Genomic DNA, 139,427 nt, shown 5'->3' on the forward strand with positions numbered 1-139,427 from the left:
TCGAACTCCGGCCAAGCTCCCTTGCCTGACTCTCCTACTAGGCTTGGGAAGCTTGGTCTTCCTGCCGAGGTAAGGTCGAACGTCCTGCCGAGCCTTTTACTCGAACTCCGGCCAAGTCCCCTTGCCTGACTCTCCTATTAGGCTTGGGAAGCTTGGTCTCCCTGCCGAGGTAAGGTCGAACGTCCTGCCGAGCCTTACACTCGAACTCTGGCCAAGCCCCCTTGCCTGACTCTCCTACTAGACTTGAGAAGCTCGGTCTCCCTGCCGAGGTAAGGTCGAACGTCCTGCCGAGCCTTACACTCGAACTCTGGCCAAGCCCCCTTGCCTGACCCTACTAGACTTGAGAAGCTTGGTCTCCCTGCCGAGGTAAGGTCGAACGTCCTGCCGAGCCTTACACTCGAACTCCGGCCAAGCCCCCTTGCCTGACCCTACTAGACTTGGGAAGCTTGGTCTCCCTGCCGAGGCAAGGTCGAACGTCCTGCCGTGCCTTACACTCGAACTCCGGCCAAGCCCCCTTGCCTGACCCTACTAGACTTGGGAAGCTTGGTCTCCCTGCCGAGGTAAGGTCGAACGTCCTGCCGAGCCTTACACTCGAACTCTGGCCAAGCCCCCTTGCCTGACCCTACTAGGCTTGGGAAGCTTGGTCTCCCTGCCGAGGTAAGGTCGAACGTCCTGCCGAGCCTTACACTCGAACTCCGGTCAAGCCCCCTTGCCTGACTCTCCTACTAGGCTTGGGAAGCTTGGTTTCCCTGCCGAGGTAAGGTCGAACGTCCTGCCGAACCTTACACTAGAGCTCTGGACAAGCCCCCTTGCCTGACGCACCGACTTGGCTTGGGAAGCTTGGTCTCCGTGCCAAGGTAAGGTCGAACGTCCTGCCGAGCCTTACACTCGAACTCTGGCCAAGCCCCCTTGCCTGACTCTCCGACTAGGCTTGGGAAGCTTGGTTTCCCTGCCGAGGTAAGGTCGAACGTCCTGCTGAGCCTTACACTCGAACTCCGGCCAAGCCCCCTTGCCTGACCCTACTAGGCTTGGGAAGCTTGGTCTCCCTGCCGAGGTAAGGTCGAAGGTCCTGCCGAGCTTTCCACTCGAACTCCAGCCAAGCCCCCTTGCCTGACTCTCCTACTAGGCTTGGGAAGCTTGGTCTCCCTGCCGAGGTAAGGTCGAACGTCCTGCCGAGCGTTACACTCGTACTCCAGACAAGCCCCCTTGCCTGACCCTACTAGGCTTGGGAAGCTTGGTCTCCCTGCTGAGGTAAGGTCGATCGTCCTGCCGAGCCTTACATTTGAACTCCGGCCAAGCCCCATTTCCCGACTCTCCTACTAGGCTTGGGAAGCTTGGTCTCCCTGCCGAGGTAAGGTCGAACGTCCTGCCGAGCCTTACACTCGAACTCCGTCCCAGCGCCCTTGCCTGACTCTCCTACTAGGCTTGGGAAGCTTGGTCTCCCTGCCGAGGTAAGGTCGAACGTCCTGCCGAACCTTACGCTCGAACTCTGGCCAAGCCCCCTTGCCTGACTCTCCTTCTGGGTTTGGGAAGCTTGGTCTCCCTGCCGAGGTAAGGTCGAACGTCCTGCCGAGCCTTACACTAGAAGTCTGGAAAAGCCCGCTTGCCTGACGCTCCTACTTGGCTTGGGAAGCTTGGTCTCCGTGCCAAGGTAAGGTCGAACGTCCTGCCGAGCCTTTTACTCGAACTCCGGTCAAGTCCCCTTGCCTGACTCTCCTATTAGGCTTGGGAAGCTTGGTCTCCCTGCCGAGGTAAGGTCGAACGTCCTGCCGAGCCTTACACTCGAACTCCGGCCTAGCCCCCTTACCCGACTCTCCTACTAGACTTGAGAAGCTCGGTCTCCCTGCCGAGGTAAGGTCGAACGTCCTGCCGAGCCTTACACTCGAACTCTGGCCGAGCCCCCTTGCCTGACCCTACTAGACTTGAGAAGCTTGGTCTCCCTGCCGAGGTAAGGTCGAACGTCCTGCCGAGCCTTACACTCGAACTCCGGCCAAGCCCCCTTGCCTGACCCTACTAGACTTGGGAAGCTTGGTCTCCCTGCCGAGGTAAGGTCGAACGTCCTGCCGTGCCTTACACTCGAACTCCGGCCAAGCCGCCTTGCCTGACCCTACTAGACTTGGGAAGCTTGGTCTCCCTGCTGAGGTAAGGTCGAACGTCCTGCCGAGCCTTACACTCGAACTCCGGCCTAGCCCCCTTGCCTGACGCTCCTATTTGGCTTGGGAAGCTTGGTCTCCCTGCTGAGGTAAGGTCAATCGTCCTGCCGAGCCTTACATTTGAACTCCGGGCAAGCCCCATTTCCCGACTCTCCTACTAGGCTTGGGAAGCTTGGTCTCCCTGCCGAGGTAAGGTCGAACGTCCTGCCGAGCCTTACACTCGAACTCCGTCCCAGCGCCCTTGCGTGACTCTCCTACTAGGCTTGGGAAGCTTGGTCTCCCTGCCGAGGTAAGGTCGAACGTCCTGCCGAACCTTACACTCGAACTCTGGCCAAGCCCCCTTGCCTGACTCTCCTTCTGGGTTTGGGAAGCTTGGTCTCCCGGCCGAGGTAAGGTCGAACGTCCTGCCGAGCCTTACACTCGAACTCCGGCCAAGCCCCCTTGCCTGCCTGTCCGACTAGTCTTGGGAAGCTTGGTCTCCCTGCCGAGGTAAGGTCGAACGTCCTGCCGAGCCTTACACTCGAACTCCGGCCAAGCCCCCTTGCCTGACTCTCCTACTAGGCTTGGGAAGCTTGGTCTTCCTGCCGAGGTAAGGTCGAACGTCCTGCCGAGCCTTTTACTCGAACTCCGGCCAAGTCCCCTTGCCTGACTCTCCTATTAGGCTTGGGAAGCTTGGTCTCCCTGCCGAGGTAAGGTCGAACGTCCTGCCGAACCTTACACTCGAACTCCGGCCAAGCCCCCTTGCCTGACCCTACTAGACTTGAGAAGCTTGGTCTCCCTGCCGAGGTAAGGTCGAACGTCCTGCCGTGCCTTACACTCGAACTCCGGCCAAACCCCCTTGCCTGACCCTACTAGACTTGGGAAGCTTGGTCTCCCTGCCGAGGTAAGGTCGAACGTCCTGCCGAGCCTTACACTCGAACTCTGGCCAAGCCCCCTTGCCTGACCCTACTAGGCTTGGGAAGCTTGGTCTCCCTGCCGAGGTAAGGTCGAACGTCCTGCCGAGCCTTACACTCGAACTCCGGCCAAGCCCCCTTGCCTGACTCTCCTACTAGGCTTGGGAAGCTTGGTTTCCCTGCCGAGGTAAGGTCGAACGTCCTGCCGAACCTTACACTCGAACTCCGGCCAAGCCCCCTTGCCTGACACTCCTTCTGGGTTTGGGAAGCTTGGTCTCCAGGCCGAGGTAAGGTCGAACGTACTGCCGAGCCTTACACTAGAACTCTGGACAAGCCCCCTTGCCTGACGCTCCGACTTGGCTTGGGAAGCTTGGTTTCCCTGCCGAGGTAAGGTCGAACGTCCTGCTGAGCCTTACACTCGAACTCCGGCCAAGCCCCCTTGCCTGACCCTACTAGGCTTGGAAAGCTTGGTCTCCCTGCCGAGGTAAGGTCGAAGGTCCTGCCGAGCTTTCCACTCGAACTCCAGCCAAGCCCCCTTGCCTGACTCTCCTACTAGGCTTGGGAAGCTTGGTCTCCCTGCCGAGGTAAGGTCGAACGTCCTGCCAAGCCTTACACTCGAACTCCGGCCTAGCCCCCTTGCCTGACGCTCCTACTTGGCTTGGGAAGCTTGGTCTCCCTGCCGAGGTAAGGTCGAACGTCCTGCCGAGCCTTACACTCGTACTCCAGACAAGCCCCCTTGCCTGACCCTACTAGGCTTGGGAAGCTTGGTCTCCCGGCTGAGGTAAGGTCGATCGTCCTGCCGAGCCTTACATTTGAACTCCGGCCAAGCCCCATTTCCCGACTCTCCTACTAGGCTTGGGAAGCTTGGTCTCCCTGCCGAGGTAAGGTCGAACGTCCTGCCGAGCCTTACACTCGAACTCCGTCCCAGCGCCCTTGCCTGACTCTCCTACTAGGCTTGGGAAGCTTGGTCTCCCTGCCGAGGTAAGGTCGAACGTCCTGCCGAACCTTACACTCGAACTCTGGCCAAGCCCCCTTGCCTGACTCTCCTTCTGGGTTTGGGAAGCTTGGTCTCCCTGCCGAGGTAAGGTCGAACGTCCTGCCGAGCCTTACACTAGAACTCTGGAAAAGCCCCCTTGCCTGACGCACCTACTTGGCTTGGGAAGCTTGGTCTCCGTGCCAAGGTAAGGTCGAACGTCCTGCCGAGCCTTACACTCGAACTCTGGCCAAGCCCCCTTGCCTGACTCTCCGACTAGGCTTGGGAAGCTTGGTCTCCCTGCTGAGGTAAGGTCGAACGTCCTGCCGAGCCTTACACTCGAACTCCGGCCAAGCTCCCTTGCCTGACTCTCCTACTAGGCTTGGGAAGCTTGGTCTTCCTGCCGAGGTAAGGTCGAACGTCCTGCCGAGCCTTTTACTCGAACTCCGGCCAAGTCCCCTTGCCTGACTCTCCTATTAGGCTTGGGAAGCTTGGTCTCCCTGCCGAGGTAAGGTCGAACGTCCTGCCGAGCCTTACACTCGAACTCTGGCCAAGCCCCCTTGCCTGACTCTCCTACTAGGCTTGGGAAGCTCGGTCTCCCTGCCGAGGTAAGGTCGAACGTCCTGCCGAGCCTTACACTCGAACTCTGGCCAAGCCCCCTTGCCTGACCCTACTAGACTTGAGAAGCTTGGTCTCCCTGCCGAGGTAAGGTCGAACGTCCTGCCGAGCCTTACACTCGAACTCCGGCCAAGCCGCCTTGCCTGACTCTCCTTCTGGGTTTGGGAAGCTTGGTCTCCAGGCCGAGGTAAGGTCGAACGTCCTGCCGAGCCTTACACTCGAACTCCGGCCAATCCCCCTTGCCTGCCTGTCCGACTAGGCTTGGGAAGCTTGGTCTCCCTGCCGAGGTAAGGTCGAAGGTCCTGCCGAGCTTTACACTCGAACTCCAGCCAAGCCCCCTTGCCTGACTCTCCTACTAGGCTTGAGAAGCTTGGTCTCCCTGCCGAGGTAAGGTCGAACGTCCTGCCGAGCCTTACACTCGAACTCCGGCCTAGCCCCCTTGCCTGACGCTCCTACTTGGCTTGGGAAGCTTGGTCTCCCTGCCGAGGTAAGGTCGAACGTCCTGCCGAGCCTTACACTCGTACTCCAGACAAGCCCCCTTGCCTGACCCTACTAGGCTTGGGAAGCTTGGTCTCCCTGCTGAGGTAAGGTCGATCGTCCTGCCGAGCCTTACATTTGAACTCCGGCCAAGCCCCATTTCCCGACTCTCCTACTAGGCTTGGGAAGCTTGGTCTCCCTGCCGAGGTAAGGTCGAACGTCCTGCCGAGCCTTACACTCGAACTCCGTCCCAGCGCCCTTGCGTGACTCTCCTACTAGGCTTGGGAAGCTTGGTCTCCCTGCCGAGGTAAGGTCGAACGTCCTGCCGAACCTTACACTCGAACTCTGGCCAAGCCCCCTTGCCTGACTCTCCTTCTGGGTTTGGGAAGCTTGGTCTCCCGGCCGAGGTAAGGTCGAACGTCCTGCCGAGCCTTACACTCGAACTCCGGCCAAGCCCCCTTGCCTGCCTGTCCGACTAGTCTCGGGAAGCTTGGTCTCCCTGCCGAGGTAAGGTCGAACGTCCTGCCGAGCCTTACACTCGAACTCCGGCCAAGCTCCCTTGCCTGACTCTCCTACTAGGCTTGGGAAGCTTGGTCTTCCCGCCGAGGTAAGGTCGAACGTCCTGCCGAGCCTTTTACTCGAACTCCGGCCAAGTCCCCTTGCCTGACTCTCCTATTAGGCTTGGGAAGCTTGGTCTCCCTGCCGAGGTAAGGTCGAACGTCCTGCCGAGCCTTACACTCGAACTCTGGCCAAGCCCCCTTGCCTGACTCTCCTACTAGACTTGAGAAGCTCGGCCTCCCTGCCGAGGTAAGGTCGAACGTCCTGCCGAGCCTTACACTCGAACTCTGGCCAAGCCCCCTTGCCTGACCCTACTAGACTTGAGAAGCTTGGTCTCCCTGCCGAGGTAAGGTCGAACGTCCTGCCGAGCCTTACACTCGAACTCCGGCCAAGCCCCCTTGCCTGACCCTACTAGACTTGGGAAGCTTGGTCTCCCTGCCGAGGTAAGGTCGAACGTCCTGCTGAGCCTTACACTCGAACTCCGGCCAAGCCCCCTTGCCTGACCCTACTAGACTTGGGAAGCTTGGTCTCCCTGCCGAGGTAAGGTCGAACGTCCTGCCGAGCCTTACACTCGAACTCCGGCCTAGCCCCCTTGCCTGACGCTCCTACTTGGCTTGGGAAGCTTGGTCTCCCTGCCGAGGTAAGGTCGAACGTCCTGCCGAGCCTTACACTCGTACTCCAGACAAGCCCCCTTACCTGACCCTACTAGGCTTGGGAAGCTTGGTCTCCCTGCTGAGGTAAGGTCGATCGTCCTGCCGAGCCTTACATTTGAACTCCGGCCAAGCCCCATTTCCCGACTCTCCTACTAGGCTTGGGAAGCTTGGTCTCCCTGCCGAGGTAAGGTCGAACTTCCTGCCGAGCCTTACACTCGAACTCCGTCCCAGCGCCCTTGCGTGACACTCCTACTAGGCTTGGGAAGCTTGGTCTCGCTGACGAGGTAAGGTCGAATGTCCTGCCGAACCTTACACTCGAACTCTGGCCAAGCCCCCTTGCCTGACTCTCCTTCTGGGTTTGGGAAGCTTGGTCTCCCGGCCGAGGTAAGGTCGAACGTCCTGCCGAGCCTTACACTCGAACTCCGGCCAAGCCCCCTTGCCTGCCTGTCCGACTAGTCTTGGGAAGCTTGGTCTCCCTGCCGAGGTAAGGTCGAACGTCCTGCCGAGCCTTACACTCGACCTCCGGCCAAGCTCCCTTGCCTGACTCTCCTACTAGGCTTGGGAAGCTTGGTCTTCCTGCCGAGGTAAGGTCGAACGTCCTGCCGAGCCTTTTACTCGAACTCCGGCCAAGTCCCCTTGCCTGACTCTCCTATTAGGGTTGGGAAGCTTGGTCTCCCTGCCGAGGTAAGGTCGAACGTCCTGCCGAGCCTTACACTCGAACTCTGGCCAAGCCCCCTTGCCTGACTCTCCTACTAGACTTGAGAAGCTCTGTCTCCCTGCCGAGGTAAGGTCGAACGTCCTGCCGAGCCTTACACTCGAACTCTGGCCAAGCCCCCTTGCCTGACCCTACTAGACTAGAGAACCTTGGTCTCCCTGCCGAGGTAAGATCGAACGTCCTGCCGAGCCTTACACTCGAACTCTGGCCAAGCCCCCTTGCCTGACCCTACTAGGCTTGGGAAGCTTGGTCTCCCTGCCGAGGTAAGGTCGAACGTCCTGCCGAGCCTTACACTCGAACTCCGGCCAAGCCCCCTTGCCTGACTCTCCTACTAGGCTTGGGAAGCTTGGTTTCCCTGCCGAGGTAAGGTCGAACGTCCTGCCGAACCTTACACTCGAACTCCGGCCAAGCCCCCTTGCCTGACTCTCCTTCTGGGTTTGGGAAGCTTGGTCTCCAGGCCGAGGTAAGGTCGAACGTCCTGCCGAGCCTTACACTCGAACTCTGGCCAAGCCCCCTTGCCTGCCTCTCCTACTAGGCTTGGGAAGCTTGGTCTCCCTGCCGAGGTAAGGTCGAACGTCCTGCCGAGCCTTACACTAGAACTCTGGACAAGCCCCCTTGCCTGACGCTCCGACTTGGCTTGGGAAGCTTGGTCTCCGTGCCAAGGTAAGGTCGAACGTCCTGCCGAGCCTTACACTCGAACTCTGGCCAAGCCCCCTTGCCTGACTCTCCGACTAGGCTTGGGAAGCTTGGTTTCCCTGCCGAGGTAAGGTCGAACGTCCTGCTGAGCCTTACACTCGAACTCCGGCCAAGCCCCCTTGCCTGACCCTACTAGGCTTGGGAAGCTTGGTCTCCCTGCCGAGGTAAGGTCGAAGGTCCTGCCGAGCTTTCCACTCGAACTCCAGCCAAGCCCCCTTGCCTGACTCTCCTACTAGGCTTGGGAAGCTTGGTCTCCCTGCCGAGGTAAGGTCGAACGTCCTGCCGAGCCTTACACTCGAACTCCGGCCTAGCCCCCTTGCCTGACGCTCCTACTTGGCTTGGGAAGCTTGGTCTCCCTGCCGAGGTAAGGTCGAACGTCCTGCCGAGCCTTACACTCGAACTCCAGACAAGCCCCCTTGCCTGACCCTACTAGGCTTGGGAAGCGTGGTCTCCCTGCTGAGGTAAGGTCGATCGTCCTACCGAGCCTTACATTTGAACTCCGGCCAAGCCCCATTTCCCGACTCTCCTACTAGGCTTGGGAAGCTTGGTCTCCCTGCCGAGGTAAGGTCGAACGTCCTGCCGAGCCTTACACTCGAACTCCGTCCCAGCGCCCTTGCCTGACTCTCCTACTAGGCTTGGGAAGCTTGGTCTCCCTGCCGAGGTAAGGTCGAACGTCCTGCCGAACCTTACACTCGAACTCTGGCCAAGCCCCCTTGCCTGACTCTCCTTCTGGGTTTGGGAAGCTTGGTCTCCCTGCCGAGGTAAGGTCGAACGTCCTGCCGAGCCTTACACTAGAACTCTGGAAAAGCCCCCTTGCCTGACTCTCCTACTTGGCTTGGGAAGCTTGGTCTCCGTGCCAAGGTAAGGTCGAACGTCCTGCCGAGCCTTACACTCGAACTCTGGCCAAGCCCCCTTGCCTGACCCTACTAGACTTGAGAAGCTTGGTCTCCCTGCCGAGGTAAGGTCGAACGTCCTGCCGAGCCTTACACTCGAACTCTGGCCAAGCCGCCTTGCCTGACTCTCCTTCTGGGTTTGGGAAGCTTGGTCTCCAGGCCGAGGTAAGGTCGAACGTCCTGCCGAGCCTTACACTCGAACTCCGGCCAAGCCCCCTTGCCTGACTCTCCTTCTGGGTTTGGGAAGCTTGGTCTCCCTGCCGAGGTAAGGTCGAACGTCCTGCCGAGCCTTACACTAGAACTCTGGAAAAGCCCCCTTGCCTGACGCACCTACTTGGCTTGGGAAGCTTGGTCTCCGTGCCAAGGTAAGGTCGAACGTCCTGCCGAGCCTTACACTCGAACTCTGGCCAAGCCCCCTTGCCTGACTCTCCGACTAGGCTTGGGAAGCTTGGTCTCCCTGCCGAGGTAAGGTCGAACGTCCTGCTGAGCCTTACACTCGAACTCCGGCCAAGCCCCCTTGCCTGACCCTACTAGGCTTGGGAAGCTTGGTCTCCCTGCCGAGGTAAGGTCGAACGTCCTGCCGAGCCTTACACTAGAACTCTGGACAAGCCCCCTTGCCTGACGCTCCGACTTGGCTTGGGAAGCTCGGTCTCCCTGCCGAGGTAAGGTCGAACGTCCTGCCGAGCCTTACACTCGAACTCTGGCCAAGCCCACTTGCCTGACCCTACTAGACTTGAGAAGCTTGGTCTCCCTGCCGAGGTAAGGTCGAACGTCCTGCCGAGCCTTACACTCGAACTCTGGCCAAGCCCCCTTGCCTGACGCTCCGACTTGGCTTGGGAAGCTTGGTCTCCGTGCCAAGGTAAGGTCGAACGTCCTGCCGAGCCTTACACTCGAACTCTGGCCAAGCCCCCTTGCCTGACTCTCCGACTAGGCTTGGGAAGCTTGGTTTCCCTGCCGAGGTAAGGTCGAACGTCCTGCTGAGCCATACACTCGAACTCCGGCCAAGCCCCCTTGCCTGACCCTACTAGGCTTGGGAAGCTTGGTCTCCCTGCCGAGGTAAGGTCGAACGTCCTGCCGAGCCTTACACTCGAACTCCAGCCAAGCCCCCTTGCCTGACTCTCCTACTAGGCTTGGGGAGCTTGGTCTCCCTGCCGAGGTAAGGTCGAACGTCCTGCCGAGCCTTACACTCGAACTCCGGCTTAGCCCCCTTGCCTGACGCTCCTACTTGGCTTGGGAAGCTTGGTCTCCCTGCCGAGGTAAGGTCGAACGTCCTGCCGAGCCTTACACTCGTACTCCAGACAAGCCCCCTTCCCTGACCCTACTAGGCTTGGGAAGGTTGGTCTCCCTGCTGAGGTAAGGTCGATCGTCCTGCCAAACCTTACATTTGAACTCCGGCCAAGCCCCATTTCCAGACTCTCCTACTAGGCTTGGGAAGCTTGGTCTCCCTGCCGAGGTAAGGTCGAACGTCCTGCCGAGCCTTACACTCGAACTCCGTCCCAGCGCCCTTGCGTAACTCTCCTACTAGGCTTGGGAAGCTTGGTCTCCCTGCCGAGGTAAGGTCGAACGCCCTGACGAACCTTACACTCGAACTCTGGCCAAGCCCCCTTGCCTGACTCTCCTTCTGGGTTTGGGAAGCTTGGTCTCCCGGCCGAGGTAAGGTCGAACGTCCTGCCGAGCCTTACACTCGAACTCCGGCCAAGCCCCCTTGCCCGCCCGTCCGACTAGTCTTGGGAAGCTTGGTCTCCCTGCCGAGGTAAGGTCGAACGTCCTGCCGAGCCTTACACTCGAACTCTGGCCAAGCCCCCTTGCCTGACTCTCCGACTCTGCTTGGGAAGCTTGGTCTCCCTGCTGAGGTAAGGTCGAACGTCCTGCCGAGCCTTACACTTGAACTCTGGCCAAGCCCCCTTGCCTGACCCTACTAGGCTTGGGAAGCTTGGTCTCCCTGCCGAGGTAAGGACGAACGTCCTGCCGAGCCTTACACTCGAACTCCGGCCAAGCTCCCTTGCCTGACTGTCCTACTAGGCTTGGGAAGCTTGGTCTTCCTGCCGAGGTAAGGTCGAACGTCCTGCCGAGCCTTGCACTCGAACTCCGGCCAAGCTCCCTTGCCTGACTCTCCTACTAGGCTTGGGAAGCTTGGTCTCCCTGCCGAGGTAAGGTCGAACGTCCTGCCGAGCCTTACACTAGAACTCTGGACAAGCCCCCTTGCCTGACGCTCCGACTTGGCTTGGGAAGCTTGGTCTCCGTGCCAAGGTAAGGTCGAACGTCCTGCCGAGCCTTACACTCGAACTCTGGCCAAGCCCCCTTGCCTGACTCTCCGACTAGGCTTGGGAAGCTTGGTTTCCCTGCCGAGGTAAGGTCGAACGTCCTGCTGAGCCATACACTCGAACTCCGGCCAAGCCCCCTTGCCTGACCCTACTAGGCTTGGGAAGCTTGGTCTCCCTGCCGAGGTAAGGTCGAACGTCCTGCCGAGCCTTACACTCGAACTCTGGCCAAGCTCCCTTGCCTGACTCTCGTACTAGGCTTGGGAAGCTTGGTCTCCCTGCTGAGGTAAGGTCGAACGTCCTGCCGAGCCTTACACTCGAAACCTGGCCAAGCCCCCTTGCCTGACCCTACTAGGTTTGGGAAGCTTGGTCTCCCTGCCGTGGTACGGTCGAACGTCCTGCCGAGCCTTACACTCGAACTCCGGCTTAGCCCCCTTGCCTGACGCTCCTATTTGGCTTGGGAAGCTTGGTCTCCCTGCCGAGGTAAGGTCGAACGTCCTGCCGAGCCTTACACTCGAACTCCGTCCCAGCGCCCTTGCGTAACTCTCCTACTAGGCTTGGGAAGCTTGGTCTCCCTGCCGAGGTAAGGTCGAACGTCCTGACGAACCTTACACTCGAACTCTGGCCAAGCCCCCTTGCCTGACTCTCCTTCTGGGTTTGGGAAGCTTGGTCTCCCGGCCGAGGTAAGGTCGAACGTCCTGCCGAGCCTTACACTCGAACTCCGGCCAAGCCCCCTTGCCCGCCCGTCCGACTAGTCTTGGGAAGCTTGGTCTCCCTGCCGAGGTAAGGTCGAACGTCCTGCCGAGCCTTACACTAGTACTCTGGAAAAGCCCCCTTGCCTGACGCTCCTACTTGGCTTGGGAAGCTTGGTCTCCGTGCCAAGGTAAGGTCGAACGTCCTGCCGAGCCTTACACTCGAACTCTGGCCAAGCCCCCTTGCCTGACTCTCCGACTCTGCTTGGGAAGCTTGGTCTCCCTGCTGAGGTAAGGTCGAACGTCCTGCCGAGCCTTACACTTGAACTCCGGCCAAGCCCCCTTGCCTGACCCTACTAGGCTTGGGAAGCTTGGTCTCCCTGCCGAGGTAAGGACGAACGTCCTGCCGAGCCTTACACTCGAACTCCGGCCAAGCTCCCTTGCCTGACTGTCCTACTAGACTTGGGAAGCTTGGTCTTCCTGCCGAGGTAAGGTCGAACGTCCTGCCGAGCCTTACACTCGAACTCCGGCCAAGCTCCCTTGCCTGACTCTCCTACTAGGCTTGGGAAGCTTGGTCTCCCTGCCGAGGTTAGGTTGAACGTCCTGCCGAGCCTTACACTCGAACTCCGGCCAAGCCCCCTTGCCTGCCTGTCCGACTAGGCTTGGGAAGCTTGGTCTCCCTGCCGAGGTAAGGTCGAACGTCCTGCCGAGCCTTACACTAGAACTCTGGACAAGCCCCCTTGCCTGACGCTCCGACTTGGCTTGGGAAGCTTGGTCTCCGTGCCAAGGTAAGGTCGAACGTCCTGCCGAGCCTTACACTCGAACTCTGGCCAAGCCCCCTTGCCTGACTCTCCGACTCTGCTTGGGAAGCTTGGTCTCCCTGCTGAGGTAAGGTCGAACGTCCTGCCGAGCCTTACACTTGAACTCCGGCCAAGCCCCCTTGCCTGACCCTACTAGGCTTGGGAAGCTTGGTCTCCCTGCCGAGGTAAGGACGAACGTCCTGCCGAGCCTTACACTCGAACTCCGGCCAAGCTCCCTTGCCTGACTGTCCTACTAGTCTTGGGAAGCTTGGTCTTCCTGCCGAGGTAAGGTCGAACGTCCTGCCGAGCCTTACACTCGAACTCCGGCCAAGCTCCCTTGCCTGACTCTCCTACTAGGCTTGGGAAGCTTGGTCTCCCTGCCGAGGTTAGGTTGAACGTCCTGCCGAGCCTTACACTCGAACTCCGGCCAAGCCCCCTTGCCTGCCTGTCCGACTAGGCTTGGGAAGCTTGGTCTCCCTGCCGAGGTAAGGTCGAACGTCCTGCCGAGCCTTACACTAGAACTCTGGACAAGCCCCCTTGCCTGACGCTCCGACTTGGCTTGGGAAGCTTGGTCTCCGTGCCAAGGTAAGGTCGAACGTCCTGCCGAGCCTTACACTCGAACTCTGGCCAAGCCCCCTTGCCTGACTCTCCGACTAGGCTTGGGAAGCTTGGTTTCCCTGCCGAGGTAAGGTCGAACGTCCTGCTGAGCCATACACTCGAACTCCGGCCAAGCCCCCTTGCCTGACCCTACTAGGCTTGGGAAGCTTGGTCTCCCTGCCGAGGTAAGGTCGAACGTCCTGCCGAGCCTTACACTCGAACTCTGGCCAAGCTCCCTTGCCTGACTCTCATACTAGGCTTGGGAAGCTTGGTCTCCCTGCTGAGGTAAGGTCGAACGTCCTGCCGAGCCTTACACTCGAACCCTGGCCAAGCCCCCTTGCCTGACCCTACTAGGTTTGGGAAGCTTGGTCTCCCTGCCGTGGTAAGGTCGAACGTCCTGCCGAGCCTTACACTCGAACTCCGGCCAAGCCCCCTTGCCTGACACTCCTACTAGGCTTGGGAAGCTTGGTCTCCGTGCTGAGGTAAGGTCGAACGTCCTGCCGAGCCTTACACTCGAACTCCGGCCAAGCTGTTTCCCTGACCCTACTAGGCTTGGGAAGCTTGGTCTCCCTGCTGAGATAAGGTCGAACGTCCGGACGAGCCTTACAGTCGAATTCCAGCCAAGCCCCCTTGCCTGACTCTCCTACTAGGCTTGGGAAGCTTGGTCTCACTGCCGAGGTAAGGTCGAACGTCCTGCCGAGCCTTACACTCGAACTCCGGCCAAGCCCCCTTGCCTGCCTGTCCTACTAGGCTTGGAAAGCTTGGTCTCCCTGCCGAGGTAAGGTCGAACGTCCTGCCGAGCCTTACACTAGAACTCTGGACAAGCCCCCTTTCCTGACGCTCCTACTTGGCTTGGGAAGCTTGGTCTCCGTGCAGAGGTAAGGTCGAACGTCCTGCCGAGCCTTACACTCGAACTCCGGCCAAGCCCCCTTGCCTGACTCTCCTACTAGGCTTGGGAAGCTTGGTCTCCCTGCTGAGGTAAGGTCGAACGTCCTGCCGAGCCTTACACTCGAACTCCAGCCAAGCCCCCTTGCCTGACTCTCCTACTAGGCTTGGGAAGCTTGGTCTCCCTGCCGAGGTAAGGTCGAACGTCCTGCCGAGCCTTACACTCGAACTCTGGCCAAGCTCCCTTGCCTGACTCTCGTACTAGGCTTGGGAAGCTTGGTCTCCCTGCTGAGGTAAGGTCGAACGTCCTGCCGAGCCTTACACTCGAACTCTGGCCAAGCCCCCTTGCCTGACTCTCCTTATAGGTTTGGGAAGTTTGGTCTCCGTGCTGAGGTAAGGTCGAACGTCCTGCCGAGCCTTATACTCGAACTCCGGGTAAGCCCCCTTGCCTGACCCTACTAGGCTTGGGAATCTTGGTCTCCCTGCCGAGGTAAGGTCGAACGTCCTGCCGAGCCTTACACTCTAACTCCGTCCCAGCGCCCTTGCCTGACTCTCCTACTAGGCTTGGGAAGCTTGGTCTCCCTGCCGAGGTAAGGTCGAACGTCCTGCCGAGCCTTACACTCGAACTCCTGCCAAGCCCCCTTGCCTGCCTGTCCAACTAGGCTTGGGAAGCTTGGTCTCCCTGCCGAGGTAAGGTCGAACGTCCTGCCGAGCCTTACACTAGAACTCTGGACAAGCCCCCTTGCCTGACGCTCCTACTTGGCTTGGGAAGCTTGGTCTCCCTGCCGAGGTAAGGTCGAACGTCCTGCTGAGCCTTACACTCGAACTCTGGCCAAGCCCCCTTGCCTGACTCTCCTACTAGGCTTGGGAAACTTGGTTTCCCTGCCGAGTTAAGGTCAAACGTCCTGCCGAACCTTACATTCGAACTCCTGCCAAGCCCACTTGCCTGACTCTCCTAGTAGGCTTGGGAAGGTTGGTCTCCCTGCCGAGGTAAGGTCGAACGTCCTGCCGAGCCTTACACTCGAACTCTGGGCAAGCTCCCTTGCCTGACTCTCGTACTGGGTTTGGGAAGCTTGGTCTCCCTGCTGAGGTAAGGTCGAACGTCCTGCCGAGCCTTACACTCGAACTCTGGCCAAGCCCCCTTGCCTGACCCTACTAGGCTTGGGAAGCATGGTCTCCCTGCCGAGGTAAGGTTGAACGTCCTGCCGAGCCTTACACTCGAACTCCGGCCAAGCCCCCTTGCCTGACTCTCCTACTAGGCTTGGGAAGCTTGGTCTCCCTGCCGAGGTAAGGTCGAACGTCCTGCCGAGCTTTACACTCGAACTCCAGCCAAGCCCCCTTGCCTGACTCTCCTACTAGGCTTGGGAAGCTTGGTCTCCCTGCCGAGGTAAGGTCGAACGTCCTGCCGAGCCTTACGTTTGAACTCCGGCCAAGCCCCATTTCCCGACTCTCCTACTAGGCTTGGGAAGCTTGGTCTCCCTGCCGAGGTAAGGTCGAACGTCCTGCCGAGCCTTACACTCTAATTCCGTCCCAGCGCCCTTGCCTGACTCTCCTACTAGGCTTGGGAAGCTTGGTCTCCCTGCCGAGGTAAGATCGAAGCTCCTGCCGAGCTTTACACTCGAACTCCAGCCAAGCCCCCTTGCCTGACGCTCCTACTTGGCTTGGGAAGCTTGGTCTCCCTGCCGAGGTAAGGTCGAACGTCCTGCCGAGCCTTACACTCGAACTCTGGCCAAGCCCCCTTGCCTGACTGTCCGACTAGGCTTGGGAAGCTTGGTCTCCCTGCTGAGGTAAGGTCGAACGTCCTGCCGAGCCTTATACTCGAACTCTGGCCAAGCCCCCTTGCCTGACCCTACTAGGCTTGGGAAGCTTGGTCTCCCTGCCGAGGTAAGGTCGAACGTCCTGCCGAGCCTTACACTCGAACTCCGGCCAAGCCCCCTTGCCTGACACTCCTACTAGGCTTGGGAAGCTTGGTCTCCCTGCTGAGGTAAGGTCGAACGTCCTGCCGAGCCTTACACTCGAACTCCGGCCAAGCTGCTTTCCCTGACCCTACTAGGCTTGGGAAGCTTTGTCTCCCTGCTGAGATAAGGTCGAACGTCCGGACGAGCCTTACAGTCGAATTCCAGCCAAGCCCCCTTGCCTGACTCTCCTACTAGGCTTGGGAAGCTTGGTCTCCCTGCCGAGGTAAGTTCGAACGTCCTGCCGAGCCTTACACTCGAACTCTGGCCAAGCCCCCTTGCCTGACCCTACTAGGCTTGGGAAGCTTGGTCTCCCTGCCGAGGTAAGGTCGAACGTCCTGCCGAGCCTTACGTTTGAACTCCGGCCAAGCCCCATTTCACGACTCTCCTACTAGGCTTGGGAAGCTTGGTCTCCCTGCCGAGGTAAGGTCGAACGTCCTGCCGAGCCTTACACTCTAATTCCATCCCAGCGCCCTTGCCTGACTCTCCTACTAGGCTTGGGAAGCTTGGTCTCCCTGCCGAGGTAAGGTCGAACGTCCTGCCGAGCCTTACACTCAAACTCTGGCCAAGCCCCCTTGCCTGACTCTCCTACTAGGCTCGGGAAGCTTGGTCTCCCTGCCGAGGTAAGGTCGAACGTCCTGCCGAACCTTACACTCGAACTCCGGCCAAGCCCCCTTGCCTGACTCTCCTGGTAGGCTTGGGAAGCTTGGTCTCCCTGACGAGCTAAGGTCGAACGTCCTGCCGAGTCTTACACTCGAACTCTGGCCAAGCTCCCTTGCCTGACTATCGTACTAGGCGTGGGAAGGTTGGTCTCCCTGCTGAGGTAAGGTCGAACGTCCTGCCGAGCCTTACACTCGAAGTCCGGCCAAGCCCCCTTGCCTGACCCTACTAGGCTTGGGAAGCTTGGTCTCCCTGCCGAGGTAAGGTCGAACGTACTGCCGAGCCTTACACTCGAACTCCGGCCAAGCCCCCTTGCCTGCCTGTCCTACTAGGCTTGGAAAGCTTGGTCTCCCTGCCGAGGTAAGGTCGAACGTCCTGCCGAGCCTTACACTAGAACTCTGGACAAGCCCCCTTTCCTGACGCTCCTACTTGGCTTGGGAAGCTTGGTCTCCGTGCAGAGGTAAGGTCGAACGTCCTGCCGAGCCTTACACTCGAACTCCGGCCAAGCCCCCTTGCCTGACTCTCCTACTAGGCTTGGGAAGCTTGGTCTCCCTGCTGAGGTAAGGTCGAACGTCCTGCCGAGCCTTACACTCGAACTCCGGCCAAGCCCCCTTGCCTGACTCTCCTACTAGGCTTGGGAAGCTTGGTCTCCCTGCCGAGGTAAGGTCGAACGTCCTGCCGAGCCTTACACTCGAACTCTGGCCAAGCTCCCTTGCCTGACTCTCGTACTAGGCTTGGGAAGCTTGGTCTCCCTGCTGAGGTAAGGTCGAACGTCCTGCCGAGCCTTACACTCGAACTCTGGCCAAGCCCCCTTGCCTGACTCTCCTTATAGGTTTGGGAAGTTTGGTCTCCGTGCTGAGGTAAGGTCGAACGTCCTGCCGAGCCTTATACTCGAACTCCGGGTAAGCCCCCTTGCCTGACCCTACTAGGCTTGGGAATCTTGGTCTCCCTGCCGAGGTAAGGTCGAACGTCCTGCCGAGCCTTACACTCTAACTCCGTCCCAGCGCCCTTGCCTGACTCTCCTACTAGGCTTGGGAAGCTTGGTCTCCCTGCCGAGGTAAGGTCGAACGTCCTGCCGAGCCTTACACTCGAACTCCTGCCAAGCCCCCTTGCCTGCCTGTCCAACTAGGCTTGGGAAGCTTGGTCTCCCTGCCGAGGTAAGGTCGAACGTCCTGCCGAGCCTTACACTAGAACTCTGGACAAGCCCCCTTGCCTGACGCTCCTACTTGGCTCGGGAAGCTTGGTCTCCCTGCCGAGGTAAGGTCGAACGTCCTGCTGAGCCTTACACTCGAACTCTGGCCAAGCCCCCTTGCCTGACTCTCCTACTAGGCTTGGGAAACTTGGTTTCCCTGCCGAGGTAAGGTCAAACGTCCTGCCGAACCTTACATTCGAACTCCTGCCAAGCCCCCTTGCCTGACTCTCCTAGTAGGCTTGGGAAGGTTGGTCTCCCTGCCGAGGTAAGGTCGAACGTCCTGCCGAGCCTTACACTCGAACTCTGGGCAAGCTCCCTTGCCTGACTCTCGTACTGGGTTTGGGAAGCTTGGTCTCCCTGCTGAGGTAAGGTCGAACGTCCTGCCGAGCCTTACACTCGAACTCCGGCCAAGCCCCCTTGCCTGACCCTACTAGGCTTGGGAAGCTTGGTCTCCCTGCCGAGGTAAGGTTGAACGTCCTGCCGAGCCTTACACTCGAACTCCGGCCAAGCCCCCTTGCCTGACTCTCCTACTAGGCTTGGGAAGCTTGGTCTCCCTGCCGAGGTAAGGTCGAAGGTCCTGCCGAGCTTTACACTCGAACTCCAGCCAAGCCCCCTTGCCTGACTCTCCTACTAGGCTTGAGAAGCTTGGTCTCCCTGCCGAGGTAAGGTCGAACGTCCTGCCGAGCCTTACACTCGAACTCCGGCCAAGCCCCCGTGCCTGACGCTGCTACTTGGCTTGGGAAGCTTGGTCTCCCTGCCGAGGTAAGGTCGAACGTCCTGCTGAGCCTTACACTCGAACTCTGGCCAAGCCCCCTTGCCTGACCCTACTAGGCTTGGGAAGCTTGGTCTCCCTGCCGAGGTAAGGTCGAACGTCCTGCCGAGCCTTACGTTTGAACTCCGGCCAAGCCCCATTTCCCGACTCTCCTACTAGGCTTGGGAAGCTTGGTCTCCCTGCCGAGGTAAGGTCGAACGTCCTGCCGAGCCTTACACTCTAATTCCGTCCCAGCGCCCTTGCCTGACTCTCCTACTAGGCTTGGGAAGCTTGGTCTCCCTGCCGAGGTAAGATCGAAGCTCCTGCCGAGCTTTACACTCGAACTCCAGCCAAGCCCCCTTGCCTGACGCTCCTACTTGGCTTGGGAAGCTTGGTCTCCCTGCCGAGGTAAGGTCGAACGTCCTGCCGAGCCTTACACTCGAACTCTGGCCAAGCCCCCTTGCCTGACTGTCCGACAAGGCTTGGGAAGCTTGGTCTCCCTGCTGAGGTAAGGTCGAACGTCCTGCCGAGCCTTATACTCGAACTCCGGCCAAGCCCCCTTGCCTGACCCTACTAGGCTTGGGAAGCTTGGTCTCCCTGCCGAGGTAAGGTCGAACGTCCTGCCGAGCCTTACACTCGAACTCCGGCCCAGCGCCCTTGCCTGACTCTCCTACTAGGCTTGGGAAGCTTGGTCTCCCTGCCGAGGTAAGGTCGAACGTCCTGCCGAGCCTTACACTCGAACTCTGGCCAAGCTCCCTTGCCTGACTCTCGTACTAGGCTTGGGAAGCTTGGTCTCCCTGCTGAGGTAAGGTCGAACGTCCTGCCGAGCCTTACACTCGAACTCTGGCCAAGCCCCCTTGCCTGACCCTACTAGGCTTGGGAAGCTTGGTCTCCCTGCCGAGGTAAGGTCGAACGTCCTGCCGAGCCTTACACTCGAACTCCGGCCAAGCCCCCTTGCCTGACCCTACTAGGCTTGGGAAGCTTGGTCTCCCTGCCGAGGTAAGGTCGAACGTCCTGCCGAGCCTTACGTTTGAACTCCGGCCAAGCCCCCTTGCCTGACTCTCCTGGTAGGCTTGGGAAGCTTGGTCTCCCTGACGAGCTAAGGTCGAACGTCCTGCCGAGCCTTACACTCGAACTCTGGCCAAGCTCCCTTGCCTGACTATCGTAGTAGGCGTGGGAAGGTTGGTCTCCCTGCTGAGGTAAGGTCGAACGTCCTGCCGAGCCTTACACTCGAAGTCCGGCCAAGCCCCCTTGCCTGACCCTACTAGGCTTGGGAAGCTTGGTCTCCCTGCCGAGGTAAGGTCGAACGTACTGCCGAGCCTTACACTCGAACTCCGGCCAAGCCCCCTTGCCTGACTCTCCTACTAGGCTTGGAAAGCTTGGTCTCCCTGCCGAGGTAAGGTCGAACGTACTGCCGAGCCTTACACTCGAACTCCGGCCAAGCCCCCTTGCCTGACTCTCCTCCTAGGCTTGGAAAGCTTGGTCTCCCTGCCGAGGTAAGGTCGAACGTCCTGCCGAGCCTTACACTCGAACTCCGGCCAAGCCCCCTTGCCTGACTCTCCTACTAGGCTTGGGAAGCTTGGTCTCCCTGCCGAGGTAAGGTCGAACGTCCTGCCGAGCCTTACGCTCGAACTCTGGCCAAGCTCCCTTGCCTGACTCTCCTACTAGGCTTGGGAAGCTTGGTCTCCCTGCCGAGGTAAGGTCGAACGTCCTGCCGAGCCTTACACTAGAACTCTGGACAAGCCCCCTTGCCTGACGCTCCTACTTGGCTTGGGAAGCTTGGTCTCCCTGCCGAGGTAAGGTCGAACGTCCTGCCGAGCCTTACACTCGAACTCTGGCCAAGCCCCCTTGCCTGACTGTCCGACTAGGCTTGGGAAGCTTGGTCTCCCTGCTGAGGTAAGGTCGAACGTCCTGCCGAGCCTTATACTCGAACTCCGGCCAAGCCCCCTTGCCTGACCCTACTAGGCTTGGGAAGCTTGGTCTCCCTGCCGAGGTAAGGTCGAACGTCCTGCCGAACCTTACACTCGAACTCCGGCCAAGCCCCCTTGCCTGACTCTCCTGGTAGGCTTGGGAAGCTTGGTCTCCCTGATGAGCTAAGGTCGAACGTCCTGCCGAGCCTTACACTCGAACTCTGGCCAAGCTCCCTTGCCTGACTATCGTACTAGGCGTGGGAAGGTTGGTCTCCCTGCTGAGGTAAGGTCGAACGTCCTGCCGAGCCTTACACTCGAAGTCCGGCCAAGCCCCCTTGCCTGACCCTACTAGGCTTGGGAAGCTTGGTCTCCCTGCCGAGGTAAGGTCGAACGTACTGCCGAGCCTTACACTCGAACTCCGGCCAAGCCCCCTTGCCTGACTCTCCTACTAGGCTTGGAAAGCTTGGTCTCCCTGCCGAGGTAAGGTCGAACGTACTGCCGAGCCTTACACTCGAACTCCGGCCAAGCCCCCTTGCCTGACTCTCCTCCTAGGCTTGGAAAGCTTGGTCTCCCTGCCGAGGTAAGGTCGAACGTCCTGCCGAGCCTTACACTCGAACTCCGGCCAAGCCCCCTTGCCTGACTCTCCTACTAGGCTTGGGAAGCTTGGTCTCCCTGCCGAGGTAAGGTCGAAGGTCCTGCCGAGCCTTACGCTCGAACTCTGGCCAAGCTCCCTTGCCTGACTCTCCTACTAGGCTTGGGAAGCTTGGTCTCCCTGCCGAGGTAAGGTCGAACGTCCTGCCGAGCCTTACACTAGAACTCTGGACAAGCCCCCTTGCCTGACGCTCCTACTTGGCTTGGGAAGCTTGGTCTCCCTGCCGAGGTAAGGTCGAACGTCCTGCCGAGCCTTACACTCGAACTCTGGCCAAGCCCCCTTGCCTGACTGTCCGACTAGGCTTGGGAAGCTTGGTCTCCCTGCTGAGGTAAGGTCGAACGTCCTGCCGAGCCTTATACTCGAACTCCGGCCAAGCCCCCTTGCCTGACCCTACTAGGCTTGGGAAGCTTGGTCTCCCTGCCGAGGTAAGGTCGAACGTCCTGCCGAGCCTTACACTCTAACTCCGTCCCAGCGCCCTTGCCTGACTCTCCTACTAGGCTTGGGAAGCTTGGTCTCCCTGCCGAGGTAAGGTCGAACGTCCTGCCGAGCCTTACACTCGAACTCTGGCCAAGCTCCCTTGCCTGACTCTTGTACTAGGCTTGGGAAGCTTGGTCTCCCTGCTGAGGTAAGGTCGAACGTCCTGCCGAGCCTTACACTCGAACTCTGGCCAAGCCCCCTTGCCTGACCCTACTAGGCTTGGGAAGCTTGGTCTCCCTGCCGAGGTAAGGTCGAACGTCCTGCCGAGCCTTACACTCGAACTCCGGCCAAGCCCCCTTGCCTGACACTCCTACTAGGCTTGGGAAGCTTGGTCTCCCTGCTGAGGTAAGGTCGAACGTCCTGCCGAGCCTTACACTCGAACTCCGGCCAAGCTGCTTTCCCTGACCCTACTAGGCTTGGGAAGCTTTGTCTCCCTGCTGAGATAAGGTCGAACGTCCGGACGAGCCTTACAGTCGAATTCCAGCCAAGCCCCCTTGCCTGACTCTCCTACTAGGCTTGGGAAGCTTGGTCTCCCTGCCGAGGTAAGTTCGAACGTCCTGCCGAGCCTTACACTCGAACTCTGGCCAAGCCCCCCTGCCTGACCCTACTAGGCTTGGGAAGCTTGGTCTCCCTGCCGAGGTAAGGTCGAACGTCCTGCCGAGCCTTACGTTTGAACTCCGGCCAAGCCCCATTTCCCGACTCTCCTACTAGGCTTGGGAAGCTTGGTCTCCCTGCCAAGGTAAGGTCGAACGTCCTGCCGAGCCTTACACTCTAATTCCGTCCCAGCGCCCTTGCCTGACTCTCCTACTAGGCTTGGGAAGCTTGGTCTCCCTGCCGAGGTAAGGTCGAACGTCCTGCCAAACCTTACACTCGAACTCTGGCCAAGCCCCCTTGCCTGACTCTCCTACTAGGCTCGGGAAGCTTGGTCTCCCTGCCGAGGTAAGGTCGAACGTCCTGCCGAACCTTACACTCGAACTCCGGCCAAGCCCCCTTGCCTGACTCTCCTGGTAGGCTTGGGAAGCTTGGTCTCCCTGACGAGCTAAGGTCGAACGTCCTGCCGAGCCTTACACTCGAACTCTGGCCAAGCTCCCTTGCCTGACTATCGTACTAGGCGTGGGAAGGTTGGTCTCCCTGCTGAGGTAAGGTCGAACGTCCTGCCGAGCCTTACACTCGAAGTCCGGCCAAGCCCCCTTGCCTGACCCTACTAGGCTTGGGAAGCTTGGTCTCCCTGCCGAGGTAAGGTCGAACGTACTGCCGAGCCTTACACTCGAACTCCGGCCAAGCCCCCTTGCCTGACTCTCCTACTAGGCTTGGAAAGCTTGGTCTCCCTGCCGAGGTAAGGTCGAACGTACTGCCGAGCCTTACACTCGAACTCCGGCCAAGCCCCCTTGCCTGACTCTCCTCCTAGGCTTGGAAAGCTTGGTCTCCCTGCCGAGGTAAGGTCGAACGTCCTGCCGAGCCTTACACTCGAACTCCGGCCAAGCCCCCTTGCCTGACTCTCCTACTAGGCTTGGGAAGCTTGGTCTCCCTGCCGAGGTAAGGTCGAAGGTCCTGCCGAGCCTTACGCTCGAACTCTGGCCAAGCTCCCTTGCCTGACTCTCCTACTAGGCTTGGGAAGCTTGGTCTCCCTGCCGAGGTAAGGTCGAACGTCCTGCCGAGCCTTACGCTAGAACTCTGGACAAGCCCCCTTGCCTGACGCTCCTACTTGGCTTGGGAAGCTTGGTCTCCCTGCCGAGGTAAGGTCGAACGTCCTGCCGAGCCTTACACTCGAACTCTGGCCAAGCCCCCTTGCCTGACTCTCCGACTAGGCTTGGGAAGCTTGGTCTCCCTGCTGAGGTAAGGTCGAACGTCCTGCCGAGCCTTATACTCGAACTCCGGCCAAGCCCCCTTGCCTGACCCTACTAGGCTTGGGAAGCTTGGTCTCCCTGCCGAGGTAAGGTCGAACGTCCTGCCGAGCCTTACACTCTAACTCCGTCCCAGCGCCCTTGCCTGACTCTCCTACTAGGCTTGGGAAGCTTGGTCTCCCTGCCGAGGTAAGGTCGAACGTCCTGCCGAGCCTTACACTCGAACTCTGGGCAAGCTCCCTTGCCTGACTCTTGTACTAGGCTTGGGAAGCTTGGTCTCCCTGCTGAGGTAAGGTCGAACGTCCTGCCGAGCCTTACACTCGAACTCTGGCCAAGCCCCCTTGCCTGACCCTACTAGGCTTGGGAAGCTTGGTCTCCCTGCCGAGGTAAGGTCGAACGTCCTGCCGAGCCTTACACTCGAACTCCGGCCAAGCCCCCTTGCCTGACTCTCCTACTAGGCTCGGGAAGCTTGGTCTCCCTGCCGAGGTAAGGTCGAACGTCCTGCCGAACCTTACACTCGAACTCCGGCCAAGCCCCCTTGCCTGACTCTCCTGGTAGGCTTGGGAAGCTTGGTCTCCCTGACGAGCTAAGGTCGAACGTCCTGCCGAGCCTTACACTCGAACTCTGGCCAAGCTCCCTTGCCTGACTATCGTACTAGGCGTGGGAAGGTTGGTCTCCCTGCTGAGGTAAGGTCGAACGTCCTGCCGAGCCTTACACTCGAAGTCCGGCCAAGCCCCCTTGCCTGACCCTACTAGGCTTGGGAAGCTTGGTCTCCCTGCCGAGGTAAGGTCGAACGTACTGCCGAGCCTTACACTCGAACTCCGGCCAAGCCCCCTTGCCTGACTCTCCTACTAGGCTTGGAAAGCTTGGTCTCCCTGCCGAGGTAAGGTCGAACGTACTGCCGAGCCTTACACTCGAACTCCGGCCAAGCCCCCTTGCCTGACTCTCCTCCTAGGCTTGGAAAGCTTGGTCTCCCTGCCGAGGTAAGGTCGAACGTCCTGCCGAGCCTTACACTCGAACTCCGGCCAAGCCCCCTTGCCTGACTCTCCTACTAGGCTTGGGAAGCTTGGTCTCCCTGCCGAGGTAAGGTCGAAGGTCCTGCCGAGCCTTACGCTCGAACTCTGGCCAAGCTCCCTTGCCTGACTCTCCTACTAGGCTTGGGAAGCTTGGTCTCCCTGCCGAGGTAAGGTCGAACGTCCTGCCGAGCCTTACACTAGAACTCTGGACAAGCCCCCTTGCCTGACGCTCCTACTTGGCTTGGGAAGCTTGGTCTCCCTGCCGAGGTAAGGTCGAACGTCCTGCCGAGCCTTACACTCGAACTCTGGCCAAGCCCCCTTGCCTGACTCTCCGACTAGGCTTGGGAAGCTTGGTCTCCCTGCTGAGGTAAGGTCGAACGTCCTGCCGAGCCTTATACTCGAACTCCGGCCAAGCCCCCTTGCCTGACTCTCCTCCTAGGCTTGGAAAGCTTGGTCTCCCTGCCGAGGTAAGGTCGAACGTCCTGCCGAGCCTTACACTCTAACTCCGTCCCAGCGCCCTTGCCTGACTCTCCTACTAGGCTTGGGAAGCTTGGTCTCCCTGCCGAGGTAAGGTCGAACGTCCTGCCGAGCCTTACACTCGAACTCTGGGCAAGCTCCCTTGCCTGACTCTTGTACTAGGCTTGGGAAGCTTGGTCTCCCTGCTGAGGTAAGGTCGAACGTCCTGCCGAGCCTTACACTCGAACTCTGGCCAAGCCCCCTTGCCTGACCCTACTAGGCTTGGGAAGCTTGGTCTCCCTGCCGAGGTAAGGTCGAACGTCCTGCCGAGCCTTACACTCGAACTCCGGCCAAGCCCCCTTGCCTGACACTCCTACTAGGCTTGGGAAGCTTGGTCTCCCTGCCGAGGTAAGGTCGAACGTCCTGCCGAGCCTTACGTTTGAACTCCGGCCAAGCCCCATTTCCCGACTCTCCTACTAGGCTTGGGAAGCTTGGTCTCCCTGCCGAGGTAAGGTCGAACGTCCTGCCGAGCCTTACACTCTAATTCCGTCCCAGCGCCCTTGCCTGACTCTCCTACTAGGCTTGGGAAGCTTGGTCTCCCTGCCGAGGTAAGGTCGGACGTCCTGCCGAGCCTTACGCTCGAACTCTGGCCAAGCCCCCTTGCCTGACTCTCCTACTAGGCTCGGGAAGCTTGGTCTCCCTGCCGAGGTAAGGTCGAACGTCCTGCCGAACCTTACACTCGAACTCCGGCCAAGCCCCCTTGCCTGACTCTCCTAGTAGGCTTGGGAAGCTTGGTCTCCCTGCCGAGCTAAGGTCGAACGTCCTGCCGAGCCTTACACTCGAACTCTGGCCAAGCTCCCTTGCCTGACTATCGTACTAGGCTTGGGAAACTTGGTCTCCCTGCCGAGGTAAGGTCAAAGGTCCTGCCGAGCCTTACACTCGAACTCTGGCCAAGCTCCCTTGCCTGACTCTCCTACTAGGCTTGGGAAGCTTGGTCTCCCTGCTGAGGTAAGGTCGAACGTCCTGCCGAGCCTTACACTCGAATTCCGGCCAAGCTGCTTTCCCTGACCCTACTAGGCTTGGGAAGCTTGGTCTCCCTGCTGAGATAAGGTCGAACGTCCGGACGAGCCTTACAGTCGAATTCCAGCCAAGCCCCCTTGCCTGACTCTCCTACTAGGCTTGGGAAGCTTGGTCTCCCTGCCGAGGTAAGTTCGAACGTCCTGCCGAGCCTTACACTCGAACTCCGGCCAAGCCCCCTTGCCTGCCTGTCCTACTAGGCTTGGGATGCTTGGTCTCCCTGCCGAGGTAAGGTCGAACGTCCTGCCGAGCCTTACACTAGAACTCTGGCCAAGCCCCCTTGCCTGACCCTACTAGACTTGAGAAGCTTGGTCTCCCTGCCGAGGTAAGGTCGAACGTCCTGCCGAGCCTTACACTCGAACTCCGGCCAAGCCCCCTTGCCTGACTCTCCTACTAGGCTTGGGAAGCTTGGTCTCCCTGCCGAGGTAAGGTCGAACGTCCTGCCGAGCCTTACACTCGAACTCCAGCCAAGCCCCCTTGCCTGACTCTCCTACTAGGCTTGGGAAGCTTGGTCTCCCTGCCGAGGTAAGGTCGAACGTCCTGCCGAGCCTTACACTCGAACTCTGGCCAAGCCCCCTTGCCTGACTCTCCTACTAGGCTTGGGAAGCTTGGTCTCCCTGCCGAGGCAAGGTCGAACGTCCTGCCGAACCTTACACTCGAACTCCGGCCAAGCCCCCTTGCCTGACTCTCCTAGTAGGCTTGGGAAGCTTGGTCTCCCTGCCGAGCTAAGGTCGAACGTCCTGCCGAGCCTTACACTCGAACTCTGCCCAAGCTCCCTTGCCTGACTATCGTACTAGGCTTGGGAAGCTTGGTCTCCCTGCTGAGGTAAGGTCGAACGTCCTGCCGAGCCTTACACTCGAACTCTGGCCAAGCCCCCTTGCCTGACTCTCCTTCTAGGTTTCGGAAGCTTGGTCTCCCTGCCGAGGTAAGGTCGAACGTCCTGCCGAGCCTTACACTCGAACTCCGGCCAAGCCCCCTTGCCTGACCCTACTAGGCTTGGGAAGCTTGGTCTCCCTGCCGAGGTAAGGTCGAACGTACTGCCGAGCCTTACACTCGAACTCCGGCCAAGCCCCCTTGCCTGACTCTCCTACTAGGCTTGGAAAGCTTGGTCTCCCTGCCGAGGTAAGGTCGAACGTCCTGCCGAGCCTTACACTCGAACTCCAGCCAAGCCCGCTTGCCTGACTCTCCTACTAGGCTTGGGAAGCTTGGTCTCCCTGCCGAGGTAAGGTCAAACGTCCTGCCGAGCCTTACACTCGAACTCCGGCCAAGCCCCCTTGCCTGACTCTCCTACTAGGCTTGGGAAGCTTGGTCTCCCTGCTGAGGTAAGGTCGAACGTCCTGCCGAGCCTTACACTCGAACGCCGGCCAAGCCCCCTTGCCTGACTCTCCTACTAGGCTTGGGAAGCTTGGTCTCCCTGCCGAGGTAAGGTCGAACGTCCTGCCGAGCCTTACACTCGAACTCCGGCCAAGCCCCCTTGCCTGACTCTCCTACTAGGCTTGGGAAGCTTGGTCTCCCTGCCGAGGTAAGGTCGAACGTCCTGCCGAGCCTTACACTCGAACTCCGGCCAAGCCCCCTTGCCTGACTCTCCTCCTAGGCTTGGAAAGCTTGGTCTCCCTGCCGAGGTAAGGTCGAACGTCCTGCCGAGCCTTACACTCGAACTCCGGCCAAGCCCCCTTGCCTGACTCTCCTACTAGGCTTGGGAAGCTTGGTCTCCCTGCCGAGGTAAGGTCGAAGGTCCTGCCGAGCCTTACGCTCGAACTCTGGCCAAGCTCCCTTGCCTGACTCTCCTACTAGGCTTGGGAAGCTTGGTCTCCCTGCCGAGGTAAGGTCGAACGTCCTGCCGAGCCTTACACTAGAACTCTGGACAAGCCCCCTTGCCTGACGCTCCTACTTGGCTTGGGAAGCTTGGTCTCCCTGCCGAGGTAAGGTCGAACGTCCTGCCGAGCCTTACACTCGAACTCTGGCCAAGCCCCCTTGCCTGACTCTCCGACTAGGCTTGGGAAGCTTGGTCTCCCTGCTGAGGTAAGGTCGAACGTCCTGCCGAGCCTTATACTCGAACTCCGGCCAAGCCCCCTTGCCTGACCCTACTAGGCTTGGGAAGCTTGGTCTCCCTGCCGAGGTAAGGTCGAACGTCCTGCCGAGCCTTACACTCGAACTCTGGCCAAGCTCCCTTGCCTGACTCTTGTACTAGGCTTGGGAAGCTTGGTCTCCCTGCTGAGGTAAGGTCGAACGTCCTGCCGAGCCTTACACTCGAACTCTGGCCAAGCCCCCTTGCCTGACCCTACTAGGCTTGGGAAGCTTGGTCTCCCTGCCGAGGTAAGGTCGAACGTCCTGCCGAGCCTTACACTCGAACTCCGGCCAAGCTCCCTTGCCTGACACTCCTACTAGGCTTGGGAAGCTTGGTCTCCCTGCCGAGGTAAGGTCGAACGTCCTGCCGAGCCTTACGTTTGAACTCCGGCCAAGCCCCATTTCCCGACTCTCCTACTAGGCTTGGGAAGCTTGGTCTCCCTGCCGAGGTAAGGTCGAACGTCCTGCCGAGCCTTACACTCGAACTCCGGCCAAGCCCCCTTGCCTGACTCTCCTACTAGGCTTGGGAAGCTTGGTCTCCCTGCCGAGGTAAGGTCGAAGGTCCTGCCGAGCCTTACACTCGAACTCTGGCCAAGCTCCCTTGCCTGACTCTCCTACTAGGCTTGGGAAGCTTGGTCTCCCTGCTGAGGTAAGGTCGAACGTCCTGCCGAGCCTTACACTCGAACTCCGGCCAAGCCCCCTTGCCTGACTCTCCTGCTAGGCTCGGGAAGCTTGGTCTCCCTGCCGAGGTAAGGTCGAACGTCCTGCCGAACCTTACACTCGAACTGCGGCCAAGCCCCCTTGCCTGACTCTCCTAGTAGGCTTGGGAAGCTTGGTCTCCCTGCCGAGCTAAGGTCGAACGTCCTGCCGAGCCTTACACTCGAACTCTGGCCAAGCTCCCTTGCCTGACTATCGTACTAGGCTTGGGAAGCTTGGTCTCCCTGCTGAGGTAAGGTCGAACGTCCTGCCGAGCCTTACACTCGAACTCTGGCCAAGCCCCCTTGCCTGACTCTCCTTCTAGGTTTCAGAAGCTTGGTCTCCCTGCCGAGGTAAGGTCGAACGTCCTGCCGAGCCTTACACTCGAACTCCGGCCAAGCCCCCTTGCCTGACCCTACTAGGCTTGGGAAGCTTGGTCTCCCTGCCGAGGTAAGGTCGAACGTCCTGCCGAGCCTTACACTCGAACTCCGGCCAAGCCCCCTTGCCTGACTCTCCTACTAGGCTTGGAAAGCTTGGTCTCCCTGCCGAGGTAAGGTCGAACGTCCTGCCGAGCCTTACACTCGAACTCCGGCCAAGCCCCCTTGCCTGACTCTCCTACTAGGCTTGGGAAGCTTGGTCTCCCTGCCGAGGTAAGGTCAAAGGTCCTGCCGAGCCTTACACTCGAACTCTGGCCAAGCTCCCTTGCCTGACTCTCCTACTAGGCTTGGGAAGCTTGGTCTCCCTGCTGAGGTAAGGTCGAACGTCCTGCCGAGCCTTACACTCGAACTCCGGCCAAGCTGCTTTCCCTGACCCTACTAGGCTTGGGAAGCTTGGTCTCCCTGCTGAGATAAGGTCAAACGTCCGGACGAGCCTTACAGTCGAATTCCAGCCAAGCCCCCTTGCCTGACTCTCCTACTAGGCTTGGGAAGCTTGGTGTCCCTGCCGAGGTAAGTTCGAACGTCCTGCCGAGCCTTACACTCGAACTCCGGCCAAGCCCCCTTGCCTGCCTGTCCTACTAGGCTTGGGAAGCTTGGTCTCCCTGCCGAGGTAAGGTCGAACGTCCTGCCGAGCCTTACACTAGAACTCTGGCCAAGCCCCCTTGCCTGACCCTACTAGACTTGAGAAGCTTGGTCTCCCTGCCGAGGTAAGGTCGAACGTCCTGCCGAGCCTTACACTCGAACTCCGGCCAAGCCCCCTTGCCTGACTCTCCTACTAGGCTTGGAAAGCTTGGTCTCCCTGCCGAGGTAAGGTCGAACGTCCTGCCGAGCCTTACACTCGAACTCCAGCCAAGCCCCCTTGCCTGACTCTCCTACTAGGCTTGGGAAGCTTGGTCTCCCTGCCGAGGTAAGGTCAAACGTCCTGCCGAGCCTTACACTCGAACTCCGGCCAAGCCCCCTTGCCTGACTCTCCTACTAGGCTTGGGAAGCTTGGTCTCCCTGCCGAGGTAAGGTCGAACGTCCTGCCGAGCCTTACACTCGAACGCCGGCCAAGCCCCCTTGCCTGACTCTCCTACTAGGCTTGGGAAGCTTGGTCTCCCTGCCGAGGTAAGGTCGAACGTCCTGCCGAGCCTTACACTCGAACTCCGGCCAAGCCCCCTTGCCTGACTCTCCTACTAGGCTTGGGAAGCTTGGCCTCCCTGCCGAGGTAAGGTCGAACGTCCTGCCGAGCCTTACACTCGAACTCTGGCCAAGCCCCCTTGCCTGACTCTCCTAGTAGGCTTGGGAAGCTTGGTCTCCCTGCCGAGGTAAGGTCGAACGTCCTGCCGAACCTTACACTCGAACTCCGGCCAAGCCCCCTTGCCTGACTCTCCTAGTAGGCTTGGGAAGCTTGGTCTCCCTGCCGAGGTAAGGTCGAACGTCCTGCCAAGCCTTACACTCGAACTCTGGCCAAGCCCCCTTGCCTGACTCTCCTACTAGGCTTGGGAAGCTTGGTCTCCCTGCCGAGGTAAGGTCGAAAGTCCTGCCGAGCCTTACACTCGAACTCTGGCCAAGCCCCCTTGCCTGACTCTCCTACTAGGCTTGGGAAGCTTGGTCTCCCTGCCGAGGTAAGGTCGAACGTCCTGCCGAACCTTACACTCGAACTCCGGCCAAGCCCCCTTGCCTGACTCTCCTACTAGGCTTGGGAAGCTTGGTCTCCCTGCCGAGGTAAGGTCGAACGTCCTGCCAAGCCTTACACTCGAACTCTGGCCAAGCCCCCTTGCCTGACTCTCCTACTAGGCTTGGGAAGCTTGGTCTCCCTGCCGAGGTAAGGTCGAACGTCCTGCCGAACCTTACACTCGAACTCCGGCCAAGCCCCCTTGCCTGACTCTCCTAGTAGGCTTGGGAAGCTTGGTCTCCCTGCCGAGCTAAGGTCGAACGTCCTGCCGAGCCTTACACTCGAACTCTGGCCAAGCTCCCTTGCCTGACTATCCTACTAGGCTTGGGAAGCTTGGTCTTCCTGCTGAGGTAAGGTCGAAAGTCCTGCCGAGCCTTACACTCGAACTCCGGCCAAGCCCCCTTGCCTGCCAGTCCTACTAGGCTTGGGAAGCTTGGTCTCCCTGCCGAGGTAAGGCCGAACGTCCTGCCGAGCCTTGCACTAGAACTCTGGACAAGCCCCCTTGCCTGACGCTCCTACTTGGCTTGGGAAGCTTGGTCTCCGTGCAGAGGTAAGGTCGAACGTCCTGCCGAGCCTTACACTCGAACTCCGGCCAAGCCCCGTTGCCTGACTCTCCTACTAGGCTTGGGAAGCTTGGTCTCCCTGCCGAGGTAAGGTCGAACGTCCTGCCGAGCCTTACACTCGAACGCCGGCCAAGCCCCCTTGCCTGACTCTCCTACTAGGCTTGGGAAGCTTGGTCTCCCTGCCGAGCTAAGGTCGAACGTCCTGCCGAGCCTTACACTCGAACTCCGGCCTAGCCCCCTTGCCTGACGCTCCTACTTGGCTTGGGAAGCTTGGTCTCCCTGCCGAGCTAAGGTCGAACGTCCTGCCGAGCCTTACACTCGAACTCTGGCCAAGCTCCCTTGCCTGACTATCGTACTAGGCTTGGGAAGCTTGGTCTCCCTGCTGAGGTAAGGTCGAACGTCCTGCCGAGCCTTACACTCGAACTCTGGCCAAGCCCCCTTGCCTGACTCTCCTTCTAGGTTTCGGAAGCTTGGTCTCCCTGCCGAGGTCAGGTCGAACGTCCTGCCGAGCCTTACACTCGAACTCCGGCCAAGCCCCCTTGCCTGACCCTACTAGGCTTGGGAAGCTTGGTCTCCCTGCCGAGGTAAGGTCGAACGTACTGCCGAGCCTTACACTCGAACTCCGGCCAAGCCCCCTTGCCTGGCTCTCCTACTAGGCTTGGAAAGCTTGGTCTCCCTGCCGAGGTAAGGTCGAACGTCCTGCCGAGCCTTACACTCGAACTCCAGCCAAGCCCGCTTGCCTGACTCTCCTACTAGGCTTGGGAAGCTTGGTCTCCCTGCCAAGGTAAGGTCAAACGTCCTGCCGAGCCTTACACTCGAACTCCGGCCAAGCCCCCTTGCCTGACGCTCCTACTTGGCTTGGGAAGCTTGGTCTCCGTGCAGAGGTAAGGTCGAACGTCCTGCCGAGCCTTACACTCGAACTCCGGCCAAGCCCCCTTGCCTGCCAGTCCTACTAGGCTTGGGAAGCTTGGTCTCCCTGCCGAGGTAAGGTCGAACGTCCTGCCGAGCCTTACACTCGAACGCCGGCCAAGCCCCCTTGCCTGACTCTCCTACTAGGCTTGGGAAGCTTGGTCTCCCTGCCGAGGTAAAGGTCGAACGTCCTGCCGAGCCTTACACTTGAACTCCGGCTAAGCCCCCTTGCCTGACTCTCCTACTAGGCTTGGGAAGCTTGGTCTCCCTGCTGAGGTAAGGTCGAACGTCCTGCCGAGCCTTACACTCGAACTCCGGCCAAGCTGCTTTCCCTGACCCTACTAGGCTTGGGAAGCTTGGTCTCCCTTCTGAGATAAGGTCGAACGTCCGGACGAGCCTTACAGTCGAATTCCAGCCAAGCCCCCTTGCCTGACTCTCCTACTAGGCTTGGGAAGCTTGGTCTCCCTGCCGAGGTAAGTTCGAACGTCCTGCCGAGCCTTACACTCGAACTCCGGCCAAGCCCCCTTGCCTGACTCTCCCACTAGGCTTGGGAAGCTTGGTCTCCCTGCCGAGGTAAGGTCGAACGTCCTGCCGAGCCTTACACTAGAACTCTGGACAAGCCCCCTTTCCTGACGCTCCTACTTGGCTTGGGAAGCTTGGTCTCCGTGCAGAGGTAAGGTCGAACGTCCTGCCGAGCCTTACACTCGAACTCCGGCCAAGCCCCCTTGCCTGACTCTCCTACTAGGCTTGGGAAGCTTGGTCTCCCTGCCGAGGTAAGGTCGAACGTCCTGCCGAGCCTTACACTCGAACTCCGGCCAAGCCCCCTTGCCTGACTCTCCTACTAGGCTTGGGAAGCTTGGTCTCCCTGCCGAGGTAAGGTCGAACGTCCTGCCGAGCCTTACACTCGAACTCTGGCCAAGCCCCCTTGCCTGACTCTCCTACTAGGCTTGGGAAGCTTGGTCTCCCTGCCGAGGTAAGGTCGAACGTCCTGCCGAACCTTACACTCGAACTCCGGCCAAGCCCCCTTGCCTGACTCTCCTAGTAGGCTTGGGAAGCTTGGTCTCCCTGCCGAGGTAAGGTCGAACGTCCTGCCGAGCCTTACACTCGAACTCTGGCCAAGCCCCCTTGCCTGACTCTCCTACTAGGCTTGGGAAGCTTGGTCTCCCTGCCGAGGTAAGGTCGAACGTCCTGCCGAGCCTTACACTCGAACTCTGGCCAAGCCCCCTTGCCTGACTCTCCTACTAGGCTTGGGAAGCTTGGTCTCCCTGCCGAGGTAAGGTCGAACGTCCTGCCGAGCCTTACACTCGAACTCTGGCCAAGCCCCCTTGCCTGACTCTCCTTCTAGGTTTCGGAAGCTTGGTCTCCCTGCCGAGGTAAGGTCGAACGTCCTGCCGAGCCTTACACTCGAAGTCCGGCCAAGCCCCCTTGCCTGACCCTACTAGGCTTGGGAAGCTTGGTCTCCGTGCAGAGGTAAGGTCGAACGTCCTGCCGAGCCTTACACTCGAACTCCGGCCAAGCCCCGTTGCCTGACTCTCCTACTAGGCTTGGGAAGCTTGGTCTCCCTGCCGAGGTAAGGCCGAACGTCCTGCCGAGCCTTACACTAGAACTCTGGACAAGCCCCCTTGCCTGACGCTCCTACTTGGCTTGGGAAGCTTGGTCTCCGTGCAGAGGTAAGGTCGAACGTCCTGCCGAGCCTTACACTCGAACTCCGGCCAAGCCCCGTTGCCTGACTCTCCTACTAGGCTTGGGAAGCTTGGTCTCCCTGCCGAGGTAAGGTCGAACGTCCTGCCGAGCCTTACACTCGAACTCTGGCCAAGCCCCCTTGCCTGACTCTCCTACTAGGCTTGGGAAGCTTGGTCTCCCTGCCGAGGTAAGGTCGAAGGTCCTGCCGAGCCTTACACTCGAACTCTGGCCAAGCTCCCTTGCCTGCCTGTCCTACTAGGCTTGGGAAGCTTGGTCTCCCTGCTGAGGTAAGGTTGAACGTCCTGCCGAGCCTTACACTCGAACTCCGGCCTAGCCCCCTTGCCTGACGCTCCTACTTGGCTTGGGAAGCTTGGTCTCCCTGCCGAGGTAAGGTCGAACGTCCTGCCGAGCCTTACACTCGAACTCCGGCCAAGCCCCCTTGCCTGACTCTTCTACTGGCTTGGGAAACTTGTTCTCCCAGACGAGGTAAGGTCGAACGTCCTGCCGAGCCTTACACTTGAACTCCGGCCAAGCCCCCTTGCCTGACCCTACTAGGCTTGGGAAGCTTGGTCTCACTGCTGAGGTAATGTCGAACGTCCTGCCGAGCCTTACACTCGAACTCCGGCCAAGCCCCCTTGCCTGACTCTTCTACTAGGCTTAGGAAGCTTGGTCTCCCTGCCGAGGTAAGGTCGAACGTCCTGCCGAGCCTTACACTCGAACTCTGTCCAAGCCCCCTTGCCTGACTCTCCTACTAGGCTTGGGAAGCTTGGTCTCCCTGCTGAGGTAAGGTCGAACGTCCTGCCGAGCCTTACACTCGAACTCCGGCCAAGCTGCTTTCCCTGACCCTAGTAGGCTTGCGAAGCTTGGTCTCCCTGCTGAGATAAGGTCGAACGTCCGGACGAGCCTTACAGTCGAATTCCAGCCAAGCCCCCTTGCCTGACTCTCCTACTAGGCTTGGGAAGCTTGGTCTCCCTGCCGAGGTAAGGTCGAACGTCCTGCCGAGCCTTACACTCGAACTCCGGCCAAGCCCCCTTGCCTGCCTGTGCTACTAGGCTTGGGAAGCTTGGTCTCCCTGCCGAGGTAAGGTCGAACGTCCTGCCGAGCCTTACACTCGAACTCTGGACAAGCCCCCTTGCCTGACGCTCCTACTTGGCTTGGGAAGCTTGGTCTTTGTGCAGAGGTAAGGTCGAACGTCCTGCCGAGCCTTACACTCGAACTCCGGCCAAGCCCCCTTGCCTGACTCTCCTACTAGGCTTGGGAAGCTTGGTCTCCCTGCCGAGGTAAGGTCGAACGTCCTGCCGAGCCTTACACTCGAACTCCGGCCAAGCCCCCTTGCCTGACTCTCCTAGTAGGCTTGGGAAGCTTGGTCTCCCTGCCGAGGTAAGGTCGAACGTCCTGCCGAGCCTTACACTCGAACTCCGGCCAAGCCCCCTTGCATGACTCTCCTACTAGGCTTGGGAAGCTAGGTCTCCCTGCTGAGATAAGGGAGAACGTCCGGACGAGTCTTACAGTCGAACTCCAGCCAAGCCCCCTTGCCTGACTCTCCTACTAGGCTTGGGAAGTTTGGTTTCCCTGCCGAGGTAAGGTCGAACATCCTGCTGAGCCTTACACTCGAACTCCGGCCAAGCCCCCTTCCCTGACCCTACTAGGCTTGGGAAGCTTGGTCTCCCTGCCGAGGTAAGGTCGAACGTCCTGCCGAGCCTTACACTAGAACTCTGGACAAGCCCCCTTGCCTGACTCTCCTACTTGGCTTGGGAAGCTTGGTCTCCGTGCAAAGGTAAGGTCGAACGTCCTGCCGAGCCTTACACTAGAACTCCGGCAAAGCGCCCTTGCCTGACACTCCTACTAGGCTTGGGAAGCTTGGTCTCCCTGCTGAGGTAAGGTCGAACGTCCTGCCGAGCCTTACACTCGAACTCTGGCCAAGGTGCTTTCCCTGACCCTACTAGGCTTGGGAAGCTTGGTCTCCCTGCTGAGATAAGGTCAAACGTCCGGACGAGCCTTACAGTCGAATTCCAGCCAAGCCCCCTTGCCTTACTCTCCTACTAGGCTTGGGAAGCTTGGTCTCCCTGCCGAGGTAAGGTCGAACGTCCTGCCGAGCCTTACACTCGAACTCCGGCCAAGCCCCCTTGCCTGCCTGTCCTACTAGGCTTGGAAGCTTGGTCTCCCTGCCGAGGTAAGGCCGAACGTCCTGCCGAGCCTTACACTAGAACTCTGGACAAGCCCCCTTGCCTGACGCTCCTACTAGGCTTGGGAAGCTTGGTCTCCGTGCAGAGGTAAGGTCGAACGTCCTGCCGAGCCTTACACTCGAACTCCGGCCAAGCCCCCTTGCCTGACTCTCCTACTAGGCTTGGGAAGCTTGGTCTCCCTGCCGAGGTAAGGTCGAACGTCCTGCCGAGCCTTACACTCGAACTCTGGCCAAGCCCCCTTGCCTGACTCTCCTACTAGGCTTGGGAAGCTTGGTCTCCCTGCCGAGGTAAGGTCGAACGTCCTGCCGAGCCTTACACTCGAACTCTGGACAAGCCCCCTTGCCTGACTCTCCTACTAGGCTTGGGAAGCTTGGTCTCCCTGCCGAGGTAAGGTCGAACGTCCTGCCGAGGCTTACACTCGAAGTCCGGCCAAGCCCCCTAGCCTGACTCACCTGCTAGGCTTGGGAATCTTGGTGTCGCTCCCGAGGTAAGCTCGAACGTCCTGCCGAACCTTACAGTCGAACTCCGGCCAAGCCCCCTTGCCTGACTCTCCTAGTAGGCTTGGGAAGCTTGGTCTTCCTGCCGAGGTAAGGTCGAACGTCCTGCCGAGCCTTACACTCGAACTCCGGCCAAGCCCCCTTGCCTGACTCTCCTACTAGGCTTGGGAAGCTTGGTCTCCCTGCTGAGGTAAGGTCGAACGTCCTGCCAAGCCTTACACTCGAACTCTGGCCAAGCCCCCTTGCCTGACTCTCCTACTAGGCTTGGGAAGCTTGGTCTCCCTGCCGAGGTAAGGTCGAACGTCCTGCCGAGCCTTACACTCGATCTCTGGCCAAGCCCCCTTGCCTGACTCTCCTTCTAGGTTTGGGAAGCTTGGTCTCCCTGCCGAGGTAAGGTTGAACGTCCTGCCGAGCCTTACACTCGAACTCCGGACAAGCCCCCTTGCCTGACTCTCCTACTAGGCTTGGGAAGCTTGGTCTCCCTGCTGAGATAAGGTCGAACGTCCAGACGAGTCTTACAGTCGAACTCCAGCCAAGCCCCCTTGCCTGACTCTCCTACTAGGCTTGGGAAGCTTGGTTTCCCTGCCGAGGTAAGGTCGAAGGTCCTGCCGAACCTTACAGTCGAACTCCGGCCAAGCCCCCTTGCCTGACTCTCCTAGTAGGCTTGGGAAGCTTGGTCTCCCTGCCGAGGTAAGGTCGAACGTCCTGCCGAGCCTTACACTCGAACTCCGGCCAAGCCCCCTTGCCTGACTCTCCTACTAGGCTTGGGAAGCTTGGTCTCCCTGCCGAGGTAAGGTCGAACGTCCTGCCGAGCCTTACACTCGAACTCTGGCCAAGCCCCCGTGCCTGACTCTCCTACTAGGCTTGGGAAGCTTGGTCTCCCTGCCGAGGTAAGGTCGAACGTCCTGCCGAGCCTTACACTCGAACTCTGGCCAAGCCCCCTGGCCTGACTCTCCTACTAGGCTTGGGAAGCTTGGTCTCCCTGCCGAGGTAAGGTCGAACGTCCTGCCGAGCCTTACACTCGAACTCCGGCCAAGCCCCCTTGCCTGACTCTCCTTCTAGGTTTGGGAAGCTTGGTCTCCCTGCCGAGGTAAGGTCGAACGTCCTGCCGAGCCATACACTCGAACTCCGGCCAAGCCCCCTTGCCTGACTCTCCTACTAGGCTTGGGAAGCTTGGTCTCCGTGCAAAGGTAAGGTCGAACGTCCTGCCGAGCCTTACACTCGAACTCCGGCCAGGCCCCCTTCCCTGACCCTACTAGGCTTGGGAAGCTTGGTCTCCCTGCCGAGGTAAGGTCGAACGTCCTGCCGAGCCTTACACTCGAACTCCGGCCAAGCGCCCTTGCCTGCCTGTCCTACCAGGCTTGGAAGCTTGGTCTCCCTGCCGAGGTAAGGCCGAAAGTCCTGCCGAGCCGTACACTAGAACTCTGGACAAGCCCCCTTGCCTGACGCTCCTACTTGGCTTGGGAAGCTTGGTCTCCGTGAAGAGGTAAGGTCGAACGTCCTGCCGAGCCTTACACTCGAACTCCGGCCAAGCCCCCTTGCCTGACTCTCCTACTAGGCTTGGGAAGCTTGTTCTCCCTGCGGAGGTAAGGTCGAACGTCCTGCCGAGCCTTACACTCGAACGCCGGCCAAGCCCCCTTGCCTGACTCTCCTACTAGGCTTGGGAAGCTTGGTCTCCCTGCCGAGGTAAGGTCGAACGTCGTGCCGAGCCTTACACTCGAACTCTGGCCAAGCCCCCTTGCCTGACCCTCCTACTAGGCTTGGGAAGCTTGGTCTCCCTGCCGAGGTAAGGTCGAACGTCCTGCCGAGCCTTACACTCGAAGTCCGGCCAAGCCCCCTAGCCTGACTCACCTGCTAGGCTTGGGAAGCTTGGTCTCGCTCCCGAGGTAAGCTCGAACGTCCTGCCGAACCTTACAGTCGAACTCCGGCCAAGCCCCCTTGCCTGACTCTCCTAGTAGGCTTGGGAAGCTTGGTCTTCCTGCCGAGGTAAGGTCGAACTTCCTGCCGAGCCTTACACTCGAACTCCGGCCAAGCCCCCTTCCCTGACTCTCCTACTAGGCTTGGGAAGCTTGGTCTCCCTGCCGAGGTAAGGTCGAACGTCCTGCCGAGCCTTACACTCGAACTCTGGCCAAGCCCCCTTGCCTGACTCTCCTTCTAGGTTTGGGAAGCTTGGTCTCCCTGCCGAGGTAAGGTCGAACGTCCTGCCGAGCCTTACACTCGAACTCTGGACAAGCCCCCTTGCCTGACTCTCCTACTAGGCTTGGGAAGCTTGGTCTCCCTGCCGAGGTAAGGTCAAACGTCCTGCCGAGCCTTACACTCGAACTCCGGCCAAGCCCCCTTGCCTGACTCTCCTACTGGCTTGGGAAACTTGGTCTCCCAGACGAGGTAAGGTCGAACGTCCTGCCGAGCCTTACACTCGAACTCCGGCCAAGCTGCTTTCCCTGACCCTACTAGGCTTGGGAAGCATGGCCTCCCTGCTGAGATAAGGTGGAACGTCCGGACGAGCCTTACAGTCGAATTCCAGCCAAGCCCCCTTGCCTGAATCTCCTACTAGGCTTGGGAAGCTTGGTCTCCCTGCCGAGGTAAGGTCGAACGTCCTGCCGAGCCTTACACTCGAACTCCGGCCAAGACCCCTTGCCTGCCTGTCCTACTAGGCTTGGAAGCTGGGTCTCCCTGCCGAGGTAAGGTCGAACGTCCTGCCGAGCCTTACACTCGAACTCCGGCCAAGCCCCGTTGCCTGACTCTCCTACTAGGCTTGGGAAGCTTGGTCTCCCTGCCGAGGTAAGGTCGAACGTCCTGCCGAGCCTTACACTCGAACTCTGGCCAAGCCCCCTTGCCTGACTCTCCTACTAGGCTTGGGAAGCTTGGTCTCCCTGCCGAGGTAAGGTCGAACGTCCTGCCGAGCCTTACACTCGAACTCTGGCCAAGCCCCCTTGCCTGACTCTCCTACTAGGCTTGGGAAGCTTGGTCTCCCTGCCGAGGTAAGGTCGAACGTCCTGCCGAGCCTTACACTCGAAGTCCGGCCAAGCCCCCTAGCCTGACTCACCTGCTAGGCTTGGGAAGCTTGGTCTCGCTCCCGAGGTAAGCTCGAACGTCCTGCCGAACCTTACAGTCGAACTCCGGCCAAGCCCCCTTGCCTGACTCTCCTAGTAGGCTTGGGAAGCTTGGTCTTCCTGCCGAGGTAAGGTCGAACTTCCTGCCGAGCCTTACACTCGAACTCCGGCCAAGCCCCCTTGCCTGACTCTCCTACTAGGCTTGGGAAGCTTGGTCTCCCTGCCGAGGTAAGGTCGAACGTCCTCCCGAGCCTTACACTCGAACTCTGGCCAAGCCCCCTTGCCTGACTCTCCTACTAGGCTTGGGAAGCTTGGTCTCCCTGCCGAGGTAAGGTCGAACGTCCTGCCGAGCCTTACACTCGAACTCCGGCCAAGCCCCCTTGCCTGACTCTCCTTCTAGGTTTGGGAAGCTTGGTCTCCCTGCCGAGGTAAGGTCGAACGTCCTGCCGAGCCTTACACTCGAACTCCGGCCAAGCCCCCGTGCCTGACTCTCCTACTAGGCTTGGGAAGCTTGGTCTCCCTGCCGAGGTAAGGTCGAAGGTCCTGCCGAGCTTTACACTCGAACTCCAGCCAAGCCCCCTTGCCTGACTCTCCTAATAGGCTTGGGAAGCTTGGTCTCCCTGCCGAGGTAAGGTCGAACGTCCTGCCGAGCCTTACACTCGAACTCTGGCCAAGCCCCCTTGCCTGACTCTCCTACTAGGCTTGGGAAGCTTGGTCTCCCTGCCGAGCTAAGGTCGAACGTCCTGCCGAGCCTTACACTCGAACTCCGGCCAAGCTGCTTTCCCTGACCCTACTAGGCTTGGGAAGCTTGGCCTCCCTGCTGAGATAAGGTCGAACGTCCGGACGAGCCTTACAGTCGAATTCCAGCCAAGCCCCCTTGCCTGACTCTCCTACTAGGCTTGGGAAGCTTGGTCTCCCTGCCGAGGTAAGGTCGAACGTCCTGCCGGGCCTTACACTCGAACTCCGGCCAAGACCCCTTGCCTGCCTGTCCTACTAGGCTTGGAAGCTTGGCCTCCCTGCCGAGGTAAGGTCGAACGTCCTGCCGAGCCTTACACTCGAACTCCGGCCAAGCCCCCTTGCCTGACTCTCCTACTAGGCTTGGGAAGCTTGGTCTCCCTGCCGAGGTAAGGTCAAACGTCCTGCCGAGCCTTACACTCGAACGCCGGCCAAGCCCCCTTGCCTGACTCTCCTACTAGGCTTGGGAAGCTTGGTCTCCCTGCCGAGGTAAGGTCGAACGTCGTGCCGAGCCTTACACTCGAACTCTGGCCAAGCCCCCTTGCCTGACTCTCCTACTAGGCTTGGGAAGCTTGGTCTCCCTGCCGAGGTAAGGTCGAACGTCCTGCCGAGCCTTACACTCGAAGTCCGGCCAAGCCCCCTAGCCTGACTCACCTGCTAGGCTTGGGAATCTTGGTCTCGCTCCCGAGGTAAGCTCGAACGTCCTGCCGAACCTTACAGTCGAACTCTGGCCAAGCCCCCTTGCCTGACTCTCCTATTAGGCTTGGGAAGCTTGGTCTTCCTGCCGAGGTAAGGTCGAATGTCCTGCCGAGCCTTACACTCGAACTCTGGCCAAGCCCCCTTGCCTGACTCTCCTACTAGGCTTGGGAAGCTTGGTCTCCCTGCCGAGGTAAGGTCGAACGTCCTGCCGAGCCTTACACTCGAACTCTGGCCAAGCCCCCTTGCCTGACTCTCCTTCTAGGTTTGGGAAGCGTGGTCTCCCTGCCGAGGTAAGGTCGAACGTCCTGCCGAGCCTTACACTCGAACTCTGGCCAAGCCCCCTTGCCTGACTCTCCTACTAGGCTTGGGAAGCTTGGTCTCCCTGCCGAGGTAAGGTCGAACGTCCTGCCGAGCCTTACACTCGAAGTCCGGCCAAGCCCCCTAGCCTGACTCACCTGCTAGGCTTGGGAATCTTGGTCTCGCTCCCGAGGTAAGCTCGAACGTCCTGCCGAGCCTTACACTCGAACTCCGGCCAAGCCCCCTTGCCTGACTCTCCTACTAGGCTTGGGAAGCTTGGTCTCCCTGCCGAGGTAAGGTCGAAGGTCCTGCCGAGCTTTACACTCGAACTCCAGCCAAGCCCCCTTGCCTGACTCTCCTAATAGGCTTGGGAAGCTTGGTCTCCCTGCCGAGGTAAGGTTGAACGTCCTTCCGAGCCTTACACTCGAACTCTGGCCAAGCCCCCTTGCCTGACTCTCCTACTAGGCTTGGGAAGCTTGGTCTCCCTGCCGAGCAAAGGTCGAACGTCCTGCCGAGCCTTACACTAGAACTCTGGACAAGCCCCCTTGCCTGACGCTCCTACTTGGCTTGGGAAGCTTGGTCTCTGTGCAAAGGTAAGGTCGAACGTCCTGCCGAGCCTTACACTCGAACTCTGGACAAGCCCCCTTGCCTGACTCTCCTACTAGGCTTGGGAAACTTGGTCTCCCAGACGAGGTAAGGTCGAACGCCCTGCCGAGCCTTACACTCGAACTCCGGCCAAGCTGCTTTCCCTGACCCTACTAGGCTTGGGAAGCTTGGCCTCCCTGCTGAGATAAGGTCGAACGTCCGGACGAGCCTTACAGTCGAATTCCAGCCAAGCCCCCTTGCCTGACTCTCCTACTAGGCTTGGGAAGCTTGGTCTCCCTGCCGAGGTAAGGTCGAACGTCCTGCCGAGCCTTACACTCGAACGCCGGCCAAGCCCCCTTGCCTGACTCTCCTACTAGGCTTGGGAAGCTTGGTCTCCCTGCCGAGGTAAGGTCGAACGTCGTGCCGAGCCTTACACTCGAACTCTGGCCAAGCCCCCTTGCCTGACTCTCCTACTAGGCTTGGGAAGCTTGGTCTCCCTGCCGAGGTAAGGTCGAACGTCCTGCCGAGCCTTACACTCGAAGTCCGGCCAAGCCCCCTAGCCTTACTCACCTGCTAGGCTTGGGAATCTTGGTCTCGCTCCTGAGGTAAGCTCGAACGTCCTGCCGAACCTTACAGTCGAACTCTGGCCAAGCCCCCTTGCCTGACTCTCCTATTAGGCTTGGGAAGCTTGGTCTTCCTGCCGAGGTAAGGTCGAACGTCCTGCCGAGCCTTACACTCGAACTCTGGCCAAGCCCCCTTGCCTGACTCTCCTACTAGGCTTGGGAAGCTTGGTCTCCCTGCCGAGGTAAGGTCGAACGTCCTGCCGAGCCTTACACTCGAACTCTGGCCAAGCCCCCTTGCCTGACTCTCCTTCTAGGTTTGGGAAGCTTGGTCTCCCTGCCGAGGTAAGGTCGAACGTCCTGCCGAGCCTTACACTCGAACTCTGGCCAAGCCCCCTTGCCTGACTCTCCTACTAGGCTTGGGAAGCTTGGTCTCCCTGCCGAGGTAAGGTCGAACGTCCTGCCGAGCCTTACACTCGAAGTCCGGACAAGCCCCCTAGCCTGACTCACCTGCTAGGCTTGGGAATCTTGGTCTCGCTCCCGAGGTAAGCTCGAACGTCCTGCCGAACCTTACAGTCGAACTCTGGCCAAGCCCCCTTGCCTGACTCTCCTATTAGGCTTGGGAAGCTTGGTCTTCCTGCCGAGGTAAGGTCGAACGTCCTGCCGAGCCTTACACTCGAACTCTAGCCAAGCCCCCTTGCCTGACTCTCCTACTAGGCTTGGGAAGCTTGGTCTCCCTGCCGAGGTAAGGTCGAACGTCCTGCCGAGCCTTACACTCGAACTCTGGCCAAGCCCCCTTGCCTGACTCTCCTTCTAGGTTTGGGAAGCTTGGTCTCCCTGCCGAGGTAAGGTCGAACGTCCTGCCGAGCCTTACACTCGAACTCTGGCCAAGCCCCCTTGCCTGACTCTCCTACTAGGCTTGGGAAGCTTGGTCTCCCTGCCGAGGTAAGGTCGAACGTCCTGCCGAGCCTTACACTCGAACTCTGGCCAAGCCCCCTTGCCTGACTCTCCTACTAGGCTTGGGAAGCTTGGTCTCCCTGCCGAGGTAAGGTCGAACGTCCTGCCGAGCCTTACACTCGAAGTCCGGCCAAGCCCCCTAGCCTGACTCACCTGCTAGGCTTGGGAATCTTGGTCTCGCTCCCGAGGTAAGCTCGAACGTCCTGCCGAGCCTTACACTCGAACTCTGGCCAAGCCCCCTGGCCTGACTCTCCTACAAGGCTTGGGAAGCTTGGTCTCTCTGCCGAGGTAAGGTCGAACGTCCTGCCGAGCCTTACACTCGAACTCCGGCCAAGCCCCCTTGCCTGACTCTCCTTCTAGGTTTGGGAAGCTTGGTCTCCCTGCCGAGGTAAGGTCGAACGTCCTGCCGAGCCTTACACTCGAACTCCGGCCAAGCCCCCTTGCCTGACTCTCCTACTAGGCTTGGGAAGCTTGGTCTCCGTGCAAAGGTAAGGTCGAACGTCCTGCCGAGCCTTACACTCGAACTCCGGCCAGGCCCCCTTCCCTGACCCTACTAGGCTTGGGAAGCTTGGTCTCCCTGTCGAGGTAAGGTCGAACGTCCTGCCGAGCCTTACACTCGAACTCCGGCCAAGCGCCCTTGCCTGACACTCCTACTAGGCTTGGGAAGCTTGGTCTCCCTGCTGAGGTAAGGTCGAACGTCCTGCCGAGCCTTACACTCGAACTCCGGCCAAGCTGCTTTCCCTGACCCTACTAGGCTTGGGAAGCTTGGTCTCCCTGCTGAGATAAGGTCGAACGTCCGGACGAGCCTTACAGTCGAACTCCAGCCAAGCCCCCTTCCCTGACTCTCCTACTAGGCTTGGGAAGCTTGGTCTCCCTGCCGAGGTAAGGTCGAACGTCCTGCCGAGCCTTACACTGAACTCCGGCCAAGCCCCCTTGCCTGCCTGTCCTACTAGGCTTGGAAGCTTGGTCTCCCTGCCGAGGTAAGGCCGAACGTCCTGCCGAGCCTTACACTAGAACTCTGGACAAGCCCCCTTGCCTGACGCTCCTACTTGGCTTGGGAAGCTTGGTCTCCGTGCAGAGGTAAGGTCGAACGTCCTGCCGAGCCTTACACTCGAACGCCGGCCAAGCCCCCTTGCCTGACTCTCCTACTAGGCTTGGGAAGCTTGGTCTCCCTGCCGAGGTAAGGTCGAACGTCGTGCCGAGCCTTACACTCGAACTCTGGCCAAGCCCCCTTGCCTGACTCTCCTAGTAGGCTTGGGAAGCTTGGTCTCCCTGCCGAGGTAAGGTCGAACGTCCTGCCGAGCCTTACACTCGAAGTCCGGCCAAGCCCCCTAGCCTGACTCACCTGCTAGGCTTGGGAAGCTTGGTCTCGCTCCCGAGGTAAGTTCGAACGTCCTGCCGAACCTTACAGTCGAACTCCGGCCAAGCCCCCTTGCCTGACTCTCCTAGTAGGCTTGGGAAGCTTGGTCTTCCTGCCGAGGTAAGGTCGAACTTCCTGCCGAGCCTTACACTCGAACTCCGGCCAAGCCCCCTTGCCTGACTCTCCTACTAGGCTTGGGAAGCTTGGTCTCCCTGCCGAGGTAAGGTCGAACGTCCTGCCGAGCCTTACACTCGAAATCTGGCCAAGCCCCCTGGCCTGACTCTCCTACTAGGCTTGGGAAGCTTGGTCTCCCTGCCGAGGTAAGGTCGAACGTCCTGCCGAGCCTTACACTCGAACTCTGGCCAAGCCCCCTTGCCTGACTCTCCTTCTAGGTTTGGGAAGCTTGGTCTCCCTGCCGAGGTAAGGTCGAACGTCCTGCCGAGCCTTACACTCGAACTCCGGCCAAGCCCCCTTGCCTGACACTCCTACTAGGCTTGGGAAGCTTGGTCTCCCTGCTGAGGTAAGGTCGAACGTCCTGCCGAGCCTTACACTCGAACTCCGGCCAAGCTGCTTTCCCTGACCCTACTAGGCTTGGGAAGCTTGGTCTCCCTGCTGAGATAAGGTCGAACGTCCGGACGAGCCTTACAGTCGAACTCCAGCCAAGCCCCCTTCCCTGACTCTCCTACTAGGCTTGGGAAGCTTGGTCTCCCTGCCGAGGTAAGGTCGAACGTCCTGCCGAGCCTTACACTGAACTCCGGCCAAGCCCCCTTGCCTGCCTGTCCTACTAGGCTTGGAAGCTTGGTCTCCCTGCCGAGGTAAGGCCGAACGTCCTGCCGAGCCTTACACTAGAACTCTGGACAAGCCCCCTTGCCTGACGCTCCTACTTGGCTTGGGAAGCTTGGTCTCCGTGCAGAGGTAAGGTCGAACGTCCTGCCGAGCCTTACACTCGAACGCCGGCCAAGCCCCCTTGCCTGACTCTCCTACTAGGCTTGGGAAGCTTGGTCTCCCTGCCGAGGTAAGGTCGAACGTCGTGCCGAGCCTTACACTCGAACTCTGGCCAAGCCCCCTTGCCTGACTCTCCTAGTAGGCTTGGGAAGCTTGGTCTCCCTGCCGAGGTAAGGTCGAACGTCCTGCCGAGCCTTACACTCGAACTCTGGCCAAGCCCCCTGGCCTTACTCTCCTACTAGGCTTGGGAAGCTTGGTCTCCCTGCCGAGGTAAGGTCGAACGTCCTGCCGAGCCTTACACTCGAACTCTGGCCAAGCCCCCTTGCCTGACTCTCCTTCTAGGTTTGGGAAGCTTGGTCTCCCTGCCGAGGTAAGGTCGAACGTCCTGCCGAGCCTTACACTCGAACTCCGGCCAAGCCCCCTTGCCTGACTCTCCTTCTAGGTTTGGGAAGCTTGGTCTCCCTGCCGAGGTAAGGTCGAACGTCCTGCCGAGCCTTACACTCGAACTCCGGCCAAGCCCCCTTGCCTGACTCTCCTACTAGGCTTGGGAAGCTTGGTCTCCCTGCCGAGCTAAGGTCGAAGGTCCTGCCGAGCTTTACACTCGAACTCCGGCCAAGCCCCCTTGCCTGACTCTCCTAATAGGCTTGGGAAGCTTGGTCTCCCTGCCGAGGTAAGGTTGAACGTCCTGCCGAGCCTTACACTCGAACTCCGGCCTAGCACCCTAGCCTGACGCTCCTACTTGGCTTGGGAAGCTTGGTCTCCCTGCCGAGGTAAGGTCGAACGTCCTGCCGAGCCTTACACTCGAACTCTGGCCAAGCCCCCTTGCCTGACTCTCCTACTAGGCTTGGGAAGCTTGGTCTCCCTGCCGAGGTAAGGTCGAACGTCCTGCCGAGCCTTACACTAGAGCTCTGGACAAGCCCCCTTGCCTGACGCTCCTACTTGGCTTGGGAAGCTTGGTCTCCGTGCAAAGGTAAGGTCGAACGTCCTGCCGAGCCTTACACTCGAACTCTGGACAAGCCCCCTTGCCTGACTCTCCTACTAGGCTTGGGAAGCTTGGTCTCCCTGCCGAGGTAAGGTCAAACGTCCTGCCGAGTCTTACACTCGAACTCCGGCCAAGCCCCCTTGCCTTACTCTCCTACTAGACTTGGGAAGCTTGGTCTCCCTGCCGAGGTAAGGTCGAACGTCCTGCCGAGCCTTACACTCGAACTCCGGCCAAGCCCCCTTGCCTGACTCTCCTATTGGCTTGGGAAACTTGGTCTCCCAGACGAGGTAAGGTCGAACGTCCTGCCGAGCCTTACACTCGAACTCCGGCCAAGCTGCTTTCCCTGACCCTACTAGGCTTGGGAAGCTTGGTCTCCCTGCTGAGATAAGGTCGAACGTCCGGACGAGCCTTACAGTCGAATTCCAGCCAAGCCCCCTTGCCTGACTCTCCTACTAGGCTTGGGAAGCTTGGTCTCCCTGCCGAGGTAAGGTCGAACGTCCTGCCGAGCCTTACACTCGAACTCCGGCCAAGACCCCTTGCCTGCCTGTCCTACTAGGCTTGGAAGCTTGGTCTCCCTGCCGAGGTAAGGTCGAACGTCCTGCCGAGCCTTACACTCGAACTCTGGCCAAGCCCCCTTGCCTGACTCTCCTACTAGGCTTGGGAAGCTTGGTCTCCCTGCCGAGGTAAGGTCGAACGTCCTGCCGAGCCTTACACACGAACTCTGGCCAAGCCCCCTTGCCTGACTCTCCTACTAGGCTTGGGAAGCTTGGTCTCCCTGCCGAGGCAAGGTCGAACGTCCTGCCGAGCCTTACACTCGAACTCTGGCCAAGCCCCCTTGCCTGACTCTCCTACTAGGCTTGGGAAGCTTGGTCTCCCTGCCGAGGTAAGGTCGAACGTCCTGCCGAGCCTTACACACGAACTCTGGCCCAGCCCCCTTGCCTGACTCTCCTACTAGGCTTGGGAAGCTTGGTCTCCCTGCCGAGGTAAGGTCGAAGGTCCTGCCGAGCTTTACACTCGAACTCCAGCCAAGCCCCCTTGCCTGACTCTCCTACTAGGCTTGGGAAGCTTGGTCTCTCTGCCGAGGTAAGGTTGAACGTCCTGCCGAGCCTTACACTCGAACTCCGGCCTAGCCCCCTTGCCCGACGCTCCTACTTGGCTTGGGAAGCTTGGTCTCCCTGCCGAGTTAAGGTCGAACGTCCTGCCGAGCCTTACACTCGAACTCCGGCCAAGCCCCCTTGCCTGACTCTCCGACTGGCTTGGGAAACTTGGTCTCCCAGACGAGGTAAGGTCGAACGTCCTGCCGAGCCTTACACTCGAACTCCGGCCAAGCTGCTTTCCCTGACCCTACTAGGCTTGGGAAGTTTGGTCTCCCTGCTGAGATAAGGTCGAACGTCCTGCCGAGCCTTACACTCGAACTCCGGCCAAGCCCCCTTGCCTGACTCTTCTACTTGGCTTAGGAAGCTTGGTCTCCCTGCCGAGGTAAGGTCGAACGTCCTGCCGAGCCTTACACTCGAACTCTGGCCAAGCTGCTTTGCCTGACCCTACTAGGCTTGGGAAGCTTGGTCTCCCTGCTGAGATAAGGTCGAACGTCCGGACGAGTCTTACAGTCGAACTCCAGCCAAGCCCCCTTGCCTGACTCTCCTACTAGGCTTGGGAAGCTTGGTTTCCCTGCCGAGGTAAGGTCGAACGTCCTGCCGAACCTTACACTCGAACTCCGGCCAAGCCCCCTTGCCTGACTCTCCTAGTAGGCTTGGGAAGCTTGGTCTTCCTGCCGAGGTAAGGTCGAACGTCCTGCCGAGCCTTACACTCGAACTCCGGCCAAGCCCCCTTGCCTGACTCTCCTACTAGGCTTGGGAAGCTTGGTCTCCCTGCCGAGGTAAGGTCGAACGTCCTGCCGAGCCTTACACTCGAACTCTGGCCAAGCCCCCTTGCCTGACTCGCCTACTAGGCTTGGGAAGCTTGGTCTCCCTGCCGAGGTAAGGTCGAACGTCCTGCCGAGCCTTACACTCGAACTCTGGCCAAGCCCCCTTGCCTGACTCTCCTTCTAGGTTTGGGAAGCTTGGTCTCCCTGCCGAGGTAAGGTCGAACGTCCTGCCGAGCCTTACACTCGAACTCCGGCCAAGCCCCCTTGCCTGACTCTCCTTCTAGGTTTGGGAAGCTTGGTCTCCCTGCCGAGGTAAGGTCGAACGTCCTGCCGAGCCTTACACTCGAACTCCGGCCAAACCCCCTTGCCTGACTCTCCTACTAGGCTTGGGAAGCTTGGTCTCCCTGCCGAGGTAAGGTCGAAGGTCCTGCCGAGCTTTACACTCGAACTCCAGCCAAGCCCCCTTGCCTGACTCTCCTACTAGGCTTGGGAAGCTTGGTCTCCCTGCCGAGCCTTACACTCGAACTCCGGCCTAGCCCCCTTGCCTGACGCTCCTACTTGGCTTGGGAAGCTTGGTCTCCCTGCCGAGGTAAGGTCGAACGTCCTGCCGAGCCTTACATTTCAACTCTGGCCAAGCCCCATTTTCCGACTCTCCTGCTAGGCTTGGGAAGCTTGGTCTCCCTGCCGAGGTAAGGTCGAACGTCCTGCCGAGCCTTACACTCGAACTCTAGCCAAGCCCCCTTGCCTGACCCTACTAGGCTTGGGAAGCTTGGTCTCCCTGCTGAGGTAAGGTCGATCGTCCTGCCGAGCCTTACATTTCAACTCTGGCCAAGCCCCATTTTCCGACTCTCCTACTAGGCTTGGGAAGCTTGGTCTCCCTGCCGAGGTAAGGTCGAAAGTCCTGCCGAGCCTTACACTCGAACTCCGTCCAAGCGCCCTTGCGTGACTCTCCTACTAGGCTTGGGAATCTTGGTCTCCCTGCCGAGGTAAGGTCGAACGTCGTGCCGAGCTTTACACTCGAACTCCGGCCAAGCCCCCTTGCCTGCCTGTCCTACTAGGCTTGGGAAGCTTGGTCTCCCTGCCGAGCTAAGGTCGAACGTCCTGCCGAGCCTTACACTCGAACTACGGCCAAGCCCCCTTGCCTGACTCTCCTACTAGGCTTGGGAAGCCTGGTCTCCCTGCTGAGGTAAGGTCGAACGTCCTGCCGAACCTTACACTCGAATTCCGGCCAAGTCCCCTTGCCTGACTCTCCTACTAGGCTTGGGAAGCTTGGTCTCCCTGCCGAGGTTAGGTCGAACGTCCGGCCGAGCCTTACACTCGAACTCTGGCCAAGCTCCCTTGCCTGACTCTCCTACTAGGCTTGGGAAGCTTGGTCTCCCTGCTGAGGTAAGGTCGAACGTCCTGCCGAGCCTTACACTCGAACTCTGGCCAAGCCCCCTTGCCTGACACTCATTCTAGGTTTGGGAAGCTTGGTCTCCCTGCTGAGGGAAGGTCGAACGTCCTGCCGAGCCTTACACTCGAACTCCGGCCAAGCCCCCTTGCCTGATCCCACTAGGATTGATAAGCTTGGTCTCCCTGCCGAGGTAAGGTCGAACGTCCTGCCGAACCTTACAGTCGAACTCCGGCCAAGCCCCCTTGCCTGACTCTCCTACTAGGCTTGGGAAGCTTGGTCTCCCTGCCGAGGTAAGGTCGAACGTCCTGCCGAGCCTTACACTCGAACTCCGGCCAAGCCCCCTTGCCTGACTCTCCTTCTAGGTTTGGGAAGCTTGGTCTCCCTGCCGAGGTAAGGTCGAACGTCCTGCCGAGCCTTACACTCGAACTCCGGCCAAGCCCCCTTGCCTGACTCTCCTACTAGGCTTGGGAAGCTTGGTCTCCCTGCCGAGGTAAGGTCGAACGTCCTGCCGAGCCTTACACTCGAACTCTGGCCAAGCCCCCTTGCCTGACTCGCCTACTAGGCTTGGGAAGCTTGGTCTCCCTGCCGAGGTAAGGTCGAACGTCCTGCCGAGCCTTACACTCGAACTCTGGACAAGCCCCCTTGCCTGACTCTCCTTCTAGGTTTGGGAAGCTTGGTCTCCCTGCCGAGGTAAGGTCGAACGTCCTGCCGAGCCTTACACTCGAACTCCGGCCAAGCCCCCTTGCCTGACTCTCCTTCTAGGTTTGGGAAGCTTGGTCGCCCTGCCGAGGTAAGGTCGAAGGTCCTGCCGAGCTTTACACTCGAACTCCGGCCAAGCCCCCATGCCTGACTCTCCTACTAGGCTTGGGAAGCTTGGTCTCCCTGCCGAGGTAAGGTTGAACGTCCTGCCGAGCCTTACACTCGAACTCCGGCCTAGCCCCCTTGCCTGATGCTCCTACTTGGCTTGGGAAGCTTGGTCTCCGTGCAAAGGTAAGGTCGAACGTCCTGCCGAGCCTTACACTCGAACTCTGGACAAGCCCCCTTGCCTGACTCTCCTATTAGGCTTGGGAAGCTTGGTCTCCCTGCTGAGGTAAGGTCAAACGTCCTGCCGAGTCTTACACTCGAACTCCGGCCAAGCCCCCTTGCCTGACTCTCCTACTAGGCTTGGGAAGCTTGTTCTCCCTGCCGAGGTAAGGTCGAACGTCCTGCCGAGCCTTACACTCGAACTCCGGCCAAGCCCCCTTGCCTGACTCTCCTACTGGCTTGGGAAACTTGGTCTCCCAGACGAGGTAAGGTAGAACGTCCTGCCGAGCCTTACACTTGAACACCGGCCAAGCCCCCTTGCCTGACCATACTAGGCTTGGGAAGCTTGGTCTCACTGCTGAGGTAATGTCGAACGTCCTGCCGAGCCTTACACTCGAACTGCGGCCAAGCCCCCTTGCCTTACTCTTCTACTAGGCTTAGGAAGCTTGGTCTCCCTGCCGAGGTAAGGTCGAACGTCCTGCCGAGCCTTACACTCGAACTCCGGCCAAGCCCCCTTGCCTGACTCTCCTACTAGGCTTGGGAAGCTTGGTCTCCCTGCGGAGGTAAGGATGAAAGTCCTGCCGAGCCTTACACTCGAACTCTGGCCAAGCTGCTTTGCCTGACCCTACTAGGCTTGGGAAGCTTGGTCTCCCTGCTGAGATAAGGTCGAACGTCCGGACGAGTCTTACAGTCGAACTCCAGCCAAGCCCCCTTGCCTGACTCTCCTACTAGGCTTGGGAAGCTTGGTTTCCCTGCCGAGGTAAGGTCGAACGTCCTGCCGAACCTTACAGTCGAACTCCGGCCAAGCCCCCTTGCCTGACTCTCCTAGTAGGCTTGGGAAGCTTGGTTTTCCTGCCGAGGTAAGGTCGAACGTCCTGCCGAGCCTTACACTCGAACTCCGGCCAAGCCCCCTTGCCTGACTCTCCTACTAGGCTTGGGAAGCTTGGTCTCCCTGCCGAGGTAAGGTCGAACGTCCTGCCGAGCCTTACACTCGAACTCTGGCCAAGCCCCTTTGCCTGACTCTCCTACTAGGCTTGGGAAGCTTGGTCTCCCTGCCGAGGTAAGGTCGAACGTCCTGCCGAGCCTTACACTCGAACTCTGGACAAGCCCCCTTGCCTGAGTCTCCTTCTAGGTTTGGGAAGCTTGGTCTCCCTGCCGAGGTAAGGTCGAACGTCCTGCCGAGCCTTACACTCGAACTCCGGCCAAGCCCCCTTGCCTGACTCTCCTTCTAGGTTTGGGAAGCTTGGTCTCCCTGCCGAGGTAAGGTCGAACGTCCTGCCGAGCCTTACACTCAAGCTCTGGCCAAGCCCCCTTGCCTGACTCTCCTACTAGGCTTGGGAAGCTTGGTCTCCCTGCCCAGGTAAGGTTGAACGTCCTGCCGAGCCTTACACTCAAGCTCTGGCCAAGCCCCCTTGCCTGACTCTCCTACTAGGCTTGGGAAGCTTGGTCTCCCTACCTAGGTAAGGTCGAACGTCCTGCCAAGCCTTACACTCCAACTCCGGCCAAGCCCCCTTGCCTGACCCTGCTAGGCTTGGGAAGCTTGGTCTCCCTGCCGAGGTGAGGTCGAACGTCCTGCCGAGCCTTACACTCAAACTCCGGCCAAGCCCCTTTGCCTGACCCTACTTCTAGGCTTGGGAAGCTTGGTCTCCCTGCCGAGGTAAGGTCGAACGTCCTGCCGAGCCTTACACTCAAACTCCGGCCAAGCCCCCTTGCCTGACTCTCCTACTAGGCTTGGGAAGCTTGGTCTCCCTGCCGAGGTAAGGTCGAACGTCCTGCCGAGCCTTACACTCGATCTCCGGCCAAGCCCCCTTGCCTGACTCTCTTACTAGGCTTGGGAAGCTTGGTCTCCCTGCCCAGGTAAGGTCGAACGTCCTGCCGAGCCTTACACTCGAACTCCGGACAAGCCCCCTTGCCTGACCCTACTAGGCTTGGGAAGCTTGGTCTCCCTGCCGAGGTAAGGTCGAACGTCCTGCCGAGCCTTACACTCAAACTCCAGCCAAGCCCCCTTGCCTGACTCTCCTACTAGGCTTGGGAAGCTTGGTCTCCCTGCCGAGGTAAGGTCGCACGTCCTGCCGAGCCCTACACTCAAACTCCAGCCAAGCCCCCTTGCCTGACTCTCCTACTAGGCTTGGGAAGCTTGGTCTCCCTGCCGAGGTAAGGTCGAACGTCCTGCCGAGCCTTACACTCACACTCTAGCCAAGCCCCCTTGCCTGACTCTCCTACTAGGCTTGGAAACTTGGTCTCCCTGCCGAGGTAAGGTCGAACGTCCTGCCGAGCCTTACACTCGAACTCCGGCCAAGCCCCCTTCCCTGACTCTCCTACTAGGCTTGGGAAGCTTGGTCTCCCTGCCGAGGTAAGGTCGAACGTCCTGCCGAGCCTTACACTCGAACTCCGGCCAAGCCCCCTTGCCTGACTCTCCTACTAGGCTTGGGAAACTTGGTCTCCCTGCCGAGGTAAGGTCGAACGTCCTGCCGAGCCTTACACTCGAACTCTGGCCAAGGCCCCTTGCCTGACCCTACTAGACTTGGGAAGCTTGGTCTCCCTGCCGAGGTAAGGTCGAACGTCCTGCCGAGCCTTACACTCGAACTCCGGCCCAGCCCCCTTGCCTGACTCTCCTTCTAGGTTTGGGAAGCTTGGTCTCTCTGCCGAGGTAAGGTTGAACGTCCTGCCAAGCCTTACATTCGAACTCCGGCCAAGCCCCCTTGCCTGACTCTCCTTCTAGGTTTGGGAAGCTTGGTCTCCCTGCCGAGGAAAGGTCGAACGTCCTGCCGAGCCTTACACTCGAACTCCAGCCAAGCCCCCTTGCCTGACTCTCCTACTAGGCTTGGGAAGCTTGGTCTCTCTGCCGAGGTAAGGTTGAACGTCCTGCCGAGCCTTACACTCGAACTCCGGCCAAGCCCCCTTGCCTGACTCTCCTTCTAGGTTTGGGAAGCTTGGTCTCCCTGCCGAGGTAAGGTCGAACGTCCTGCCGAGCCTTACACTCGAACTCCGGCCAAGCCCCCTTGCCTGACTCTCCTACTAGGCTTGGGAAGCTTGGTCTCCGTGCAAAGGTAAGGTCGAACGTCCTGCCGAGCCTTACACTCGAACTCCGGCCAGGCCCCCTTCCCTGACCCTACTAGGCTTGGGAAGCTTGGTCTCCCTGCCGAGGTAAGGTCGAACGTCCTGCCGAGCCTTACACTCGAACTCCGGCCAAGCGCCCTTGCCTGATACTCCTACTAGGCTTGGGAAGCTTGGTCTCCCTGCTGAGGTAAGGTCGAACGTCCTGCCGAGCCTTACACTCGAACTCCGGCCAAGCTGCTTTCCCTGACCCTACTAGGCTTGGGAAGCTTGGTCTCCCTGCTGAGATAAGGTCGAACGTCCGGACGAGCCTTACAGTCGAACTCCAGCCAAGCCCCCTTGCCTGACTCTCCTACTAGGCTTGGGAAGCTTGGTCTCCCTGCCGAGGTAAGGTCGAACGTCCTGCCGAGCCTTACACTGAACTCCGGCCAAGCCCCCTTGCCTGCCTGTCCTACTAGGCTTGGAAGCTTGGTCTCCCTGCCGAGGTAAGGCCGAACGTCCTGCCGAGCCTTACACTAGAATTCTGGACAAGCACCCTTGCCTGACGCTCCTACTTGGCTTGGGAAGCTTGGTCTCCGTGCAGAGGTAAGGTCGAACGTCCTGCCGAGCCTTACACTCGAACGCCGGCCAAGCCCCCTTGCCTGACTCTCCTACTAGGCTTGGGAAGCTTGGTCTCCCTGCCGAGGTAAGGTCGAACGTCGTGCCGAGCCTTACACTCGAACTCTGGCCAAGCCCCCTTGCCTGACTCTCCTAGTAGGCTTGGGAAGCTTGGTCTCCCTGCCGAGGTAAGGTCGAACGTCCTGCCGAGCCTTACACTCGAAGTCCGGCCAAGCCCCCTAGCCTGACTCACCTGCTAGGCTTGGGAAGCTTGGTCTCGCTCCCGAGGTAAGCTCGAACGTCCTGCCGAGCCTTACACTCGAACTCCGGCCAAGCCCCCTTGCCTGACTCTCCTACTAGGCTTGGGAAGCTTGGTCTTCCTGCCGAGGTAAGGTCGAACTTCCTGCCGAGCCTTACACTCGAACTCTGGCCAAGCCCCCTGGCCTGACTCTCCTACTAGGCTTGGGAAGCTTGGTCTCCCTGCCGAGGTAAGGTCGAACGTCCTGCCGAGCCTTACACTCGAACTCTGGCCAAGCCCCCTTGCCTGACTCTCCTTCTAGGTTTGGGAAGCTTGGTCTCCCTGCCGAGGTAAGGTCGAACGTCCTGCCGAGCCTTACACTCGAACTCCGGCCAAGCCCCCTTGCCTGACTCTCCTTCTAGGTTTGGGAAGCTTGGTCTCCCTGCCGAGGTAAGGTCGAACGTCCTGCCGAGCCTTACACTCGAACTCCGGCCAAGCCCCCTTGCCTGACTCTCCTACTAGGCTTGGGAAGCTTGGTCTCCCTGCCGAGGTAAGGTCGAAGGTCCTGCCGAGCTTTACACTCGAACTCCGGCCAAGCCCCCTTGCCTGACTCTCCTAATAGGCTTGGGAAGCTTGGTCTCCCTGCCGAGGTAAGGTTGAACGTCCTGCCGAGACTTACACTCGAACTCCGGCCTAGCACCCTTGCCTGACGCTCCTACTTGGCTTGGGAAGCTTGGTCTCCCTGCCGAGGTAAGGTCGAACGTCCTGCCGAGCCTTACACTCGAACTCTGGCCAAGCCCCCTTGCCTGACTCTCCTACTAGGCTTGGGAAGCTTGGTCTCCCTGCCGAGGTAAGGTCGAACGTCCTGCCGAGCCTTACACTAGAACTCTGGACAAGGCCCCTTGCCTGACGCTCCTACTTGGCTTGGGAAGCTTGGTCTCCGTGCAAAGGTAAGGTCGAACGTCCTGCCGAGCCTTACACTCGAACTCTGGACAAGCCCCCTTGCCTGACTCTCCTACTAGTCTTGGGAAGCTTGGTCTCCCTGCCGAGGTAAGGTCAAACGTCCTGCCGAGTCTTACACTCGAACTCCGGCCAAGCCCCCTTGCCTTACTCTCCTACTAGGCTTGGGAAGCTTGGTCTCCCTGCCGAGGTAAGGTCGAACGTCCTGCCGAGCCTTACACTCACACTCTAGCCAAGCCCCCTTGCCTGACTCTCCTACTAGGCTTGGAAACTTGGTCTCCCTGCCGAGGTAAGGTCGAACGTCCTGCCGAGCCTTACACTCGAACTCCGGCCAAGCCCCCTTGCCTGACTCTCCTACTAGGCTTGGGAAACTTGGTCTCCCTGCCGAGGTAAGGTCGAACGTCCTGCCGAGCCTTACACTCGAACTCTGGCCAAGCCCCCTTGCCTGACCCTACTAGACTTGGGAAGCTTGGTCTCCCTGCCGAGGTAAGGTCGAACGTCCTGCCGAGCCTTACACTCGAACTCCGGCCCAGCCCCCTTGCCTGACTCTCCTTCTAGGTTTGGGAAGCTTGGTCTCTCTGCCGAGGTAAGGTTGAACGTCCTGCCAAGCCTTACATTCGAACTCCGGCCAAGCCCCCTTGCCTGACTCTCCTTCTAGGTTTGGGAAGCTTGGTCTCCCTGCCGAGGTAAGGTCGAACGTCCTGCCGAGCCTTACACTCGAACTCCAGCCAAGCCCCCTTGCCTGACTCTCCTACTAGGCTTGGGAAGCTTGGTCTCTCTGCCGGGGTAAGGTTGAACGTCCTGCCGAGCCTTACACTCGAACTCCGGCCAAGCCCCCTTGCCTGACTCTCCTTCTAGGTTTGGGAAGCTTGGTCTCCCTGCCGAGGTAAGGTCGAACGTCCTGCCGAGCCTTACACTCGAACTCCGGCCAAGCCCCCTTGCCTGACTCTCCTACTAGGCTTGGGAAGCTTGGTCTCCGTGCAAAGGTAAGGTCGAACGTCCTGCCGAGCCTTACACTCGAACTCCGGCCAGGCCCCCTTCCCTGACCCTACTAGGCTTGGGAAGCTTGGTCTCCCTGCCGAGGTAAGGTCGAACGTCCTGCCGAGCCTTACACTCGAACTCCGGCCAAGCGCCCTTGCCTGACACTCCTACTAGGCTTGGGAAGCTTGGTCTCCCTGCCGAGGTAAGGCCGAACGTCCTGCCGAGCCTTACACTCGAACTCCGGCCAAGCTGCTTTCCCTGACCCTACTAGGCTTGGGAAGCTTGGTCTCCCTGCTGAGATAAGGTCGAACGTCCGGACGAGCCTTACAGTCGAACTCCAGCCAAGCCCCCTTGCCTGACTCTCCTACTAGGCTTGGGAAGCTTGGTCTCCCTGCCGAGGTAAGGTCGAACGTCCTGCCGAGCCTTACACTGTACTCCGGCCAAGCCCCCTTGCCTGCCTGTCCTACTAGGCTTGGAAGCTTGGTCTCCCTGCCGAGGTAAGGCCGAACGTCCTGCCGAGCCTTACACTAGAACTCTGGACAAGCCCCCTTGCCTGACGCTCCTACTTGGCTTGGGAAGCTTGGTCTCCGTGCAGAGGTAAGGTCGAACGTCCTGCCGAGCCTTACACTCGAACGCCGGCCAAGCCCCCTTGCCTGACTCTCCTACTAGGCTTGGGAAGCTTGGTCTCCCTGCCGAGGTAAGGTCGAACGTCCTGCCGAGCCTTACACTCGAACTCCGGCCAAGCCCCCTTGCCTGACTCTCCTAGTAGGCTTGGGAAGCTTGGTCTCCCTGCCGAGGTAAGGTCGAACGTCCTGCCGAGCCTTACACTCGAAGTCCGGCCAAGCCCCCTAGCCTGACTCACCTGCTAGGCTTGGGAAGCTTGGTCTCGCTCCCGAGGTAAGCTCGAACGTCCTGCCGAGCCTTACACTCGAACTCCGGCCAAGCCCCCTTGCCTGACTCTCCTACTAGGCTTGGGAAGCTTGGTCTTCCTGCCGAGGTAAGGTCGAACTTCCTGCCGAGCCTTACACTCGAACTCCGGCCAAGCCCCCTTGCCTGACTCTCCTACTAGGCTTGGGAAGCTTGGTCTCCCTGCCGAGGTAAGGTCGAACGTCCTGCCGAGCCTTACACTCGAACTCTGGCCAAGCCCCCTTGCCTGACTCTCCTTCTAGGTTTGGGAAGCTTGGTCTCCCTGCCGAGGTAAGGTCGAACGTCCTGCCGAGCCTTACACTCGAACTCCGGCCAAGCCCCCTTGCCTGACTCTCCTTCTAGGTTTGGGAAGCTTGGTCTCCCTGCCGAGGTAAGGTCGAACGTCCTGCCGAGCCTTACACTCGAACTCCGGCCAAGCCCCCTTGCCTGACTCTCCTACTAGGCTTGGGAAGCTTGGTCTCCCTGCCGAGGTAAGGTCGAAGGTCCTGCCGAGCTTTACACTCGAACTCCGGCCAAGCCCCCTTGCCTGACTCTCCTAATAGGCTTGGGAAGCTTGGTCTCCCTGCCGAGGTAAGGTTGAACGTCCTGCCGAGCCTTACACTCGAACTCCGGCCTAGCACCCTTGCCTGACGCTCCTACTTGGCTTGGGAAGCTTGGTCTCCCTGCCGAGGTAAGGTCGAACGTCCTGCCGAGCCTTACACTCGAACTCTGGCCAAGCCCCCTTGCCTGACTCTCCTACTAGGCTTGGGAAGCTTGGTCTCCCTGCCGAGGTAAGGTCGAACGTCCTGCCGAGCCTTACACTAGAACTCTGGACAAGGCCCCTTGCCTGACGCTCCTACTTGGCTTGGGAAGCTTGGTCTCCGTGCAAAGGTAAGGTCGAACGTCCTGCCGAGCCTTACACTCGAACTCTGGACAAGCCCCCTTGCCTGACTCTCCTACTAGTCTTGGGAAGCTTGGTCTCCCTGCCGAGGTAAGGTCAAACGTCCTGCCGAGTCTTACACTCGAACTCCGGCCAAGCCCCCTTGCCTTACTCTCCTACTAGGCTTGGGAAGCTTGGTCTCCCTGCCGAGGTAAGGTCGAACGTCCTGCCGAGCCTTACACTCGAACTCCGGCCAAGCCCCCTTGCCTGACTCTCCTACTGGCTTGGGAAACTTGGTCTCCCAGACGAGGTAAGGTCGAACGTCCTGCCGAGCCTTACACTCGAACTCCGGCCAAGCTGACCCTACTAGGCTTGGGAAGCTTGGTCTCCCTGCTGAGATAAGGTCGAACGTCCGGACGAGCCTTACAGTCGAATTCCAGCCAAGCCCCCTTGCCTGACTCTCCTACTAGGCTTGGGAAGCTTGGTCTCCCTGCCGAGGTAAGGTCGAACGTCCTGCCGAGCCTTACACTCGAACTCCGGCCAAGACCCCTTGCCTGCCTGTCCTACTAGGCTTGGAAGCTTGGTCTCCCTGCCGAGGTAAGGTCGAACGTCCTGCCGAGCCTTACACTCGAACTCCGGCCAAGCCCCCTTGCCTGACTCTCCTACTAGGCTTGGGAAGCTTGGTCTCCCTGCCGAGGTAAGGTCGAACGTCCTGCCGAGCCTTACACTCGAACTCCGGCCAAGCCCCCTTTCCTGCCTGTCCTACTAGGCTTGGGAAGCTTGGTCTCCCTGCCGAGGTAAGGTCGAACGTCGTACCGAGCCTTACACTCGAACTCTGGCCAAGCCCCCTTGCCTGACTCTCCTACTAGGCTTGGGAAGCTTGGTCTCCCTGCCGAGGTAAGGTCGAACGTCCTGCCGAGCCTTACACTCGAACTCCGGCCAAGCCCCCTAGCCTGACTCACCTGCTAGGCTTGGGAATCTTGGTCTCGCTCCCGAGGTAAGCTCGAACGTCCTGCCGAACCTTACAGTCGATCTCTGGCCCAGCCCCCTTGCCTGACTCTCCTATTAGGCTTGGGAAGCTTGGTCTTCCTGCCGGGGTAAGGTCGAACGTCCTGCCGAACCTTACAGTCGAACTCTGGCCAAGCCCCCTTGCCTGACTCTCCTATTAGGCTTGGGAAGCTTGGTCTTCCTGCCGGGGTAAGGTCGAACGTCCTGCCGAGCCTTACACTCGAACTCTGGCCAAGCCCCCTTGCCTGACTCTCCTACTAGGCTTGGGAAGCTTGGTCTCCCTGCCGAGGTAAGGTCGAACGTCCTGCCGAGCCTTACACACGAACTCTGGCCAAGCCCCCTTGCCTGACTCTCCTACTAGGCTTGGGAAGCTTGGTCTCTCTGCCGAGGTAAGGTTGAACGTCCTGCCGAGCCTTACACTCGAACTCCGGCCTAGCCCCCTTGCCCGACGCTCCTACTTGGCTTGGGAAGCTTGGTCTCCCTGCCGAGGTAAGGTCGAACGTCCTGCCGAGCCTTACACTCGAACTCCGGCCAAGCCCCCTTGCCTGACTCTCCAACTGGCTTGGGAAACTTGGTCTCCCAGACGAGGTAAGGTCGAACGTCCTGCCGAGCCTTACACTCGAACTCCGGCCAAGCTGCTTTCCCTGACCCTACTAGGCTTGGGAAGCTTGGTCTCCCTGCCGAGGTAAGGTCGAAGGTCCTGCCAAGCCTTACACTCGAACTGCGGCCAAGCCCCCTTGCCTTACTCTTCTACTAGGCTTAGGAAGCTTGGTCTCCCTGCCGAGGTAAGGTCGAACGTCCTGCCGAGCCTTACACTCGAACTCCGGCCAAGCCCCCTTGCCTGACTCTCCTACTAGGCTTGGGAAGCTTGGTCTCCCTGCCGAGGTAAGGTCGAACGTCCTGCCGAGCCTTACACTCGAACTCTGGCCAAGCTGCTTTGCCTGACCCTACTAGGCTTGGGAAGCTTGGTCTCCCTGCTGAGATAAGGTCGAACGTCCGGACGAGTCTTACAGTCGAACTCCAGCCAAGCCCCCTTGCCTGACTCTCCTACTAGGCTTGGGAAGCTTGGTTTCCCTGCCGAGGTAAGGTCGAACGTCCTGCCGAACCTTACACTCGAACTCCGGCCAAGCCCCCTTGCCTGACTCTCCTAGTAGGCTTGGGAAGCTTGGTCTTCCTGCCGAGGTAAGGTCGAACGTCCTGCCGAGCCTTATACTCGAACTCCGGCCAAGCCCCCTTGCCTGACTCTCCTACTAGGCTTGGGAAGCTTGGTCTCCCTGCCGAGGTAAGGTCGAACGTCCTGCCGAGCCTTACACTCGAACTCTGGCCAAGCCCCCTTGCCTGACTCTCCTACTAGGCTTGGGAAGCTTGGTCTCCCTGCCGAGGTAAGGTCGAACGTCCTGCCGAGCCTTACACTCGAACTCTGGCCAAGCCCCCTTGCCTGACTCTCCTTCTAGGTTTGGGAAGCTTGGTCTCCCTGCCGAGGTAAGGTCGAACGTCCTGCCGAGCCTTACACTCGAACTCCGGCCAAGCCCCCTTGCCTGACTCTCCTTCTAGGTTTGGGAAGCTTGGTCTCCCTGCCGAGGTAAGGTCGAACGTCCTGCCGAGCCTTACACTCGAACTCCGGCCAAACCCCCTTGCCTGACTCTCCTACTAGGCTTGGGAAGCTTGGTCTCCCTGCCGAGGTAAGGTCGAAGGTCCTGCCGAGCTTTACACTCGAACTCCAGCCAAGCCCCCTTGCCTGACTCTCCTACTAGGCTTGGGAAGCTTGGTCTCCCTGCCGAGGTAAGGTTGAACGTCCTGCCGAGCCTTACACTCGAACTCCAGCCAAGCCCCCTTGCCTGACTCTCCTACTAGGCTTGGGAAGCTTGGTCTCCCTGCCGAGGTAAGGTCGAAGGTCCTGCCGAGCTTTACACTCGAACTCCAGCCAAGCCCCCTTGCCTGACTCTCCTACTAGGCTTGGGAAGCTTGGTCTCCCTGCCGAGGTAAGGTTGAACGTCCTGCCGAGCCTTACACTCAAACTCCGGCCTAGCCCCCTTGCCTGACGCTCCTACTTGGCTTGGGAAGCTTGGTCTCCCTGCCGAGGTAAGGTCGAACGTCCTGCCGAGCCTTACATTTCAACTCTGGCCAAGCCCCATTTTCCGACTCTCCTACTAGGCTTGGGAAGCTTGGTCTCCCTGCCGAGGTAAGGTCGAACGTCCTGCCGAGCCTTACACTCGAACTCTAGCCAAGCCCCCTTGCCTGACCCTACTAGGCTTGGGAAGCTTGGTCTCCCTGCCGAGGTAAGGTCGAACGTCCTGCCGAGCCTTACACTAGAACTCTGGACAAGGCCCCTTGCCTGACGCTCCTACTTGGCTTGGGAAGCTTGGTCTCCGTGCAAAGCTAAGGTCGAACGTCCTGCCGAGCCTTACACTCGAACTCTGGACAAGCCCCCTTGCCTGACTCTCCTACTAGTCTTGGGAAGCTTGGTCTCCCCGCCGAGGTAAGGTCAAACGTCCTGCCGAGTCTTACACTCGAACTCCGGCCAAGCCCCCTTGCCTTACTCTCCTACTAGGCTTGGGAAGCTTGGTCTCCCTGCCGAGGTAAGGTCGAACGTCCTGCCGAGCCTTACACTCGAACTCCGGCCAAGCCCCCTTGCCTGACTCTCCTACTGGCTTGGGAAACTTGGTCTCCCAGACGAGGTAAGGTCGAACGTCCTGCCGAGCCTTACACTCGAACTCCGGCCAAGCTGCTTTCCCTGACCCTACTAGGCTTGGGAAGCTTGGTCTCCCTGCTGAGATAAGGTCGAACGTCCGGACGAGCCTTACAGTCGAATTCCAGCCAAGCCCCCTTGCCTGACTCTCCTACTAGGCTTGGGAAGCTTGGTCTCCCTGCCGAGGTAAGGTCGAACGTCCTGCCGAGCCTTACACTCGAACTCCGGCCAAGACCCCTTGCCTGCCTGTCTTACTAGGCTTGGAAGCTTGGTCTCCCTGCCGAGGTAAGGTCGAACGTCCTGCCGAGCCTTACACTCGAACTCCGGCCAAGCCCCCTTGCCTGACTCTCCTACTAGGCTTGGGAAGCTTGGTCTCCCTGCCGAGGTAAGGTCGAACGTCCTGCCGAGCCTTACACTCGAACTCCGGCCAAGCCCCCTTTCCTGCCTGTCCTACTAGGCTTGGGAAGCTTGGTCTCCCTGCCGAGGTAAGGTCGAACGTCGTACCGAGCCTTACACTCGAACTCTGGCCAAGCCCCCTTGCCTGACTCTCCTACTAGGCTTGGGAAGCTTGGTCTCCCTGCCGAGGTAAGGTCGAACGTCCTGCCGAGCCTTACACTCGAACTCCGGCCAAGCCCCCTAGCCTGACTCACCTGCTAGGCTTGGGAATCTTGGTCTCGCTCCCGAGGTAAGCTCGAACGTCCTGCCGAACCTTACAGTCGAACTCTGGCCAAGCCCCCTTGCCTGACTCTCTTATTAGGCTTGGGAAGCTTGGTCTTCCTGCCGGGGTAAGGTCGAACGTCCTGCCGAACCTTACAGTCGAACTCTGGCCAAGCCCCCTTGCCTGACTCTCCTATTAGGCTTGGGAAGCTTGGTCTTCCTGCCGGGGTAAGGTCGAATGTCCTGCCGAGCCTTACACTCGAACTCTGGCCAAGCCCCCTTGCCTGACTCTCCTACTAGGCTTGGGAAGCTTGGTCTCCCTGCCGAGGTAAGGTCGAACGTCCTGCCGAGCCTTACACACGAACTCTGGCCAAGCCCCCTTGCCTGACTCTCCTACTAGGCTTGGGAAGCTTGGTCTCCCTGCCGAGGTAAGGTCGAAGGTCCTGCCGAGCTTTACACTCGAACTCCAGCCAAGCCCCCTTGCCTGACTCTCCTACTAGGCTTGGGAAGCTTGGTCTCTCTGCCGAGGTAAGGTTGAACGTCCTGCCGAGCCTTACACTCGAACTCCGGCCTAGCCCCCTTGCCCGACGCTCCTACTTGGCTTGGGAAGCTTGGTCTCCCTGCCGAGGTAAGGTCGAACGTCCTGCCGAGCCTTACACTCGAACTCCGGCCAAGCCCCCTTGCCTGACTCTCCGACTGGCTTGGGAAACTTGGTCTCCCAGACGAGGTAAGGTCGAACGTCCTGCCGAGCCTTACACTCGAACTCCGGCCAAGCTGCTTTCCCTGACCCTACTAGGCTTGGGAAGCTTGGTCTCCCTGCTGAGATAAGGTCGAACGTCCTGCCGAGCCTTACACTCGAACTGCGGCCAAGCCCCCTTGCCTTACTCTTCTACTAGGCTTAGGAAGCTAGGTCTCCCTGCCGAGGTAAGGTCGAACGTCCTGCCGAGCCTTACACTCGAACTCCGGCCAAGCCCCCTTGCCTGACTCTCCTACTAGGCTTGGGAAGCTTGGTCTCCCTGCCGAGGTAAGGTCGAACGTCCTGCCGAGCCTTACACTCGAACTCTGGCCAAGCTGCTTTGCCTGACCCTACTAGGCTTGGGAAGCTTGGTCTCCCTGCTGAGATAAGGTCGAACGTCCGGACGAGTCTTACAGTCGAACTCCAGCCAAGCCCCCTTGCCTGACTCTCCTACTAGGCTTGGGAAGCTTGGTTTCCCTGCCGAGGTAAGGTCGAACGTCCTGCCGAACCTTACACTCGAACTCCGGCCAAGCCCCCTTGCCTGACTCTCCTAGTAGGCTTGGGAAGCTTGGTCTTCCTGCCGAGGTAAGGTTGAACGTCCTGCCGAGCCTTACACTCGAACTCCGGCCAAGCCCCCTTGCCTGACTCTCCTACTAGGCTTGGGAAGCTTGGTCTCCCTGCCGAGGTAAGGTCGAACGTCCTGCCGAGCCTTACACTCGAACTCTGGCCAAGCCCCCTTGCCTGACTCTCCTACTAGGCTTGGGAAGCTTGGTCTCCCTGCCGAGGTAAGGTCGAACGTCCTGCCGAGCCTTACACTCGAACTCTGGCCAAGCCCCCTTGCCTGACTCTCCTTCTAGGTTTGGGAAGCTTGGTCTCCCTGCCGAGGTAAGGTCGAACGTCCTGCCGAGCCTTACACTCGAACTCCGGCCAAGCCCCCTTGCCTGACTCTCCTTCTAGGTTTGGGAAGCTTGGTCTCCCTGCCGAGGTAAGGTCGAACGTCCTGCCGAGCCTTACACTCGAACTCCGGCCAAACCCCCTTGCCTGACTCTCCTACTAGGCTTGGGAAGCTTGGTCTCCCTGCCGAGGTAAGGTCGAAGGTCCTGCCGAGCTTTACACTCGAACTCCAGCCAAGCCCCCTTGCCTGACTCTCCTACTAGGCTTGGGAAGCTTGGTCTCCCTGCCGAGGTAAGGTTGAACGTCCTGCCGAGCCTTACACTCGAACTCCGGCCTAGCCCCCTTGCCTGACGCTCCTACTTGGCTTGGGAAGCTTGGTCTCCCTGCCGAGGTAAGGTCGAACGTCCTGCCGAGCCTTACATTTCAACTCTGGCCAAGCCCCATTTTCCGACTCTCCTACTAGGCTTGGGAAGCTTGGTCTCCCTGCCGAGGTAAGGTCGAACGTCCTGCCGAGCCTTACACTCGAACTCTAGCCAAGCCCCCTTGCCTGACCCTACTAGGCTTGGGAAGCTTGGTCTCCCTGCTGAGGTAAGGTCGATCGTCCTGCCGAGCCTTACATTTCAACTCTGGCCAAGCCCCATTTTCCGACTCTCCTACTAGGCTTGGGAAGCTTGGTCTCCCTGCCGAGGTAAGGTCGAACGTCCTGCCGAGCCTTACACTCGAACTCCGGCCAAGCCCCCTTGCCTGACTCTCCTACTAGGCTTGGGAAGCTTGGTCTCCCTGCCGAGGTAAGGTCGAAGGTCCTGCCGAGCTTTACACTCGAACTCCGGCCAAGCCCCCATGCCTGACTCTCCTACTAGGCTTGGGAAGCTTGGTCTCCCTGCCGAGGTAAGGTTGAACGTCCTGCCGAGCCTTACACTCGAACTCCGGCCTAGCCCCCTTGCCTGATGCTCCTACTTGGCTTGGGAAGCTTGGTCTCCGTGCAAAGGTAAGGTCGAACGTCCTGCCGAGCCTTACACTCGAACTCTGGACAAGCCCCCTTGCCTGACTCTCCTATTAGGCTTGGGAAGCTTGGTCTCCCTGCTGAGGTAAGGTCAAACGTCCTGCCGAGTCTTACACTCGAACTCCGGCCAAGCCCCCTTGCCTGACTCTCCTACTAGGCTTGGGAAGCTTGGTCTCCCTGCCGAGGTAAGGTCGAACGTCCTGCCGAGCCTTACACTCGAACTCCGGCCAAGCCCCCTTGCCTGACTCTCCTACTGGCTTGGGAAGCTTGGTCTCCCAGACAAGGTAAGGTAGAACGTCCTGCCGAGCCTTACACTTGAACACCGGCCAAGCCCCCTTGCCTGACCATACTAGGCTTGGGAAGCTTGGTCTCACTGCTGAGGTAATGTCGAACGTCCTGCCGAGCCTTACACTCGAACTGCGGCCAAGCCCCCTAGCCTTACTCTTCTACTAGGCTTAGGAAACTTGGTCTCCCTGCCGAGGTAAGGTCGAACGTCCTGCCGAGCCTTACACTCGAACTCCGGCCAAGCCCCCTTGCCTGACTCTCCTACTAGGCTTGGGAAGCTTGGTCTCCCTGCCGAGGTAAGGATGAAAGTCCTGCCGAGCCTTACACTCGAACTCTGGCCAAGCTGCTTTGCCTGACCCTACTAGGCTTGGGAAGCTTGGTCTCCCTGCTGAGATAAGGTCGAACGTCCGGACGAGTCTTACAGTTGAACTCCAGCCAAGCCCCCTTGCCTGACTCTCCTACTAGGCTTGGGAAGCTTGGTTTCCCTGCCGAGGTAAGGTCGAACGTCCTGCCGAACCTTACAGTCGAACTCCGGCCAAGCCCCCTTGCCTGACTCTCCTAGTAGGCTTGGGAAGCTTGGTCTTCCTGCCGAGGTAAGGTCGAACGTCCTGCCGAGCCTTACACTCGAACTCCGGCCAAGCCCCCTTGCCTGACTCTCCTACTAGGCTTGGGAAGCTTGGTCTCCCTGCCGAGGTAAGGTCGAACGTCCTGCCGAGCCTTACACTCGAACTCTGGCCAAGCCCCGTTGCCTGACTCTCCTACGAGGCTTGGGAAGCTTGGTCTCCCTGCCGAGGTAAGGTCGAACGTCCTGCCGAGCCTTACACTCGAACTCTGGACAAGCCCCCTTGCCTGACTCTCCTTCTAGGTTTGGGAAGCTTGGTCTCCCTGCCGAGGTAAGGTCGAACGTCCTGCCGAGCCTTACAGTCGAACTCCGGCCAAGCCCCCTTGCCTGACTCTCCTTCTAGGTTTGGGAAGCTTGGTCTCCCTGCCGAGGTAAGGTCGAACGTCCTGCCGAGCCTTACACTCAAGCTCTGGCCAAGCCCCCTTGCCTGACTCTCCTACTAGGCTTGGGAAGCTTGGTCTCCCTGCCCAGGTAAGGTTGAACGTCCTGCCGAGCCTTACACTCAAGCTCTGGCCAAGCCCCCTTGCCTGACTCTCCTACTAGGCTTGGGAAGCTTGGTCTCCCTGCCTAGGTAAGGTCGAACGTCCTGCCAAGCCTTACACTCCAACTCCGGCCAAGCCCCCTTGCCTGACCCTGCTAGGCTTGGGAAGCTTGGTCTCCCTGCCGAGGTGAGGTCGAACGTCCTGCCGAGCCTTACACTCAAACTCCGGCCAAGCCCCTTTGCCTGACCCTACTTCTAGGCTTGGGAAGCTTGGTCTCCCTGCCGAGGTAAGGTCGAACGTCCTGCCGAGCCTTACACTCAAACTCCGGCCAAGCCCCCTTGCCTGACTCTCCTACTAGGCTTGGGAAGCTTGGTCTCCCTGCCGAGGTAAGGTCGAACGTCCTGCCGAGCCTTACACTCAAACTCCGGCCAAGCCCCCTTGCCTGACCCTGCTAGGCTTGGGAAGCTTGGTCTCCCTGCCGAGGTAAGGTCGAACGTCCTGCCGAGCCTTACACAGGATCTCCGGCCAAGCCCCCTTGCCTGACTCTCTTACTAGGCTTGGGAAGCTTGGTCTCCCGGCCCAGGTAAGGTCGAACGTCCTGCCGAGCCTTACACTCGAACTCCGGACAAGCCCCCTTGCCTGACTCTCCTACTAGGCTTGGAAACTTGGTCTCCCTGCCGAGGTAAGGTCGAACGTCCTGCCGAGCCTTACACTCAAACTCCAGCCAAGCCCCCTTGCCTGACTCTCCTACTAGGCTTGGGAAGCTTGGTCTCCCTGCCGAGGTAAGGTCGAACGTCCTGCCGAGCCCTACACTCAAACTCCAGCCAAGCCCCCTTGCCTGACTCTCCTACTAGGCTTGGGAAGCTTGGTCTCCCTGCCGAGGTAAGGTCGAACGTCCTGCCGAGCCTTACACTCACACTCTAGCCAAGCCCCCTTGCCTGACTCTCCTACTAGGCTTGGAAACTTGGTCTCCCTGCCGAGGTAAGGTCGAACGTCCTGCCGAGCCTTACACTCAAACTCCGGCCAAGCCCCCTTCCCTGACTCTCCTACTAGGCTTGGGAAGCTTGGTCTCCCTGCCGAGGTAAGGTCGAACGTCCTGCCGAGCCTTACACTCGAACTCCGGCCAAGCCCCCTTGCCTGACTCTCCTACTAGGCTTGGGAAACTTGGTCTCCCTGCCAAGGTAAGGTCGAACGTCCTGCCGCGCCTTTCACTCGAACTCCAGCCAAGCCCCCTTGCCTGACTCTCCGACTAGGCTTGGGAAGCTTGGTCTCCCTGCCGAGGTAAGGTCGAACGTCCTGCCGAGCCTTACACTCAAACTCCGGCCAAGCCCCCTTGCCTGACTCTCCTACTAGGCTTGGGAAGCTTGGTCTCCCTGCCGAGGTAAGGTCGAACGTCCTGCCGAGCCTTACACTAAAACTCCAGCCAAGCCCCCTTGCCTGACCCTGCTAGGCTTGGGAAGCTTGGTCTCCCTGCCGAGGTAAGGTCGAACGTCCTGCCGAGCCTTACAGTCGAACTCCGGCCAAGCCCCCTTGCCTGACTCTCCTACTAGGCTTGGGAAGCTTGGTCTCCCTGCCGAGGTAAGGTCGAAGGTCCTGCCAAGCCTTACACTCGAACTCCGGCCAAGCCCCCTTGCCTGACTCTCCTACTAGGCTTGGGAAGCTTGGTCTCCCTGCCGAGGTAAGGTCGAACATCCTGCCGAGCCTTACACTCGAACTCCGGCCAAGCCCCCTTGCCTGACTCTCCTACTAGGCTTGGGAAGCTTGGTCTCCCTGCCGAGGTAAGGTCGAACGTCCTGCCGAGCCTTACACTCACACTCTGGCCAAGCCCCCTTGACTGACTCTCCTACTAGGCTTGGAAACTTGGTCTTCCTGCCGAGGTAAGGTCGAACGCCCTGCCCAGCCTTACCCTCGAACTCCGGCCAAGCCCCCTTGCCTGACTCTCCTACTAGGCTTGGGAAGCTTGGTCTCCCTGCCGAGGTAAGGTCGAACGTCCTGCCGAGCCTTACACTCAAACTCCGGCCAAGCCCCCTTGCCTGACCCTGCTAGGCTTGGGAAGCTTGGTCTCCGTGCAAAGGTAAGGTCGAACGTCCTGCCGAGCCTTACACTCGAACTCTGGACAATCCCCCTTGCCTGACTCTCCTATTAGGCTTGGGAAGCTTGGTCTCCCTGCTGAGGTAAGGTCAAACGTCCTGCCGAGTCTTACACTCGAACTCCGGCCAAGCCCCCTTGCCTGACTCTCCTACTAGGCTTGGGAAGCTTGGTCTCCCTGCCGAGGTAAGGTCGAACGTCCTGCCGAGCCTTACACTCGAACTCCGGCCAAGCCCCCTTGCCTGACTCTCCTACTGGCTTGGGAAGCTTGGTCTCCCAGACGAGGTAAGGTAGAACGTCCTGCCGAGCCTTACACTTGAACACCGGCCAAGCCCCCTTGCCTGACCATACTAGGCTTGGGAAGCTTGGTCTCACTGCTGAGGTAATGTCGAACGTCCTGCCGAGCCTTACACTCGAACTGCGGCCAAGCCCCCTAGCCTTACTCTTCTACTAGGCTTAGGAAGCTTGGTCTCCCTGCCGAGGTAAAGTCGAACGTCCTGCCGAGCCTTACACTCGAACTCCGGCCAAGCCCCCTTGCCTGACTCTCCTACTAGGCTTGGGAAGCTTGGTCTCCCTGCGGAGGTAAGGATGAAAGTCCTGCCGAGCCTTACACTCGAACTCTGGCCAAGCTGCTTTGCCTGACCCTACTAGGCTTGGGAAGCTTGGTCTCCCTGCTGAGATAAGGTCGAACGTCCGGACGAGTCTTACAGTCGAACTCCAGCCAAGCCCCCTTGCCTGACTCTCCTACTAGGCTTGGGAAGCTTGGTTTCCCTGCCGAGGTAAGGTCGAACGTCCTGCCGAACCTTACAGTCGAACTCCGGCCAAGCCCCCTTGCCTGACTCTCCTAGTAGGCTTGGGAAGCTTGGTCTTCCTGCCGAGGTAAGGTCGAACGTCCTGCCGAGCCTTACACTCGAACTCCGGCCAAGCCCCCTTGCCTGACTCTCCTACTAGGCTTGGGAAGCTTGGTCTCCCTGCCGAGGTAAGGTCGAACGTCCTGCCGAGCCTTACACTCGAACTCTGGCCAAGCCCCGTTGCCTGACTCTCCTACGAGGCTTGGGAAGCTTGGTCTCCCTGCCGAGGTAAGGTCGAACGTCCTGCCGAGCCTTACACTCGAACTCTGGACAAGCCCCCTTCCCTGACTCTCCTTCTAGGTTTGGGAAGCTTGGTCTCCCTGCCGAGGTAAGGTCGAACGTCCTGCCGAGCCTTACAGTCGAACTCCGGCCAAGCCCCTTGCCTGACTCTCCTTCTAGGTTTGGGAAGCTTGGTCTCCCTGCCGAGGTAAGGTCGAACGTCCTGCCGAGCCTTACACTCAAGCTCTGGCCAAGCCCCCTTGCCTGACTCTCCTACTAGGCTTGGGAAGCTTGGTCTCCCTGCCCAGGTAAGGTTGAACGTCCTGCCGAGCCTTACACTCAAGCTCTGGCCAAGCCCCCTTGCCTGACTCTCCTACTAGGCTTGGGAAGCTTGGTCTCCCTGCCTAGGTAAGGTCGAACGTCCTGCCAAGCCTTACACTCCAACTCCGGCCAAGCCCCCTTGCCTGACCCTGCTAGGCTTGGGAAGCTTGGTCTCCCTGCCGAGGTGAGGTCGAACGTCCTGCCGAGCCTTACACTCAAACTCCGGCCAAGCCCCTTTGCCTGACCCTACTTCTAGGCTTGGGAAGCTTGGTCTCCCTGCCGAGGTAAGGTCGAACGTCCTGCCGAGCCTTACACTCAAACTCCGGCCAAGCCCCCTTGCCTGACTCTCCTACTAGGCTTGGGAAGCTTGGTCTCCCTGCCGAGGTAAGGTCGAACGTCCTGCCGAGCCTTACACTCAAACTCCGGCCAAGCCCCCTTGCCTGACCCTGCTAGGCTTGGGAAGCTTGGTCTCCCTGCCGAGGTAAGGTCGAACGTCCTGCCGAGCCTTACACAGGATCTCCGGCCAAGCCCCCTTGCCTGACTCTCTTACTAGGCTTGGGAAGCTTGGTCTCCCTGCCCAGGTAAGGTCGAACGTCCTGCCGAGCCTTACACTCGAACTCCGGACAAGCCCCCTTGCCTGACCCTACTAGGCTTGGGAAGCTTGGTCTCCCTGCCGAGGTAAGGTCGAACGTCCTGCCGAGCCTTACACTCAAACTCCAGCCAAGCCCCCTTGCCTGACTCTCCTACTAGGCTTGGGAAGCTTGGTCTCCCTGCCGAGGTAAGGTCGAACGTCCTGCCGAGCCCTACACTCAAACTCCAGCCAAGCCCCCTTGCCTGACTCTCCTACTAGGCTTGGGAAGCTTGGTCTCCCTGCCGAGGTAAGGTCGAACGTCCTGCCGAGCCTTACACTCACACTCTAGCCAAGCCCCCTTGCCTGACTCTCCTACTAGGCTTGGAAACTTGGTCTCCCTGCCGAGGTAAGTTCGAACGTCCTGCCGAGCCTTACACTCAAACTCCGGCCAAGCCCCCTTCCCTGACTCTCCTACTAGGCTTGGGAAGCTTGGTCTCCCTGCCGAGGTAAGGTCGAACGTCCTGCCGAGCCTTACACTCGAACTCCGGCCAAGCCCCCTTGCCTGACTCTCCTACTAGGCTTGGGAAACTTGGTCTCCCTGCCAAGGTAAGGTCGAACGTCCTGCCGCGCCTTTCACTCGAACTCCAGCCAAGCCCCCTTGCCTGACTCTCCGACTAGGCTTGGGAAGCTTGGTCTCCCTGCCGAGGTAAGGTCGAACGTCCTGCCGAGCCTTACACTCAAACTCCGGCCAAGCCCCCTTGCCTGACTCTCCTACTAGGCTTGGGAAGCTTGGTCTCCCTGCCGAGGTAAGGTCGAACGTCCTGCCGAGCCTTACACTCAAACTCCAGCCAAGCCCCCTTGCCTGACCCTGCTGGGCTTGGGAAGCTTGGTCTCCCTGCCGAGGTAAGGTCGAACGTCCTGCCGAGCCTTACAGTCGAACTCCGGCCAAGCCCCCTTGCCTGACTCTCCTACTAGGCTTGGGAAGCTTGGTCTCCCTGCCGAGGTAAGGTCGAAGGTCCTGCCAAGCCTTACACTCGAACTCCGGCCAAGCCCCCTTGCCTGACTCTCCTACTAGGCTTGGGAAGCTTGGTCTCCCTGCCGAGGTAAGGTCGAACATCCTGCCGAGCCTTACACTCGAACTCCGGCCAAGCCCCCTTGCCTGACTCTCCTACTAGGCTTGGGAAGCTTGGTCTCCCTGCCGAGGTAAGGTCGAACGTCCTGCCGAGCCTTACACTCACACTCTGGCCAAGCCCCCTTGACTGACTCTCCTACTAGGCTTGGAAACTTGGTCTTCCTGCCGAGGTAAGGTCGAACGCCCTGCCCAGCCTTACCCTCGAACTCCGGCCAAGCCCCCTTGCCTGACTCTCCTACTAGGCTTGGGAAGCTTGGTCTCCCTGCCGAGGTAAGGTCGAACGTCCTGCCGAGCCTTACACTCAAACTCCGGCCAAGCCCCCTTGCCTGACCCTGCTAGGCTTGGGAAGCTTGGTCTCCCTGCCGAGGTAAGGTCGAACGTCCTGCCGAGCCTTACACTCGAACTCCGGCCAAGCCCCCTTGCCTGACTCTCCTACTAGGCTTGGGAAGCTTGGTCTCCCTGCCGAGGTAAGGTCGAACGTCCTGCCGAGCCTTGCACTCAAACTCCGGCCAAGCCCCCTTGCCTGACTCTCCGACTAGGCTTGGAAACTTGGTCTTCCTGCCGAGGTAAGGTCGAACGTCCTGCCGAGCCTTACACTCGAACTCCGTCCCAGCGCCCTTGCCTGACTCTCCTACTAGGCTTGGGAAGCCTGGTCTCCCTGCCCAGGCAAGGTTGAACGTCCTGCCGAGCCTTACACTCAAGCTCTGGCCAAGCCCCCTTGCCTGACTCTCCTACTAGGCTTGGGAAGCTTGGTCTCCCTGCCCAGGTAAGGTTGAACGTCCTGCCGAGCCTTACACTCAAGCTCTGGCCAAGCCCCCTTGCCTGACTCTCCTACTAGGCTTGGGAAGCTTGGTCTCCCTGCCTAGGTAAGGTCGAACGTCCTGCCAAGCCTTACACTCCAACTCCGGCCAAGCCCCCTTGCCTGACCCTGCTAGGCTTGGGAAGCTTGGTCTCCCTGCCGAGGTAAGGTCGAACGTCCTGCCGAGCCTTACACTCAAACTCCGGCCAAGCCCCTTTGCCTGACCCTACTTCTAGGCTTGGGAAGCTTGGTCTCCCTGCCCAGGTAAGGTCGAACGTCCTGCCGAGCCTTACACTCGAACTCCGGACAAGCCCCCTTGCCTGACCCTACTAGGCTTGGGAAGCTTGGTCTCCCTGCCGAGGTAAGGTCGAACGTCCTGCCGAGCCTTACACTCAAACTCCAGCCAAGCCCCCTTGCCTGACTCTCCTACTAGGCTTGGGAAGCTTGGTCTCCCTGCCGAGGTAAGGTCGAACGTCCTGCCGAGCCTTACACTCAAACTCCAGCCAAGCCCCCTTGCCTGACTCTCCTACTAGGCTTGGGAAGCTTGGTCTCCCTGCCGAGGTAAGGTCGAACGTCCTGCCGAGCCTTACACTCACACTCCAGCCAAGCCCCCTTGCCTGACTCTCCTACTAGGCTTGGAAACTTGGTCTCCCTGCCGAGGTAAGGTCGAACGTCCTGCCGAGCCTTACACTCGAACTCCGGCCAAGCCCCCTTGCCTGACTCTCCTACTAGGCTTGGGAAGCTTGGTCTCCCTGCCGAGGTAAGGTCGAACGTCCTGCCGAGCCTTACACTCGAACTCCGGCCAAGCCCCCTTGCCTGACTCTCCTACTAGGCTTGGGAAACTTGGTCTCCCTGCCGAGGTAAGGTCGAACGTCCTGCCGCGCCTTTCACTCGAACTCCGGCCAAGCCCCCTTGCCTGACCCTGCTAGGCTTGGGAAGCTTGGTCTCCCTGCCGAGGTAAGGTCGAACGTCCTGCCGAGCCTTACACTCGATCTCCGGCCAAGCCCCCTTGCCTGACTCTCTTACTAGGCTTGGGAAGCTTGGTCTCCCTGCCCAGGTAAGGTCGAACGTCCTGCCGAGCCTCACACTCGAACTCCGGACAAGCCCCCTTGCCTGACCCTACTAGGCTTGGGAAGCTTGGTCTCCCTGCCGAGGTAAGGTCGAACGTCCTGCCGAGCCTTACACTCAAACTCCAGCCAAGCCCCCTTGCCTGACTCTCCTACTAGGCTTGGGAAGCTTGGTCTCCCTGCCGAGGTAAGGTCGAACGTCCTGCCGAGCCTTACACTCAAACTCCAGCCAAGCCCCCTTGCCTGACTCTCCTACTAGGCTTGGGAAGCTTGGTCTCCCTGCCGAGGTAAGGTCGAACGTCCTGCCGAGCCTTACACTCACACTCTAGCCAAGCCCCCTTGCCTGACTCTCCTACTAGGCTTGGAAACTTGGTCTCCCTGCCGAGGTAAGGTCGAACGTCCTGCCGAGCCTTACACTCGAACTCCGGCCAAGCCCCCTTCCCTGACTCTCCTACTAGGCTTAGGAAGCTCGGTCTCCCTGCCGAGGTAAGGTCGAACGTCCTGCCGAGCCTTACACTCGAACTCCGGCCAAGCCCCCTTGCCTGACTCTCCTACTAGGCTTGGGAAACTTGGTCTCCCTGCCGAGGTAAGGTCGAACGTCCTGCCGCGCCTTTCACTCAAACTCCAGCCAAGCCCCCTTGCCTGACTCTCCGACTAGGCTTGGGAAGCTTGGTCTCCCTGCCGAGGTAAGGTCGAACGTCCTGCCGAGCCTTACATTCAAACTCCGGCCAAGCCCCCTTGCCTGACTCTCCTACTAGGCTTGGGAAGCTTGGTCTCCCTGCCGAGGTAAGGTCGAACGTCCTGCCGAGCCTTACACTCAAACTCCGGCCAAGCCCCCTTGCCTGACCCTGCTAGGCTTGGGAAGCTTGGTCTCCCTGCCGAGGTAAGGTCGAACGTCCTGCCGAGCCTTACAGTCGAACTCCGGCCAAGCCCCCTTGCCTGACTCTCCTACTAGGCTTGGGAAGCTTGGTCTCCCTGCCGAGGTAAGGTCGAAGGTCCTGCCAAGCCTTACAGTCGAACTCCGGCCAAGCCCCCTTGCCTGACTCTCCTACTAGGCTTGGGAAGCTTGGTGTCCCTGCCGAGGTAAGGTCGAACATCCTGCCGAGCCTTACACTCGAACTCCGGCCAAGCCCCCTTGCCTGACTCTCCTACTAGGCTTGGGAAGCTTGGTCTCCCTGCCGAGGTAAGGTCGAACGCCCTGCCGAGCCTTACCCTCGAACTCCGGCCAAGCCCCCTTGCCTGACTCTCCTACTAGGCTTGGGAAGCTTGGTCTCCCTGCCGAGGTAAGGTCGAACGTCCTGCCGAGCCTTACACTCAAACTACGGCCAAGCCCCCTTGCCTGACCCTGCTAGGCTTGGGAAGCTTGGTCTCCCTGCCGAGGTAAGGTCGAACGTCCTGCCGAGCCTTGCACTCAAACTCCGGCCAAGCCCCCTTGCCTGACTCTCCGACTAGGCTTGGAAACTTGGTCTTCCTGCCGAGGTAAGGTCGAACGTCCTGCCGAGCCTTACACTCGAACTCCGGCCAAGCCCACTTGCCTGACTCTCCTACTAGGCTTGGGAAGCCTGGTCTTCCTGCCCAGGTAAGGTTGAACGTCCTGCCGAGCCTTACACTCAAGCTCTGGCCAAGCCCCCTTGCCTGACTCTCCTACTCGGCTTGGGAAGCTTGGTCTCCCCGCCCAGGTAAGGTTGAACGTCCTGCCGAGCCTTACACTCAAGCTCTGGCCAAGCCCCCTTGCCTGACTCTCCTACTAGGCTTGGGAAGCTTGGTCTCCCTGCCTAGGTAAGGTCGAACGTCCTGCCAAGCCTTACACTCCAACTCCGGCCAAGCCCCCTTGCCTGACCCTGCTAGGCTTGGGAAGCTTGGTCTCCCTGCCGAGGTAAGGTCGAACGTCCTGCCGAGCCTTACACTCACACTCCAGCCAAGCCCCCTTGCCTGACTCTCCTACTAGGCTTGGAAACTTGGTCTCCCTGCCGAGGTAAGGTCGAACGTCCTGCCGAGCCTTACACTCGAACTCCGGCCAAGCCCCCTTGCCTGACTCTCCTACTAGGCTTGGGAAGCTTGGTCTCCCTGCCGAGGTAAGGTCGAACGTCCTGCCGCGCCTTTCACTCGAACTCCGGCCAAGCCCCCTTGCCTGAACCTGCTAGGCTTGGGAAGCTTGGTCTCCCTGCCGAGGTAAGGTCGAACGTCCTGCCGAGCCTTACACTCGATCTCCGGCCAAGCCCCCTTGCCTGACTCTCTTACTAGGCTTGGGAAGCTTGGTCTCCCTGCCCAGGTAAGGTCGAACGTCCTGCCGAGCCTTACACTCGAACTCCGGACAAGCCCCCTTGCCTGACCCTACTAGGCTTGGGAAGCTTGGTCTCCCTGCCGAGGTAAGGTCGAACGTCCTGCCGAGCCTTACACTAAAACTCCAGCCAAGCCCCCTTGCCTGACTCTCCTACTAGGCTTGGGAAGCTTGGTCTCCCTGCCCAGGTAAGGTCGAACGTCCTGCCGAGCCTTACACTCGAACTCCGGACAAGCCCCCTTGCCTGACCCTACTAGGCTTGGGAAGCTTGGTCTCCCTGCCGAGGTAAGGTCGAACGTCCTGCCGAGCCTTACACTAAAACTCCAGCCAAGCCCCCTTGCCTGACTCTCCTACTAGGCTTGGGAAGCTTGGTCTCCCTGCCGAGGTAAGGTCGAACGTCCTGCCGAGCCTTACACTCAAACTCCAGCCAAGCCCCCTTGCCTGACTCTCCTACTAGGCTTGGGAAGCTTGGTCTCCCTGCCGAGGTAAGGTCGAACGTCCTGCCGAGCCTTACAGTCGAACTCCGGCCAAGCCCCCTTGCCTGACTCTCCTACTAGGCTTGGGAAGCTTGGTCTCCCTGCCGAGGTAAGGTCGAAGGTCCTGCCAAGCCTTACACTCGAACTCCGGCCAAGCCCCCTTGCCTGACTCTCCTACTAGGCTTGGGAAGCTTGGTGTCCCTGCCGAGGTAAGGTCGAACATCCTGCCGAGCCTTACACTCGAACTCCGGCCAAGCCCCCTTGCCTGACTCTCCTACTAGGCTTGGGAAGCTTGGTCTCCCTGCCGAGGTAAGGTCGAACGCCCTGCCGAGCCTTACCATCGAACTCCGGCCAAGCCCCCTTGCCTGACTCTCCTACTAGGCTTGGGAAGCTTGGTCTCCCTGCCGAGGTAAGGTCGAACGTCCTGCCGAGCCTTACACTCAAACTACGGCCAAGCCCCCTTGCCTGACCCTGCTAGGCTTGGGAAGCTTGGTCTCCCTGCCGAGGTAAGGTCGAACGTCCTGCCGAGCCTTACACTCGAACTCCGGCCAAGCCCCCTTGCCTGACTCTCCTACTAGGCTTGGGAAGCTTGGTCTCCCTGCCGAGGTAAGGTCGAACGTCCTGCCGAGCCTTACACTCGATCTCCGGCCAAGCCCCCTTGCCTGACTCTCTTACTAGGCTTGGGAAGCTTGGTCTCCCTGCCCAGGTAAGGTCGAACGTCCTGCCGAGCCTTACACTCGAACTCCGGACAAGCCCCCTTGCCTGACCCTTCTAGGCTTGGGAGGTTTGGTCTCCCTGCCGAGGTAAGGTCGAACGTCCTGCCGAGCCTTACACTCAAACTCCAGCCAAGCCCCCTTGCCTGACTCTCCTACTAGGCTTGGGAAGCTTGGTCTCCCTGCCGAGGTAAGGTCGAACGTCCTGCCGAGCCTTACACTCAAACTCCAGCCAAGCCCCCTTGCCTGACTCTCCTACTAGGCTTGGGAAGCTTGGTCTCCCTGCCGAGGTAAGGTCGAACGTCCTGCCGAGCCTTACACTCACACTCTAGCCAAGCCCCCTTGCCTGACTCTCCTACTAGGCTTGGAAACTTGGTCTCCCTGCCGAGGTAAGGTCGAACGTCCTGCCGAGCCTTACACTCGAACTCCGGCCAAGCCCCCTTCCCTGACTCTCCTACTAGGCTTGGGAAGCTTGGTCTCCCTGCCGAGGTAAGGTCGAACGTCCTGCCGAGCCTTACACTCGAACTCCGGCCAAGCCCCCTTGCCTGACTCTCCTACTAGGTTTGGGAAGCTTGGTCTCCCTGCCGAGGTAAGGTCGAACGTCCTGCCGAGCCTTACACTCGAACTCCGGCCAAGCCCCCTTGCCTGACTCTCCTTCTAGGTTTGGGAAGCTTGGTCTCCCTGCCGAGGTAAGGTCGAACGTCCTGCCGAGCCTTACACTCGAACTCCGGCCAAGCCCCCTTGCCTGACTCTCCTACTAGGCTTGGGAAGCTTGGTCTCCCTGCCGAGGTAAGGTCGAAGGTCCTGCCGAGCTTTACACTCGAACTCCGGCCAAGCCCCCTTGCCTGACTCTCCTACTAGGCTTGGGAAACTTGGTCTCCCAGACGAGGTAAGGTAGAACGTCCTGCCGAGCCTTACACTTGAACACCGGCCAAGCCCCCTTGCCTGACCATACTAGGCTTGGGAAGCTTGGTCTCACTGCTGAGGTAATGTCGAACGTCCTGCCGAGCCTTACACTCGAACTGCGGCCAAGCCCCCTAGCCTTACTCTTCTACTAGGCTTAGGAAGCTTGGTCTCCCTGCCGAGGTAAGGTCGAACGTCCTGCCGAGCCTTACACTCGAACTCCGGCCAAGCCCCCTTGCCTGACTCTCCTACTAGGCTTGGGAAGCTTGGTCTCCCTGCGGAGGTAAGGATGAAAGTCCTGCCGAGCCTTACACTCGAACTCTGGCCAAGCTGCTTTGCCTGACCCTACTAGGCTTGGGAAGCTTGGTCTCCCTGCTGAGATAAGGTCGAGCGTCCGGACGAGTCTTACAGTCGAACTCCAGCCAAGCCCCCTTCCCTGACTCTCCTACTAGGCTTGGGAAGCTTGGTTTCCCTGCCGAGGTAAGGTCGAACGTCCTGCCGAACCTTACAGTCGAACTCCGGCCAAGCCCCCTTGCCTGACTCTCCTAGTAGGCTTGGGAAGCTTGGTCTTCCTGCCGAGGTAAGGTCGAACGTCCTGCCGAGCCTTACACTCGAACTCCGGCCAAGCCCCCTTGCCTGACTCTCCTACTAGGCTTGGGAAGCTTGGTCTCCCTGCCGAGGTAAGGTCGAACGTCCTGCCGAGCCTTACACTCGAACTCTGGACAAGCCCCCTTGCCTGACTCTCCTTCTAGGTTTGGGAAGCTTGGTCTCCCTGCCGAGGTAAGGTCGAACGTCCTGCCGAGCCTTACACTCGAACTCCGGCCAAGCCCCCTTGCCTGACTCTCCTTCTAGGTTTGGGAAGCTTGGTCTCCCTGCCGAGGTAAGGTCGAACGTCCTGCCGAGCCTTACACTCAAGCTCTGGCCAAGCCCCCTTGCCTGACTCTCCTACTAGGCTTGGGAAGCTTGGTCTCCCTGCCCAGGTAAGGTTGAACGTCCTGCCGAGCCTTACACTCAAGCTCTGGCCAAGCCCCCTTGCCTGACTCTCCTACTAGGCTTGGGAAGCTTGGTCTCCCTGCCTAGGTAAGGTCGAACGTCCTGCCAAGCCTTACACTCCAACTCCGGCCAAGCCCCCTTGCCTGACCCTGCTAGGCTTGGGAAGCTTGGTCTCCCTGCCGAGGTGAGGTCGAACGTCCTACCAAGCCTTACACTCCAACTCCGGCCAAGCCCCCTTGCCTGACCCTGCTAGGCTTGGGAAGCTTGGTCTCCCTGCCGAGGTGAGGTCGAACGTCCTGCCGAGCCTTACACTCAAACTCCGGCCAAGCCCCTTTGCCTGACCCCACTTCTAGGCTTGGGAAGCTTGGTCTCCCTGCCGAGGTAAGGTCGAACGTCCTGCCGAGCCTTACACTCAAACTCCGGCCAAGCCCCCTTGCCTGACTCTCCTACTAGGCTTGGGAAGCTTGGTCTCCCTGCCGAGGTAAGGTCGAACGTCCTGCCGAGCCTTACACTCAAACTCCGGCCAAGCCCCCTTGCCTGACCCTGCTAGGCTTGGGAAGCTTGGTCTCCCTGCCGAGGTAAGGTCGAACGTCCTGCCGAGCCTTACACTCGATCTCCGGCCAAGCCCCCTTGCCTGACTCTCTTACTAGGCTTGGGAAGCTTGGTCTCCCTGCCCAGGTAAGGTCGAACGTCCCGCCGAGCCTTACACTCGAACTCCGGACAAGCCCCCTTGCCTGACCCTACTAGGCTTGGGAAGCTTGGTCTCCCTGCCGAGGTAAGGTCGAACGTCCTGCCGAGCCTTACACTCGAACTCCGGCCAAGCCCCCTTGCCTGACTCTCCTACTAGGCTTGGGAAACTTGGTCTCCCTGCCGAGGTAAGGTCGAACGTCCTGCCGCGCCTTTCACTCGAACTCCAGCCAAGCCCCCTTGCCTGACTCTCCGACTAGGCTTGGGAAGCTTGGTCTCCCTGCCGAGGTAAGGTCGAACGTCCTGCCGAGCCTTACACTCAAACTCCGGCCAAGCCCCCTTGCCTGACTCTCCTACTAGGCTTGGGAAGCTTGGTCTCCCTGCTGAGGTAAGGTCGAACGTCCTGCCGAGCCTTACACGCAAACTCCAGCCAAGCCCCCTTGCCTGACCCTGCTAGGCTTGGGAAGCTTGGTCTCCCTGCCGAGGTAAGGTCGAACGTCCTGCCGAGCCTTACAGTCGAACTCCGGCCAAGCCCCCTTGCCTGACTCTCCTACTAGGCTTGGGAAGCTTGGTCTCCCTGCCGAGGTAAGGTCGAAGGTCCTGCCAAGCCTTACACTCGAACTCCGGCCAAGCCCCCTTGCCTGACTCTCCTACTAGGCTTGGGAAGCTTGGTCTCCCTGCCGAGGTAAGGTCGAACATCCTGCCGAGCCTTACACTCGAACTCCGGCCAAGCCCCCTTGCCTGACTCTCCTACTAGGCTTGGGAAGCTTGGTCTCCCTGCCGAGGTAAGGTCGAACGTCCTGCCGAGCCTTACACTCACACTCTGGCCAAGCCCCCTTGACTGACCCTGCTAGGCTTGGGAAGCTTGGTCTCCCTGCCGAGGTAAGGTCGAACGTCCTGCCGAGCCTTACACTCAAACTCCGGCCAAGCCCCTTTGCCTGACCCTACTTCTAGGCTTGGGAAGCTTGGTCTCCCTGCCCAGGTAAGGTCGAACGTCCTGCCGAGCCTTACACTCGAACTCCGGACAAGCCCCCTTGCCTGACCCTACTAGGCTTGGGAAGCTTGGTCTCCCTGCCGAGGTAAGGTCGAACGTCCTGCCGAGCCTTACACTCAAACTCCAGCCAAGCCCCCTTGCCTGACTCTCCTACTAGGCTTGGGAAGCTTGGTCTCCCTGCCGAGGTAAGGTCGAACGTCCTGCCGAGCCTTACACTCAAACTCCAGCCAAGCCCCCTTGCCTGACTCTCCTACTAGGCTTGGGAAGCTTGGTCTCCCTGCCGAGGTAAGGTCGAACGTCCTGCCGAGCCTTACACTCACACTCCAGCCAAGCCCCCTTGCCTGACTCTCCTACTAGGCTTGGAAACTTGGTCTCCCTGCCGAGGTAAGGTCGAACGTCCTGCCGAGCCTTACACTCGAACTCCGGCCAAGCCCCCTTGCCTGACTCTCCTACTAGGCTTGGGAAGCTTGGTCTCCCTGCCGAGGTAAGGTCGAACGTCCTGCCGAGCCTTACACTCGAACTCCGGCCAAGCCCCCTTGCCTGACTCTCCTACTAGGCTTGGGAAACTTGGTCTCCCTGCCGAGGTAAGGTCGAACGTCCTGCCGCGCCTTTCACTCGAACTCCGGCCAAGCCCCCTTGCCTGACCCTGCTAGGCTTGGGAAGCTTGGTCTCCCTGCCGAGGTAAAGGTCGAACGTCCTGCCGAGCCTTACACTCGATCTCCGGCCAAGCCCCCTTGCCTGACTCTCTTACTAGGCTTGGGAAGCTTGGTCTCCCTGCCCAGGTAAGGTCGAACGTCCTGCCGAGCCTCACACTCGAACTCCGGACAAGCCCCCTTGCCTGACCCTACTAGGCTTGGGAAGCTTGGTCTCCCTGCCGAGGTAAGGTCGAACGTCCTGCCGAGCCTTACACTCACACTCCAGCCAAGCCCCCTTGCCTGACTCTCCTACTAGGCTTGGGAAGCTTGGTCTCCCTGCCGAGGTAAGGTCGAACGTCCTGCCGAGCCTTACACTCAAACTCCAGCCAAGCCCCCTTGCCTGACTCTCCTACTAGGCTTGGGAAGCTTGGTCTCCCTGCCGAGGTAAGGTCGAACGTCCTGCCGAGCCTTACACTCACACTCTAGCCAAGCCCCCTTGCCTGACTCTCCTACTAGGCTTGGAAACTTGGTCTCCCTGCCGAGGTAAGGTCGAACGTCCTGCCGAGCCTTACACTCGAACTCCGGCCAAGCCCCCTTCCCTGACTCTCCTACTAGGCTTGGGAAGCTTGGTCTCCCTGCCGAGGTAAGGTCGAACGTCCTGCCGAGCCTTACACTCGAACTCCGGCCAAGCCCCCTTGCCTGACTCTCCTACTAGGCTTGGGAAACTTGGTCTCCCTGCCGAGGTAAGGTCGAACGTCCTGCCGCGCCTTTCACTCAAACTCCAGCCAAGCCCCCTTGCCTGACTCTCCGACTAGGCTTGGGAAGCTTGGTCTCCCTGCCGAGGTAAGGTCGAACGTCCTGCCGAGCCTTACATTCAAACTCCGGCCAAGCCCCCTTGCCTGACTCTCCTACTAGGCTTGGGAAGCTTGGTCTCCCTGCCGAGGTAAGGTCGAACGTCCTGCCGAGCCTTACACTCAAACTCCGGCCAAGCCCCCTGGCCTGACCCTGCTAGGCTTGGGAAGCTTGGTCTCCCTGCCGAGGTAAGGTCGAACGTCCTGCCGAGCCTTACAGTCGAACCCCGGCCAAGCCCCCTTGCCTGACTCTCCTACTAGGCTTGGGAAGCTTGGTCTCCCTGCCGAGGTAAGGTCGAAGGTCCTGCCAAGCCTTACACTCGAACTCCGGCCAAGCCCCCTTGCCTGACTCTCCTACTAGGCTTGGGAAGCTTGGTGTCCCTGCCGAGGTAAGGTCGAACATCCTGCCGAGCCTTACACTCGAACTCCGGCCAAGCCCCCTTGCCTGACTCTCCTACTAGGCTTGGGAAGCTTGGTCTCCCTGCCGAGGTAAGGTCGAACGCCCTGCCGAGCCTTACCCTCGAACTCCGGCCAAGCCCACTTGCCTGACTCTCCTACTAGGCTTGGGAAGCTTGGTCTCCCTGCCGAGGTAAGGTCGAACGTCCTGCCGAGCCTTACACTCAAACTACGGCCAAGCCCCCTTGCCTGACCCTGCTAGGCTTGGGAAGCTTGGTCTCCCTGCCGAGGTAAGGTCGAACGTCCTGCCGAGGCTTACACTCGAACTCCGGCCAAGCCCCCTTGCCTGACTCTCCTACTAGGCTTGGGAAGCTTGGTCTCCCTGCCGAGGTAAGGTCGAACGTCCTGCCGAGCCTTGCACTCAAACTCCGGCCAAGCCCCCTTGCCTGACTCTCCGACTAGGCTTGGAAACTTGGTCTTCCTGCCGAGGTAAGGTCGAACGTCCTGCCGAGCCTTACACTCGAACTCCGGCCAAGCCCACTTGCCTGACTCTCCTACTAGGCTTGGGAAGCCTGGTCTCCCTGCCCAGGTAAGGTTGAACGTCCTGCCGAGCCTTACACTCAAACTCCGGCCAAGCCCCCTTGCCTGACCCTGCTAGGCTTGGGAAGCTTGGTCTCCCTGCCGAGGTAAGGTCGAACGTCCTGCCGAGCCTTACACTCGAACTCCGGCCAAGCCCCCTTGCCTGACTCTCCTACTAGGCTTGGGAAGCTTGGTCTCCCTGCCGAGGTAAGGTCGAACGTCCTGCCGAGCCTTGCACTCAAACTCCGGCCAAGCCCCCTTGCCTGACTCTCCGACTAGGCTTGGAAACTTGGTCTTCCTGCCGAGGTAAGGTCGAACGTCCTGCCGAGCCTTACACTCGAACTCCGTCCCAGCGCCCTTGCCTGACTCTCCTACTAGGCTTGGGAAGCCTGGTCTCCCTGCCCAGGCAAGGTTGAACGTCCTGCCGAGCCTTACACTCAAGCTCTGGCCAAGCCCCCTTGCCTGACTCTCCTACTAGGCTTGGGAAGCTTGGTCTCCCTGCCCAGGTAAGGTTGAACGTCCTGCCGAGCCTTACACTCAAACTACGGCCAAGCCCCCTTGCCTGACCCTGCTAGGCTTGGGAAGCTTGGTCTCCCTGCCGAGGTAAGGTCGAACGTCCTGCCGAGGCTTACACTCGAACTCCGGCCAAGCCCCCTTGCCTGACTCTCCTACTAGGCTTGGGAAGCTTGGTCTCCCTGCCGAGGTAAGGTCGAACGTCCTGCCGAGCCTTGCACTCAAACTCCGGCCAAGCCCCCTTGCCTGACTCTCCGACTAGGCTTGGAAACTTGGTCTTCCTGCCGAGGTAAGGTCGAACGTCCTGCCGAGCCTTACACTCGAACTCCGGCCAAGCCCACTTGCCTGACTCTCCTACTAGGCTTGGGAAGCCTGGTCTCCCTGCCCAGGTAAGGTTGAACGTCCTGCCGAGCCTTACACTCAAACTCCGGCCAAGCCCCCTTGCCTGACCCTGCTAGGCTTGGGAAGCTTGGTCTCCCTGCCGAGGTAAGGTCGAACGTCCTGCCGAGCCTTACACTCGAACTCCGGCCAAGCCCCCTTGCCTGACTCTCCTACTAGGCTTGGGAAGCTTGGTCTCCCTGCCGAGGTAAGGTCGAACGTCCTGCCGAGCCTTGCACTCAAACTCCGGCCAAGCCCCCTTGCCTGACTCTCCGACTAGGCTTGGAAACTTGGTCTTCCTGCCGAGGTAAGGTCGAACGTCCTGCCGAGCCTTACACTCGAACTCCGTCCCAGCGCCCTTGCCTGACTCTCCTACTAGGCTTGGGAAGCCTGGTCTCCCTGCCCAGGCAAGGTTGAACGTCCTGCCGAGCCTTACACTCAAGCTCTGGCCAAGCCCCCTTGCCTGACTCTCCTACTAGGCTTGGGAAGCTTGGTCTCCCTGCCCAGGTAAGGTTGAACGTCCTGCCGAGCCTTACACTCAAGCTCTGGCCAAGCCCCCTTGCCTGACTCTCCTACTAGGCTTGGGAAGCTTGGTCTCCCTGCCTAGGTAAGGTCGAACGTCCTGCCAAGCCTTACATTCCAACTCCGGCCAAGCCCCCTTGCCTGACCCTGCTAGGCTTGGGAAGCTTGGTCTCCCTGCCGAGGTAAGGTCGAACGTCCTGCCGAGCCTTACACTCCAACTCCGGCCAAGCCCCTTTGCCTGACCCTACTTCTAGGCTTGGGAAGCTTGGTCTCCCTGCCCAGGTAAGGTCGAACGTCCTGCCGAGCCTTACACTCGAACTCCGGACAAGCCCCCTTGCCTGACCCTACTAGGCTTGGGAAGCTTGGTCTCCCTGCCGAGGTAAGGTCGAACGTCCTGCCGAGCCTTACACTCAAACTCCAGCCAAGCCCCCTTGCCTGACCCTCCTACTAGGCTTGGGAAGCTTGGTCTCCCTGCCGAGGTAAGGTCGAACGTCCTGCCGAGCCTTACACTCACACTCCAGCCAAGCCCCCTTGCCTGACTCTCCTACTAGGCTTGGAAACTTGGTCTCCCTGCCGAGGTAAGGTCGAACGTCCTGCCGAGCCTTACACTCGAACTCCGGCCAAGCCCCCTTGCCTGACTCTCCTACTAGGCTTGGGAAGCTTGGTCTCCCTGCCGAGGTAAGGTCGAACGTCCTGCCGAGCCTTACACTCGAACTCCGGCCAAGCCCCCTTGCCTGACTCTCCTACTAGGCTTGGGAAACTTGGTCTCCCTGCCGAGGTAAGGTCGAACGTCCTGCCGCGCCTTTCACTCGAACTCTGGCCAAGCCCCCTTGCCTGACCCTGCTAGGCTTGGGAAGCTTGGTCTCCCTGCCGAGGTAAGGTCGAACGTCCTGCCGAGCCTTACACTCGATCTCCGGCCAAGCCCCCTTGCCTGACTCTCTTACTAGGCTTGGGAAGCTTGGTCTCCCTGCCCAGGTAAGGTCGAACGTCCTGCCGAGCCTCACACTCGAACTCCGGACAAGCCCCCTTGCCTGACCCTACTAGGCTTGGGAAGCTTGGTCTCCCTGCCGAGGTAAGGTCGAACGTCCTGCCGAGCCTTACACTCAAACTCCAGCCAAGCCCCCTTGCCTGACTCTCCTACTAGGCTTGGGAAGCTTGGTCTCCCTGCCGAGGTAAGGTCGAACGTCCTGCCGAGCCTTACACTCACACTCCAGCCAAGCCCCCTTGCCTGACTCTCCTACTAGGCTTGGGAAGCTTGGTCTCCCTCCCGAGGTAAGGTCGAACGTCCTGCCGAGCCTTACACTCACACTCTAGCCAAGCCCCCTTGCCTGACTCTCCTACTAGGCTTGGAAACTTGGTCTCCCTGCCGAGGTAAGGTCGAACGTCCTGCCGAGCCTTACACTCGAACTCCGGCCAAGCCCCCTTCCCTGACTCTCCTACTAGGCTTGGGAAGCTTGGTCTCCCTGCCGAGGTAAGGTCGAACGTCCTGCCGAGCCTTACACTCGAACTCCGGCCAAGCCCCCTTGCCTGACTCTCCTACTAGGCTTGGGAAACTTGGTCTCCCTGCCGAGGTAAGGTCGAACGTCCTGCCGCGCCTTTCACTCAAACTCCAGCCAAGCCCCCTTGCCTGACTCTCCGACTAGGCTTGGGAAGCTTAGTCTCCCTGCCGAGGTAAGGTCGAACGTCCTGCCGAGCCTTACATTCAAACTCCGGCCAAGCCCCCTTGCCTGAGTCTCCTACTAGGCTTGGGAAGCTTGGTCTCCCTGCCGAGGTAAGGTCGAACGTCCTGCCGAGCCTTACACTCAAACTCCGGCCAAGCCCCCTTGCCTGACCCTGCTAGGCTTGGGAAGCTTGGTCTCCCTGCCGAGGTAAGGTCGAACGTCCTGCCGAGCCTTACAGTCGAACCCCGGCCAAGCCCCCTTGCCTGACTCTCCTACTAGGCTTGGGAAGCTTGGTCTCCCTGCCGAGGTAAGGTCGAAGGTCCTGCCAAGCCTTACACTCGAACTCCGGCCAAGCCCCCTTGCCTGACTCTCCTACTAGGCTTGGGAAGCTTGGTGCCCCTGCCGAGGTAAGGTCGAACATCCTGCCGAGCCTTACACTCGAACTCCGGCCAAGCCCCCTTGCCTGACTCTCCTACTAGGCTTGGGAAGCTTGGTCTCCCTGCCGAGGTAAGGTCGAACGCCCTGCCGAGCCTTACCCTCGAACTCCGGCCAAGCCCCCTTGCCTGACTCTCCTACTAGGCTTGGGAAGCTTGGTCTCCCTGCCGAGGTAAGGTCGAACGTCCTGCCGAGCCTTACACTCAAACTACGGCCAAGCCCCCTTGCCTGACCCTGCTAGGCTTGGGAAGCTTGGTCTCCCTGCCGAGGTAAGGTCGAACGTCCTGCCGAGCCTTACACTCGAACTCCGGCCAAGCCCCCTTGCCTGACTCTCCTACTAGGCTTGGGAAGCTTGGTCTCCCTGCCGAGGTAAGGTCGAACGTCCTGCCGAGCCTTGCACTCAAACTCCGGCCAAGCCCCCTTGCCTGACTCTCCGACTAGGCTTGGAAACTTGGTCTTCCTGCCGAGGTAAGGTCGAACGTCCTGCCGAGCCTTACACTCGAACTCCGGCCAAGCCCACTTGCCTGACTCTCCTACTAGGCTTGGGAAGCCTGGTCTCCCTGCCCAGGTAAGGTTGAACGTCCTGCCGAGCCTTACACTCAAGCTCTGGCCAAGCCCCCTTGCCTGACTCTCCTACTCGGCTTGGGAAGCTTGGTCTCCCCGCCCAGGTAAGGTTGAACGTCCTGCCGAGCCTTACACTCAAGCTCTGGCCAAGCCCCCTTGCCTGACTCTCCTACTAGGCTTGGGAAGCTTGGTCTCCCTGCCTAGGTAAGGTCGAACGTCCTGCCAAGCCTTACACTCCAACTCCGGCCAAGCCCCCTTGCCTGACCCTGCTAGGCTTGGGAAGCTTGGTCTCCCTGCCGAGGTAAGGTCGAACGTCCTGCCGAGCCTTACACTCGAACTCCGGCCAAGCCCCCTTGCCTGACTCTCCTACTAGGCTTGGGAAGCTTGGTCTCCCTGCCGAGGTAAGGTCGAACGTCCTGCCGAGCCTTACACTCGAACTCCGGCCAAGCCCCCTTGCCTGACTCTCCTACTAGGCTTGGGAAACTTGGTCTCCCTGCCGAGGTAAGGTCGAACGTCCTGCCGCGCCTTTCACTCGAACTCCGGCCAAGCCCCCTTGCCTGACCCTGCTAGGCTTGGGAAGCTTGGTCTCCCTGCCGAGGTAAGGTCGAACGTCCTGCCGAGCCTTACACTCGATCTCCGGCCAAGCCCCCTTGCCTGACTCTCTTACTAGGCTTGGGAAGCTTGGTCTCCCTGCCCAGGTAAGGTCGAACGTCCTGCCGAGCCTTACACTCGAACTCCGGACAAGCCCCCTTGCCTGACCCTACTAGGCTTGGGAAGCTTGGTCTCCCTGCCGAGGTAAGGTCGAACGTCCTGCCGAGCCTTACACTCAAACTCCAGCCAAGCCCCCTTGCCTGACTCTCCTACTAGGCTTGGGAAGCTTGGTCTCCCTGCCGAGGTAAGGTCGAACGTCCTGCCGAGCCTTACACTCAAACTCCAGCCAAGCCCCCTTGCCTGACTCTCCTACTAGGCTTGGGAAGCTTGGTCTCCCTGCCGAGGTAAGGTCGAACGTCCTGCCGAGCCTTACACTCACACTCTAGCCAAGCCCCCTTGCCTGACTCTCCTACTAGGCTTGGAAACTTGGTCTCCCTGCCGAGGTAAGGTCGAACGTCCTGCCGAGCCTTACACTCGAACTCCGGCCAAGCCCCCTTCCCTGACTCTCCTACTAGGCTTGGGAAGCTTGGTCTCCCTGCCGAGGTAAGGTCGAACGTCCTGCCGAGCCTTACACTCGAACTCCGGCCAAGCCCCCTTGCCTGACTCTCCTACTAGGCTTGGGAAACTTGGTCTCCCTGCCGAGGTAAGGTCGAACGTCCTGCCGAGCCTTACACTCAAACTCCGGCCAAGCCCCCTTGCCTGACTCTCCTACTAGGCTTGGGAAGCTTGGTCTCCCTGCCGAGGTAAGGTCGAACGTCCTGCCGAGCCTTACACTCAAACTCCGGCCAAGCCCCCTTGCCTGACCCTGCTAGGCTTGGGAAGCTTGGTCTCCCTGCCGAGGTAAGGTCGAACGTCCTGCCGAGCCTTACACTCGAACTCCGGCCAAGCCCCCTTGCCTGACTCTCCTACTAGGCTTGGGAAGCTTGGTCTCCCTGCCGAGGTAAGGTCGAAGGTCCTGCCAAGCCTTACACTCGAACTCCGGCCAAGCCCCCTTGCCTGACTCTCCTACTAGGCTTGGGAAGCTTGGTGTCCCTGCCGAGGTAAGGTCGAACATCCTGCCGAGCCTTACACTCGAACTCCGGCCAAGCCCCCTTGCCTGACTCTCCTACTAGGCTTGGGAAGCTTGGTCTCCCTGCCGAGGTAAGGTCGAACGCCCTGCCGAGCCTTACACTCAAACTACGGCCAAGCCCCCTTGCCTGACCCTGCTAGGCTTGGGAAGCTTGGTCTCCCTGCCGAGGTAAGGTCGAACGTCCTGCCGAGCCTTACACTCGAACTCCGGCCAAGCCCCCTTGCCTGACTCTCCTACTAGGCTTGGGAAGCTTGGTCTCCCTGCCGAGGTAAGGTCGAACGTCCTGCCGAGCCTTGCACTCAAACTCCGACCAAGCCCCCTTGCCTGACTCTCCGACTAGGCTTGGAAACTTGGTCTTCCTGCCGAGGTAAGGTCGAACGTCCTGCCGAGCCTTACACTCGAACTCCGGCCAAGCCCACTTGCCTGACTCTCCTACTAGGCTTGGGAAGCCTGGTCTCCCTGCCCAGGTAAGGTTGAACGTCCTGCCGAGCCTTACACTCAAGCTCTGGCCAAGCCCCCTTGCCTGACTCTCCTACTCGGCTTGGGAAGCTTGGTCTCCCCGCCCAGGTAAGGTTGAACGTCCTGCCGAGCCTTACACTCAAGCTCTGGCCAAGCCCCCTTGCCTGACTCTCCTACTAGGCTTGGGAAGCTTGGTCTCCCTGCCTAGGTAAGGTCGAACGTCCTGCCAGGCATTACACTCCAACTCCGGCCAAGCCCCCTTGCCTGACCCTGCTAGGCTTGGGAAGCTTGGTCTCCCTGCCGAGGTAAGGTCGAACGTCCTGCCGAGCCTTACACTCACACTCCAGCCAAGCCCCCTTGCCTGACTCTCCTACTAGGCTTGGAAACTTGGTCTCCCTGCCGAGGTAAGGTCGAACGTCCTGCCGAGCCTTACACTCGAACTCCGGCCAAGCCCCCTTGCCTGACTCTCCTACTAGGCTTGGGAAGCTTGGTCTCCCTGCCGAGGTAAGGTCGAACGTCCTGCCGAGCCTTACACTCGAACTCCGGCCAAGCCCCCTTGCCTGACTCTCCTACTAGGCTTGGGAAACTTGGTCTCCCTGCCGAGGTAAGGTCGAACGTCCTGCCGCGCCTTTCACTCGAACTCCGGCCAAGCCCCCTTGCCTGACCCTGCTAGGCTTGGGAAGCTTGGTCTCCCTGCCGAGGTAAGGTCGAACGTCCTGCCGAGCCTTACACTCGATCTCCGGCCAAGCCCCCTTGCCTGGCTCTCTTACTAGGCTTGGGAAGCTTGGTCTCCCTGCCCAGGTAAGGTCGAACGTCCTGCCGAGCCTTACACTCGAACTCCGGACAAGCCCCCTTGCCTGACCCTTCTAGGCTTGGGAAGCTTGGTCTCCCTGCCGAGGTAAGGTCGAACGTCCTGCCGAGCCTTACACTCAAACTCCAGCCAAGCCCCCTTGCCTGACTCTCCTACTAGGCTTGGGAAGCTTGGTCTCCCTGCCGAGGTAAGGTCGAACGTCCTGCCGAGCCTTACACACAAACTCCAGCCAAGCCCCCTTGCCTGACTCTCCTACTAGGCTTGGGAAGCTTGGTCTCCCTGCCGAGGTAAGGTCGAACGTCCTGCCGAGCCTTACACTCACACTCTAGCCAAGCCCCCTTGCCTGACTCTCCTACTAGGCTTGGAAACTTGGTCTCCCTGCCGAGGTAAGGTCGAACGTCCTGCCGAGCCTTACACTCGAACTCCGGCCAAGCCCCCTTCCCTGACTCTCCTACTAGGCTTGGGAAGCTTGGTCTCCCTGCCGAGGTAAGGTCGAACGTCCTGCCGAGCCTTACACTCGAACTCCGGCCAAGCCCCCTTGCCTGACTCTCCTACTAGGCTTGGGAAACTTGGTCTCCCTGCCGAGGTAAGGTCGAACGTCCTGCCGCGCCTTTCACTCAAACTCCAGCCAAGCCCCCTTGCCTGACTCTCCGACTAGGCTTGGGAAGCTTGGTCTCCCTGCCGAGGTAAGGTCGAACGTCCTGCCGAGCCTTAAACTCGAACTCCGGCCAAGCCCCCTTGCCTGACTCTCCTACTAGGCTTGGGAAGCTTGGTCTCCCTGCCGAGGTAAGGTCGAACGTCCTGCCGAGCCTTACACTCAAACTCCGGCCAAGCCCCCTTGCCTGACCCTGCTAGGCTTGGGAAGCTTGGTCTCCCTGCCGAGGTAAGGTCGAACGTCCTGCCGAGCCTTACAGTCGAACTCCGGCCAAGCCCCCTTGCCTGACTCTCCTACTAGGCTTGGGAAGCTTGGTCTCCCTGCCGAGGTAAGTTCGAAGGTCCTGCCAAGCCTTACACTCGAACTCCGGCCAAGCCCCCTTGCCTGACTCTCCTACTAGGCTTGGGAAGCTTGGTCTCCCTGCCGAGGTAAGGTCGAACATCCTGCCGAGCCTTACACTCGAACTCCGGCCAAGCCCCCTTGCCTGACTCTCCTACTAGGCTTGGGAAACTTGGTCTTCCTGCCGAGGTAAGGTCGAACGTCCTGCCGAGCCTTACACTCAAACTACGGCCAAGCCCCCTTGCCTGACCCTGCTAGGCTTGGGAAGCTTGGTCTCCCTGCCGAGGTAAGGTCGAACGTCCTGCCGAGCCTTACACTCGAACTCCGGCCAAGCCCCTTTGCCTGACTCTCCTACTAGGCTTGGGAAGCTTGGTCTCCCTGCCGAGGTAAGGTTGAACGTCCTGCCGAGCCTTGCACTCAAACTCCGGCCAAGCCCCCTTGCCTGACTCTCCGACTAGGCTTGGAAACTTGGTCTTCCTGCCGAGGTAAGGTCGAACGTCCTGCCGAGCCTTACACTCGAACTCCGGACAAGCCCACTTGCCTGACTCTCCTACTAGGCTTGGAAAGCCTGGTCTCCCTGCCCAGGTAAGGTTGAACGTCCTGCCGAGCCTTACACTCAAGCTCTGGCCAAGCCCCCTTGCCTGACTCTCCTACTCGGCTTGGGAAGCTTGGTCTCCCTGCCCAGGTAAGGTTGAACGTCCTGCCGAGCCTTACACTCAAGCTCTGGCCAAGCCCCCTTGCCTGACTCTCCTACTAGGCTTGGGAAGCTTGGCCTCCCTGCCTAGGTAAGGTCGAACGTCCTGCCAAGCCTTACACTCCAACTCCGGCCAAGCCCCCTTGCCTGACCCTGCTAGGCTTGGGAAGCTTGGTCTCCCTGCCGAGGTAAGGTCGAACGTCCTGCTGAGCCTTACACTCAAACTCCGGCCAAGCCCCTTTGCCTGACCCTACTTCTAGGCTTGGGAAGCTTGGTCTCCCTGCCGAGGTAAGGTCGAACGTCCTGCCGAGCCTTACACTCAAACTCCGGCCAAGCCCCCTTGCCTGACTCTCCTACTAGGCTTGGGAAGCTTGGTCTCCCTGCCGAGGTAAGGTCGATCGTCCTGCCGAGCCTTACACTCAAACTCCGGCCAAGCCCCCTTGCCTGACCCTGCTAGGCTTGGGAAGCTTGGTCTCCCTGCCGAGGTAAGGTCGAACGTCCTGCCGAGCCGTACACTCAATCTCCGGACAAGCCCCCTTGCCTGACTCTCTTACTAGGCTTGGGAAGCTTGGTCTCCCTGCCCAGGTAAGGTCGAACGTCCTGCCGAGCCTTACACTCGAACTCCGGACAAGCCCCCTTGCCTGACCCTACTAGGCTTGGGAAGCTTGGTCTCCCTGCCGAGGTAAGGTCGAACGTCCTGCCGAGCCTTACACTCGAACTCCGGCCCAGCCCCCTTGCCTGACTCTCCTACTAGGCTTGGGAAGCTTGGTCTCCCTGCCGAGGTAAGGTCGAAGGTCCTGCCAAGCCTTACACTCGAACTCCGGCCAAGCCCCCTTGCCTGACTCTCCTACTAGGCTTGGGAAGCTTGGTGTCCCTGCCGAGGTAAGGTCGAACATCCTGCCGAGCCTTACACTCGAACTCCGGCCAAGCCCCCTTGCCTGACTCTCCTACTAGGCTTGGGAAGCTTGGTCTCCCTGCCGAGGTAAGGTCGAACGTCCTGCCGAGCCTTACACTCACACTCTGGCCAAGCCCCGTTGCCTGACTCTCCTACTAGGCTTGGAAACTTGGTCTCCCTGCCGAGGTAAGGTCGAACGCCCTGCCGAGCCTTACCCTCGAACTCCGGCCAAGCCCCCTTCCCTGACTCTCCTACTAGGCTTGGGAAGCTTGGTCTCCCTGCCGAGGTAAGGTCGAACGTCCTGCCGAGCCTTACACTCAAACTCCGGCCAAGCCCCCTTGCCTGACCCTGCTAGGCTTGGGAAGCTTGGTCTCCCTGCCGAGGTAAGGTCGAACGTCCTGCCGAGCCTTACACTCGAACTCCGGCCAAGCCCCCTTGCCTGACTCTCCTACTAGGCTTGGGAAGCTTGGTCTCCCTGCCGAGGTAAGGTCGAACGTCCTGCCGAGCCTTACACTCACACTCCGGCCAAGCCCCCTTGCCTGACTCTCCTACTAGGCTTGGAAACTTGGTCTCCCTGCCCAGGTAAGGTCGAACGTCCTGCCGAGCCTTACACTCGAACTCCGGACAAGCCCCCTTGCCTGACCCTACTAGGCTTGGGAAGCTTGGTCTCCCTGCCGAGGTAAGGTCGAACGTCCTGCCGAGCCTTACACTCGAACTCCGGCCAAGCCCCCTTGCCTGACTCTCCTACTAGGCTTGGGAAGCTTGGTCTCCCTGCCGAGGTAAGGTCGAAGGTCCTGCCAAGCCTTACACTCGAACTCCGGCCAAGCCCCCTTGCCTGACTCTCCTACTAGGCTTGGGAAGCTTGGTCTCCCTGCCGAGGTAAGGTCGATCGTCCTGCCGAGCCTTACACTCAAACTCCGGCCAAGCCCCCTTGCCTGACCCTGCTAGGCTTGGGAAGCTTGGTCTCCCTGCCGAGGTAAGGTCGAACGTCCTGCCGAGCCGTACACTCAATCTCCGGCCAAGCCCCCTTGCCTGACCCTCTTACTAGGCTTGGGAAGCTTGGTCTCCCTGCCCAGGTAAGGGCGAACGTCCTGCCGAGCCTTACACTCGAACTCCGGACAAGCCCCCTTGCCTGACCCTACTAGGCTTGGGAAGCTTGGTCTCCCTGCCGAGGTAAGGTCGAACGTCCTGCCGAGCCTTACACTCGAACTCCGGCCAAGCCCCCTTGCCTGACTCTCCTACTAGGCTTGGGAAGCTTGGTCTCCCTGCCGAGGTAAGGTCGAAGGTCCTGCCAAGCCTTACACTCGAACTCCGGCCAAGCCCCCTTGCCTGACTCTCCTACTAGGCTTGGGAAGCTTGGTCTCCCTGCCGAGGTAAGGTCGAACATCCTGCCGAGCCTTACACTCGAACTCCGGCCAAGCCCCCTTGCCTGACTCTCCGACTAGGCTTGGGAAGCTTGGTCTCCCTGCCGAGGTAAGGTCGAACGTCCTGCCGAGCCTTACACTCACACTCTGGCCAAGCCCCGTTGCCTGACTCTCCTACTAGGCTTGGAAACTTGGTCTCCCTGCCGAGGTAAGGTCGAACGCCCTGCCGAGCCTTACCCTCGAACTCCGGCCAAGCCCCCTTGCCTGACTCTCCTACTAGGCTTGGGAAGCTTGGTCTCCCTGCCGAGGTAAGGTCGAACGTCCTGCCGAGCCTTACACTCAAACTCCGGCCAAGCCCCCTTGCCTGACCCTGCTAGGCTTGGGAAGCTTGGTCTCCCTGCCGAGGTAAGGTCGAACGTCCTGCCGAGCCTTACACTCGAACTCCGGCCAAGCCCCCTTGCCTGACTCTCCTACTAGGCTTGGGAAGCTTGGTCTCCCTGCCGAGGTAAGGTCGAACGTCCTGCCGAGCCTTACACTCACACTCCGGCCAAGCCCCATTGCCTGACTCTCCTACTAGGCTTGGAAACTTGGTCTCCCTGCCGAGGTAAGGTCGAACGCCCTGCCGAGCCTTACACTCGAACTCCGGCCAAGCCCCCTTGCCTGACTCTCCTACTAGGCTTGGGAAGCTTGGTCTCCCTGCCGAGGTAAGGTCGAACGTACTGCCGAGCCTTACACTCGAACTCCGGCCAAGCCCCCTTGCCTGACTCTCCTGCTAGGCTTGGGAAACTTGGTCTCCCTGCCGAGGTAAGGTCGAACGTCCTGCCGAGCCTTTCACTCGAACTCCAGCCAAGCCCCCTTGCCTGACTCTCCTACTAGGCTTGGGAAGCTTGGTCTCCCTGCCGAGGTAAGGTCGAACGTCCTGCCGAGCCTTACACTCAAACTCCGGCCAAGCGCCATTGCCTGACTCTCCTACTAGGCTTGGGAAGCTTGGTCTCCCTGCCGAGGTAAGGTCGAACGTCCTGCCGAGCCTTACACTCGAACTCCGGCCAAGCCCCCTTGCCTGACTCTCCTACTAGGCTTGGGAAGCTTGGTCTCCCTGCCGAGGTAAGGTCGAACGTCCTGCCGAGCCTTGCACTCAAACTCCGGCCAAGCCCCCTTGCCTGACTCTCCGACTAGGCTTGGAAACTTGGTCTCCCTGCCGAGGTAAGGTCGAACGTCCTGCCGAGCCTTACACTCGAACTCCGGCCAAGCCCCCTTGCCTGACTCTCCTACTAGGCTTGGGAAGCTTGGTCTCCCTGCCGAGGTAAGGTCGAACGTCCTGCCGAGCCTTACACTCGAACTCCGGCCAAGCCCACTTGCCTGACTCTCCTACTAGGCTTGGGAAACTTGGTCTCCATGTCGAGGTAAGGTCGAACGTCCTGCCGAGCCTTTCACTCGAACTCCAGCCAAGCCCCCTTGCCTGACTCTCCTACTAGGCTTGGGAAGCTTGGTCTCCCTGCCGAGGTAAGGTCGAACGTCCTGCCGAGCCTTACACTCAAACTCCGGCCAAGCCCCCTTGCCTGACCCTACTTCTAGGCTTGGGAAGCTTGGTCTCCCTGCCGAGGTAAGGTCGAACGTCCTGCCGAGCCTTACACTCAAACTCCGGCCAAGCCCCCTTGCCTGACTCTCCTACTAGGCTTGGGAAGCTTGGTGTCCCTGCCGAGGTAAGGTCGAACGTCCTGCCGAGCCTTACACTCAAACTCCGGCCAAGCCCCCTTGCCTGACCCTGCTAGGCTTGGGAAGCTTGGTCTCCCTGCCGAGGTAAGGTTGAACGTCCTGCCGAGACTTTCACTCGAACTCCGGCCAAGCCCCTTGCCCGAATCTCCTAGTAGGCTTGGGAAGCTTGGTCTCCCTGCCGAGGTAAGGTCGAACGTCCTGCCGAGCCTTACACTCGAACTCCGGACAAGCCCACTTGCCTGAATCTACTAGGCTTTGGAAGCTTGGTCTCCCTGCCGAGGTAAGGTCGAACGTCCTGCCGAGCCTTACACTCAAACTCCGGCCAAGCCCCCTTGCCTGACTCTCCTACTAGGCTTGGAAACTTGGTCTCCCTGCCGAGGTAAGGTCGAACGTCCTGCTGAGCCTTACACTCAAATTCCGGCCAAGGCCCCTTGCCTGACTCTCCTACTAGGCTTGGGAAGCTTGGTCTCCCTGCCGAGGTAAGGTCGAACGTCCTGCCGAGCCTTACACTCGAACTCCGGCCAAGCCCCCTTGCCTGAATCTCCTACTAGGCTTGGGAAGCTTGGTCTCCCTGCCCAGGTAAGGTCGAATGTCCTGCCGGGCCTAACACACGAACTCCGGCCAAGCCCCCTTGCCTGACTATCCTACTAGGCTTGGGAAGCTTGGGCTCCCTGCCGAGGTAAGGTCGAACATCCTGCCGAGCCTTACACTCAAACTCCGGCCAAGCCCCCTTGCCTGAATCTCCTACTAGGCTTGGGAAGCTTGGTCTCCCTGCCCAGGTAAGGTCGAATGTCCTGCCGGGCCTAACACTCGAACTCCGGCCAAGCCCCCTTGCCTGACTCTCCTACTAGGCTTGGGAAGCTTGGTCTCCCTGCCAAGGTAAGGTCGAACGTCCTGCCGAGCCTTACACTCAAACTCCGGCCAAGCCCCCTTGCCTGACCCTGCTAGGCTTGGGAAGCTTGGTCTCCCTGCCGAGGTAAGGTTGAACGTCCTGCCGAGACTTTCACTCGAACTCCGGCCAAGCCCCTTGCCCGAATCTCCTAGTAGGCTTGGGAAGCTTGGTCTCCCTGCCGAGGTAAGGTCGAACGTCCTGCCGAGCCTTACACTCGAACTCCGGACAAGCCCACTTGCCTGAATCTACTAGGCTTTGGAAGCTTGGTCTCCCTGCCGAGGTAAGGTCGAACGTCCTGCCGAGCCTTACACTCAAACTCCGGCCAAGCCCCCTTGCCTGACTCTCCTACTAGGCTTGGAAACTTGGTCTCCCTGCCGAGGTAAGGTCGAACGTCCTGCTGAGCCTTACACTCAAATTCCGGCCAAGGCCCCTTGCCTGACTCTCCTACTAGGCTTGGGAAGCTTGGTCTCCCTGCCGAGGTAAGGTCGAACGTCCTGCCGAGCCTTACACTCGAACTCCGGCCAAGCCCCCTTGCCTGAATCTCCTACTAGGCTTGGGAAGCTTGGTCTCCCTGCCCAGGTAAGGTCGAATGTCCTGCCGGGCCTAACACACGAACTCCGGCCAAGCCCCCTTGCCTGACTATCCTACTAGGCTTGGGAAGCTTGGGCTCCCTGCCGAGGTAAGGTCGAACATCCTGCCGAGCCTTACACTCAAACTCCGGCCAAGCCCCCTTGCCTGAATCTCCTACTAGGCTTGGGAAGCTTGGTCTCCCTGCCCAGGTAAGGTCGAATGTCCTGCCGGGCCTAACACTCGAACTCCGGCCAAGCCCCCTTGCCTGACTCTCCTACTAGGCTTGGGAAGCTTGGTCTCCCTGCCAAGGTAAGGTCGAACGTAGTGCCAGGCCTTACACTCGAACTCCGGCCAAGCCCCCTTGCCTGACTCTCCTACTAGGCTTGGGAAGCTTGGTCTCCCTGCCGAGGTAAGGTCGAACGTCCTGCCGAGCCTTACACTCGAACTCCGGCCAAGCCCCCTTGCCTGACTCTCCTACTAGGCTTGGGAAGCTTGGTCTCCCTGCCGAGGTAAGGTCGAACGTCCTGCCGAGCCTTACACTCGAACTCCGGCCAAGCCCCCTTGCCTGACCCTGCTAGGCTTGGGAAGTTTGGTCTGCCTGCCGAGGTAAGGTCGAACGTCCTGCCGAGCCTTACACTCGAACTCCGGCCAAGCCCCCTTGCCTGACTCTCCTACTAGGCTTGGGAAGCTTGGTCTCCCTGCCGAGGTAAGGTCGAACGTCCTGCCGAGCCTTACACTCGAACTCCGGCCAAGCCCCCTTGCCTGATTCTCCTACTAGGCTTGGGAAGCTTGGTCTCCCTGCCGAGGTAAGGTCGAACGTCCTGCCGAGCCTTACACTCAACCTCCAGCCAAGCCCCCTTGCCTGACTCTCCTACTAGGCTTGGGAAGCTTGGTCTCCCTGCCGAGGTAAGGTCGAACGTCCTGCCGAGCCTTTCACTCGAACTCCAGCCAAGCCCCCTTGCCTGACTCTCCTACTAGGCTTGGGAAGCTTGGTCTCCCTGCCGAGGTAAGGTCGAACGTCCTGCCGAGCCTTACACTCAAACTCCGGCCAAGCGCCATTGCCTGACTCTCCTACTAGGCTTGGGAAGCTTGGTCTCCCTGCCGAGGTAAGGTCGAACGTCCTGCCGAGCCTTACACTCGAACTCCGGCCAAGCCCCCTTGCCTGACTCTCCTACTAGGCTTGGGAAGCTTGGTCTCCCTGCCGAGGTAAGGTCGAACGTCCTGCCGAGCCTTGCACTCAAACTCCGGCCAAGCCCCCTTGCCTGACTCTCCGACTAGGCTTGGAAACTTGGTCTCCCTGCCGAGGTAAGGTCGAACGTCCTGCCGAGCCTTACACTCGAACTCCGGCCAAGCCCCCTTGCCTGACTCTCCTACTAGGCTTGGGAAGCTTGGTCTCCCTGCCGAGGTAAGGTCGAACGTCCTGCCGAGCCTTACACTCGAACTCCGGCCAAGCCCACTTGCCTGACTCTCCTACTAGGCTTGGGAAACTTGGTCTCCATGTCGAGGTAAGGTCGAACGTCCTGCCGAGCCTTTCACTCGAACTCCAGCCAAGCCCCCTTGCCTGACTCTCCTACTAGGCTTGGGAAGCTTGGTCTCCCTGCCGAGGTAAGGTCGAACGTCCTGCCGAGCCTTACACTCAAACTCCGGCCAAGCCCCCTTGCCTGACCCTACTTCTAGGCTTGGGAAGCTTGGTCTCCCTGCCGAGGTAAGGTCGAACGTCCTGCCGAGCCTTACACTCAAACTCCGGCCAAGCCCCCTTGCCTGACTCTCCTACTAGGCTTGGGAAGCTTGGTGTCCCTGCCGAGGTAAGGTCGAACGTCCTGCCGAGCCTTACACTCAAACTCCGGCCAAGCCCCCTTGCCTGACCCTGCTAGGCTTGGGAAGCTTGGTCTCCCTGCCGAGGTAAGGTTGAACGTCCTGCCGAGACTTTCACTCGAACTCCGGCCAAGCCCCTTGCCCGAATCTCCTAGTAGGCTTGGGAAGCTTGGTCTCCCTGCCGAGGTAAGGTCGAACGTCCTGCCGAGCCTTACACTCGAACTCCGGACAAGCCCACTTGCCTGAATCTACTAGGCTTTGGAAGCTTGGTCTCCCTGCCGAGGTAAGGTCGAACGTCCTGCCGAGCCTTACACTCAAACTCCGGCCAAGCCCCCTTGCCTGACTCTCCTACTAGGCTTGGAAACTTGGTCTCCCTGCCGAGGTAAGGTCGAACGTCCTGCTGAGCCTTACACTCAAATTCCGGCCAAGGCCCCTTGCCTGACTCTCCTACTAGGCTTGGGAAGCTTGGTCTCCCTGCCCAGGTAAGGTCGAACGTCCTGCCGAGCCTTACACTCGAACTCCGGCCAAGCCCCCTTGCCTGAATCTCCTACTAGGCTTGGGAAGCTTGGTCTCCCTGCCCAGGTAAGGTCGAATGTCCTGCCGGGCCTAACACACGAACTCCGGCCAAGCCCCCTTGCCTGACTATCCTACTAGGCTTGGGAAGCTTGGGCTCCCTGCCGAGGTAAGGTCGAACATCCTGCCGAGCCTTACACTCAAACTCCGGCCAAGCCCCCTTGCCTGAATCTCCTACTAGGCTTGGGAAGCTTGGTCTCCCTGCCCAGGTAAGGTCGAATGTCCTGCCGGGCCTAACACTCGAACTCCGGCCAAGCCCCCTTGCCTGACTCTCCTACTAGGCTTGGGAAGCTTGGTCTCCCTGCCAAGGTAAGGTCGAACGTCCTGCCGAGCCTTACACTCAAACTCCGGCCAAGCCCCCTTGCCTGACCCTGCTAGGCTTGGGAAGCTTGGTCTCCCTGCCGAGGTAAGGTTGAACGTCCTGCCGAGACTTTCACTCGAACTCCGGCCAAGCCCCTTGCCCGAATCTCCTAGTAGGCTTGGGAAGCTTGGTCTCCCTGCCGAGGTAAGGTCGAACGTCCTGCCGAGCCTTACACTCGAACTCCGGACAAGCCCACTTGCCTGAATCTACTAGGCTTTGGAAGCTTGGTCTCCCTGCCGAGGTAAGGTCGAACGTCCTGCCGAGCCTTACACTCAAACTCCGGCCAAGCCCCCTTGCCTGACTCTCCTACTAGGCTTGGAAACTTGGTCTCCCTGCCGAGGTAAGGTCGAACGTCCTGCTGAGCCTTACACTCAAATTCCGGCCAAGGCCCCTTGCCTGACTCTCCTACTAGGCTTGGGAAGCTTGGTCTCCCTGCCGAGGTAAGGTCGAACGTCCTGCCGAGCCTTACACTCGAACTCCGGCCAAGCCCCCTTGCCTGAATCTCCTACTAGGCTTGGGAAGCTTGGTCTCCCTGCCCAGGTAAGGTCGAATGTCCTGCCGGGCCTAACACACGAACTCCGGCCAAGCCCCCTTGCCTGACTATCCTACTAGGCTTGGGAAGCTTGGGCTCCCTGCCGAGGTAAGGTCGAACATCCTGCCGAGCCTTACACTCAAACTCCGGCCAAGCCCCCTTGCCTGAATCTCCTACTAGGCTTGGGAAGCTTGGTCTCCCTGCCCAGGTAAGGTCGAATGTCCTGCCGGGCCTAACACTCGAACTCCGGCCAAGCCCCCTTGCCTGACTCTCCTACTAGGCTTGGGAAGCTTGGTCTCCCTGCCAAGGTAAGGTCGAACGTAGTGCCAGGCCTTACACTCGAACTCCGGCCAAGCCCCCTTGCCTGACTCTCCTACTAGGCTTGGGAAGCTTGGTCTCCCTGCCGAGGTAAGGTCGAACGTCCTGCCGAGCCTTACACTCGAACTCCGGCCAAGCCCCCTTGCCTGACTCTCCTACTAGGCTTGGGAAGCTTGGTCTCCCTGCCGAGGTAAGGTCGAACGTCCTGCCGAGCCTTACACTCGAACTCCGGCCAAGCCCCCTTGCCTGACCCTGCTAGGCTTGGGAAGCTTGGTCTGCCTGCCGAGGTAAGGTCGAACGTCCTGCCGAGCCTTACACTCGAACTCCGGCCAAGCCCCCTTGCCTGACTCTCCTACTAGGCTTGGGAAGCTTGGTCTCCCTGCCGAGGTAAGGTCGAACGTCCTGCCGAGCCTTACACTCGAACTCCGGCCAAGCCCCCTTGCCTGATTCTCCTACTAGGCTTGGGAAGCTTGGTCTCCCTGCCGAGGTAAGGTCGAACGTCCTGCCGAGCCTTACACTCAACCTCCAGCCAAGCCCCCTTGCCTGACTCTCCTACTAGGCTTGGGAAGCTTGGTCTCCCTGCCGAGGTAAGGTCGAAAGTCCTGCCAAGCCTTACACTCAAACTACGGCCAAGCCCCCTTGCCTGACCCTGCTAGGCTTGGGAAGCTTGGTCTCCCTGCCGAGGTAAGGTCGAACGCGCTGCTGAGCGTTACACTCGAATTCCGGCCAAGCCCCCTTGCCTGACTCTCCTACTAGGCTTGGGAAGCTTGGTCTCCCTGCCGAGGTAAGGTCGAACATCCTGCCGAGCCTTACACTCGAACTCCGGCCAAGCCCCTTTGCCTGACTCTCCTACTAGGCTTGGGAAGCTTGGTCTCCCTGCCGAAGAAGGTCGAACGCCCTGCCGAGCCTTACACTCGAACTCCGGACAAGCCCCCTTGCCTGACTCTCCTACTAGGCTTGGGAAGCTTGGTCTCCCTGCCGAGGTAAGGTCAAACGTCCTGCCGAGCCTTACACTTGAACTCCGGCCAAGCCCCCTTGCCTGAATCTCCTTCTAGGCTTGGGAAACTTGGTCTCCCTGCTGAGGTAAGGTCGAATGTCCTGCTGAGCCTTTCACTCGAACTTCAGGCAAGCCCCCTTGCCTGACTCTCCTACTAGGCTTGGGAAGCTTGGTCTCCCTGCCGAGCTAAGGTCGAACGTCCTGCCGAGCCTTACACTCAAACTCCGGCCAAGCCCCCTTGCCTGACTATCCTACTAGGCTTGGGAAACTTGGTCTCCCTGCCGAGGTAAGGTCGAACGTCCTGCCAAGCCTTACACTCGAACTGCGGCCAAGCCCCCTTGCCTGACTCTCCTACTAGGCTTGGGAAGCTTGGTCTCCCTGCCAAGGTAAGGTCGAACGTCGTGCCGGGCCTTACACACGAACTCCGGCCAAGCCCACTTGCCTGACTCTACTAGGCTTTGGAAGCTTGGTCTCCCTGCCGAGGTAAGGTCGAACGTCCTGCCGAGCCTTACACTCGAACTCTGGCCAAGCCCCCTTGCCTGACTCACCTACTAGGCTTGGGATGCTTGGTCTCCCTGCCGAGGTAAGGTCGAACGTCCTGCCGAGCCTTACACTCGAACTCCGGCCAAGCCCACTTGCCTGACCCTGCTAGGCTTGGGAAGCTTGGTCTCCCTGCCGAGGTACGGTCGAACGTCCCGCCGAGCCTTACACTCGAACTCCGGTCAAGCCCCCTTGCCTGACTCTCCTACTAGGCTTGGGAAGCTTGGTCTCCCTGCCGAGGTAAGGTCGAACGACCTGCCGAGCCTTACACTCTAACACCGGCCAAGCCCCCTTGCCTGACTCTCCTACTAGGCTTGGGAAGCTTGGTCTCCCTGCCGAGGTAAGGTCGAACGTCCTGCCGAGCCTTACACTCGAACTCTGGCCAAGCCCCCTTGCCTGACTCTCCTACTAGGCTTGGGAAGCTTGGTCTCCCTGCCCAGCTAAGGTCGAACGTCCTGCCGAGCCTTACACTCGAACTCCGGCCAAGCCCCCTTGCCTGACCCTGCTAGGCTTGGGAAGCTTGGTATCCCTGCCGAGGTAAGGTCGAACGTCCTGCCGAGCCTTACACTCGAACTCCGGTCAAGCCCCCTTGCCTGACTCTCCTACTAGGCTTGGGAAGCTTGGTGTCCCTGCCGAGGTAAGGTCGAATGTCCTGCCGAGCCTTACACTCTAACTCCGGCCAAGCCCCCTTGCCTGACTCTCCTACTAGGCTTGGGAAGCTTGGTCTCCCTGCCGAGGTAAGGTCGAAAGTCCTGCCGAGCCTTACACTCGAACTCCGGCCAAGCCCCCTTGCCTGACTCTCCTACTAGGCTTGGGAAGCTTGGTGTCCCTGCCGAGGTAAGGTCGAACGTCCTGCCGAGCCTTACACTCGAACTCCGGCCAAGCCCCCTTGCCTGACTCTCCTAATAGGCTTGGGAAGCTTGGTCTCCCTGCCGAGGTAAGGTCGAACGTCCTACCGAGCCTTACACTCAACCTCCAGCCAAGCCCCCTTGCCTGACTCTCCTACTAGGCTTGGGAAGCTTGGTCTCCCTGCCGAGGTAAGGTCTAAAGTCCTGCCAAGCCTTACGCTCAAACTACGGCCAAGCCCCCTTGCCTGACCCTGCTAGGCTTGGGAAGCTTGGTCTCCCTGCCGAGGTAAGGTCGAACATCCTGCCGAGCCTTACACTCGAACTCCGGCCAAGCCCCTTTGCCTGACTCTCCGACTAGGCTTGGGAAGCTTGGTCTCCCTGCCGAAGAAGGTCGAACGCTCTGCCGAGCCTTACACTCGAACTCCGGACAAGCCCCCTTGCCTGACTCTCCTACTAGGCTTGGGAAGCTTGGTCTCCCTGCCGAGGTAAAGGTCGAACGTCCTGCCGAGCCTTACACTCAAACTCCGGCCAAGCCCCCTTGCCTGACTACCCTACTAGGCTTGGGAAACTTGGTCTCCCTGCCGAGGTAAGGTCGAACGTCCTTCCGAGCCTTACACTCGAACTCCGGCCAAGCCCCCTTGCCTGACTCTCCTACTAGGCTTGGGAAGCTTGGTCTCCCTGCCGAAGAAGGTCGAACGCTCTGCCGAGCCTTACACTCGAACTCCGGCCAAGCCCCCTTGCCTGACTCTCCTACTAGGCTTGGGAAGCTTGGTCTCCCTGCCGAGGTGAGGTCGAACGTCCTGCCGAGCCTTACACTCGAACTCCGGCCAAGCCCCCTTGCCTGACCCTGCTAGGCTTGGGAAGCTTGGTCTCCCTGCCGAGGTAAGGTCGAACGTCCCGCCGAGCCTTACACTCGAACTCCGGTCAAGCCCCCTTGCCTGACTCTCCTAATAGGCTTGGGAAGCTTGGTCTCCCTGCCGAGGTAAGGTCGAACGACCTGCCGAGCCTTACACTCTAACTCCGGCCAAGCCCCCTTGCCTGACTCTCCTACTAGGCTTTGGAAGCTTGGTCTCCCTGCCGAGGTAAGGTCGAACGACCTGCCGAGCCTTACACGCTAACTCCGGCCAAGCCCCCTTTCCTGACTCTCCTACTAGGCTTGGGAAGCTTGGTCTCCCTGCCGAGGTAAGGTCGAACGTCCTGCCGAGCCTTACACTCGAACTCCGGCCAAGCCCCCTTGCCTGACTCTCCTACTAGGCTTGGGATGCTTGGTCTCCCTGCCGAGGTAAGGTCGAACGTCCTGCCGAGCCTTACACTCGAACTCCGGCCAAGCCCACTTGCCTGACCCTGCTAGGCTTGGGAAGCTTGGTCTCCCTGCCGAGGTACGGTCGAACGTCCCGCCGAGCCTTACACTCGAACTCCGGTCAAGCCCCCTTGCCTGACTCTCCTACTAGGCTTGGGAAGCTTGGTCTCCCTGCCGAGGTAAGGTCGAACGACCTGCCGAGCCTTACACTCTAACACCGGCCAAGCCCCCTTGCCTGACACTCCTACTAGGCTTGGGAAGCTTGGTCTCCCTGCCGAGGTAAGGTCGAACGTCCTGCCGAGCCTTACACTCGAACTCTGGCCAAGCCCCCTTGCCTGACTCTCCTACTAGGCTTGGGAAGCTTGGTCTCCCTGCCCAGCTAAGGTCGAACGTCCTGCCGAGCCTTACACTCGAACTCCGGCCAAGCCCCCTTGCCTGACTCTCCTAATAGGCTTGGGAAGCTTGGTCTCCCTGCCGAGGTAAGGTCGAACGTCCTACCGAGCCTTACACTCAACCTCCAGCCAAGCCCCCTTGCCTGACTCTCCTACTAGGCTTGGGAAGCTTGGTCTCCCTGCCGAGGTAAGGTCTAAAGTCCTGCCAAGCCTTACGCTCAAACTACGGCCAAGCCCCCTTGCCTGACCCTGCTAGGCTTGGGAAGCTTGGTCTCCCTGCCGAGGTAAGGTCGAACATCCTGCCGAGCCTTACACTCGAACTCCGGCCAAGCCCCTTTGCCTGACTCTCCGACTAGGCTTGGGAAGCTTGGTCTCCCTGCCGAAGAAGGTCGAACGCTCTGCCGAGCCTTACACTCGAACTCCGGACAAGCCCCCTTGCCTGACTCTCCTACTAGGCTTGGGAAGCTTGGTCTCCCTGCCGAGGTAAAGGTCGAACGTCCTGCCGAGCCTTACACTCAAACTCCGGCCAAGCCCCCTTGCCTGACTACCCTACTAGGCTTGGGAAACTTGGTCTCCCTGCCGAGGTAAGGTCGAACGTCCTTCCGAGCCTTACACTCGAACTCCGGCCAAGCCCCCTTGCCTGACTCTCCTACTAGGCTTGGGAAGCTTGGTCTCCCTGCCGAAGAAGGTCGAACGCTCTGCCGAGCCTTACACTCGAACTCCGGCCAAGCCCCCTTGCCTGACTCTCCTACTAGGCTTGGGAAGCTTGGTCTCCCTGCCGAGGTGAGGTCGAACGTCCTGCCGAGCCTTACACTCGAACTCCGGCCAAGCCCCCTTGCCTGACCCTGCTAGGCTTGGGAAGCTTGGTCTCCCTGCCGAGGTAAGGTCGAACGTCCCGCCGAGCCTTACACTCGAACTCCGGTCAAGCCCCCTTGCCTGACTCTCCTAATAGGCTTGGGAAGCTTGGTCTCCCTGCCGAGGTAAGGTCGAACGACCTGCCGAGCCTTACACTCTAACTCCGGCCAAGCCCCCTTGCCTGACTCTCCTACTATGCTTTGGAAGCTTGGTCTCCCTGCCGAGGTAAGGTCGAACGACCTGCCGAGCCTTACACGCTAACTCCGGCCAAGCCCCCTTTCCTGACTCTCCTACTAGGCTTGGGAAGCTTGGTCTCCCTGCCGAGGTAAGGTCGAACGTCCTGCCGAGCCTTACACTCGAACTCCGGCCAAGCCCCCTTGCCTGACTCTCCTACTAGGCTTGGGAAGCTTGGTCTCCCTGCCGAGGTAAGGTCGAACGTCCTGCCGAGCCTTACACTCGAACTCCGGCCAAGCCCACTTGCCTGACTCTCCTACTAGGCTTGGGAAACTTGGTCTCCATGCCGAGGTAAGGTCGAACGTCCTGCCGAGCCTTTCACTCGAACTCCAGCCAAGCCCCCTTGCCTGACTCTCCTACTAGGCTTGGGAAGCTTGGTCTCCCTGCCGTGGTAAGGTCGAACGTCCTGCCGAGCCTTACACTCAAACTTAGGCCAAGCCCCCTTGCCTGACCCTGCTAGGCTTGGGAAGCTTGGTCTCCCTGCCGAGGTAAGGTTGAACGTCCTGCCGAGACTTTCACTCGAACTCCGGCCAAGCCCCTTGCCTGAATCTCCTACTAGGCTTGGGAAGCTTGGTCTCCCTGCCGAGGTAAGGTCGAACGTCCTGCCGAGCCTTACACTCGAACTCCGGACAAGCCCACTTGCCTGAATCTACTAGGCTTTGGAAGCTTCGTCTCCCTGCCGAGGTAAGGTCGAACGTCCTGCCGAGCCTTACACTCAAACTCCGGCCAAGCCCCCTTGCCTGACTCTCCTACTAGGCTTGGAAACTTGGTCTCCCTGCCGAGGTAAGGTCGAACGTCCTGCCGAGCCTTACACTCGAACTCCGGCCAAGCCCCCTTGCCTGACTCTCCTACTAGGCTTGGGAAGCTTGGTCTCCCTGCCGAGGTAAGGTCGAACATCCTGGCAAGCCTTACACTCGAACTCCGGACAAGCCCCCTTGCCGGACCCTGCTAGCTTGGGAAGCTTGGTCTCCCGGCCGAGGTAAGGTCGAACGTCCTGCCGAGCCTTACGCGCAAACTCCAGACAAGCCCCCTTGCCTGACCCTGCTAGGCTTGGGAAGCTTGGTCTCCCTGCCGAGGTAAGGTCGAACGTCCTGCCGAGCCTTACACTCGAACTCCGGCCAAGCCCCCTTGCCTGACTCTCCTACTAGGCTTGGGAAGCTTGGTCTCCCTGCCAAGGTAAGGTCGAACGTAGTGCCGAGCCTTACACTCGAACTCCGGCCAAGCCCCCTTGCCTGACTCTCCTACTAGGCTTGGGAAGCTTGGTCTCCCTGCCGAGGTAAGGTCGAACGTCCTGCCGAGCCTTACACTTGAACTCCGGCCAAGCCCCCTTGCCTGACTCTCCTACTAGGCTTGGGAAGCTTGGTCTCCCTGCCGAGGTAAGGTCGAATGTCCTTCCGAGCCTTACACTCGAACTCCGGCCAAGCCCCCTTGCCTGACCCTGCTAGGCTTGGGAAGCTTGGTCTCCCTGCCGAGGTAAGGTCGAACGTCCTGCCGAGCCTTTCACTTGAACTCCGGACAAGCCCCCTTGCCTGACTCTTCTACTAGGCTTGGGAAGCTTGGTCTCCCTGCCGAGGTAAGGTCGAACAGCCTGCCGAGCCTTACACTCAAACTCCGGCCAAGCCACCTTGCCTGATTCTCCTACTAGGCTTGGGAAGCTTGGTCTCCCTGCCCAGGTAAGGTCGAATGTCCTGCCGGGCCTTACACACGAACTCCGGCCGAGCCCCCTTGCCTGACTATCCTACTAGGCTTGGGAAGCTTGGTCTCCCTGCCGAGGTAAGGTCGAACGTCCTGCCGAGCCTTACACTCGAACTCCGGCCAAGCCCACTTGCCTGACTCTCCTACTAGGCTTGGGAAGCTTGGTCTCCCTGCCGAGGTAAGGTTGAACGTCCTGCCGAGCCTTAAACTCAAACTCCGGCCAAGCCCCTTTGCCTGACCCTGCTAGGCTTGGGAAGCTTGGTCTCCCTGCCGAGGTAAGGTCGAACGTCCTGCCGAGCCTTACACTCGAACTCCGGCCAAGCCCCCTTGCCTGACTCTCCTACTAGGCTTGGGAAGCTTGGTCTCCCTGCCAAGGTAAGGTCGAACGTCGTGCCAGGCCTTACACTCGAACTCCGGCCAAGCCCCCTTGCCCGACTCTCCTACTAGGCTTGGGAAGCTTGGTCTCCCTGCCGAGGTAAGGTCGAACGTCCTGCCGAGCCTTACACTCGAACTCCGGCCAAGCCCCCTTGCCTGACTCTCCTACTAGGCTTGGGAAGCTTGGTCTCCCTGCCGAGGTAAGGTCGAAGGTCCTTCCGAGCCTTACACTCGAACTCCGGCCAAGCCCCCTTGCCTGACCCTGCTAGGCTTGGGAAGCTTGGTCTCCCTGCCGAGGTAAGGTCGAACGTCCTGCCGAGCCTTTCACTTGAACTCCGGACAAGCCCCCTTGCCTGACCCTTCTACTAGGCTTGGGAAGCTTGGTCTCCCTGCCGAGGTAAGGTCGAACGGCCTGCCGAGCCTTACACTCAAACTCCGGCCAAGCCACCTTGCCTGATTCTCCTACTAGGCTTGGGAAGCTTGGTCTCCCTGCCCAGGTAAGGTCGAATGTCCTGCCGGGCCTTACACACGAACTCCGGCCGAGCCCCCTTGCCTGACTATCCTACTAGGCTTGGGAAGCTTGGTCTCCCTGCCGAGGTAAGGTCGAACGTCCTGCCGAGCCTTACACTCGAACTCCGGCCAAGCCCACTTGCCTGACTCTCCTACTAGGCTTGGGAAGCTTGGTCTCCCTGCCGAGGTAAGGTTGAACGTCCTACCGAGCCTTACACTCAACCTCCAGCCAAGCCCCCTTGCCTGACTCGCCTACTAGGCTTGGGAAGCTTGGTCTCCCTGCCGAGGTAAGGTCGAAAGTCCTGCCAAGCCTTACACTCAAACTACGGCCAAGCCCCCTTGCCTGACCCCGCTAGGCTTGGGAAGCTTGGTCTCCCTGCCGAGGTAAGGTCGAACGCGCTGCTGAGCGTTACACTCGAATTCCGGCCAAGCCCCCTTGCCTGACTCTCCTACTAGGCTTGGGAAGCTTGGTCTCCCTGCCGAGGTAAGGTCGAACATCCTGCCGAGCCTTACACTCGAACTCCGGCCAAGCCCCTTTGCCTGACTCTCCTACGAGGCTTGGGAAGCTTGGTCTCCCTGCCGAAGAAGGTCGAACGCCCTGCCGAGCCTTACACTCGAACTCCGGACAAGCCCCCTTGCCTGACTCTCCTACTAGGCTTGGGAAGCTTGGTCTCCCTGCCGAGGTAAGGTCAAACGTCCTGCCGAGCCTTACACTTGAACTCCGGCCAAGCCCCCTTGCCTGAAACTCCTACTAGGCTTGGGAAACTTGGTCTCCCTGCCGAGGTAAGGTCGAACGTCCTGCCGAGCCTTACACTCGAACTCCAGGCAAGCCCCCTTGCCTGACTCTCCTACTAGGCTTGGGAAGCTTGGTCTCCCTGCCGAGGTAAAGGTCGAACGTCCTGCCGAGCCTTACACTCAACCTCCAGCCAAGCCCCCTTGCCTGACTATCCTACTAGGCTTGGGAAACTTGGTCTCCCTGCCGAGGTAAGGTCGAACGTCCTTCCGAGCCTTACACTCGAACTCCGGCCAAGCCCCCTTGCCTGACTCTCCTACTAGGCTTGGGAAGCTTGGTCTCCCTGCCGAGGTAAGGTCGAACGGCCTGCCGAGCCTTACACTCAAACTCCGGCCAAGCCACCTTGCCTGATTCTCCTACTAGGCTTGGGAAGCTTGGTCTCCCTGCCCAGGTAAGGTCGAATGTCCTGCCGGGCCTTACACACGAACTCCGGCCGAGCCCCCTTGCCTGACTATCCTACTAGGCTTGGGAAGCTTGGTCTCCCTGCCGAGGTAAGGTCGAACGTCCTGCCGAGCCTTACACTCGAACTCCGGCCAAGCCCACTTGCCTGACTCTCCTACTAGGCTTGGGAAGCTTGGTCTCCCTGCCGAGGTAAAGTTGAACGTCCTACCGAGCCTTACACTCAACCTCCAGCCAAGCCCCCTTGCCTGACTCGCCTACTAGGCTTGGGAAGCTTGGTCTCCCTGCCGAGGTAAGGTCGAAAGTCCTGCCAAGCCTTACACTCAAACTACGGCCAAGCCCCCTTGCCTGACCCCGCTAGGCTTGGGAAGCTTGGTCTCCCTGCCGAGGTAAGGTCGAACGCGCTGCTGAGCGTTACACTCGAATTCCGGCCAAGCCCCCTTGCCTGACTCTCCTACTAGGCTTGGGAAGCTTGGTCTCCCTGCCGAGGTAAGGTCGAACATCCTGCCGAGCCTTACACTCGAACTCCGGCCAAGCCCCTTTGCCTGACTCTCCTACGAGGCTTGGGAAGCTTGGTCTCCCTGCCGAAGAAGGTCGAACGCCCTGCCGAGCCTTACACTCGAACTCCGGACAAGCCCCCTTGCCTGACTCTCCTACTAGGCTTGGGAAGCTTGGTCTCCCTGCCGAGGTAAGGTCAAACGTCCTGCCGAGCCTTACACTTGAACTCCGGCCAAGCCCCCTTGCCTGAAACTCCTACTAGGCTTGGGAAACTTGGTCTCCCTGCCGAGGTAAGGTCGAACGTCCTGCCGAGCCTTACACTCGAACTCCAGGCAAGCCCCCTTGCCTGACTCTCCTACTAGGCTTGGGAAGCTTGGTCTCCCTGCCGAGGTAAAGGTCGAACGTCCTGCCGAGCCTTACACTCGAACTCCGGCCAAGCCCCCTTGCCTGACTATCCTACTAGGCTTGGGAAACTTGGTCTCCCTGCCGAGGTAAGGTCGAACGTCCTTCCGAGCCTTACACTCGAACTCCGGCCAAGCCCCCTTGCCTGACTCTCCTACTAGGCTTGGGAAGCTTGGTCTCCCTGCCAAGGTAAGGTCGAACGTCGTGCCGGGCCTTACACTCGAACTCCGGCCAAGCCCCCTTGCCTGACTCTCCTAGGCTTTGGAAGCTTGGTCTCCCTGCCGATGTAAGGTCGAACGTCCTGCCGAGCCTTATACTCGAACTCCGGACAAGCCCCCTTGCCTGACTCTCCGACTAGGCTTGGGAAGCTTGGTCTCCCTGCCGAGGTAAGGTCGAACGTCCTGCCGAGCCTTACACTGGAACTCCGGCCAAGCCCCCTTGCCTGACTCTCCTACTAGGCTTGGGAAGCTTGGTCTCCCTGCCGAGGTAAGGTCGAACGTCCTGCCGAGCCTTACACTCGAACTCCGGCCAAGCCCCCTTGCCTGACCCTGCTAGGCTTGGGAAGCTTGGTCTCCCTGCCGAGGGAAGGTCGAACGTCCTGCCGAGCCTTACACTCGAACTCCGGCCAAGCCCCCTTGCCTGACTCTTCTACTAGGCTTGGGAAGCTTGGTCTCCCTGCCGAGGTAAGGTCGAATGTCCTGCCGAGCCTTCCACTCAAACTCCGTCCGAGCCACCTTGCCTGATTCTCCTACTAGGCTTGGGAAGCTTGGTCTCCCTGCCAAGGTAAGGTCGAATGTCCTGCCGGGCCTTACACACGAACTCCGGCCAAGCCCCCTCGCCTGACCCTACTAGGCTTGGGAAGCTTGGTCTCCCTGCCGAGGTAAGGTCAAACGTCCCGCCGAGCCTTACACTCGAACTCCGGTCAAGCCCCCTTGCCTGACTCTCCTACTAGGCTTGGGAAGCTTGGTGTCCCTGCCGAGGTAAGGTCGAACATCCTGCCGAGCCTTACACTCAAACTCCGGCCAAGCCCCCTTGCCTGACTCTCCTACTAGGCTTGGGAAGCTTGGTCTCCCTGCCGAGGTAAGGTCGAACGTCCTGCCGAGCCTTACACTCGAACTCCGGCCAAGCCCCCTTGCCTGACTCTCCTACTAGGCTTGGGAAGCTTGGTCTCCCTGCCGAGGTAAGGTCGAACGTCCTGCCGAGCCTTACACTCAAACTCCGGCCAAGCCCCCTTGCCTGACTCTCCGACTAGGCTTGGGAAGCTTGGTCTCCCTGCTGAGGTAAGGTCGAACGTCCTGCCGAGCCTTACACTCTAACTCCGGCCAAGCCCCCTTGCCTGACTCTCCTACTAGGCTTGGGAAGCTTGGTCTCCCTGCCGAGGTAAGGTCGAACGTCCGGCCGAGCCTTACACTCGAACTCCGGCCAAGCCCCATTGCCTGACTCTCCTACTAGGCTTGGGAAGCTTGGTCTCCCTGCCGAGGTAAGGTCGAACGTCCTGCCGAGCCTTACACTCGAACTCCGGCCAAGCCCCCTTGCCTGACCCTACTAGGCTTAGCTTGCTTTCATTTGTGCCTTTCTGCTTGCTTGGGTTAATGCCTGCTCTGACTGGGACATCCTGGCATGCCTTCCAGGGACATTCCCCTTTCTGCTCTGTTAACGACCTCCATCCAGGCCTGCCATGGACATCCTACCTGCCCTTTTATCCTGTCCTGCCTGCTGGGGACATGCCCTCTGCCTGGCGGGACTTGCTGTTCCTGCCTGCTCGGAAATCCCGCCCTACCTGCCCTGTTATCCTGTCCTGCCTGGCGGGGACATACCTTCTTCCTGGCAGCGACATGCCACTCCTGCCTGCTAGGACACCCATCCCTACCTGCCAGGGACATCCCACCTGCCATCCCATCCCATCCTGCCTGCCGGGGACACGCCCTCTAGGACCTCCACATCCCTCCTGCTCAGCTGGGACATTCCCCTTGCTCTGATTGCCAGGGACTTACTTTGCCCCTAGGGCGCCTCCACATGCTCAGAGGAGGGCCTGCATTACTTCTAAGGAGGAGCCTCAGTCGCTCCTCTATTCCACTCGCTTCCCCCCGTTCCCGGCCGGCCCCTTCGCAAGAGTCCAGAAACGCGGGTACTAGCGGGTCCCTCTCTTTTCGGGGGTCGGAGCTGCCGGCCCCCGTCTCACTCACTCACTCACTCACTGACTCGCTCGTCTCACGGTTTTTCTTACCCATCCAACGCTCCTCTGCGTTGCTCGTCTCACGCGGATCCTAGGGTCCGAAGGTAGCCAGCAACTCCCGAGGGTCCCTCGAAGCAGGTGGTCCAGCTGTCCAGCTGTCCGGGGGTCCTCTTCGGGCGTGGCTATCCCGGACGAGCCCCCAATTGAAATTAACAGGGCTAATGCCTTTATTAATGTTCAGCTCTTTATTAAAAAGATCAGCTGGGCAGGGGGCCCGACGCAGAGCTTGCCCCCGCAGTCGTAGCTTTTCCCAGGCAGCCGAAAGGAAGGAGGCGTGCACAGTCTGTCACTGGAGTCCCGAGCAGCAGCTGTCCCTTCTTCTTTCCTTGTGGCACACTGGTGGCCCGAGGATGAGGAGGCGTGGCGTGCAGAGTCTGTTGCTGAAGTTCAGAACAACAGCTGTCCCCGCTCCTTCTGTGGTGGCAGCACCAGGGCTCTCTGTCTCTCTATCTTCCTGCTTCTCAGAGCCTAATATAGTCTGTTCTTTCTTAGGTGATGGCGACGGTTAAAAGTCAATCAGGGGATGTGTTTCCCTCTTCCTCAGCTAGGGCATTTGTCTAGACTCCTCTATTGTGTTCAGTTTTTGATTTATATTCCTCTTTATCTCCTAAAAATACTCCCATGATCCTAAGGGGTTTTTATTTGCATGTTAGTCCCAGAGTGGCAGCGTGGAGGGGTGGGAGGCCATTTACCTCCAGGTAGTTTAGAGAAAACAAACAGAGCAATTAGCTAATTAGCATTTCAATATCGGTACTTAGCTAGAGTTAGTAGTTTTTTTAGTGTTGCCATGGGAACTAGGAAGGCCCTGCCCGCATCTCTGGGGAACACGTGGAAACTGTTCATAACACTTAGCAAAGCATCCTTAGAAGAGCCCTATGAGCAGTCTCATAGTAGTGAGAGCATTGTGACATAAAAAGAAGAGTGTCACACTAGCAAATTTTCTCCAGACAGTACCATGGGTGACATAGAAACACAAAAAATAACAATTATGTTTCCTAAAAAGTCTATAGTACAAAAAAAACTCCTCTCTCCTTTAAGTGACTGCCTATTGATTATCTGAAGGGTGGCAACTTGATCAGGAATCCCAGGTAGTGTCTCTGAATCAGGGGCTCTATAAAACTGGGAAGGATGGACAGGACGAACGCAGATGCAAACCAATGTGGTTAATCATACGTTCTCCATTTATTGTTTATAAAATGGCCGTTTATATACACTTCAATATAGTTTACAATTGTGAACACACTCTCATTGGCAAGCAAACATTGTTTGTCTTTGTCTTAAGGTGGTTAGAGTTTCACACTGCAGTCCTATACTAATTCACATCCAGAAAGCTCATTACACTGTGGTTACACCTTAACACAATTTCTTACTGCGCCACAGACTAATTCTAACTGCATCATAGGTTTCAAGGCCTCACCGAGGCCCGTATCTGAGGCCTAGGCTGGGGGTAGCTCAACCTTCACTCTAAACATACAAATCGTGTCCTCTCTCTCTCAGAAATTCTGCTGCAATTCCCCCTTTTTCTTTTTGAGCTACCCAGATTGACCTGAAGGCACGGTTAGTTATTTTCTGCATGCACTGTAATAAACAATGTATAAAAACTAGAATAAGTATAATAATAAGAAAAAATACAATACTAAAATAAACTAAATCTTTGACGCAACCAGCAAAACCTAAAGAATTGAGCCAGTTAGCAAACGGAGAGTCCACAATGACAACTTTCTTCATGTTGTTCTTCAGTTGCGTTAACTGTTTGTAAATTGATTGAGAGTGGTCAGATAAATTCATGCAACACATGCCTTCAAATTCTTCACACCCATGTCCTTGTGCTAAAAGAAGGAAGTCAATGGCGGCTCTGTTTTGCAGAACTGCATGACGAATGCTATCTACATCTGTGGCAAGCTCACTTAACATTTTAGATGTAATATTAATTTGCTTTCCTGTCCAGCAGGCCAGGGTTTTCAATTGTGTGAGAGCTTGTGTTGAAGCAACTCCTGGGGAGAAAATTTAGTCTAGTATTATAGATGTGCGCCCCCATAATGATACTTGGTCTTTACAATTGGGATCCAGTTGGAGAACACTCCGTTTTGCTCATTGAGGCTTCTGAGGCAATCCTCGAACTTAATGAATGGTGGGAGCAAACAGTGTTAATATACCAACGTAACATGGGCCTCCCATAGCTTTTTGAGGCACTGCAGACCAGGCTCGATCCCCACAAATGAGAAAAATTCCTGGTGGCAGTTTTCTTGCAGCACTTTTTGATGGTATCATGGATTATGTCCAATTGTTACAATATTCTGAATAGTTATAATACAATGGAGATCTGGGAGACAACCAAGTGTTGTCATCTGTTGGCTGTTTTTCCTTTTGTGTTGGTTTTGTAGCATGAGGTCCAAATATCAAACAGTAATTTCTTGGGACAGAACCCAAGTATTGAATTCTTGAGGTTGGACAGTAACAACTTTAAGATTTTGCACAACTGCAACAGCTTGTGCTCCCAGAACACTTTTTGGATTTATTTTGGCCTGAGTCCAAGCTTTGAACTCTGCCATGGAACCCAATGGAACTCCAATTAAACAAGTACGAAAAGGATTGGATGGTGTGGTTAATGACAGGCAGAACGAATCTTGCCCAGTTTTTTGGCCCAAGTGATCCACATGTTTTGTCTCTTGTCAATGTCAAGGATTCCAAATACTTTAGTTACTAAAACACTAATTGATAGAAACACTCTGACCCACCACATATTTCTCATGTTCTTGATTGCCCCGTTTAACATGAAAGGAACAAACAATTCTAAATACAAACTATAACTTATGATAAACGTAATGTTATGCTTATGATCATTTAACCTATTTTCCTGTACTCTACAAAGTTAATTTTCATCAGAACTAGATTTGTCACGGGATGTTCCAGGGAAATTGTTGTCATCAACGTTGTTATCACGGTTGGCTGGTATCTCTGCCTGTGGACACGCACGGGTAAATCTGTTTGGCACCCAAACTGGACCAGTACCTGTTGAGACACACATATAACCTCTACCATTAAACAACACAGGACTTGGCCCTTGCCATTCACCTGTTTGCGTGTCCTTGTGATAAACATAAAGTCCTGGAATTGCTTGTGGTCTTCCCTCTTTCACTGCTTGGTGATGTATTACAACTGCAGGCTCTTCTCTACCTTCTGCTAACCACAAATAATTTAGGGTAAACAATACTTTTGACAATCGATTAAATACATCAATCTCATGATTCTGCTTTTGTTTTGCTAGATATTCTTTCAGGGTACGATTGGCTCTCTCTACAATAGCTTGACCTGTAGATGAGTGAGGGATCCCTGTGGTATGTTTCACCCCCCACTTCTGCATAAATGTAGCAATTTGTTGACTAGCATAAGACGGAGCATTGTCGGTCTTAATTTCTACAGGCACACCCATTACTGCAAAGCAGGCAAATAAATTTCTTTTTACATGGAGAGCCGTTTCCCCTGTCTGTGCTGTTGCCCAAATGAATTTTGAGTAGGTATCTACAGTGACATGGACATATTTCAGCTTACTAAACTCTGGAACATGAGTTACACCCATCTGCCAGAACTCTAAAGCTTTTAGTCCCCTTGGATTTGTGCCAAGTCTGAGGCCAGGCCCATAATGACTACATTGAGGACAGGCACAAACAATCCCTTGGGCATCAATCAGGGGGATCTGAAATTGTCAATGCATGGCTCTCGCATTTTGATGAAATGTCTCATGACTCTTGCGAGCTCTCTCAAACTTATTCTGTGGGGGAACATGGACAGCATAACTGACTGCAGCATCCGCCAATGCACTGCCTTCTCCTAAACTGCTGTTACAGTGATGGCTTCGAATGTGCATGATACAAAAGACATGCTGGTGCTGTTTCAGCACATTCCGCAACTGTAGGAGCAGTTCTCCAAGATGCTGATTTTGACTTCTTCAGAGGAGTGCATCTTCAATTTTTGCACAACTCCAACTATATATAATGAGTCAGAAACTACATTGAGTGGTTCTTTGTTCCAGGTTTGGAAAGCCCAACACAAGGCCTTCAACTCAAGGGTTTGTAGACTATCTTTTGCATCACCCTTGATTAAATGTTTCAACCATTTCCCTCGTTGTTGCCAAACACACACAGCCCTTTTTGTTCTTTGTCCGGCATTGGTAAAAACTGTTTTTCCCTCAACTGGTTTCAATGAACACAAGGGTCTTTCCAACCACTGATAACGTTTGATGAAATACCACATTGGGCCTTTCGGTTGTTTGTTGTGCCCACTCCTGTGAAACCCAACAGTGCTTCTTGCAGCGCAACGGAGTGTCTGAGCAGCCATTCTAGATCTTCATTCTTCACAGGAACACTGATGTCTGCTGGTTCTTTTCCATCTATTTCTAGAATTCTGCCTTTTTGTATCAATGCAGCAAGGGCATCTGTCCTGCTCATCACAAGACTTCTTGGTTGAACAGGTAAAAACACCCATTCAAGCAGAATCACTGCTGAACCAGGTTGGGACTCCCCCTTTTTCATTTGCCATTGAAAACCAATGGCAAGTCAACAGACATTAGCATTGGAGAGGAACAATGACAATGGCAAATGTTCAATGCAACGAGCACTCCAACCACGTTTTAATTTTTCTGAAACTCGAATCAGAGCTCTTTGTTGTTCAGGGGTACAAACTCGAGGGCTGTTGGCATCACTGCCATGGAGCCATGGCAAAAATGGTTGTAGATCATCATTGGTGATTCCTACAATGGTACAAACCCACTGTAGGTCTCCAAAGAGTCTCTGAGCATCGTGTAAGGTAGAAATATCAATGTGTAAAGTAATTTTTTGAGGTCAAATTTGTGCATCTGTAATCAGCCAGCCTAAATATTTCCAAGGAGCTGATCGCTGTACTTTTTCTGGAGATACTGTCAGTCCATGATGCTTCAATTGTGAAAAGAGCCAATTTAAATCTGAATCTGCCAATGGCTGTTTGGTGGAAATAAGAATGTCATCCATATAATGATAAATCATTGCATTGGAAAAATGTCGACGAATTGGTCGCAGGGTCCAATCAACAAAGAGCTGACACATGGTGGGAGAGTTGTGCAGGCCTTGAGGAAGAGAAATCCATTCATACCTTTTTGCTGGTGCCGTCTTGTTGATAGATGGTACGGTGAAGGCAAATCGCTGGGTATCATGTGGATGAAGCGGAATGGTAAAGAAAAAGGCCTTTAAATTGATGACAACAATGTTCCACCCTTGTGGTATCATGGTTGGTGCTGGCAAACCAGGTTGCACAGCGCCCATTGCCTGCATTTGTTCATTTACTTTTCATAGCTCATGTACCAATCTCCATTTTCCTGATTTCTTGGGGACGATGAAAATTGGAGTGTTCCATGGACTTACAGAGGGTTGAATGTGTCCAGCTTCAAGTTGCTTTTGTACTAATTGTTCAGCAATTTGCAGCCTTTCTCCTGACATTGGCCACTGCTCAATCCACATGGGTGTCTCAGTCAACCAGGTGATCTTGAGGATGGGCGGCTGCTCTGCAGTGGCCATTAAGGAAAATGCTGGTCAGTGGTCAAAACCATTCCAAGCTGGGAAAGCACATCTCTGCCTATCAATCCTGGAAGCAGTTTGGGCAAAGGCATGACATATAACTGAGTTACAATAACTTGATTGTCTTCAAAGATGATGCTGATGGGGTCTCTGCTTACTGAAGGAATTTTCATTCCACCCACTCCTACAATGTGGGAACTTGGAGCTTGCAATGGCCAGTTAGATGGCCAGTACATCTGATTAATAATTGAAACATCTGCACCTGTATCAAGGAGTGGTTCTAATCGAATGCAGTGAGAACCACGTTGTAATTGTATTTTCTTGTGTGGGCGATCTTTCATGTTAATTGTGAAAAAGACATCGTGGCCAGTAGATATAAAGCCATTGTCTTGTCTTTCAAATTCAGTTGGTTCCTTTGGACGTTGTCGATGTGGCAGGATATTTTCGATTGCTATAATTTGTGCAATCTTGCTTCCTTTTGGAATCGTCACCGGTGGCTGCAAAGCATAAACCATTATTTTCACTTGTCCAGTGTAATCTGCGTCAATGACACCTGGAATCACAATCACACCTTGTTTACTTGTGGAGGATCTTCCAAGCAACAAACCTCCAATTAAAGAATTTGTGCTGTACATTGGACCATATACATCGGTAGGAATTAAGGTTACCTTTATATCATTTAGAGTGACTTCTGTTGCTGTGGCCACATCCACTCTGAGGCTCCCCCAAGTGGCAAGTTGATTTTTCAGCAGGAAACTGTTCTCAGAGTGTTGCCTTCTGCTGAGAAGGCAGGCGACCTGGTTTCAAGACACAGCACGGCGACCTGGCCTCGCCCGGGTCACTCGGGCCACCAACATGCACAGACACCAATGTGGTGGATGGTCAAAATTGCGTTTATTACCTTATCTCATGTGGTTAAATAGTCAAGGGGCCCTACTACGTCAAAAGGGGGACGGTGGGCCCAGCTAGGGTTAGTAGGGAGTGGAGGACTACTGGTGTTAGGAGGTGCTACATGTCTCAGGGGTGATTGGTTACATATCGCAGGATGAGGGGGAAAGGGTCTTGCTTTCCGTTACATCCCAAAATCTTCTGTTTGCCTGTCCCTATCAACCACACAGAGTCTGTGGGATCAAGGCATCAATTTATTTCTTTGCGTGGTGTCTCGACGCGCTGCGCTGGGAGTTTCCCGACTTGCGACAAACTTCTGTGGCATGGTTGTCATTGTTGCACTTGTGGCACCACACAGCCTTTTGGCAGTTTCGTCGGAGATGGCCTGTTCCACCGCATCAAAAGCAGATGAAGTTAGTTGACCTGATGTTGGGTTGACTTTTGCTGCGACGGAGAGGGTTATTGAAGTTGTTGCCTGACAAAGCAGCTGCAATGATGTGTCCTTGTTGTTACATTGCGTCTTGAATGGCTGCTGTGAATGCTGCAGTTTGATTGCTTTGCTCTGCCCATGTGGCTCTGACAAGCATCTTGTTGACTGGACAGCCTTGATGGAGGGTGGCCAGGATAGTTCTTGTATGTGAGTTAGCATTTTCAAAGGCAAGTGAGCGAAATAAGTGTTCTTGCACGTCTGCCGGCACATCAGGAGCATCCTTCAAAGCAGCTGACAACCTGTCAATGAATTGTCCATATGGTTCTGTGGTTCCTTGTTTTATGGTTGCATAAGGTGCTGGTTTCTTCTTATCTGGTACTGAAAGTAAAACTTGACGGGCCAGCTGTTGCGACAATTGATGCATTTCATCTGGGTAGGTGAGTTGGACCTGGGTTGTGGCATAAGGTCCATGCCCAGTCAGCATATCTGGCTGGACCCCATAAAAAGGATCTCCCACTACTGCATGTTTGTTGGCTTCTTCAACTGGCAAACGTCTCCACTCCCTCTCAAACATGAGGAACTGTGAAGGTGTCAGCAACAAGGATGCAATACTAGATGAATCAGAGGGACAAAGCACATCTGCTGTAAATATATACTGAATTATATTCCTGGCTGCCTCTGATCTGATCCCATAATTTGTGACTGTTTGTTTGGCTGATTGGAGAATTTTCCATTCATGAGGTTCCCATACTGCATTATTATTTCTTATAATGACAGGGCAGGCAAAAGATTTGGTAGCGTCCCAGTCTCCATCTAAAATAGCATGCTTCACCACTGAAGCCCACTGGGACTGAATTGGATTTTTTAAAACAGCTGGCAATGTCAATTGCTGCTCAGAGTAAGGTTCTTTTAACTGAACCTGTTGATTTGAAAGGTTGTCAAGGGTTGTCAAGGTGGGCTATCTGTTGCTGGGAGGTAGTTGTTCTCGGTATCTTATTCTGTGATCGCTTCTTTTTGCGATAATTAAAATCGGGAGGATCTGATTCTGATTAGTCCGAGTCAGAGTTTGATGGAAGGGGACATTGCAGCGCTGCAGCAGTGTGACATGAATTGACTGCTGCAGGCTGTATTGCTATTCTCTGTGTTGGCACCTCTGCCGTCCCGCCGCCGCGACCGTGTTCGAATCCACCCCCCCTCACTCGTGCGCAGCCGCCATGGCCGTGCCTCTCAGGGGGTGATGGGGTGGCGCTGCCTCTCTCCCATCTCTGCCTTGGTCTCCGCCCCTGTGTTCCGTCCCTTAAGCCAGCCCCGTTTCATCATCAACTCCGCCTGTCTCCTCAGGTTTCACCCCGCCCCAAGAGTGGGGCAGCTGGTCCACTTCCTGATGCCCTTCATTCTGCTTGGCAGCCGGCCGAGTTACTTCTGCTGCCTGCGCGCGAACTTACGCCACTTGTGCATGACTGGGTCCCGCCACCACCTCCATGCGAGCCACGACCTCCTGCACTGAAGAGCTGACTGGAGCCCTTTGTCCTCGCACTGGACGCATATTATTAACACCAAAAAACTTTTCGACTCGAGATGGCTGCTGCACCTCTGTCCTCTCTACCACAGACCCTTCAATTGCAGCCTCTGCTGCTTTTTTCTCGGCAGACATACTTTGTAAGGTATGTAAGACTTTCTTCCAAACTGCACCAAGTTCCAGTACTGTCTTCTTATCTTTTCCGCCTTCAACGGCAGAATCCCAAATCAATTGCCCTAGTTCTTGCCACTCAGTCTCGCTAAAAATGAGTGAGGCTTCTGTAATTTGCCCTTATTTCTGGCCCACAGGGCCAACTGTTCCAAATCAGATTCTTTTATTTTTTCACCTCTCTTTGAGAGAATATGCAAAAGAAGCCGCAGCGCTGCCTGCCAATCGCTATCCATGTCTCTTTCACTGTCTTTGCATGCGGCTTACCTTCCAACCAGTGCGGGGTGCCCCCGATCTTCCACACGACCCAGCAGTGACACCGCTCCAGCTCCCTCGTCCATCTCGTTCACCTCCACCAAGCGGGCGCTGCGTGAACCATGGAGTCTTCCATTTCCTGTCGCAAAACAAGTGATTTGGAAACCTTTCTCCCATCGCGACTAGCACGATTTGGAGAGAGGAGGCTTCAGTGCTCTGGCATCCCAATCCCTGTCGCTATAGAAGCGATTCGGGATCTGAGCCTCCCATCGTGTCCTCCTTCACGCGAATCGGAGGCCGTCGCCCGTCACCATCATAGAGGCGATTTGGCGACTCATCAGAGACTTCCAGTCCCTGTTCGGGCACCAACTGAATCAGGGGCTCTATAAAACTGGGAAGGATGGACAGGACGAACGCAGATGCAAACCAATGTGGTTAATCATACGTTCTCCATTTATTGTTTATAAAATGGCCGTTTATATACACTTCAATATAGTTTACAATTGTGAACACACTCTCATTGGCAAGCAAACATTGTTTGTCTTTGTCTTAAGGTGGTTAGAGTTTCACACTGCAGTCCTATACTAATTCACACCCAGAAAGCTCATTACACTGTGGTTACACCTTAACACAATTTCTAACTGCGCCACAGACTAATTCTAACTGCGTCATAGGTTTCAAGGCCTCACCGAGGCCCGTATCTGAGGCCTAGGCTGGGGGTAGCTCAACCTTCACTCTAAACATACAGATTGTGTCCTCTCTCTCAGAAATTCTGCTACGTGTCACACTCTGTTTTAGTAGAAATTAAGTGAGAAGAGGAAGTGTTTTAGAAAATTTTCATTCTAGATTTAGTGTGTGTGTCTTTTATAGTAATAGTAGCTTAATAAAGTCTTTCTCCTTTATTTCTAAACTTAAACCTGCTCTACTCTGTTCCTGATTGCATCTCACAGCACTTATTGGGGAAGGTACATTTTCATAAGAGCGCCAGTGTCAAACCATAACAAGTTTCTCAATAAGTATAGTATAATATACTATAAATACAATAAAGCAATTTATCAGCTTTCTGCAATCATGGAGTCAATGCTAATTATTCCCCTGGTGGGGGCCTGCGGTGACAGTTCAACAGAAACTAGAGTTGTGTTTTTTAAAATTAATCTGACAAACTGTAAGAAAATGGAGAAAAAATGCATAAGTCTGAATTTTAGACTATAGACAGATAATTCAGTCTTCTGGATAAAGTGTATGCAACAGCTGGAAGCTTTTGTTTGATTCCTGTGAACATCACAAATGTTGTAAATGGAGCAATGGTTGGTGAATGGGAAATCTGTACTCAACAAACTCCTGCAAAACAGACAAAAACGTCTGTGTGCATTTCTGTCCCTCATCTGTAAGGGAGAAGGGGTTGGAAATGCTCTTGTGAGTAAATGTTGCCCTGATTTTTAAAAGTGCTAAGTTTTCTTTTATAGTTCCTTTCAAAGTTTTAAAGTCCTCATAAAACTTCTTTGGCCTTCTGATAATGTTTACATATTCTACTGGAGTTCTCACGCACTGTTCATGTAAATAATGATTGTTTTGCATTCTTCTTTGTGGGAGGAGGGAATTGATGGACTGTTGATTTGACCAGTGTGGTTGAAGAGGTGGTAATTCCATCCTCCAATCCACAGTCACCTTTGGAATTCTATAAATACCAGATGTTCGAATAAAACTCTCTCTTTTTTCTCTTTTGAACTTACCAACCTTCTGTGTACTCATTTTGTCTCCAATAGCGACAAGTAAAGGCCAGTTTTTATTGTATAAGATAGTGCAAGGGACAGAATAATGTGCTTCACTTCTGAAACCCTGGAGTTGTGTAAGGGCAGGACAGATTAATGATGCATTTTAAGCCTTCAGCCAGCTCTGTTCTGGACCCAGGCAGAGAACTCTGGATTGTGTCCATGCTGTCTTCTGGCTTATACTGAGTAAATTGCAAACTGTACAGCAGGAATTCATTAATGTACACATTGAGGAACTGATTTTGCTGCTGCAGTCTCCCTTTATAAAGGATTACATGAACCTGTTTCGTAGGTCATAACCTCAGACTGTACAAACTATATTAATCTCACAAGACTCCATGAGTTTGGCTGGTGATTTCCTCTGGGACAGTGTGGTAGTGGTTCAGACTGATAAATAATCAGGTTTTTCAGGAGAAATAAAAAGGGCTATTTACCTGTACACCCAGAAGAATGTAGTGCAGGATGAGGAGGTGTAATGAAAATGTTAATATATGTATTTCCCAGTATGGTTGATAAAATGTAATATGAAAACTTATTAAAAGGGAGAAAGCAAAGTGTTCACTGAAGTGTCTGTGGGGCTTTATTAATTTTATAATGAGGTGTTTCTACTGGCACCCTCACTCTGAAGAGCTCCTGAGACCCCATTCAAATTGTCTTCTTATACCCCTTTTGAAATTTCATGTTCTTTCTTATCCTAGGCTTCTAGAGGGGAGAATAAAACCATGTGTGAGAACAGGGAGGCTCTGAGAGCTATTTGGGTTCTTCAGGTGGCTTTATCACTCCCAAACTCTTTTAATTGAACTCCTTACTGTAAAGTAAACCTGTATCAAACAGGTGACCTGTCATGCATATGAAATTCATAAACAAAATATCCAGAATTGCCTTTTTTCCTTAGAAGATAAACCAGAGAGTGCAATCTAATAATTTCCTGGAATGTAATTAAGTGGCAAGATATTTACTCCCATAAGAGCTTCCCCTAAGGAGCTGAGATAACATGCTTGGTAGAATTGCTTGAAAGGTGATGAATTTGAACAAACCAGACAAAGCAGAAATAGAGAGCTATGGAGAAGATTACATTAATTGTGCTTATAGAGGGCTTCAAAGGGCCAAAGGCATTTAATTCAGTTGCAATAGGAGCAAATCCTACATGTATAAGAGACAAATATACATTATTTCATCCATGAATTAAGTATTAATAAATGAACAAACATTTAATCCCTGGTCAGAATGAAAAGAATATGTTCTTTTATACAGATGAGGAACTTATCAAAATGAAAAAAGAAGAAATAGTTGGGGACTGTATGTTAAGCTAACATTTAAATTCTGTACTAAGAATCAGCAGCTACCTGGATGTATGAGGCAACAATATAAATGCAGTGCATAAATCACTGAGGAAGAAATGGGGTTGGGATATGAAAACAGCTGGATTTTGAACAGGATACAGGAAGAGATTTATATCATAGTTCAGCACAGTTGATAAAAATATTAATATAGTTAGTCATAAATATTTTTAAATGGCTTTTTCCAATCCCATGTGTTTTTCTGCTAAATCTTTATGTTTGCACAGAACTTTACTCATAAGATATCACCTTTTTTAGCTGGCCAGGCATATACCTCGAGGATTCGTTTTAGACTGGAAACTTCCACAATTCCTTCAATATTTTCACTTAGACTTCCTATTTTTCTTTTGCTTTCCCAGTCAGCACTTATTCTTTTTAGATGCTTCTCTTTTCGTTCTGTCCTTCAACCACCTCTATTTAATTAATCTTAAATCTATTTTTTTGTTTGTTTGTTTGGTTGGTTGGTTTTTTTAAATCTCGGAATCAGCATGCCCAGCAAGTAGCAGGCTTTAAGACCCTGCGCAGCTGGCGGCCCCGGTCCATGCGGGCGGAGCCAAGATCCCAAACCCGGCCGTGGAGGGCTCACACGGGGCCCTCCGGCCGGGGGGCTGGACCAATCGGTCCCAGCCCGACCGGCGGGGCGGGATCTTCATCTTCACAGCCCGCCCCCACCATGCGGCCAGTGTCACGGCAAGTCTTCCAGCATTGTGTTCATCCCGCACCGCGCCTGGCCGTGGCCGCAGCCACAGCCTATCAGGACGCGGTTGCCCCCGCCCCTCAAACGAGGGCACGACACAAGAACTGCCCCAGGGCTCAGCAGAGAAGGTGTTTTCCCCAGAGAAATGTTGATTCTCAGGATCTGCGGCACGGTTGGGCCGGCACGCAGCTCTCTTACCCCTGGCGGCAGCACCCCCACGCTCTCCGGGCACAAGACCAGCGGCAGCATTCCCAGAACTCATCCCCCCCGCCCCCCAAACGTGAGCGGGAGGGGCGAGGGGCCTCGAGCTCCGGCGAGAATCCCCCACCCAAGCAAGAATTGGACCAAGAAAAACACTGTTCCCCAGAAAGGCACTAAACTTCATAACTTTCACTTTCGCGGCAGCTGCAAGGAGCTGCCGAGGAGCGCCAGCACCAGAGAACAGGCTGGGAGGGGACCCCGAGCTGATTGGAGACGGCGGGGTCCGCTCCAACGCGGCCCCAGGCTGCTGCTGCTCGCTGCTGTTGGCAGCGCCTGGCGACCCGGCGAAAGCCGCGGGAGGCGGCGGGGCAGCCGGGACCAGCGGGGCCGGCGCGGGGGCCGGTGCGGGCGGCGAGGCGCGCATCACGGCCGATGTCGGCGGCGGAGCCGGCGCGGGGAGGTCCTCGGCCGGCGCCGCAGGCTGGGGGTCTTCTATATCATCACAGCTCTCAACGGGAACAGGCTCCGAGCCGGCGGGCGGGGCCACCGGCGCGGCGGAACCGACCGCTGTGGAGGGATCGGCCGCTGGTGCAGGGGGCGCAGCCGCCGCCGCGGGAGCGGAGGCGTGGCTGACAACTCCGAGGCAGGGGCCGGCGCGGGAGCCGGCGCAGGTGGCGTCTCCGCCCCTGCCGAGGTGGCTTCAGGCTGGCTCTCAGCGGCGGGTGTGTCTCCCAGCTCCGAATGGGCGGGCGGAGGAGGAGGCACGGCTGCAGGCGGGGAAGCGGCCCCGCACCCTCCGAAGGGACGTGGAGGCGGGGCTCACACGCTGCAGGAGGAGGAGGAGGAGGTGGAGGAGGCTCCCTCTGCGCAGAAGCAGAAGAAAACTTCTGAGCCACGGACAAAGGCTCTGCCCCCCCTTTTTCGCAGGGGGGGGGGTACCTGCAGCAAAGACTGGATTATCGGAAAAGGGGTCCATTTCTGGACTATCGGAAGAAGCTCTAAATAAACTTTCATGTATCGAAACGCCCAGAGATCTCGCATGATGCTTTGCCTGATGAGGAAATACAGGGATCTCCAAGCCTCTGTATTCAGGGAAAAAGCCAGATCCCCGAAAAAAACACGACTGTCTGCATATTCAAGAAACTCCAAAAAATCATCATCAGGGATAAAAATTCCATTGACCCGAGCCAAATCTCTCCAGATGGCAAGTATAGGGCCATGTACACAAGAAAAACCAATGTCGAAATCTGCAGACATCTCTTCCCAAGGTTAAAGTCCACCCCAGATCAGGGTAGTACTATTATCAGAAAATCAGTACCTTTCAAAGGAAGGCAGAGGCGTCCAGTTACGGCAAACTGCTCAGGGCTGCACCTGGTCCTATAGAGAGGGTTCCCACGGCGTCTTACCTCCCCTATCCCTCGCAGGGACGTCAGACATGCCTTTTCAAGAGGGTTCACCTCCTTTCCCGTGTTAAATCACGGCTCTGGACCGATCCAGGTCCTGGTTCTTCACCCAACGTTCGGGGTCACCACTTGTTGTAGATGTCGGCGAACCCAATGGGAAGAATGATGATGTCTAACTCCATTTCAGAAGGCTGAATGATTTCTTTATTATAATTATGTTATAATACATTAATATGCTATATAAAAGAGGATACTAAATACTACATGCTACTTTCTCTAACTATCATATCTCACTAACTCACAACTCCTGACCCTGTTCTCCAGAGTCCAGACACAGGTGGATCCGATTGGCCATCAGGCCCAAACAATCCACCATGGTCCAACCAAGTGCTCATCCTGGGTAAACAATTCTCCAAACATATTCCACAAGAGAAAAACAAGGAGCAGAAATAGAAATTGTTTTCTCTTTCATTTCTCTCTGTGCACCTCAATAAAAAATCCTGAGAGAGAGAAATGTGCTTGCCACAGGAGAAGGTTACCATAGTGACCGTAGGACGCTGCGAGCACGGGTACGCTAGGACCCAACACACGCAGCCTGGAACGGGCGGGATTGTATAAAAAGCCCGCGTTCCCAGAGTGGGGAAGCCACGGGAGGGGTATCTAACGCTGGGAGGGCCGCAGGGAAACCCCCGTGCCTCAGGGGAGCCGAGAAAAAGAGCAGGAGCCGCCCCGGCTGCGCGGCGCCCCTCCCCCCCCCCGCCATTTCCCGTGCTTTACGAGCGGGAAATTCAAATTTCGTGCTGTGCTAAGTCTCTGGTGGTGGATAAGTGCACCGATAGGAAAAAAAAAAATGGGTGCAGAATTATCGGTGGACCAAAAGAGCACACTAAAACACCGTAACAATATTTTAACCAATGTTACATTCCCAAATAAGCTTCTACTGCAGTTTTCTGAAAAATGCATATTTTATGATTGGCTTTTCGCAATAGTTACAATGAATATTATATGTGTAATGTTGGAAAGTTATGCTGTATTAATTCTCTGAAGTAGTGTTGTGATAAACTGTGGTAACTTGTTTGTTCATCAAAAGAATTGGAATATTAAAGGAGGAAATATAAAATTAAAGTATAAGGGACTAGCTTGCTTGTTAGGAGATAGGGGAAGCATCTGTGAAGTTGGGAAACAGCAACTTGTGGGTTTTACTAAAAAAAAAAACAATAAAGAAGCAACTGCTACAAACCGCAAGGCTACAGGCATATTGCAAGGCTATAGACATATTGCAAAACCGCAAGATCACAAGTATGATTAATCACCACATAGGGAGCTTTTCTTAGCTTTGTTTTGCAGACACAGGCTAAGGATGTTGGGGGATGGCCGGAGCTGATTATGAAATCAGCGACCACCAGGCAACGGCCACCGGACTAGACAACGTAGAACTGCTCCGGGTACGCCCATCACTGTCCGGAACCGATTGTGAAACCAACGATCACCTGCCTCGACACAATGCAGACACGATGCAGAGGGATGCTCAAGCTACGCCCACCGCTATCGCAAGAGATGCGAATGAAGAAACCTCCAAGAAACTATAAAAGAGACTGAATAAGGGGGTCGGGTGTGGGGCACTGCAGTGTGGGACACTGCAGGAGGGGTGGCTTGGAGACCCCTACCCACCCAGCGCTGTTTTGCTTGCTACTGCTTGCTGTAATTAATAAAATTCTAATTGACCTTAAAAAGGCTGAATCAAATTATTCGCCTCAATTTAGCACAGTGTGTTGAATGTATTGTTAGGTTATAACATAATGTTAAAATAGAAACTATACTATGTAAGATACTTTTTAACTAGCTCAAGAAAGAGATGAGATAATCAAGGAATTCTTCGCACAAAGATAACAATTACAGAAACGCCTAAATTTTCCAGAGGAGAGGAATTTATGGATTTCCTTATCAATAGAAACGAACTTCTTCAAGCCTGACTTAGACCCGAAGGCGCCTAAGGATTAACAGAAACTTTTTGACAAGTACCAGATGAATTTCTTGTTTTAAATAAAATATATGCATAATCATGAAGTGTTTTGTATATGCAACAGGCTATTGCTTTTAAGGTTATTCCTTTGTACACAAGGCATGCTTGTCGTGGCTTAAGTGCCCGAGAGCATCTGGACATCCGTAATTCTTTGCTTTTTATTGTCTTGTAATTGTCCTAAATCTAAATTTTTATTACTCTAATTGTATTACTATTTTTATAACCATTTTATTATTATTAAACTTTTAAATTGAGGCAAATAATTTGTTCAGCCTTTCGAGGGTCAATAAGAAATTTATTGATTACAGCAAGCGATGGCAAGCAAACAGCGCTGGGTGCAGCCGGGGAGTCCCTGCTCCGCAAACGGCTCACACCGTTTCCCCCTTCCCAGAGTCTTTTTATACTCTCTTCCTTCCGTGTCCACTGTATCTCTGGGTGTACTCTGCGCTTGTGCCCTCTGTTGCTAGCGGGTCTTCTTCTGCTCTCTGGTGGTCATTGGAGGAAGGCTCCTCTCTTCTTCCTCGGTGAAAATCCACGAACCTGTAATGGTCTTTTCCATATAAGGTTATATGTTATATGCATCTAAGCTCAAATCCTGTTACCTACACAAGGCTTCCCCTTTGGCTTCCTGTTATTTACACAAGGCTTTCCCCTTTTCGTCCTGATGAACAAAGAGTCTTTTCGAACTTATCACATTAACCTTTAAAAATTTTAAAAACTAAGTGATTGGCGTTTTTCACAATTTTGTATGCTGGCTAATGTTATGAACAGTTTCCAGGTGTTCCCCAGAAACGCGGGCAGGGCTTTCCTAGTTCCCATGGCAACACTAAAAGAAAACTACTAACTCTAGCTAGGTACCGATATTGAAATGCTAATTAGCTAATTGCTCTGTTTGTTTTCTCTAAACTACCTGGGAACAACTGGCCCCCCACCCCTCCACGCTGCCACTCTGAGACTAACATGCAAATAGAAACCCCTTAGGATCATGGGAGTATTTTTAGGAGGGAAAAAAGAATATAAATCAGAAACTGAACACAGTAGAGAAATCCAGGCAAATGCCCTAGCTGAGGAAGAGGGAAACACATCCCCTGATTGACTGTTAACTGTCGCCATCACCTAAGAAGGAACAGACTATATTAGGCTCTGAGAAGTAGGGTGATAGAGAGACAGAGAGCCCTGGTGCTGCCACCACAGAAGGAGCGGGGACAGCTGTTGTTCTGGACTTCAGCAACAGACTCTGCACGCCACGCCTCCTCATCCTCTGGCCACCGGTGTGCCACAAGGAAAGGAGAAAGGACAGCTGCTGCTCGGGACTCCAGTGACCGGCTCTGCACGCCGCCTTCCTTCCGGCTGCCTGGGAAAGCTACAACCGCGGGGGCGAGCTCTGCGTCGAGCCCCCTGCCGAGCTGATCTTTTTAATAAAGAGCTGAACATTAATAAAGGCATTAGCCCTGTTCATATCAATTTGGGGGCTCGTCCGGGATAGCCACGCCCGAAGAGGACCCCCGGACAGCTGGACAGCTGGACCACCTGCTTCGAGGGACCCTCGGGAGTTGCTGGCTACCTTCGGACCCTAGGATCAGCGTGAGACGAGCAACACAGAGGAGCGTCGGATTGGTAAGAAAAACCGGGAGACGAGCGAATGAGTGAGTGAATGAGACGGGGGCCGGCAGCTCGGACCCCCGAAGTGAGAGGGACCCGCTAGTACCGCGTTTCTGGACTCCCGCGAAGGGGCCGGCCGGGAACGGGGGGAAGCGAGTGGAACAGAGGAGCGACTGAGGCATCTCCTTAGAAGTAAAGCAGGCCCTCCTCCGAGCGTGTGGAGGTGCCCTATGGGCAAAGTAAGTCCCTGGCAATCAGGGCAAGGGGAATACCTCCAGCAGGGTAGGTGGGATGTGGAGGTCCTAGAGGACATGTCCCCGGCGCCAGCAGGATGGGATAGGACGGCAGGTGGGATGTCCCTGGCAGGTAGGGCGGGATGTCCTAGCAGGCAGGAGTGACATGTACCTGGCAGGCAGAGAGCATACCCCCAACAGGCAAAAGGCATGTCCCCACCAGGCAGGAGAGGATAACAGGGCAGGTAGGATGTCCATGGCAGGCATGGATGGAGGTCCCCGTCAGAGCAGATAGGGGAATGGCCCTGGAAGGCAGGGCAGGATGTCCCCGTCAGAGCAGGCACTAACCCGAGTAAGCAGAAAGGCAGGAAGGCAAGCAAGCTAAGCCCAGTAAGGTCAGGCAAGGGGGCTTGGCCGGAGTTCGAGTGTAAGGCTCGGCAGGACGTTCGACCTTACCTCGGCAGGGAGACCAAGCTTCCCAAGCCTAGTAGGAGAGTCAGGCAAGGGGGCTTGGCCGGAGTTCGAGTGTAAGGCTCGGCAGGACGTTCGACCTTACCTCGTCAGGGAGACCAAGCTTCCCAAGCCTAGTAGGAGAGTCAGGCAAGGGGGCTTGGCTGGAGTTCGAGTGTAAGGCTCGGCAGGACGTTCGACCTTACCTCGGCAGGGAGACCAAGCTTCCCAAGCCTAGTAGGAGAGTCAGGCAAGGGGGCTTGGCCGGAGTTCGAGTGTAAGGCTCGGCAGGACGTTCGACCTTACCTCGGCAGGGAGACCAAGCTTCCCAAGCCTAGTAGGGTCAGGCAAGGGAGCTTGGCCGGAGTTCGAGTGTAAGGCTCGGCAGGACGTTCGACCTTACCTCGGCAGGGAGACCAAGCTTCCTAAGACTAGTAAGAATGTTAGGCAACGGACCAAGTAGGAGTTGGGGGCGAAGCTTAGCAGGGGTACAAGCCTGGAAAGTCCAACAGGAAGTCCAAAACTTAGGCTGAAGAGCAAGAGAACAGAGGACAATAGATGTGAATGTGACTATGATTTTCCTAACCAAGAAACAATGTAAAGTGTCCAGAAGGTAGTCGTGGTTTAGTTAAAAGAGACTTAATTCAGGCAAGGGATTCAAAATGCTAAGTTGTGGGAATGGAGCTGTAATTGCCTGTTAGTATATTCCATTTTACATAGATACACCATTTAGAGTATTTTCTTTCCCTTTCTTTCTGAGGCCTGAAAATGGGAAGAGGTTATAGTAAAGGAGCAGATCCTTCCAAAGAAAAAGCCAAGAGGATTCCCCCTAACAGCCCCTTAGGGCAATTGTTAGACCAATGGGATTCTCTGGAAGCCACGAAGGGTCTAAACAAGAGTAAGATGATACATTACAGTATAGAAGTATGGCCGAAGTTAGAATTACAGGGAGAATGGCCATGGTATGGAACCCAAGATCAGTGGATGTGTAATCAGCTAAACCAACACCTAAAAACCCGAGAGCACCTTGATATAGAACAACTATCTTACGCAGCTTGCTGGCTGGAGAATTCTATAAATAATGAGACTGTGAGAATATGCAAGTTACAAAGAAATAGAGAAGAAGACAAAGAGAATGGAGAAGAAGAGACTAGAAAAAGATGGGACCCCCTTGATTACCTACCCCCTTCTGCTCCTGTTACCTCCCCAACAGTTTCCCCAGTTAATCCTTTGGCCCCTCCTATTATTCCTTTCCCCGGGTTTCCCCCCTCTATTCCAACCACCTCCCCAGTTCCCTCTTCCCCTTCTCCAACGGGAGCTCCCTTGCCTAGTGCGCCTGCCTCAACTACTACCTCCCTACATGGGGCCTTAGAAGGAGGGCCATATTGTAACACCCGATCCAAAGCACCACAGGTAAAAAGGCTCTTTCCCCTTAGGGAAGTCCCCATGGGTGGAGTAGCTGGAGGAGTTGGGTTTGTAGATGCACCTCTGACAGCTTCCGAAGTCCGGGGATTTAAGAAAGAGCTAGGAAATTTAGTAGAAGACCCCATTGGAATATCTAACCAGTTAGACCAATTTCTAGGGCCGAATATTTATACCTGGGGAGAGCTTAACTCTATTCTAAGCATTCTGTTCTCTCCAGAAGAGGTCCGGATAATCCGAACGGCAGGGGTGAAGATATGGGAAAGAGAAAATAGATTGGGTCCCCCAGGGGACCAAAAGATACCCTTAGTAGACCCCAACTGGAATCCCAACCAGGAAGAAGGAAGGCAAAACATGAGAGACTATAGGTCACTCATGATAAGAGGGATCAAAGAGTCCATCCCTAGGGGAAGCAACACGAAATTGGCCTTTGATAGTACGCAGGAGAAGGATGAGATGCCAGCAATGTGGCTTAACCGACTAAAACGAAATTTCCAGTTATATTCAAATATAGACCCAGATAGCCCAGAGGGTCAAGTCCTCTTGAAGGTCCAGTTTGTCACCAAATCCTGGCCCGATATTAGACGGAAGCTAGAAAAGATGGAGGACTGGCAAGAAAAGAATATGAATGAGCTGCTCAAAGAAGCCCTGAGAGTTTATCTAAGGAGGGAAGAGGAGAAGGCCAAAACTAAGGCTAGAATTATGGTTGCAGTTGCTCGAGAAAGTATAAGAGCAGACAGATCACCAGCACTGCCGTCTAAGTCAAGTGAGAATAGACCAGGGCCATTACCAAAAATTAGAGACCAACCAACACCATCATATGGAACAAATAAGAACTTTAATGAGTTCAGGAAACCTGAGGCCTCACAAAGCAACAGGAGGTGCTATTACTGTGGTGAGATAGGACACCTTAAAAGGAATTGTAAGAAGTTTCCGTTTGATGAGGTAATGCATAGAGAACAAGAAGTCTTAGAAGAGATTTCAAGGGGAGATGACTAAGGGTGTCAGGGGCTCTATAAGTTAAGGGACCCAATGAACCATCAAGAAGAGCCCTTGGTAAACTTTGAGGTGGGTCCCCACTATGAAGAATTTGAGTTCTTAGTTGACACAGGGGCAGATAAGTCCAGTATAAACAAGTTACCAGTAGGAATCACCATTGGGAAGAAGGTCTGTGAGGTTTTAGGGGCAGAGGGAAGACCATTTAAAGCATCTATAGTTGAGAATATAGAAATCAAGGGGAATTCAAGACAATGCTTGGCAGACTTTATCTATCTGCCCAATTTAGGGAGTAACCTCTTGGGAAGAGACTTGCAAGTTCAACTGGGGGTAGGGATCATCCCGAGGGATGGGAGGATGGTAGTCCAGGTCATGAGGCTGACCCAGAGAGACATAGAGGAAATAGACCCCAGAGTATGGGCAGAAGAGAGTAAGTGTGGATACTTGAACATCACGCCAATAAAAATAGAAATGCAAAAAGATACACCCCCTATCCGAGTCAAGCAATACCCAATATCCCCCGAGGGCAGGAGAGGATTAGCCCCAGTGATCGAACGACTATTAGAGCAAGGTATTCTAGAATCCTGCATGTCCCCCCATAACACCCCTATACTAGCCGTAAGAAAAGCAGAGGGGAAATACAGGCTAGTTCAAGACTTAAGGGAAGTAAACAAGAAGACTATTACCAGACACCCTGTAGTATCCAACCCCAACACCCTTTTAAGCCAAATTCCAAGGGAACATGCCTGGTTCACAGTTATAGATTTGAAAGATGCCTTCTGGGCATGCCCGCTGGCAGAGGAATGTCGTGACTGGTTTGCATTTGAGTGGGAAGATCCTGACAGAAGGAGAAAGCAACAGCTAAGATGGACACGCCTCCCACAGGGGTTTACAGAATCCCCAAACCTCTTTGGGCAAGCACTACAGGAACTACTAGGGCAGTTCACCCCCGAAGAAAACACTCAGATCTTACAGTATGTAGATGACTTATTAGTATCTGGAAATGAGCGAGACCGGGTAAAAACCACTAGTGTTCGACTCCTAAATTTCCTGGGAGAAAACGGTCTAAAAGTATCCCAAGAAAAACTACAATTTGTAGAATCTGAAGTGACTTACCTAGGTCACATAATTGGAGGGGGGTATAAGAAACTAAGTCCCGAGAGAATCTCAGGTATCCTGTCTATCCCAGCTCCCAAATCTAAGAGAGATGTAAGGAAGCTACTAGGCCTGGTTAGTTATTGTAAACTGTGGTTAGATCAATACACCAAAAGCGTGAAGTTCCTTTATGATAAATTAGTAGACTCTGAGCCTGTAAAGTGGACAGAAGAGGACGAGGAACAGCTACGAGGCTTGAAAGATAAACTATCCTCAGCACCCGTTCTAAGCCTGCCTGACCTTAAGAAAGAGTTTAATCTGTTTGTGAGTACAGAAGGGGGAATTGCATATGGGGTATTAACCCAGGAATGGGGAAGACAAAAAAAAAAACAATAGCCTACCTCTCAAAACTATTAGACCCAGTAGCCAGAGGATGGCCAACTTGCCTACAAGTAATTGCAGCTGCAGCTATCCTGATAGAAGAAGCCCAAAAATTGACTCTGCAAGGGAAAATTAAAGTCCACACCCCCCACGATCTCAAAACAGTGCTAAGCCAAAAAGCTCAGCAGTGGTTGACTGACTCTAGAATATTGAGGTATGAGATCATCTTAATGAACACAGGGGACTTAGAGTTAGTCACCTCCAAATGTCTAAACCCTGCACAATTTCTTACCGGAGAACCCCTAGCAGATCTAGAACGTGATTGTGTTGAACTCATAAATCTACAGACCAAAGTGAGAGAGGATTTAGAAGATGTACCCTTGCCATACGGGAAATCCCTTTTTATAGATGGGTCCTCAAGAGTAGTAGAAGGGAAAAGAGCCTCAGGATATGCTGTCATAGATGGGGAAGACATGAAAGTCATGGAAAAAGGGAAACTGCCCTCGAACTGGTCAGCCCAGTGTTGTGAAGTCTATGCTTTGAAAAGAGGATTAGATCTGTTAAAGGGAGATCAAGGAACTATTTACACAGACTCGCAATATGCGTTTGGGATCATCCATACCTTTGGAAAAATTTGGGAGGAGCGTGGCTACTTAAACTCCAAAGGGAAGAACCTAGTACATGAGAAACTGATAAAACTAGTATTAGAATCCTTACAAAAGCCCGCAGAGATAGCGGTGGTGCATATAAAGGGACATCAGAAAGGACACACACGTGAAGAAAAGGGAAACCGATTAGCAGATCAGATAGCTAAAGAAGCAGCCTTAGACCCAAGAAACCCAGTAAAAGCTTTTAAAATAGAAGTAGGACCAAGTAGAGAAAAAAAAAAGGAAGAGCCGAGGTTCAGTGAAAAAGAATTAAAAACAATAAAAGAACTAGAATTACATCAAGGGAAACAAGGAGAATGGTTAACTCCTGATGGGCGTAGGTTCCTAAATAAAGCCCTAGCTCAAAGAGTGCTAGTAGAGTTACACGAATTGACCCACTGGGGAATCCAAGGTTTGTGCGACCACTTTTTACGGGAAAATTTATGCCTTGGAGTTTATGATCTGGCGAAAGCAATCACAAGAGGGTGTGCGATTTGCCTGAAAACTGACCAAAAGGTAATGAGAAAAATTGCGTATGGGGGAGGAAAAATTGCTTTGAGACCTTTTCAAAACATACAAGTAGATTTCACTGAAATGCCCTCTGTGCAGGGGTACAAACATTTACTAGTGATCGTAGATCATCTCACTCACTGGGTGGAGGCCTTCCCAACCAGAAAAGAAACTGCGCAGGAAGTTGCAAGAATAATCCTAGAAAACATCATACCACGATACGGCCTGGTCAATAACATTGACTCGGACCGAGGTCCACATTTTGTTGCTCAAACTTTGCATCAAGTAACAAAAGCCCTGGGGATAAGGTGGAGATTACACACCCCATGGCATCCTCAGAGCTCTGGAAGAGTAGAAAGGATGAATAGAACCCTTAAAAATGTGTTAACTAAATTAATTGAAGAAACAAAAATGAATTGGCTCAGGTGTTTACCTCTCGCTCTCTTGCGCATCAGAACCAGACCTCGGTCCGACATGGGGGTCTCTCCATATGAAATGATGTTTGGACTCCCTTTTTTAATCACCCCTTTCAGTACAGCAGATTATCTGGAAGGGGAGGCAGCAACCCAGAAATATTTAGAGGTCATAGGAAAATCCCTAGAAGGCCTCCGAAAGAAGGGGTATCTTCCCCAAACTTCCCCTCTAGACACCAATGCGCACAACATCAGTCCTGGGGATTGGGTGTTGATAAAGTCCTGGAACACTACTACTCCATTAACCCCCAAATTCGAGGGACCTTTCCAGGTACTACTCACCACACACACTGCAGTGCGGACCCAAGAAAAAGGCTGGACCCACGTCACCAGAGTCAAAGGACCAGTGCCACCCCCGGACGCCGGACCAGACCCAACAGTGCCACCCGCCTCCTCTTGTGCATGGACAGTAATTAAGAAACCAGAGGACCTAAAATTAACTTTAAGGAAGACTTGCTAGAGACTGATATACAGTGAGGTGTTAAGAACTGTTTCTGAGTTAAAGTACCATAGAAAAGGTTTAAGTACTTGGTAATTGTTTAATAAGACTAAGTGTCCTTTAGCCAAAGGAGTTACAACTTGGTTCCTAAAGAACACTAGAATTACCCTCAGGCCTGAGTGAAAGCATACAAATGCCAAAAGAAGTTAGCCCTCAAAAGCCAAAGACTGTAAGTTGATGCGGGCTTAAGCCCGATCAAAGAAATAGAGGAGGGATTTGTTATGAACAGTTTCCAGGTGTTCCCCAGAAACACGGGCAGGGCTTTCCTAGTTCCCATGGCAACACTAAAAGAAAACTACTAACTCTAGCTAGGTACCGATATTGAAATGCTAATTAGCTAATTGCTCTGTTTGTTTTCTCTAAACTACCTGGGAACAACCGGCCCCCCACCCCTCCACGCTGCCACTCTGAGACTAACATGCAAATAGAAACCCCTTAGGATCATGGGAGTATTTTTAGGAGGGAAAAAAAGAATATAAATCAGAAACTGAACACAGTAGAGAAATCCAGGCAAATGCCCTAGCTGAGGAAGAGGGAAACACATCCCCTGATTGACTGTTAACTGTCGCCATCACCTAAGAAGGAACAGACTATATTAGGCTCTGAGAAGTAGGGTGATAGAGAGACAGAGAGCCCTGGTGCTGCCACCACGGAAGGAGCGGGGACAGCTGTTGTTCTGGACTTCAGCAACAGAGTCTGCACACCACGCCTCCTCATCCTCGGGCCACCGGTGTGCCACAAGGAAGGAGAAAGGACAGCTGCTGCTCGGGACTCCAGTGACCGGCTCTGCACGCCGCCTTCCTTCCGGCTGCCTGGGAAAGCTACAACCGCGGGGACGAGCTCTGCGTCGAGCCCCCTGCCGAGCTGATCTTTTTAATAAAGAACTGAACATTAATAAAGGCATTAGCCCTGTTCATATCAGCTAACAAAGGAAATACCAAATTTTACTGTGCAAGAAATGAATTCACTCTCATTTTGGGACCAAATTGGACAGATATTAACTTTAAAAGTCGAAAAATGGTGAACTTAAAGTTTCTCTATTTATTGCAATATTTTTACAAGCTCGAAAACAGATTTTAGAAGCAGAAAAAAGCATACAGACACAGACTAACAGTCCGACTAACCCTTTTTCTCATCCCGAAGTACCCCCCCGATACTTTAGCCCTGATATCGCTTTACCCACCCTCTATCCCCCTATAACACCTGTTTCCTCTCAAGAATATAGTCCGGACTTCTCCAAAAGTGAAAGGTTCTCTTCCCAGAGCCCTGGTGATGTGGCAGGGTCTCAGACACACACACACGACAGCATAATGGCGGCGGCCATGTGCTTTTGCCTTCTCCCCACAGTCCCTTCTTCCCCCCATCCCTCCCCCAACCCTTCCCGGCCTCTGGCAGCACCGCCCCACCCTCCTTATCAGCGCCTCCCTCCGAGTTGCCACGGGAACGGGGGAGGGGCCGGC

This window comes from Vidua macroura (assembly GCF_024509145.1).
Source record: "Vidua macroura isolate BioBank_ID:100142 chromosome W unlocalized genomic scaffold, ASM2450914v1 whyW_random_scaffold_30, whole genome shotgun sequence".
Lineage (NCBI taxonomy): Eukaryota > Metazoa > Chordata > Aves > Passeriformes > Viduidae > Vidua > Vidua macroura.